This window comes from Marmota flaviventris, chromosome 3 (genome assembly GCF_047511675.1).
Source record: "Marmota flaviventris isolate mMarFla1 chromosome 3, mMarFla1.hap1, whole genome shotgun sequence".
Lineage (NCBI taxonomy): Eukaryota > Metazoa > Chordata > Mammalia > Rodentia > Sciuridae > Marmota > Marmota flaviventris.
The window spans coordinates 20,459,221-20,603,399 of NC_092500.1; the positions used below are offsets into that span (position 1 = coordinate 20,459,221).

General features: G+C 36.8%; 2 protein-coding genes and 1 pseudogene across 7 annotated transcripts; 1 reads left to right on the forward strand and 2 right to left on the reverse strand.

The window, feature by feature from the left end:
- Positions 1-2,043: 2,043 nt before the first annotated feature.
- LOC114097143 (large ribosomal subunit protein eL29-like) lies at positions 2,044-2,542 on the forward strand (annotated as a pseudogene).
- A 5,360-nt stretch (positions 2,543-7,902) lies between these two features.
- Gas2l3 (growth arrest specific 2 like 3) lies at positions 7,903-41,389 on the reverse strand. 2 transcript variants are annotated; one of them, XM_027930998.2, is made up of 9 exons: positions 41,296-41,380; positions 30,191-30,238; positions 25,052-25,220; positions 23,891-24,006; positions 21,010-21,151; positions 18,888-18,951; positions 18,010-18,148; positions 14,192-14,299; positions 7,903-12,606 (listed from the first exon to the last, which is right to left on the reverse strand). In XM_027930998.2, exons 2-9 carry the CDS (start codon positions 30,212-30,214, stop codon positions 11,287-11,289), a joined length of 2,082 nt encoding a protein of 693 aa, XP_027786799.2. In that variant the 5' UTR covers positions 30,215-30,238; positions 41,296-41,380; the 3' UTR covers positions 7,903-11,286. The 2 variants fall into 2 exon arrangements, with proteins under 2 accessions (XP_027786799.2, XP_071465250.1); XM_071609149.1 differs by lacking the exon at positions 30,191-30,238 and having other exon boundaries at positions 41,296-41,389.
- A 9,636-nt stretch (positions 41,390-51,025) lies between these two features.
- Nr1h4 (nuclear receptor subfamily 1 group H member 4) lies at positions 51,026-114,266 on the reverse strand. Of its 5 annotated transcripts, none has more exons than XM_027928507.2 (9): positions 114,188-114,266; positions 99,341-99,706; positions 81,516-81,656; positions 79,051-79,184; positions 77,566-77,664; positions 77,127-77,226; positions 73,428-73,574; positions 52,944-53,057; positions 51,026-51,362 (listed from the first exon to the last, which is right to left on the reverse strand). In XM_027928507.2, exons 1-9 carry the CDS (start codon positions 114,264-114,266, stop codon positions 51,121-51,123), a joined length of 1,422 nt encoding a protein of 473 aa, XP_027784308.2. In that variant the 3' UTR covers positions 51,026-51,120. The 5 variants fall into 5 exon arrangements, with proteins under 5 accessions (XP_027784308.2, XP_027784299.2, XP_027784288.2 ...); XM_027928498.2 differs by having other exon boundaries at positions 81,504-81,656; XM_027928487.3 differs by lacking the exon at positions 114,188-114,266 and adding an exon at positions 105,455-105,563.
- Positions 114,267-144,179: the final 29,913 nt, after the last annotated feature.

Below are 144,179 nucleotides of genomic sequence, written 5' to 3' on the forward strand. Positions count from 1 at the left end.
GCTACATTGAAAAGGCAGAGAAGGAAGACAAGTCTGAAAACAGAAGTAAGGGATCAGAGAAAAATCAGAAGTGTGGCAGGAGGACCACACTTGTGATTTCAGAAAGGAAAGATTGGCCATTCCAATACCCACTTCTTCCTGCCAAGGTTATTGCTGAAGTATTTGTCAAAATGGAATTCCCCTCAGTTTGAGTTCCTGAACTTCGTGAGAGGGACCCAGAGACCCTAATGGTTGCCTAACATGAGCTACAAGTCATAGATATTTTGTTTTTGCAGCAAAGCCCAGCTTATCCTAACCAACACATTGTGGTAACTTAAGGTTGGGGGAGTGGGGTGAAAAAAAGTATAATAAGAGGACAAAGGATTAAGGATGAAATATGGGAAAAGAGAGAAATCAATGATGTAAGAGAGGCTGTAGTTGGTTGGTTTGGGCTCTGGAGAAGCCTCAGGGTTAAATTACCCCATGCATGCTGGCATACCACATATCAGGCACACTAGATAGGAGGTCACCCCACCTAACTGTAAGATGTTTGCAACAGACATCACCAGCATATTTTTCTTCCCAGCAGAAATCACTTCTAGAAAAATTAAAGAGCTCATAACCAAGTCTGAGATGAATTAGTGTCAGGCTGTCTTCAATGAACAGAATGTTCATTGTGCTGCTATAACAAAATATCATATACTTGGTAGTTTATAAACAATATAAAATTTCTCTCAATTCTGGAGGCTATAAAGTCCAAGATCAAAAAGCCAGCAGATTCAGTATCTGGTAAGTTTTCTCTCTCTGCTTCCAAGATGACATCTTGTTGCTCTGTACTGTGGAGAGGAAGAATGCTATGTCCTCACATGGCAAAGGATGAACTCACTCAGTCATGCCCTTTTATAAGGACACTAATCCCATGGATGAGAGTGGAGCCATCATGGCCTAATCACTTCCTAAAGACTCCACCTCTTAATACTGTTGTATTAGGGGTTCAATTCCAATAAGAATTGTGAAAGCACACAAACATCCAAACTATAGAACAGAGGCATGGAAGAAAGAGCTTCTAGGTGCCTCAGTCTCCTCATCTATAAAACAGGGGTAATAAAAGAACAAACCTCATAAATTTGTAAAAATTAAATGAGTTGCTACACATAAAGCACTTAGAACAGTGTCTTGTGAAAAGTGAATTCTAACAAAGTGTGATCTCAGAACCCCTTCTGGTTTTGGAAACATCTCTAAATAATAATGGTGAAAACTGCTAATGGCTCTGTTGCACTCATTTGAATAATAAGGATGTAAAGAATGGCAAAGTTTTGCTGGATAAGGAGGTAAATAGGCATGGTAAACAATGAATATATTTTACATCTCTACCAGCTTCAAAGCTAGTGTAGTTAAATAAAAACCTATCTTAATTACCTTAAGCAGTTGTGTTTACATTAAATTTAAAATTAAAATTCATCTATATTAAAAATTTATCTAATAGGAATTCTTGGGAGGAAGAAACAATCAAAGATTCAGGATAGCTAAGAGACCTTTGACACTTTCATGGAGTCCTTGAAAGTCATATTGGAATAGAATTAAGGGATAAGAATGATTATGTCTAACAAAATAAACTCTGTAAACCTCAGAATATATGTGTAAAATACCAAAACACCAATAGAAAAATTTAACCAATTCATTGTTTTAACTGGATGATTCCCAAGTACTGATGACTGATAGTTTTAACAAATTGAATCAATAGCTATTTTTGACACTGTAGTGTGAAAGTTGGAGTAGCACCACTGGAAACTGGGAATTGAGTATGTTAGATTTCCACTGCCATAACAAATACCTGGCAAAAATCAATTTAAAAGAAGCAAAGGATGCCAGATACACTGGCACACACCTGTAATACCAGCAGCTTGGGAGGCTGAGGCAGGAGGATCAAGAATTCGAAGCCAGCCTCAGCAAAAGCGAGGTGCTAAGCAACTCAATGAGACCCTATCTCTAAATAAAATACAAAATGGGGTTCTTCCTCTTCTGGTGTCAACCGCTCCAGGAGCAGCAGCTTACAATGCAGACATGACCAAGTCCAAGAACCACACCATACACAACCAATCCCCAAAATGGCACAGAAATGGCATCAAGAAATATGGATCACAAAGATATGAATCTCCTAAGGAGGTAGACCCCAAGTTCCTCAGAAATATGAATTTTGACAAGAAGCAAAACAAGAGCCTAAAAAATATGCATAAAACAATGCCAAAGCCATAAAAGCATGTGCCAAGGCTGTCAAGGCCCTTGTAAAGCCTAAAGAGGTTAAGCCCAAGATGCCAAAGGGTGCCAGCCACAAGCTTGATCAACTTGCCTTGCTTGCCCATCCCAGGCATGGGAAGTGTGCTCGTACCCACATGGCCAGGGATTGCAGGCTCAGCTGGCCAAAGGCCAAAGCCCAAGCCCAAGCCAAGACACAGGCTGCAACTCAAGCTCCAGTATCAGTTCCAGCTCTGGCTCCAGCTCCTGTTACCAAAGGTACAGAGCCCTCAAGGGTGCCCAGGTCCCTGTGAAGGCTCCACAGTAAAAGCCTCTGTGAATGTGAGGACAGGCCTGGTGTGACCCCTGAGCCCCTGTCTACAAGAACTGGTGTCCTCCTGTGCTATTTGTACAAATAAATCCAGAAGCAGAAAAAAAAAAAATAGTGCTGGGGATGTGGCTCAGTGGTTGAGTACCCCTGAGTTCAATCCCTGGTAACTTCCTCCCCACCCCACCCCCCAAAAAAAGGCAGCAGCAGCAGCAGCAGCAAAAGCTTATTTTAGCTCAGTTTCAGGGATTTTAGTCCATGGTTACTTGGCCTTGTTGCTTTGGGCCTGAGATGGCACAGCACATTACGGCAGAAGCAGGTACTAGAGGAGGAGTTTGTACCTTACGGCATCCAGGAAGTAAAAGAAAGAGAAGGTTCTGGATTCGCAATATCCCTGCAAGGGTATGCCCCAGTGACCTACCTTCCTTCCACTAGACCCCCACCTGAACCTTAAAAGTGGTGGGACCTTTAGAAGGTGGGGTTACTAAAGTACCACAGGCTAAGGACCAAGCTTTTAACACATCGGCCTTTGGGGGACATTTCAGATCCAAACTATAGCAATGAGGGCCTAGAACATTTTATCTCCCACTCAGAAAAAGGCTTTGGGAGATCCCAGTGTTGGCCATTTAGGTAAGATTTGTGATTTTCCAGGATCCAGAGATAACACAACCTTGCAGATGTAGATACTAATGACAAGTAACATCCATGTATTTAAGCATTTCTAGCCACAAAAAGTGCACATTTGAATTTGGGATGATCCAGGGGACATATCCATATCATATTGGTCTCGATGACCTAAAAGGTCAATGCTGGAAATAGAGGGCTCCTTGATACAAAAGACCCCCTTAGGTAGCGCAGACCAAATTCAGGACTTGTTTTCCTAGAGTACAAGACAAAGCAGACATTCCCAGACTTTTAAGGAAAACTATGTGGGTTTGGGTCACCATGGTCTAGACTATGTGACCTATTAATCACAAGCTGATTGGCAAAGGGTGGGTTTCTATGATCTAAGGGTAGTCAGTTCCTTGGTTGACCTAAGCAGTGGTCTGATAATCAGATTCTGTCTTGAGACCTTGAACTGGAAAATGGTATCAGTATTTTGGTTTTTTGTTTGTTTTTTAAGAAAATACACAAAGCCTGAAGGTTAGCAAGTGTTTGTGGCAGAACACCAGAAAGAAGAGGTGGTATGAACTTTAAATAAGGCAAAGGGGAGGGAGAGGAAAGGAGGGGGACAGGGGTAGGAAAGATGGTGGAATGAGACAGACATCATTACCCTAAATACATGAATGATATGACTCTGTGTTCAACCAGCAACATGAAAAATTGTGCTCTATTTGTGTAATATGAATTGAATTGCAATCTGCTGTCATATATAACTAATTAGAATAAATTTAGAAATTTTTAAAACAAGAGGTGGTAACTCAGGCTCAGATGAAGAGATAAGGTGACCCTAGCCCTAGAACTCCCTGGACTTCTGAATGACTCTTTTAATTCAAATTTCTGTGAGGCTCATTGTCCAGGTATTTCTGAGTTGCTGCCAGATTCCTGTTGTCCTTTTGGCTGTAGCCATAAAACCACTCACTATAAGAGAAGGCTGAAGTGAATGCTTCTCCAAACCAAAAGAACTGAACTAAATACACAAGTAATCACAGGATGCCTTTGGTTCGTTTGGGCTATGAGCCATCCAGGAAGATTAGAAGCAGTTTCCTCTGACATCTGCTGGGGCAGCAGGACAAGGCACTGGGATGTCAAATCACAGGGAACATCTGCTGAAGGCTGTGCTTCCCTCACTAACTGAAATGGCTGGACAGAGTTCAGCCTACCACAGGGCAGGTTGGAGATTCCTTCTTTCTCATTGTGGTGCACTTGATAAGACTGAGGTGCAGCTTAGTAGAGGGGGCTGGGGCTAGTGTCATAGGAAATAGAGAAGCATCCTTGTATCAGAGATGTTTCCTGATTTTTAAACTAATGGCTTACCCAGAGAAAGATCAGATTTCTTTGTTTCAATAACCTATTTAGGTCTTGTCTCTGTTCTATTTTCTGAGTAATAAGCCTTAGCACTAAATGACTCTTGTTCTTGAGGCTTGAACACAAATATCAGTTATTCCTCCCTCACCACCACTACTTTGGGGTCCTGATCTGAAAACACAAGCTATTTTCATGGAGGTTTTAATCCCATGAGTAAAATAAATCACAAAGAAAAACTGAGTGGGTACAAGCTAAATAAACTTCATACTTTTTTCTTAAACTACCTGAATGACAACTAATTTCCTTGAGGGTAACAACTGGTCTTACCACTATATACCTAGCATGGAGCATGTAAGTTGATGCTGAGGGTCAAGTAGAGTCAGAAAAACTGTTTGCTGAATGAGCAAATTAATAAATTGGTGTTTAGTGCATTTTGGCCCAAGAAGACTGCTTTAGAACCTATTACAAATAGAGGGAACCGGCTGGGCTAGACAAATGCATTGAGGACCTATTGGGACCACACCCTAGATGCCTCATATAGCCTCCTGGGATGGCTTCCTCTACCATTTTGACTTTTTGTTGCTCCAAGGTTGGTCTTAAAAGAATTAAAACTAATAGACTATATAAACAAACTACCTGGTCTGAGTTTCCTCATCCGTTCAGAGTGAGTATGAAATTAGGCAGCAGCAGGCACTGGCTAAGCTAAGTCAGTATGTTATGCTCTGAGTAGTTTTTCACAACCCTGAAAACAAATCTTTTAGAATAAAAACGCGGGGACTGGGGTTATAGCTCAGTGGTAAAGCACTTGCCTCATATGTATGAGGCACTGGGTTCAATCCTTAGCACATAAAGATAAAAAAGAATCTGGATGGTAAATGGGGATGTTTCCAACCTTTTTATTTGTTCATTTTAGATATACATGACAGTTAAGTGTATTTTGACATATTATGCATACATGGAGTATAACTTTTTCTTCTATGTTACAATCTCTAGTAAGTATTAAGGTACTTGAGTGAACAAATCCATAACCTCAAAGCTTCTCTTATTAATGCCCTCTTTTCTTCTCCACTCAGAAAGTAAGCTTTTTCAAATTTTACCATGACATCTTCTCAGAAAAATCCTTGCACTGTAGGTGAATCAACAGAACTAAGCTAGAGGTTCACTTTACATGTACTGAGGGCTTATTTCTGCCAGTGAAAGGAGATTCCCTTCCCTCCTGACTCCCATAAACACTTAGGCACTATCTGAACATAGCAGATGCAGTGGTGAGACAGTTTCCATTCTAGGTTTGGTGGGAGATATAGATAAGTTAATGGGTTATTCTAGTGTAAGAAACAATGCAATGATAGAAAATCAATATAAGGCAGGAAGAAAGTACACTGGAGGCATCCAACCCAGATTTGGAGGATCTGGAAACTTTAAAGTAAGTGATATTTAAGCTGAGATATGAAGGATAACTGTCAGCCAGGTGATAGGATCCGCAGGAGGAGTGGACAAAGTCAAAGGAACAGCACCCAGCTCCCAGCTCCTGCTGGAATATCCCCTTAAATCTCCAAACTATTATCCCTCTAAACTTGCCCTTTGAGCCTCATAGATTTCAAAGACTGTAATTCTCAGCAGGGTTGTTTTTTTTTTTTTTTTTTTTTTAACCTGTAAGGAGTCCTGAGGCTTCATGAACTTCAAAAAATGCTTTTGCTGAAGCCTGAGGTAAACAGAAACTATGGCAAATAGCAGTTTGAAGACACTTGCCTCCAACATATTTCAATGCTTGGGAGTACAATAAAATTGAAAACACCACATTCTACTCCTTTTTCAATATATACCACAGTTTGATCTATGCTTCAACAATTATTTATTGGATTCTTGAACACAGCATGGTGCAATGAATAATTGAAAGGATCTACATAACACAACTCTGTATCACATTCTCAAGGCTGTGTGAAAATTTTAATTTATTCCCTTTGGAAAAAGCTGAAACCTGCTGGCTCAGAGGACAATCATTTTTAAACATTTTTTTAAAGAGGAAGTTCTAGGACCACCTACATTACCTTTTACCAACATCTATCTCCATTGCATTGTCATGAAATTTATTTTATTGTACTGACCTAAGAATTGAGGGCAACTATTCCATTGTTCCAAGAATCCAGTAAACATTGCGAGGTGCTTTATAACCACCAATTAAACTAAAAACATAACCACTATTAAACTAAAAATATGGTCTTTAATCTCTAAATTTTTACATCTACAATAATTAATAAACAATTACATCAAGATTTTTCTAAGAAATAATGAAAAAAATAGGGAATGATATTATAGATTTTTTTAAAATGTCAAATAAATCCTATTTTCTGAATCACATTAACATGCAGCAACTAAACAATTTATGGGAAAGTATAAGCAAAGTCACTAAGATTCAATTAATCAATTCCAATAGGTATTTTTTGCATTCACTGCCATTTCTCTTGAGGCTTAGTTTCTCCATTTATAAAAAGTGAGTTCATTCATTTATCCATTAATAATTATTGAATGCCTATTATATAACAGGCATTGGTTTAGACCTTGGAAACACAATGTTAAACAGAATAGCTGTAAATCCCGCCTTATATTCTAACAAAGATAATATCTATCTCACTAAATTGTTGGGAAGATTCAATGTTATGTAATTAGAAGTGTTTTGTCACTTGTGAAGCACCACATAAACCCAAGTGTCTTAAATATCATGACTGTCCTATTTATCCATCTCCCAAAGCATCCTCCACACTAAGCAGTATTACTAAGCAATCTGAGTAGATGCAGAAGCATTTCAACATTTGCCACAGTTGACTATTGGACATCCTTAGTAGTCACATCCAACTTCAATTCATTCACTTTATTTGTTCCTTTCCATATGATAATTTGAGAAACAATTTAAAGTAACTTAAGAAAATCAGTTGTTTTCAATAAAATGTATTATAGAAAACCCTAAGAGACTAGCCACAAGAGGTAAATTATAACAGATAAACACTTAGGGAGACTATATCCTATAACAGGCAGTATGCTATCCCTGGCCAAAGGCAGAAAATTAGAACTATTATGTATTCATGGTTTATCATTGCAGTCTTTCAAAACAAATTACTTCATTTCCAAATGTACTACTTTAAAATAAATTAACATCTATATAATTTTCAATAACTGTATGGTATTTTATGGCTATACCAATATTAATAATCTGTTTATGATTAAATTGTTTACAGATTAAATCTTTAAAATGTATTGTTTCATCAAGATCAAGTCTTTTGTGTTTTTATACAAGGGCAAAACTGTATGTCTACTGTATAACAGCTTAATGTAATAACATGAATTTTTGTATTTTCAGATTTACTGGAAAATGCTTTAATATTTTATAATATTCTCCAAAATTTTATAAAATGAATCTAAATTTAAAATGTCTATATTCTCCAAAAGGTTAGGAAAATTCTGTGTAAGTTGTATGTTTTCTTCTTGAAAATATCATAGGAAATACATATTAAATCAATGCTTTTTATAATTGCTGTCTTGAATATAGGAAAAAGATGAGTTTTTCCAGAATATTCTCACTTCACAAAAGTGTGAAATTAAAACAGGATTGGAAATCTGGAAATTTCTATTATCAGAAGACTTCTGTGAATACAATGCTAGTGTGACCTAAAGAATTTAATACAATAAATTTATTAAATAAGAGTCTGGCCTTTCTGGAGCAAACTTCTAGCAGATACAGAAATTTGGGGGAATAATACTGTTGCTTAATGGCAACATCTTATAATCTTAGGAACCATAAAATATATTCGGTAAGTATAAAGGGGGCATTTTAATTAGCCAAAGAGCTATTCTCAAATTATGAATGCTTCATGTATGCAACTTCACATATGAATCAAGTGATTAGAATGTATTCAGAATACATCAAAAAAAGTAAACTGAGACCTTGGATTATGTTAAAATTTTAATACTTGAGAAAAATATAAATTAAAATCAGATACAAATACTGCTGGCACAAGAAAAGAATATATGCAAATGTGAAGTCCCATGGATTCAGTAAGTGAACCTGGATGTAAGAATATATCATAAAAATCTGCTACTGAGCCTTTTAAAAAGAAGTTATAGATACTAACTAAGTCAGACCAAGATGGAAAGATTGGAGAAGGAACAGTAGTTTTTCTTCAAATAATTCCTTATTCATTGAGAACTGTAGGCTCAGCATTGAGAGGAAAGTTCAAGGTCATCTAATTTATCAAGCCATTTTGAAGATATTAGCTTTAAACACTTACTTAAAGTCCAAAAAACATAAAAATAAACAGCCTTTCATTTCCCCATTAAGGTTTTATTATTATTTAGTTGTAGATGGACACAATATCTTTACTTAATTTTTATGTGGTGCTGAGACTTGAACCCAGTGCCTCACACTTTAGGCAATCTGCCACTGAGCTACACCCCCAGCTTAAGTTTTATATATTAAAAAATTATAGTAAGAAAAAACAAAAACATTTCATTTTTAAAAATAAAGCACACATTATTTCTTCTTCCAGGTATGTAAGTAATTTAAGTTTAATATTCATTTTATTCAATGTTAAATACCAAAAGAACCTATAAAGTCTCACACTAATATTAAGAAGAAATGGAAACTTTATTCTAACTTCAACAATGTGAAACTGTTTTAAAAATTGTTAAAGTGATTACAAACACAGCTCTCTAGGAGAACTTCAAAATATATTTGAAGAAATTAGTTGTCTTTCAGCCATTAGTTTCTTACAAAACATTTATTTTGGAAAGGAAGGCTGTATATAAGTACAAATTCATCTGACATAAATATATCTAGAGAAATTCCCCATTGCTGAAGAATATATTTGTAAATTGAATTCTGATTTTTGAAATAAACAATTCTTTGGTTAATTCTGGAATTTGTGTCAGGTGCTTCTGGAATACTGTTATTTTTTATTTCTCTCAACACAAAAGTTAATGTTTACAAGATTGTAAGACCTACTTGGTTCACAGGCTAGCCATAATACCATTTACTTTTTTCCTCTCAGTTCTAAAAGTTACTGATATAGAACCATTGTTTGGTCTTATATGGAAAAAAATTCTGTGAAGGTAAAATTCTTTCTCTTTGAAAGATGCTTTAAATATTTCTTATTACTAAAAACAATGCTCCTGTCACCTCTTGAACACTGACTTCTCTCCCCAAGGATGTAAATATTATCCCTTTCAATGTCCAGAATAGAGGAACTAAACTAAATATTTGGTGGCTGTCTCTTTTTTTAAAAAATCATTATTTATTTTATAAATAAAATAATCATTTATTCAAAAAACTAACCTGACTTTTTAACTGTGATCCTCAGGCAAAAGATCACTTATTTTAATAAAAAGATCACTTACTTTAAAAAAAAATATTATGTTATAACCTATAGAATATTAGTAGCCAACTTAAATGCTTATTCCGTGATTGTACATAATTTTGTTCCTATAAAAAATATACTTGAGTTTAAAACAATAGAGAAATACAAATCTCAATACTGAACATAAATGCTGTGATAATACTATAAAGTTATTAAAAGTGCCCTTGAAATTTCTCAAAGTACATTAATAATTTTTAAATAGTCACAATCCCTTAAATAAATTATTTACCACTATCACTTTGGGTGGATGAGTCTATACACTCATACAAAATCTGGGTAGTTTCTTGAAAGTATCTGCCTAGAGAACAAAGTGCAGCATACATGCTGTCTGCTTTAACTTAATTAAAGAAAATTAACAGAATTGGAAGAATGTAATTAAACCTGGTTATGTTATCAAAAGAAATAACATTTGATAGAATTTATATACAGTATCTCTCAAAGATTCTTTTAATATCATCTTAATTTTAAGATTGTTAGAACATATTTTAATGTAAAAATTCATACCTGCTTTCATAGGGAATTGCATTTAAAATACCTGTAACATGATGAAAGCCAATAAATCCATTTCTGCTCTAATACTGCACAACATCCATCTAAAATTATAAGGTATCTAAATTTTTACAGATGATGTATGTAAAATCTTGTTTTGTTTTTACTAAATTTGCTTATATTTCAATAAGCTTATTTAATTGTTTTTAACCAAAATATTAGTGATAAAAAAATCAGTTCCTTCTGATTTGGAAAACTTGAAAATATTTAAATAATAAGAATTCTACCTAACCCAGAGTAATGCCATGCCAATCAGCAGCAGCCATTAGTACTTAGTATTGCTGAATCAGGTAATCCTGATGAGGAAATTAAATTAGGTGCCTTTTATGGGACAAACACAAAACCGTTGCTTTCTTACTGAAATGTAGTAACTCTTAATGTAAGCACCAGTGTTGCCATTAGCAGGTATAAAACCTCCATGTTTAATACCCATTCAAAAATATAACAACTATAGTTATAATAAAAATATAACAACTATAGTTATAATTCTAGTAGTGTTATTTGACTTTTACATTTCCCTTAACAGACAGACATTAACAAGATGCTATGGCTTAAAAATTACCTGTATGTCTATAATAATAAGAACCCTTTGGTGATTCTACACTTGTTTGCCTCAGAAGGATAGCTTCTAGTGAATTCAGACATGTGACTTCTGATGAGCCTTCTCCTCATCCCAGCCTCCACCTCCATCCCCTACCTTCTTATATTTAATGTCTGCACCTATTTGAACAAACACAAACAGGAAAAACCTTTAAGATTTGAAGCTAACTCATTCATTTTGCTCCTTTCTTCTGACTTCTTAAAGTGACCCGCATGTATTTATTTTCTAGGTTTCTTACTTCCAGTCATAACAAAATAATGGTCATCATCCTCCTTTTTCTTTGTAGTAGGTTTTTTTTCTCCACTATCTGTTCCCTTACCAGATGAGGGTGGTTTCCTGGTTGAAGCTTGGGGTTTGCCACTCTTTGGAGGCCCTTTAGCTGAATACTGGCCCTTAGGGGCAGGGTGTGCTGACTTTGGTGCAATTTGTGTTTTGGCAGCAGACTGGGGAAGACTCACAATGGACAGTGGAGTACGACCAGGAGACTTTGAGGAGCTGGATCCTGTCTTCTGGCATGTACTTTTATTCTGAGGCTGCTTTTTGGCACCTGAAACTATCTTCTTATCTTTCAATTCTTGTGCAGCTTTTGCAGGACAAACTGAAGATACAGAAACTGGTTGATTTAAATTCAAGGCAGATTTAAGTTTCTGTGCTGGGATTGCCCCTGTTTGTAGGCTTCCATTAGATGCTTCAGTCTGTGTTCCTAGATCTGTAGCTGTGGTTTTAGAACTGGGTTTTGCCATTTTTCTAGGGGACTGAAAAGAAGGAGAAGGTTTAGGCCTTACCTGTATATTTGCTTTTGGTAACTGTGGACACTTTGATGAACTTACAGGTGCAGGTGAGTGAAATAATGCATCATCCCTAGAAGAAATGTGACTGTGTTTCAAGTACCTTGATTGAGTTTTTCCAGAACACTTATTTGGCAAAAGTTTAGGCTCAAGAACACCTGTAGATTTCTGGCAGGGAAGAGCCTTGACCTTTTTGGGGGATGTGACACATTTTCTCACTGACTCAGATACACAAGGTCCAGTTCTTGATAAAGGTGGTGAAGAAGTGTTTTTATCTACAGGACTTAAAGAAGCAAGGGAAGATGAAACATTGTTTGAAGGAGCAAGTGGTTTCTTTGTTACACCTTTTGAAGACTTGAGCTTGAGATGAGAAGATGCTGAAGAATCTGGAAATTTCGAACGGACTGACATGGAGCCTGTATTACCTTTTAATGAAGAAGCAGGCAGCAATACACCTGTTGGGTGAACCTGCTTTTCCTTGCTCCTTGGAATACCAACTAGCGCGCTAGGCTTTAAGTTTTGTTTCTGAAACATGTTAACTGCTGACAAAGGATTCATTTCAGGAAGTTGAGGTGTTCTGCTGGGTGAATCAGGAATACTTTCATTAGAAATTCCTTTTTGAAATGCTAGAATTTTTTGTTCTAGTGTAGCAAACTGTAATGTTCGACATGGATCATATTTAAGCAAAAATCCTTGAAGAGTATCCCAGCCTCCTCCAACACGGACCATGACATGTTTTCCATGAAGCATCTGCCCCCCAAAGAAAGTGGAAAATAAAGCAGAAAAAAACATGAGGTTTAGAGTTACAATTTATTAACAGCCACAAATTGTTACAGCTATGATCTATGAAACTCAGTATTTGTCAACAGCTTGACTATAAATTGACAGTCTCTTTCTTGTTTTTCTTTCTTTCTTTCTTTTTTTTTTTTTTTTTTGGTGGTGTTGGGAATTGAACTCAGGGCAACCACTCTACCAACTGAGCTATAGCCCCAGCCCTCTTATATTGTTAATATAATAAATTTAATGAGTCTTAAACTATGCAAATAACAACTGAAGTTCTCCAATTTGTAATGAAAATATTTACATATTATTTATGTGCTAAAAATCTAAACTGTTAATATACAAAACTGCAAGAGCAATACAATGAAGAGTTGAATACTGAAGGAAAGAGAGGAGTGAGGGAAGAAGAGGAAGAGAAAGAGAAATGGTGACTTAAAGTGAAAAAAAAATGCTTCATACTAAAGAAAAAATAATTAGGGGAAAAAAGATAAAAATAAACAAAATCTTGTATTTTATAAATTAATAAATTATTTTCATATATTAGTTTAATTTTAATCTTCAAAATACGTGGATTTAATTTATTATTCTTTCTTCCTTGCAGATAAGAAAATTATGGCTTTAAGAGGTTAAGAAATTTGAACCTGACCTCAACATGTTCTGGGTTGCCAGCCCCTAACCCAAATGACACTTTTGCAGGGATAAGACCAACTCTGATTCTTACAGACCAGGCTGAATTTCAGGCCCCTGTCCACTCAGCTGGTAAATCTGCACAACTGCATGAGACTAGCCACAAGTTTTAACTCTAAGTCCCATCCTCTGTGCACCATTCACTATATCATATCGCCTTTAAAAAGGAAGTTAATTAAAAGATAGAAAGAGGTTTGGGCATGTGACTCGGTAACAGAGCATTTGCCTAGCACACACAAGGCACCAGGTTCAATCCCAGCACTGCAAACAAACAAACAAATAAATAAATAAATAAAATTGCAGGTTTTTTTTTTAAAAAGAAAGTATATGTGGGTGTTTCTGTGAAAGCAGGACAGTGGATGGAAATGTAATGAAAACACATGAAAGAGAAGAAAATGTGGATGGTGAAGTTATATATTTAAATCTTTTATGTTCATAGATCAAGGAAAAATAGCTCTTGTATCAGAAGTAAAAAGAATGCTAAACAAGTGAAATTTCAATCTGTTAATCAGAAAAGGGGACAAGTAAGCAATTGCAGACGGGACAAAGAAAGGTAATGAACATGTATATCAACAGATTGGTATGCATACTGATGCTATGTCAATAAGAAAAAAGATCCTATGCTTAAGGCCCAAAGTATATATCATTATAAACTGTAGTGTTTCTGTTCTCTTTACTTACTATGGATAATAATCTTATTAGACATTTTGTTTCATCTTATGGTGATGTACAGTGAAATTCTTCCATTAACAGCATCCTTTATTCCAACTTTTTTAAAAGCAAAGGGGGTGCAAAGGAGTTGGTAAAGCAATAAAATCAATTCTAAAACAAGATCTATGTGTTTATAGACTGTAAATAATAGACTTACCCTTATGAAGAGTATTTTATCCCCTAGTCGGTATCGTCCTTCAGATAAGTACTCAATAGAAAATCGATGAGAACAACTACAAGGAGGATCTTCAGCAATATGTTTAACCTAAGATTTAAAATATGTAATAAAATTTGGTGCTAGCTATACAAAGTATTTTGTTTAAAGTTAAAATGCAATGTTATTTGATAGGAAGATAAATCACAAAGACAAAAGTTTAACTATATAATATCTCTTCTCCTTTACTTATTAACAAATACTGAGATTAGACGTTGCCAATCTAACACAAAAGCCAACAGTGATGGAATCTAGGCCTCCCTCTCTCTCTGCCCAAAATGCAGACAGGCTTGCAGTGAGCTCTTGACAGCTGAAGAAGGTCTGCAAATGTGGAACAGGGAGGTCAAGTCAAAACACATTTGGTGAGACCATTATTAAGCTTGACTTGTGGAATTAAGCATTTGTGTCAAATCAAAAACTGGCCAGATAAAGGCTAAGGAGGAATTTTAACTTCTCCCTTAATATTGTACTAAACTAAGATTTATTCAAAGTTATTTAAATATACAAAGACATATTCCTATCTATTCACCCATGACTAGGTAAGATTCTTAAAAGTTTCAATCCAAGATGCATTTTTCTAAAAGTGTTTATTCTCTTTCAATAGTCTGCTAAGGAGAAAGGAATCAGGGGAAAACTCCACTTCTATATCTCAAGAATTATTTTTATCTCAGTAAATGAAAAACGAAGATGGTAGAACTATAGTAAATATAAAAAGAAATTCAATAACTCCATATTCAAGCTGGGTACACACCTGTAATCCCAGCTACTCAGAGGCTGAGCCTGGAAGATAGAAAGTTTGAGGCCAGCCAGGGGAATTTAGCGAGACCTTGTCTCCCCACAAAAAATAGGAAAGAGGGGCTATGGTTGTGGTTCAGCAGTAGAGCGCTTGCCTAGCATGTTTGAGGCACTGGGCTTGATCCTTGGCACCACATAAAAATGAAAAAAAAAATGTATAAAAAAAGTTGTATTTGTTTAAAAAATAAAATAAAATAGAAAAGAGCTAGGGTGTATATAGCTCAGTAGTAGAGTGCCCCTGGGTTCAGTTCCCATTACAGGGGAGTGGGGGAGATCTATACTTAAAACATGGAAATTAAAATAAATTAATTAAATGAAGACTTTTTTAAATCTGTCTGAAAAAAATGTCACATATATGCCACTATCAAAAATATTTGACTTTTCTCTAAAATCACATTTTGCAAAAATAAGATCATGAATATTTTTCTCAATTACTTGTCACACAGAGGATATCTAAATAAATTAATTGATTTAAGTGGGTTATGAACTCCCATTTTTACCCCGTATACAGATTGCAGAATCACATCGGTTACACATCCACGTTTTTACATATTGCCTTACTAGTGACTGTTGTATTCTGCTACCTTTCCTATCCTCTACTATTGAACAACCAATAAAAAAAAAAAAAAAAAGAAAATGTAAAAATGTTAACAATAAAATTAAAATTATCTATAGTTTTATTATGGGAACTTTTAATATGTATATGTATATAAAATTATATTATTAATAAACTAGAAGGAATTTTTAAAAAAATTTAAAAAATTAATTAATTAATTAATTAATTGACTTTAACTTAGGTATGATGTTAAAAAAAATTCTCTTCAGGTAGGCCCAATTTAGCTGAACACTGAGGAATTTATTTGATTGCCTTAATTATCTACCCAAGATCATATATTTATAGGTGGACGATAAAAATATTCATATAGCACATATGTAAGGAAATGGGTTCATTTGTAGTTTCCATAGCAAGAACGCTGATCTCAGAAGTCACTTTCCTTGTTTAAAATATTGCTAGTGCTAACCATCAACACTTACCCATAGCTCAATAAGACAGTGACTCTAAAATAAGAACTGTGGATAAGAAGTGTTTGCTTCTGGTTTTATTTATTGCATAATTAATATCAGAATACTAAAGGAAATAGCTAAAAAAAATTATCTCCAATGATACATCACTATTATTTTCATTCTCTTTGTTTCTATATATACATATTTTTCACAAAATAAACATTTTTTTGTTGCTACACAGTTGTCATGATGACCACATAAAATTATGATTCTGTTAAGATAATGAATCCTAATTCACTAAGCCATTTCCCCATTGGAAGCTTTTTATACTATTTACAATTTTTACCAATATAAATAGTGCAATAAGCATTTTTATTTGTTTTTCCTGTTTTCAATCATAATAAAAATGGAAAAGGAATATTTTTGTAGCTCATGATATCTGTCAATTTGTTTTTTAAAAGTATGCATCATTTTCAATTACTAATAGCAATCCTTAAGTGTAGTTTCACCAGAATTTACGGGTACTGTTTTGTTTGTTTTTTCCCCCTGCAACACTGGGAATCAAACTCAGGGCCTCAGCTATGCCAGGCAAGCACTCTACAACTGAGCTATATCCCCAGCCCAAGTTTCATAATTTTGAGAAATTTTGCTATTGGGACAAATGGTTTTTCAGAGCTATATTAATCTGATTTCCTTGATTATCAGCAAGTTTCAACATTGTACTTTCTGTTTGTGTGACCATAGTCTCTGCCCATTTCCCTACTAAAAATTTCATAGTCTTTAAATAATAGTGAAATTAACATACTATATTTCTCACTTAATAAAAATACTTTCCTGATATTTCCTTTATATTTTATTATAGTCTTTAAGGTTACAAAAAATTTTAAATAAATTTTACTTTTCACTGGCTGTATTACTTCTGCATTGATTACTTATGGTCACCAAATGTATCAATAAAATAATGTAGGTAAATATATTTTGATCTGATAAAGGCATGGCTGACATAATCTTAAACTTGTCTTGCAATGCTATCTGAATGTTTTATTGTTGACTTTTGTTATATTAAATAAATCAATCAAAGCAATACTTTCTAAATGTTTATTAGTAATGATTTATTCATTATTTTGGACATTAAGCATTTCTATAAAATGCTATAAACTTTTGAATTACTCTAAAGAACAATCAGTGGAATATGTTTGATACTCGGTTTACCTCTGTCACTTACACAGTAGTCATTGCAGAAGACCCACAGCCTAAGGAATGTAATTCTATTAACTTCTATAGAATGAACAAGTAAAGTTAAGAAAATCTTCCATTGTAACCCATTGTCTAACAAATATGTAAAGACTGTATCAGGGGGAATATTAAAAAAAAATTGATTTTTCCATTACAATTTTTCTTCTTCCTATATTGTCCAAGTATCAGTATATCATCTACTTCACCTTGGAAATCACCTTAGATTTTCTCCTTCCCTCATAATCAGTCACTAATTCCTGTCAATTCTATCTCCTAAACCTGGCTTATAATTGTTCCTTTGGCTCTATGCCCATTTCTGCTCAAATTCAAGTTCTCAACATCTTATATTTGGATTATTACCATAAAACCAATTTAGCCTTTATATGACCATGAGAGTAATCCTTATCATTTGTGAGGTTATTATACTATTATATTTTTTAAAAAGAATTAATGAATTTTTGCAGCTTATAGTACCCTTCATGATAGGTTTCAGGCTGTTTGCCCCATGATTCCTCAATTACACATTCATTCCTCATCATAAGCAAGAAATGACAAATCTCCTCTAAGATAAAGTACCCATCAGAGAGTGGGGATTATTAACTGGTATGTATTCTGAATAAGAAATATTTTCTTTTAAACACAGTATAACCAGTGGCAGTATAGGAAAGCATGAAACTACGAGACTTCAGGTAGGATAGTCAAAAGAAAATATGGTGATTACTTACAGCTTCATGTAGCTCTTCATGCTGACAGCACGATTTTGGTATGTTGATAGAATCTTCAGGTCCAGAAGTATTAAGCAAGGTCTCTTCTAACTCAATTTCTTTCTCAAGTTTTACTAACACTGGTGGCTCAACCCCATATCTGAAAATAAGCCAGAAAATCTGATCATTCAAGCAAAGGTGGACCAAGAACTTCCTTGTATATCAAGATAGATTGCCTTTTATTTTTAGAACAGAGATCATATGATTCTCTTCTACAAATTGTTTCACTGGGACATCTAGAAGTGCCTTTTTTAAAAAATATTTTTGTTTTTTAATATTTATTTTTTAGTTGTAGTTGGACACAATACCTTTATTTATTTTTATGTGGTGCTACAAGTGCCTTTTTAATGTCTCACAGATTACCAAAAATCCAGATTACAACTTTCACATCATTGCATGTATTTGGTTACTATAGTTCTCTATATTCTTCCTGAGATCCTGAACGTTGGCTTTAAAATCAACCAGAAAGTAAAGAAGGTTTAGGGCATACCAAGCCTTAGCCTTCTTGTCAGATCCTGTGTTCAGAAATTGCTTTGCCTTGGAGTGCCTTAGGACTACATTCCCTTGCCCTATTCTTAATCTAAACATTTTAAGTAATCACTTTCACAATTTAATATTAAATGAAGCAAGATACGTGAGGGAACAAATGTTGACATATGCTCATGCAAATAGAACAAATAAAGACACAAAAAGAAAGATAATATAGGAAATTAGGTTACTTCATTTCAATCAAGAATCACTTTCTTTCATTTTAGAAAACCATGTTCTATCTAAGCTAAAATTAAGTAACTTAAAAGAGCTTATGACACTGGAATTCTGAAATATTGTGGAATACATACCTTGACACAATGCGGCCAATTTCAAGCAGACAAAGATATACTTGTCTTGGATCTTTGTGTAAAACTGTGGGAAAATAAAAACATATTTTAAGGAGGAGAATTAGAAATTTTTTTGACATGGAAGAGAGAAAGAAAAGAACAATGCAGGCAGTGGGTTTACTTGTTTGGAAAAGACTTAGAAAAGACATTTTTATTTTCTCCACATATTGTTATTTTCTATAAATTATTTTTAAAAACTGGCTAAAAAGAAAAGGATTAACATTTACCATGGATCTGATTTCTATAGCATTTTAGTTTTTGAAAACTATGGGCTTAGTAATATTACACTATTTTTATTTCGGATCTCTCAATAGGAGATACCATTAGAAGAAATATATCACCTTAATTTTACCCTAAATTATCTTTGACTATATGTCATTATCTCTGAAATGTCACAAAAACAGAAGAGGAGAATATAAAGGTAACTCAGAATTAAAGGTAAACAGAGATACTGTTTATAAAAATTTTTAAAAAAAGTCCTGATCACAGAATTCATGTTAAATGTACCAATATAGTAATTGTAAATCATCTTCTTTCTGTTCTGGTCCTTATTAGAAACTCTAGGAAATTTCTGAATCTGAATCTAATAATGTATAATGTGTGGTGAGTTTTATGTACACTGATCCCTCCAACAGAAATGGCATTTGTTCTTTGATTTCTGAATAGCACCTTATAATATACCCAAAGCACAAAGTATTGTTTTTCAAAGCAATAAAAAAGCCTATATTCAAGTTTAAAATTCATACCAACAAATGAATTTATCCTAATTTTTTAAATCTGTTTTTCCAAACACTTAGGATTACCTAAAATTAGCATTTGTTTCTCTTAAATTGCTTTGAGTTACTAGTAAAATGTAAACATTTAAGAGGCTCATTGCTGAGGCCTTTAGAGAGTAAAAAAAATTAGATCATCAGTTCAATGCCTAAAACTGAATTACTTACTGGTATTGACAGTGAGCTTCAGGATAATCAGAGATATCTCTTACTGATATTGAAAAATACACAACAATCTTATATTCTTTCAGAGCCAGAAAACTAGAAACTAGAGAAGGCAAAGCATTTCCTTTTCCCTTTGATTTCTACAAGCTGGATGTGCCATCAAATACTGCTACAGTATTAGCAGTGATCAACACACCTGGACTAAAAGCAGGGTGTATACTAAGGGGTGAAAGAATAACCCACTTCCTTCTACCCTAGATAGGAGTATCCAGTGGTGCAGGTGATAAGGATGTGCACTGTCAGAAGTAAATTTAAAGACTATAGTAACACCAATTAAAAGTCAATTTGCCTTTTATTATCCCCACAAAATTAGCAATTGTAAACAATGTCAGTGATAAAACTTTTCCCTACCAGGGCAGATTCCCACCATGCCTACCCTTGATAGGCTACTGTTCACATCATAGCATTGTAAATTCTACTTGTGTATTGTAGACATATATACAGATGTATATACATATATAAATGCTTTGAAGTATGTGTGTGTGTGTATAGTCTAAAAATAGCTACCACTTTAATAACTATACTGATGCTTCTGTTGACTTAAAGGAAATGAGAAAATGTCAATAATTCTTCAGTAAAGCATGACTTTTCAAAAATGAATAATCAAAAACATTAATCCATTTGGATAATCAAGTTGGCAGCTGTTGTTTACAAGGTAAATCTAAACACTATAAACACACACCATTTGGCTTTCTATTATTTATGTAATTATCCGATTAAACAGAAATTACTAGTAATTTAAACTTAGTAAAGTAAACTTGATGAAAACATTAATTAGTAAGCATTAGTCCAGAACTTCCCACAACCAATTCATTAAATAAAATATGGTTGGGGCATTCTAAATATATAAAATACTTAACTATAAATGAAAAGCTTAATGTATTTAATTTAATATATGATTCTCCAATTGTTCAACATAAAATTAAAGTACAAATTTTTCTAAGAAACTGAGATATGGCATTGTAAGTCACTATTTGGAAAGATGAAATTTTGAATCCTTATTTGGAAAGAAAAATTAGGAGGGAAGGACACAAAATACCCTAACAAACATTAAAAACTCTAACAATGATAGCAATACCACTTACCTAAACCTTCAGATTCAAAGAGGTAAGTTTCATCAACCCCAATGTCTCTACACCAGTGAAGAAAATTGGCGGTATTGTCTCTGGCAAAGAATGAACCTGATGCAGCATCTTTCTTACAAGGCACTTTTCTCATTGGAAAATTCTGGAAAAGACATAAGGTTCTTTTTATTAGACATCCATTTCAATATTATAAAATAAATGATTATTGCTTTGAATTTAACTAAAAAGTACACAACTTTAGGGAGAAAATATCTTTTTTTAAAATACTTAATTTTAGTTGTAGTTGACACAATACCTTTATTTTATTGATTGATTGATTGATTGATGCAGTGCTGAGGATCGGACCCAGGTCCTCACACGTGCTAGATAAGCACTCTACCACTGAGCCACAACTCTAGCCCGGGAGAAAATATCTTTTTTTTTTTTTTTTAATATTTATTTTTTAGTTCTCAGCGGACACAACATCTTTGTTTATATGTGGTGCTGAGGATCGAACCTGGGCCGCACGCATGCCAGGCGAGTGCGCTACCGCTTGAGCCACATCCCCAGCCCGAAAATATCTTTAAAAATGATTTTATTTCACTTTTAGTATACTCAGAAAATGATTCCTTAGAAAATAAACTGGTCAAAATTATCAGTAGGATCAGACTTCTTTAATCTCTCTTTTTTTTCCTTTTAGAAGAAGGAAAGTCTGACAATTCCAAAGTACATTTCTCCATACAAAATTCAATACAAATACAAAATCATGGCTATGCTCAAAGTTAACAAACATACTCATTTTTTTTTTTAAACTTCCTTTCATGGAGATTCATGAAGTCAGTCCTGAGTTTCTCAAGGAGACTAACAAAAAAGGAAGTAGTTGTACATTCTTAATTCAGGTTCATTGAAAAGTTGACAGTCTAAATTTCACAGATCCCTAAGTTTTTATTATCAGGCCCAAGAATATTTATTTAGATAATCCTGCTGAAGCTGAGGTGGAGGAAGTTACTTTGCTTTAGTTTAAATTTCTACTTGAGAAAACAATTCATGAAAATGATTTTTTAATGTAATAGGTACAATATGCACCTCCGCCCCTTAGCTCTCTCTTCCTAGAGATAGTCACTATGACCAGTTCCTTATATACCCTTTATATAAGGTATATCCTGTTCCTATTATCTTTCAGAGGTAAGGCTTTTTTTTTTTATAGACTATGTAATCATTTAAAAAATAAACAATACACTAAATACAAAGGTAAATAGTATCCACTGAAATTCTCCCCATTTTCATAGGACATCTCTAGGCATAGCTATTTATGCAGCTGTACCTACCAAATGTCACATAAAGATGCTACTCCGCAATTTGGTGTGTATGTATGTGCACATGAACTCTTATTGAAAGGTTGCAGGAATCTTTAAGGGTTGAAAATAATAGATTTAAATAATCATTTCTAATAGATGTACAATATTCTAATGTGTTTAAGAACCTTAATTAATTTTAACATGTTTTTATTGAAGAGCATTTAGGTTGTTCCTAATTTATTTTACTAACATTTTTATAAATTGGTAATTTTCTTAGACTAAATTCCAAGAAGTAAAGAATTATACTGATGGATGAGGTTTAATCTCAATGTTTTACATATATGTATATATGTCTTGTTCACTGTCCCCCAAAACAGTGATACCACTTTATATTTCCACTTACAGTATATGAGTGTCCAGATCTAAAACTTTTGAAAACACCTACATCTGATGAAAATAAAGAAAATCTGATCTATTTCAAATCATGACCTAAGGGTCAATGAAGGAAAATTTTATTAAAATTATTCAATCTTTGGGGCTGGGGTTGTGGCTCAGCAGTTGAGCGCTTGCCTAGCACGTGTGAGGCCTTGGGTTCAATTCTCAGCACCACCTAAAAATAAATAAATAAAATAAAGATATTGTGCCAAATTACAATTAAAAAATAAATAAATATTTTAAAAATTATTCAAGCTTTAAAGAATTTACTACTAAGACACTATATAGAGACTATAAAGAAGATAATAATAGTGTTGATGATGATGGTAGCTACCTGTGTGCCAGTAACTATCACAAGCTCTTTTCTCACTTAACCCTTATAAACATCTGGCCCTGTAAGGAAGTACCCTATAAGGAAGGTATGATCATTGGTCTTAAGAAGAGTTAGCCACAATGCATCAAGCACTATGCTAGATATTATCTGTATATTATCTCATTTAATTTCAATGAATGCTCACTGCTATGGTTTAGATATTAGGTGTCTTCCAAAAGCTCATATGTGATACATTCCAAGAAGGTTTAGAGGTGAAATGATTGGGTTATGAAAGCCTTGACCCTATCAGCGCATTAATCCCCTTATAAGATTAACTGAGTGGTGACTATACGCAGACAAGGTACGGCTAGAGGAGGTGAGTCCTTAGGAGTATGTCTTTGGGGTTTATATTTTGTGCTTCCCAGAACCGTGTCCCCAGCTGCTTTCCTCTGCCATACTCTTCCACCATGATGTTCTGCCTTATCTCAGACTCTGAGGAATGGAGCCAGCTGTCCATATACTGAGCCCTCTGAAATCATGAGCCCCCAAATAAACTTTTCTTCCTCTAAAATTGTTCTCATTAAATTATCAGGTCTTTTGGTTACAGCAGAAGAAGGGAAAAAAAAAAAAAAACTGATTAAAACACAAATAAATCCCACAGGGGAAATGTTAATATCTCCACTTCACAGATAATATCTTTTCAGATGTTCAAAAAGATTAAGTAAATTCTTCAAAATATCATAGCCAGTTGAGGGATAGAAGTTTACAAACTTGTAAAGATGAAAAGAAACATACATAAACAAATTAAATTATACCAACCAAGGTATAATATCACCTCTATCAAACATTTACTTACCCCTGATTCTTCAGAGTTGCATGCTTTCACCATATTTTGAAGAACATCAATCAATTGGCATAAGAGCACTCCATTATCAAGTTCTTCCAATAGTCTTTCTGCCTTAACTTCAATACCTAAAAACAAATTTCAAAGGTAAGGTTCTTCTAAAAAGAGTAAATTCAAATAAAATGATTAAAATTTAATTAAATAAAATTAGATTACAGCTAAAAAACAAAACAAATTCTGATCATACTCAAAATATTCCCTCTTAGAAGAATAGTTAAAACAAATAAGGTCAAGTTAAATGAAAGCCAACCGAAACAAAAATATCTGTGATGTATTACTGCAGAAAAAGATAAAGACAATTGACATGTTTCATTTAAAATAAATTCATTGAATATTAATAGTTTTCATAAGAGGATTTTTTATAAATAAGATTGATTTTGTTGTAGTTTAAAAATTAAATCTAGTACCATAATAGTCAGACAATGCCAACTTTTCACCTTTAAAAGCATTATTATTACATAAAAAACTTTTTAAATTATCCAAATCATCAAACTGTTATCAGATAACCAGATCCAGTGTTTCATGTATGTTTAATTATCTTAGGAGGACCATAGATGATCTTGAAATGCCACATAAAATTCTGTACTTAAAGCGAATTTTTCTGGTAAGAAAGTTCAAAGAATTCATCATACTTTCTAATAGAGTAAAATATATAAATGACAGATATTCTCTAACCTGACATTTCCTTTTGTTTCATATGTCTGTAATCCTCAATGTCTCAGAAATAGTAATTATTTTAACTACAATATAAATTTCACTCAGAATCTAATGATTTATACAAGACTGTGGAAAGATCAGTTAAAAAAATAGACCTATGTACTTTTAGAAAAAGATTTTAATATAAACAATGAAACGTTGACTATTCAAAAGTACTGACCTCTTCACTTAAATCTCAAATTTCCTACTATTCCAGACCCAAGGTTCAGGGTGAATCACAGTATTTCCCCTGAATTTGAGGGAATTTAAGCTTGGTAAGAACAAGCAACTTAAACATTTAATTTTACTAGAGAATCCCCAGCATCTAGAACCAATATTCCTTGACAAAAAGTAAGGTTCTAAATAAATATTTATTGAATAAGAGACTATAATTTGGGGTCTCTTGGCAAGCCTTACCTAATAGACCAGATAACCAGATAGACAGATCTTCTTGCATAGGCAACAGAGTAGCTTCATGCCTCACAGCTATCCATTCATCATACTGACAAACATCAGCCAACCCTGGTCCATGTCTGGGGGTCAGAGGACTCCGTGGACTTAGAGGCAGATCTTCTCCAAACCACACCTAGAGAAAACACCAATTGGCTGAATTAATGCAAACTTGCTAATGGTTACCATGATTCACATCTACATTTAAATGGCAAAGTATAAGCCAGACACAATATACTCATGCACAAAACTGTATCAACTCATTGAAAATACATAAATTAGAAGCAACTATTAGTTTGGATACTTGAAACATTTTCAATATTTAATACAATAGTGACAAGGTAAACCCCTTATAAATGAATGGATTTTACTATTGAGCCAAGAGGATAAAATTCAACAAATATTTTTCCTCCACTTGTTAGCTGAATAAGTTTAACAATGACTTGACCAGAGATTGAGAATTTCAGCTGTGAGATGGGTTAATGATATCTGCTTTTCAAGAGATATCTTTGCAGCAACTGGCATTGGGCTTTGAAGATAGAGATTAAATAAACATTTGTTGAATGAATGGACAATTAATAAAAATGTAAATGGCATTTTAAACTTTAAATTATAAAAACAATGCTTTTTTAAAAAATTAATTTCTAAATATTTGATTTAAAATAAGGGAGTGGGAACTACAGATGTTGCTCAGGGGAAGTGTCTTGCCTAGCATATGCAAGACCTGGGGTTTGATCCTCAGCTTTAAAAACTAAAATAAAGTGAGAGGGAGAAAAACTAGGTCCATGAGGCAAATCTTCTCTGTCATTTGATTTTGTATGGCCCACAAGTTAAAAGAGAATTTTACATTTTAAAATTGTTGTTATGTAAGTACCTATTTCACAGCCTTGATTTTGCCTACTGACCCACTAAACCAAAAATATTTACCCATAAACAATCCTTGGTTTAGAATAAAAATTGATGTAACCATATCATCAAATTAATACTTGCAACTAGATATGCTTTAATATAAGATTATTTATAGAAAAGACTATTGATTCTTTAAGTTGTAAAAGAAGTAATGATGTCATCATGAAGTCGCTTTTTACAAAAGTGACAATAGCCTTTGTCCTTCTCCTTCCTGAATAATTCAGGAAGGGGTATTAGGACCCAAGTGAAGTGACCAGAAGGTTCTTGGAGGGCAGTTGCTTAGAACAACTGAGAGGTCATCCACATATGGGGATAAGATTATGCAAGGTGTCAGATCCTGAGCAGGATAATAAGGGAACCCAATGGAAGCCAGATTTCTCATTGCCACAGAAGAAAGGACAAATATGGAATGGGGGGGGGGGAATGAACCCTATGACCTTTTATCAGAAAGCAAAGAAGCACTCAAAAGATATGGGGACATGAAAAGAGAACAAAAACTAGCCTGAAGGGACTTCTATTGGCTAAACTGGGGGTAAATTTAATAAATGACAGAAATGGATTATACCACATTGACTAAAATAGACAACTATGAGTCCATACAAATGTAAATAAATAAATAGGTTGAAACTTTTACAAGTATTGGGATGTCTATAACATTATTTACCCTCAAAATACTTACTTAGGGAGAAAAAGAGTAATTTTATAGTAGAGAAACCTGACAGTATCATAACCAAGTGACAAGGGTGAACACTGTCAATAATCATATGCCACCGATAGAATGCAATGAGAAAAACCATCATCTTTTAAGTAATATTTCTGCCAAGATGCACAACCTGAACCCAATCATGAGAAAACATCACGCAAACCCAAATTAAGGGACATTCTATAAAACAGTTGTTCTAAAATATTCAAAAGTGTCAAAGTCATTACAGACTGGCAAAGAAAGATACCATTCTAGACTGATTCAGACTCAAAAAGAAACCAGACAGCAAAAGGTAACACAAGATTCTGAACTGGATATTACCAGGACAACTGGCAATATTTGAATATGACCTGAATATAAAATGGTAGTATGTGATATCAGAATATAATTCTTATTATTTCACTGTGATTTTATAGGAAGATGTCCTGGATTTTTTTTTTAAACACACACTAAAATATTTGGAAGTGGTAAGACATCCGACTGTCCACTTGATATTTTTTAAATATAGAACATTTTCCCCTTAAAATACATTAAAATTCATTTGAGGTAGGTCTTACTATACAAAATCAAAAGCCAAAGCAATACTATATGTAATCTAGATAAGTTTGGAGGAAAAAAATTAAAACCTGCTTTCAGTCTCCTCTGATGAGAAATAAACATGTTTGAGAGAGAGAGAGAGAGAGAGAGAGAGAGAGAGAGATCCCAAAGGTAAAGAAAGAAAATTAGTAAATATAAGAGGTATGCAGGAGTAATGAAATCCAATTAAAAAAACCAAAGACAAAATGAAACTTAATTTGAGGAACATTATTTTGGGAATTATAGGTAGAAACTGGGGAATGAATTCCTAAACATATGAGGGTTCTATAAAAATTTAGGAAAAAGATGTCATTTACTTTCCTGAATTCTCTCCAAGCAAAAAGGAGTACAGCAAAGATTTACTAGTTCTTCCCTTCATAAATGTGTTATTTCTGTTTGTTAACGGAGAACTCAGTAAAGTAACTTAGCATGCAATATTCAATCAAAAATATTTGAATAATTGAGAAAATAATATTAGCAAATGATTCTAAAATCAAAATCAAAGTGTATCTTACAACCAATCATATTTTATTATGCTATTTGTACTTTTAAATCATTGGCTGAGCTGAAAACAGGCAGAGTAGGTACAAGTGTTTATCAAGGAAAGATGAGCATGAGTTAGGAGGGAGGTTTAGAAAAAATTATGTGTAAACATGGAAATGTTAACATTAACAAAAGTCATTCTCACTTCCTGATACTTAAGAGAAGAGACCAAGGCTGAATTTTTCTCTTATTGTAAGCAGAAGATGTTATAATACCCTGGCTACTCAGCAGCATATTAGTGTTAAAAATTAGATGTTAAGGGCTGGGGATGTGGCTCAAGTGGTAGCGCGCTCGCCTGGCATGCGTGCGGCCCAGGTTCGATCCTCAGCACCACATACAAACAAAGATGTTGTATCCGCCGATAACTAAAAAATAAATATTAAAATTCTCCCTCTCTCTCTCTCTCTCTCCCCCTTTCTCACTCTCTCTTTAAAAAAAAAAAATTAGATGTTAATACCAAAACTGCACATCTAAATGCTGTTTATATGTATTGAAAGCTGCCACGTTGCAGAGATTCTTAATCCATAAGCAATTTACAGATAAACTTACATACATGAGCTTTCTTACAATTTGAATTAAATTGTATGCTTACACATGGATCATTTATCCGAGAAAGAATTCAAAGGTTTTGTCAGATTCTCAAAGAGGAGTATGACCCCAAAGCAGTTAAGAACTATTGTTCATTGACTTTTAGACTGTATGTTTCCTTTATTAATCAGAATGAAGGACATAAAAGTAGGGTATGGAAGATTTTAATTTATTAAATTAATAAGAAATCAATTGATTACAAAGATATACTGGATGTCTCCTCTCTTCAAAGTACTTATAAATAAGTAACTGTCCAATACATTTAGCAGAGAAACAGCTAAAAATTTCTTACTTTCAGCAGGGAGAGAAGCAAAAATCTCCATGAGAGATATCAAGGTTACTCTGAAAAAAGAATCAATAAAGATGGACCTGTGGAATCTAGATCAGAGATTTCACAGGACCAGAAAACAAAACCATGGGGGAAAAAATCACCAATAAACTACTAATGATCCTCAGCATAGGAAAGAGAAAAACATGGATAATATGGCAATGAGAAAAGCACTCTATAAGGAATCAAAAAACTATAATCAACAAGAAATTAGTGTTTAAAGACCGAAATGAAGAGAGGACAGATTGAAGGAATCAAATCAAAATGGTTTTGAGAAATAAAGGAGTTCTGGGCACAATGGATGTGAATGTGAAAGAACACAAAACAGAAGAATAAGACCTCTGGGAAGACTGTCATCAATTCCCAAAAGAAAAACAGCATGATGGACTCCATCAGTAGAGCAGAATGGTATGGGACATAACATAGGAAGGCATACAAGCAGAATCGCACTCAGGGTTGTTCCTAACCATTTGATAAACATATTCTCTTCTCTAAGCTTTATCAATTGTTATCTTGGTAAGCCTTCTTTCTTAGTCAAAAGAAAGAGAGGCTTTCATGTCACAGGTACTACCTCCAGTTTTATAACTGGATAATTTGATGTGCCAAGTTTGGTACAACCAAACTTCTGGAGCACCTGCTAGGTGCTATGCATTCTTGAAGGCCCTCTGCACACGTTATCTCATTGATTCCTCACAGCTGCCCTGCAAAATAAGAACTATTATCCTCACTTTACAGGTTAGGCAGAAAATACTCAACAGTTAAATAACTTGCCAGAATATCACAATAGAAGTAGCAGAATGAGGATCAGAACTGGAATCCGACTAACTCTAAAGTTCTTACTTTCCAGCACATTGTATTATCAGCTGCTTGTATATTTCTAGATAACCATATTAAATATTACTTTTATCTTTAAGTTAATATTCAATCATGTTCTAGTTATAATAAAGTAAAGAAAACAAAAGGATATAAGATTAATATAACAAATACCAACCCTGAAAATCAAAGATAAGATTATCCTGGCTTGTCTCATTACCCTCAGACATAAAATGAACAAAAAAATCTACTCCGTAAAATTTCAAATTTTAACCCCTAGTCATGTTCAGACATTTACAGAGCAAATGTACAATTGTCTAAGGAAAAAAAAAAAAAAAAATATATATATATATATATATATATATATATTTGTTTTCACTGAAAGTTTTTTTTAACTGCAGTTATGTACTAAATTATAATAAGGGGAAAATGATAAAATATTCTAATTCTTTTATCAAAGTGGTACAAATAAGATGGATGCATCAACTCTACGATATATTTTATTCTTTCAAATGTTTAATACAAATAAAACCTTAGACTTAAAAAATCTTTTTAGAACTAGAAGGTCAAAAATATAATATTCCTGCTATCAAAATGTAATGCTTTAAAAAAATTTTAAAGACATTTTTCCAAGAAAAATACTTACTTGAATTGCAGGCTGCATGGTCATCTATATGGAAATGAAACAGCTATTCTGAAAACAGAACAAACATTAATACAGATGATGGCAGCTTTCCCACTTCCCAAAATCCCCAAATCACAAGATTTTAAAATGTGTTTTTCTCTTATTTGACCAAAAACATTCTCTTCCTGTTGGAATAGTTTGACTATAAAAGAACTCAGTAATGACTCTCTGCTTCTTACTTCCTAAGGATGCTTCTCACTTGAAAGAGGAAAACCCGAAACATACTTTAATATGTTGTTTCTGGCACTAGTACCAAAGAATTAATGAAGCATCTGTCCAGTAACATAAAATTAACAATAAGACTTTGCTTATGTAAAAGTCTCCCAGAATTTCATTTTCCCTGTAAATATAAGATAAATATAAAAATCATAATACCAATACTGAAATTCAAGCATCTTTCAACTGATTTTCATAGGGATCATTTAAGATCATCTGGACTTTAATATAAATTCACAAGCTTAACCATAAGCTTTTTCTGCTAGACAACAAGGTAATAAAGATAACTATCAATTTTAACTATGAAACAAAAATACTCAATTCCTTCCTGTAAAAAAAATTCAAGACAAATAAAAGAAATAACAATTTTAGTTTCAAAGTACAATTCTTGAAATCTACAGAAAAAAAGAAAAACTTTAATTAGTTAAATTAGGTTAATGTAATTGTTAATATATTTTCAGGAGAAAAGTGAAAAGCTTAAAAATGTTCAGAATAATACATACTGTATAAAAACCCAGGATTATTGGTTGCTTATAGCAAACATAATAAGCTAGTCTACTTTTCATTCTACTAAAACATATTAGGGAAAATAATATATAAAACCATTTATAAGACCAAATACTTTCAATTTTCAAGGAAAAGTTATTTTCTCCTCTAAGTCATATCAAATATACCTCATGCACACTGCCAACTATACATACCACTTTCCTTTCAGGAACATTTCTTCTGATACCAAAGTTGAACCTGAGCTAAACCTAACTGAAGAGTCTAATACTGTAACACATTTTCTTTGTGGGAAGGCAAAAGACAACAGAATGTCCTTTTTGATGTCATTTTCCTTCTCTCTACCACAGCAAAAGGCCAAAGAACAAGTGAGCATTACTAATGAGCTTGTTATGCTTCCCACGAGCTAATTCAGTGGGGAATACATTTTCCTTTAGCATAAATAATCCTTTGTCCCCAACAAAGATCCACAGTAAGAAGCTTCCGAGACGATTTTTTAAAAACGCAGCAAAGAAGCTGTTCCCATTAAAATGGAGTTCCACATAATCAGACAAGAGCTTTAACAGTTGGAACTGCCAACCCAAAACAAAAGAGAGTCTAAATTATAAGGCGTGTGCAAATCAAGAACAGTGACACATTCACAAAGGAGCTATCAGAAGAATGTTTAGTAGTTGCATTTTATGAAAAAATTCAACAAAATTAGTTTTATGAAAGAAATGAAGAATTTGTACACAATATTCAGTTACTTGAACTTTAGCAAAATCATATATATATATATATATATATATATATATATATATATATATAAATCATTCTTGTGTAATAGAATAAAGAAATAATAATCTGATTAGCATCAAAAATAAATTATTTAACAAAATAGTACTCACATAAATTGTAATGTATCCTCATAAATGAAAAGCTACTATGTATATCAATATATGCTTTTATTGAAAAACTTTTATAAACTGTCAAGATTCAGTCATTACTTAATGAGTACTATGTTCCAAAGTACACAAAGAGCCAGTTTTTAATATTTTATAGTCATCCTTTATTCTCTTTCTAAATCTTTTTTGTGTCCCGGCATTGAATCCTGAGAGTAGCTCCTTGGTTAGCCCTAGTCCCCACTTTGCATCATAGCCTCAACTCCAGCTTTTCACTCATTACTTATTTTATCTTTCCTTAAAAGTTCTAGTCTTATTTTTTTTCATATAAACCAATTATACTGAACCAGTAATACGTAATATTTCCTTTTTGAAGCTGAATTTTTTTGAAGCTGAATCTTAACTAGCACTTTACTTTGCTTTTGTTTTTGTCTTTTAGGAAAAGTCTACTTCAATTCTTTGCCAACCTAAGGAAGTTGTTCCCCTTAGATTGGGGGTCAGGGGAGGAATCTCATGTGACCAAGTCCAAACTACACTCTAAACCTATTGGGAATCTTCCACAATACAAAAATATATGTATAGATCATAAGTTAAGGATACTAAGCTTTTAAAATCCAGGAAAATGTGAGAAACATAGAACAGGCCCATCTACCTTAGATTTGACTTGAATTAGGGCCTAACCCACTGATCCTAAAAAGTGTCAGTCATGAGACCCTAAAGATTACAAGTCTTCTGGTTTGGTCATGTTTGATTTGAGAAGCCTTTAAAGACATTCAAGGGGCTGGGATGTGGCTAAAGCGGTAGCGCGCTCGCCTGGCATGCGTGCGGCCCGGGTTCGATCCTCAGCACCACATACAAACAAAGATGTTGTGTCCGCCAAATACTAAAAAATAAAAATATTAAAAAATTCTCTCTACCTCTATCTCTCTCACTCTCTCTTTAAAAAAAAAAATAAAAATAAAGACATTCAAGTAGAAATGTCAGGTAGGCAGCTAGAAATACTAGGACTAAAAGTTCAGGAAGAGATTGACAGCAAATACTTGGGAAGTAAAGCCATTGGAAGGAATAGCATTTTCTGATGAGAATGGAAAAGAAAGTGAAAAGGGTCTAAGTACAAATGCAATAAGGCTCTACATTACAATCTGACTTCAGATCATGGGGAAAAAAGACAACCTGTGGAGCTGATCCTGGAACCCTTGGCAGTAGGCTCTGAAGCTGAGCACTTTTCCATTCCTTTCCCACATTATAAAATATGATGAGAAGAGCTAAGTGTCATGACTCAGATCTGATACAAATCTGGGCTCAACCAGGAATGGCAAAAAAGCAGACCAAAGTTAAATTTCTTCAGGAAAAAAAAAAATGCTAATAACATTAATTGCTACTGACCCACATATTCATTCGTCACTCTGTCACCAGATTATTGCCAAGATACATAAACTGCAAGGACATGATAAATGACAAAGTTGGGACAGTGGTTACTACTGAGGGTGGGGGAGGAGACTGGGGAGGAATGCACAAGGGCCTTTCAACTGAACCAGAAATGTTTTATTTCAAGATAAGTGGTAAGGAAACAGGTATTTTTACACTAGTCTGTATGTATGTATTCAAAAAATGTTTCATCATTTTTAATGCTTCATTTAGAAAAACAGTCAAAGAATATATCCTTTATGATTTATTCAGAAGTTGAAAACATTTCCCAGCTTTGAATTTTTGAGTTAAATATTTCTTATTTGTCTGATCCAGAAAATAGAAATGCCATATCTATACCAAAATATTTCACAGGGCTAGAGGTGTTGATCAGTGGTAGAATGCTTGCCTGGCATGTGTAAGGCCCTAGGTTCAAGTCCCAGCATGCCCCCCCAAACATACACACACACACAATGTGTATTAATATGTCTTATCATAAAGACAGCACAGCACTGTAGCAGTAGAAAGTATTAGATTTATCTGTCTTGAATTCCAGCTACACCATATATATATACTAGCTATAAGACCTTGGGATAGGGTAGTTAATTTCTTGGTGCCTCAGTGTTCTCATCTGAAAAATAGTAAATTACCATCTCCTTCAAATGACTGCTGTAAAAATTAAGATGATAAATACAGAGTACTTGACACATAGCTAGCATTTAACAAATGAAGAGTTATTAATTTTATGATGAGACATAATTATAGTTCATTTAATACAATTTATCAAATTAAAAAGATAAAATAAGGCTAATAATATTCAAACATTAACGATAATTTGGAAAAATTTCTTTTACTAACATAAATATGGTTATAAGTAAAAGCAAAAGTTTTATAATATCCATGTCATTACTAGAAGTCAGAATTTGTGACTAAGATCCTCTTTGCTAGAATGACTCTTCAGGATTTTTTTTTTTTTTTTACATAGGGCCTTTGTCTCAATAATTTACTCATGCCCTTTATTGAACTAGGCACTATAGGTAAGAAAGGCAGTGGTGAACATAACAGCCATGTTACTGCCAAAATGAAAGTAATAAACCAGTTGGAAAGTCTGAAAATAGCAAATACACAACTGAATACACAATATTAAATCATGGTAATTGCTTTGGAGGAAAGAACAGAATCCTCTAAGAGAGATAAACATCAGGGGCCTACTTGAGATTAAATTGAATGAAATTATTTTGCTAGAGGAAAAGCTTGAATTGAAGAATGGTAGGAATTAGCCAGAGGAAGAAAGGAAGAGGAATTATGTACATAGAGAATGACTTTTGCAAAGGCTTTGAACAGAGAAAGTCTGATGCATTTCAAGAACCGAAAGAAGTAAGTGGAGCTAAAGCATGGAGAATCTGTGGCTTGGGAGAAAGGGTTGGAGAGTTAGGCAGTGGCCAAATCACAGGAGGCCAAGTTGAAGAAATTAAATTTTATTCTGAATGCAGTGGAAAACTGCTGAAGGGTTTTAACAAAGTAGTGGTGACAAGATCTCACTCATAGTTTTAAAATAGCTCTCTAAGAAGACAAATATAAGTGAAATAGTGATGAGTTTCACAGAGAAAAGGGGAAACAAGAAGGAAGGTGGCTATAAAGGAAAAAAAAAAGGGCTAAGGAAAAAGAACTAAAGAAACAATGAGAGAGAAAAAGGGGGGGGGGGGTAAAAACAGAGCAAAAGCAACAGAACCTAGAGAAAATGAGATGGAAAATAACCTGAAGTGGGGAAGAGTTAGAATCCACTGCAGTAGTTTAATGACAAATGATGGTGACTGGGTTAGAATCTGACAGTGTCTCCAAAGGAATGGTTTGATAGATGCCACAATTTGGACTTGGAATCTTCTGATTTGGTCATGTTTTATTTGAGAAGCCTTTAAAGACATTCAAGTAGAAATGTCAGGTAGGCAACTAGAAATACTAGGACTAAAAAGTTCAGGAAGAGAAATTGACAGCAAATATTTGGGAAGTAAAGCCATTGGAAGGAATAGCATTTTCTGATGAGAATGGAAAAGAAAGTGAAAAGGGTCTAAGAACAAGATCTGTGAAAATCCGATATTTTACACGAGAGAACTCAGCAAAGGATATAGAAGGAATAGTCAAAGAGATGCCTTATCTTTTCAACTAACCCAGGCTATAGCTTTCCTGATGGAGCTCTTTCTAGTAGTCCTTCCTGTTGGCCTGAATTAATTATATTTTTAGATCTTGAATTCATACAGTATTTCTCCTAATCACTTGCCTATATAGTATCCTGTACTATTCTGAATCATTCCTGCATATTTCTTGCTTAAGTTTCTGGATAACTATTGAAAATAGTGTTGATAGAAAGATTCAAGTCTGAAACTTAGGAAACAGATTTGGTGAGGGAAATGTGAAATCCCTAGGAAGCATTGGTTGTCTCCCTTCTACAAGAATTTCTGCTGCAGAAGAAACGAGACAGCAAAGCTTAGGAAGCAGCCACATGGTAGACATCAGGGACCTTTTTGATATTATTTATTATGTGACCTGAATTAATGCATGATTTTGTCTCTTATTCAACATGTCCAAAGTAAAATATAGAGATTACTGGTCAAGGTACCAGCAAATTAAATGAGCTGCCTGATATAACAGATGATTCAGTAAGAAAAAAAATAATTAAGGCTGGTGTATAGGCAGAGATTCCAAGAGAATAGGAGAGAATAGTTGTACCAAGGAACAAGGATTCTGATCAACATGCTACTCAGGAATTCAAAGGACTGCTCAAATAGAAACACATACATTTTAATAATTCCATCAGACAGAATAAGGGTCCTGCACCCTAAAGGTTTCTGCACCCTAATCTCCAGAACATGTGAATATGTAACCTTACAAAGAAAGGAGGACCTTATGGATGGATTAAATTAAGAACCCTGATATGGGACATTATCCTGGTAAACCCAATTTAATCACCATAGTCCTTATAAGAGGGAGGCAGAAAGGTCAGAGTTATAGAAGATGGTATGAAGACAGAAGCAGAGAGGGGATGCCATGATGGGGGAGAGAGTGTGTGTGCCTGTGAGCTGAGGTGCTACACTGCTATGAAGGTGGAGGGAGAAGCTAAGAAAGAAATGCAGATGGACTCTCCCCTGGAGGCTGCAGAAGGAACACAATCTTTCTGACAACTAGTTTTTAGTACCAGTAAGACTAACTTCTGATGCCAAAACTGTAAGATAATAAGTCTGTTGTTTTAAACCACTAAATTTGTGTTAATATGTTATAATAGTAATAGGAAACTAACACACACCTTATCTGAAAGGAAGATTTGCCCAAAGGATCAGAACATTTGATCTAGAAAAAATAATATATATGCAAAATATAATTAGAAGGTGTAACTAAACCAATATGTGAAACTTCAAGGAAAAGGCCACCAGCTGCATCCAGAATGCTTAAACATGCAAATCTGAGAGGCCAAACCCATTGTGAGTGCTGTGTGCTAGCTCCTGTCATCACTGTCAATTAGCCCTGCCTTTGTCTATCCATTCCTTCATTCATTTATTTAAATCTACAGTGTTTCTGTGTCTACCATCTCACAGAACAGCACCAACATTCACCAAGTTATCAAAGCATCCTGATTCCTTCCTCTCCCACATCTCTGCTCCTCTCCCTGTTGCTATCTTTCCTTGGTCAAAACAATGACCATATTGTATTTCTACCTCCACATTTTCTCTTTAATACCTATGACTACTCTTCTAATTCAAGCCACCATCATCTTTCTACTAGCTGGCTAAAGCAGGCACCCTTTCTTCAGCCTTGCAAGTCTCCAACCTGTTCTTCAAGCACTGTAGCCAGAGCAATCCTTCCCAAACTCTGGGAAAGACATGGCACTATTCCCCTCCTTACCAGGCTTAAGGGTTCTCTTTATCCTTCAGGATAAAGCCCATGTCTTGTAACAAAAGCTTACAGGATCCTGGCCAGTCCCATCTCTTAACCCTTACACTTTAGGCACATTGAACTTTTTCTTAGACCCTCAATCACCATGTTCTTGGTTTCTGCACCTGCTAATCCATAAAACACTTCCTCTTCTCCTGCAGATTATTCTACCCATCCTTCCAAGCCAATTCCTTCAAAAGTCTCCCCTGAACCACCTCCTGGTTATACAGTAACATATAATATGCTTCTGATTTTACTATACCCTATACTTTAAGATCTTTAAAAGTCAGTAACATTCTCCATTTCTACTTAATTAGCACTAGAATTACTTCTAAAAATAATTTTTGTACATATCACTAAAAGGAATATGAAATTATAAAATGAATCTGTTATATATTCAGTTACAGAAAAAGCAGCTTTAATAAGAGATGAAGACTTTTAAGAGAAAGAAATATGATTTTTACAATTTAATAAAACAAAACATCACATGTTATTTGAAAATATGGAGACTATCTATTGGTTGGAAATCTTTGCTTTTTTTTAATTTGAAAATATCCTCTTGCAATGTTCAGCAAGGATTTAACAAGAATAACCTAATCTTACAGTAGAAAGAATTTTTCATGTGTCATAAAATTTTGTGGAATACAAAACTTTTTAAATCAAAGTTAAAATCAGTTCACCTTTACATACAGTAGACTAAAAAACTATATGTAATATATGCAGTACACTAATATAAGAAAATGTAAGAAAAATATCTAATTATCCATTAACAAAAAAAAAACTGCTCAAAGAGCTTATGGGACACTCATGCAGTGGACTTATTAAGCTACTTGAAAGAATAAGAGTTATATCTTGATACAAAAGGATGTCTACTATCAGGCAACCTGTAGGACAATATGTATAATGTTGCTCAGAGCTCAGATCACAGGTGTTTTTTTTTTTTTCTAAATTATGAGTGTGTGTAAAAAAGAAAAAATTCTAAACATGGTTAAGCGTTTTTTCAACAACCAGTTTTATTTTTTGAATCAAACTATAAGTAAGTCAGAGGCTAGAGGTATAGCTCAGCAGTAGACTGTTTGCCTGGCATGTATAAAGCCCCTGGATTCAATCCTCAGTCTGTCTCTCTCTCTCTCTCTCTCTCTCATACACACACACACACACACACACACACACACACACACACAGTCATCCATCAAGTCATTATGTTTAATACTGTATATAGAATAAGCCCTTCCCCACAGCTAATATACTTTCTCTTTTTTTTCCATATTTTTTATTGGTGCATTATAGTTATACATAATGGTGGGATTTGTTACATTTTCATACATGCACACAATATAACAATACTACTATGCTTTCTTATAATAAATTGATGTTATATGACAGAAAGAAAAGAGTCTCCATTAGTCAGCATTCCAACAATATCCAGCATATGACTGGATAATATTACAAATTCCTATGATACTGTCAGTAGAAAAGATAAAACTACATTTAGTGTATCTGTTACATTTTGTTATATTCTAATTCTTTAAATTTATAATTAATTTATGAAATACACAGTAACTTTCTGTAAACTAAAACATGTTATTATGTAATAATGTAATAAGAAAACCTGAGTTTTTAGAAAGAGAAACACCAAAGAAATACAAGTATAGTTATTGTCTGTATCTTGTAAACATTATCTCTAAGGCATTTCTCTATGACAATTAAATTGAAATTAAAAATAAGGAAACTCAATGTGAGATAAACTGACAGAGACTCAAGTTTCTATTCTCTCAAATCCAATGCATATCATTTAGCTCATTAGGTATGTAAAGGTATATTTAATCAAGGTAGGGAAAAAAACAAGGAAAAAGTAAAATACACTCATACATTTCTGAATAAAGTAAAATATAATAATATTGTATATATTAACATTAATTCTTTACTTTCCTCATTAACAGTTGGTTTTAAAACAATTACTTGAGAATCTGTAAAAGCAAAAAGAAAGAAAGAAAGAAAAACAATTACTAAAGTAACTAAAACTTTTTCCCTTACCTTCAAGGTTAAATTAAGAAATTATGAAAAAAAAAAAAAAAAGAGTGGTCACTTAGCAAAATCATAGTGAATAAACAAAAACTAAGTGGGAAACTATGGTAGGAAACATTACTTCTGAACTAATTTTCAAACACTGTTGGACTTATTTAGTATTTTACTAAGAGTATACATATTATTGACATTATTCTCTTATCACACATTTAAGTTTACCATCACATTTACATCTCATTGTTTTTTAATTAATAAAATATTCAAAATAAACTCATGCCCATAACAGAAACAAATCTGGGCCATACAGAAAACCCAGTCCAGGAAGTTCTTATGTTAGGAATGTAATGCAAAAATAGTTGGATACAGAAAAAGAGATTAGACAGTCTGCACTGGACTCTGGGTGGACCTCACTAGGTTGTTTCCCTTCTTTTAGCTTTAGTTTTCACATCTATAACATGGAGATAACAACAACTCAATTGCAGAATTACTGATAAATTTAACAAGGTAAAAGTAAAGTACCTAGAACACTTTATGGCACATTCTAGGTAATAATGTGTTTGACAATCAGCAACACAGCGTTTACTGTTTCAGATATGATCTTTAATTGCATTCCATGTATTAACTTAATCAATGAGTGATAGTTGTCTTTACCTCTGGCACTGCCTTCACCTGATTCTCCCCACATTTTGCAGATAGCTTGCAACTTTTAATCCAAGTTAAACAGTGTAAAAATAATAATAGCTATGTATCAGGGACTGTACTAAACTAGTTATGTGGATTATTTCATTTAATCCTCACATCAATAAAGTAGGAACTATTATTAACCTTCTCTTACAGATTAGAAAATTTGGGCTTAGAAAGATTAAATAACTTGCCTACCCTATGGTCACACATCTAGTGGGATCTGATTTCAGATCCATATATTTAGCAACTTCATCCCACCAAAAGGAAAAATACTACTTCTAATTCAATAACGTCCAAATATCAGACACGTACCATCAATACTTTTTTTTTTAAACGGTTGAGTCAGAAGAACAACACGTATCAGGAGCTACACCAGAAGACTTTCACTAGTTTCCTCTAAAAAGAAATGTAAGTAGCTCGAAATTCCAATTCCTAATCACTCAAGCATCAAGAGAGGGGATCAGATAGCAGTTCACAAACTGCTTATTTTCCGAGAGTAGCTATTACGCTCTCCACACGCAAAATAAAACCCAAACTCTCATCTAGACTGGGCTTGCCAAAAACAAACAAACAAACAAAAAAACACTTCACTTATAGACTGGATCGACTACCTCACCATCCTCCAACAAGGCATTGGAAACTTTAAAAAGCTGATTCTTCATTTAAAAAGGATAAGAAGAAAACAGGGGTAATTGCATAGGGAGGCATGCTTTCCAAAAGTTTCCTCTGACTTCTAGGGACATTTGCAAAGTTTTTTCTCTTGCCAGCCTCCCCCAAACTGAGGGGTGTGGGTGGGAAAGCACTGTGCAAGGTCTCCAGTCACATTCCCTAGTTCCGTACATCTGGGACATCTGAACCCTGCAGGAACTACGGAGTACAAATAGGGAAGAGACTGTAAAGCCTGCTAAAGGGCAAGATGACCATGTGTCGTTTCCTGAGCCAGTGACTTCACTTCTTTGCGAGGGTGATGATGAAGAATCAAGTGACCCTCATGCTACGCGCTTGAGGATGAGGGTCCCCAGGAAACCCCACACTCGCTTCAGGCTTTGATTTCTCTTCGGATTCTAAGACAGGACGGGCATGGACCCCAAACCTCTTCCCCAGCCTATCCACACGCACCTGCTGCGCCCCTCCCCACCGCCCCCTCACACCTGCTACCCCTCTCTCAGCACCAGGGTGGGCAGGTGAAGGCGAGCAGAACTTCACCTTGACAGCTCCAGGAACCAATCAGAGCACGCGACTCCCACACCCAGCCAATCACAGAGCCTCTTGGATCCCGCGGCTCGGAGGCCCAACCGAACCTCCACTCTCCTTAGTAGTCGCTGGGGGCTCCTTCAACCTCAAGCTGAGGCGCGAGAGACCAGAGACGACGAGGAAAAACTCAAGAGGGAAAGAGAAGGCACACAAGAAAGCACTCACCAGCCCAGGTGCGGGAGGGTCACTTCTCCCTGCGGGACACTTCAGCTCAATCTGTGCCAAACTGCACGCCCCGGACCAACCGCCGCCGCCTCCAGTGTTCGCCGCTGGGCGCCGCCCGCCTGTTTCGAAGGAACCAATCAGAGCTTGAGGGGCGTGGCCTGGATGCCCCTCCCCAGGACCGCCCCGGCTAGCCCGAGACCCGAGCGCGTCCCAGGTCTCTGGGTTCTCTGCCCTTCATCTCCCAGAGGCTGGGAATTTTGGAGCCCCTCTTTTCACTAAAACAAAAGTGGCTCAATTACAGAGCAAGTCCTCCCATCTGGCCCCCCAGCGATTCGAACAACCCTTCTATTTGTCCTGATATGCAGGAGAGGTGAATGAATCTCACCTCTAAAGACTGCTTCCTAAGCATCCTGGAACACCGCAGGGTGGAGTTCAAGGGCCTTTCCCTTTTATCCGGATCTGTTAGGAGCCGCTACCAATCCTAAATCCACTCTTGTCCTGACGGCGCCACAGCTTCTATAGATACACTGGGGTTTGACTTAGTTCATTGGGCTTTACAATAAAAAGATTTCTTGAAAAAAAAAATAACAACAACAACTACCACTACTAGTACTAGTAGTCAACAGGGATGTATGTGGTCCTAAGCAGAAATCATTCAGAGAGCATCCCCTCCTCTCGTGCATGTGAGAGCCCAGAGGACTCTTGTAGCTCCAGATCACAACTGGAAGCAAATGTTGGCTCTTCCTTCGGGAAACTCCAAAACCAGGAGAGACAGGGGAAGTGAATATTAACCTCGACAAAGGGGATGCTCATTTAGTTCCAAGAGTTGAAATAAAACAGAAACTATCTCAATGTAACACCGTAATGATGTCATTGTTTCAATGTGATTATGTCATTGTTACAATGTAATAATAGATCTGTGAGAACTGTAAGTGTGGCTTATTCATGTGGGGAAAATTGCTGGCTAAAAGCCAGGAGATCTTTGTTCTAATCCTGGCCCTTATTCTCCTGTTATTTTTTTTTATCTTTGTCCAATCATGTCATCTCTCTGTCCTTGGTTCTCCATCTCTAAAGTATGGACCTTGAACTGAAATGATCATCTCTCTAGCTTTTATTCCGTCATTCTCTCAACAAAAATAATTAGAAAAATGGTTGCTACTGAAACTAAAATCAAGAAGGCAATCTCAGACTTCAAAGTGCCCAGGAGCATAGTAAAGGCTAAATGAAAGTCAGTGAAAGAGGGAACACCCCACAGTCCTGGAGGTTGATGGTCAGAGGTTTGAAAGGAATTGAATTTTGAAGGATAAGAATCTGCCAGAAGGAGGAGGTAATTTTGAGTAAGGAATACTTTCCAGGCAGAGAGAACAACTAATGAGAGACTCAGGAGACGTGGGGGCATGTGGAATCTTCTGGGAATAGTAATTTTAAATATCAAAATTTGGAGATGGGGAGACAGATCATTGGGAAGGGTACGCACAGATGACAAGCCTGATAGGTACTGGGGGGTGTAGATTCTTTCCTGCAGGCGGGATGATCACTTGGGGAAATCATTTTCAAGGATTTCTGAAGAAGGGAGTAAGACAAGTGGCAATTCCAAAAATTGAAAAATGACAGTTACCTAAAGTAGCTCAGAAGGGATAGTGAGGAAACATGTCTGGAGTTACCTAAGGGGCTAACTTATCTTAGTTATTATGTGATGGTGGTGATGATCTAAGGAATACAGGGAAAACCAGGTATGGGGAAAGAATAGTGCAGTTTGGTTTGGGGTGTGTTTGTTTGAAATGCAAAAATAAATTGAAAGTAGAGATGCTTCAAAGATGGTTGGAAAGTTAGGTTTAAAGTTGTTTAAAATGGTCTGTGCAGGAGATATGGATTTGAGAAGTTAATTCAACAATTTTACTTAACATTGGCTCTGCATCAAGCTCTGTGTACCCACCAAGGATCCTACTCTCACATAGCTTACATTCTGGGGTGAATGGGTAAAGATGGTCATTAAAAGTTAACATACAAGTGGTAATTGAACCTAATCAAAAACACTAGTTGTTGCTCCTCCTCCTCCTCCTTCTCCTCCTCCTCCATCTCCTCCTCCTCCTTCTTTTTACTAAATCAGTCCCCTGTGACTGCAATAGATACATATTCATAGGACCTGTTCAAATTGACCTATGTTTTCTAGTGTTTCTAAAACTAAAGGCAGTTTATATACTGCTTTATTTTGAGTTGAGGCTTTAAATTGATTTGTTGAACCCTAACTTCAAAATATGCACACTTCTCTACAGAATCTTAAGAATGAAAAAAATCATGGGCTGGGGTTGTGGCTCAGTGGTAGAGTGCTTGCCTCTCACACATGAGGCCCTAGGGTTCTATCCTCAGCACCACATAAGAAATATAAATAAATGAAAACAAAGATATTGTGTCCATCTACAACTAAAAAAAAAAAAAAGAATAAATAAATCACTGGGTGTGGTGGCACACACCTATAATCCCAGCAACTTGGGAGGCTGAGGCATAAGGATTGCAAATTTTTGAGGCCAGCCTCAGAAACTTAGCAAGATCCTGCCCCAAAATAAAAACTAAAAAGGACTGAAGGGTGTAGTTCAGTGGTAGAATACCCGTAAATTCTATCTCCAATATTGCTAAAAAAAGAAAAGAAAAAGAAGAAGATTGTGTTATATAGATTTTGCTTAGAGTCATTAATTTTCAATTGTTCTTTTATATTTTCTTATGTGTATAATATGTACCTATATATTTGAATATTACTTATTAAAAATTGAAACTATGCTTGTATGAAGTATTATTCTACTACACAGAAAAGAAATACATACACATACACTCTTAATATTTTAAAATCGTTTACTAAACTTTGCCAGCAGGTTATTTTATGTTTATTTTCATTTTATCCTCATTATATATTTCTCTATAAAAATATAGAACAATGTCTTGTAATGGCAATGGTGGAGAAGCATGGGAGGAATGGAGGAACTTTAGGTAGGGCTAAGGGGAGGGAGTGGGAAGGAGGGGGCAAGGGGATAGGGATGATGGTCTAATGAGTTAGACATCATTATCCTAAGTACATGTATGAAGACATGAATGGTGTGAAAATACTTTATGTACAATCAGTGACTTAAAAAATTGTGAGAGAATTGTGAGACACATATAGAGATATGTGTAATATGAAATGAATTGCATTCTGCCATCATGTATAACAAATTAGAATAAATAATTTAATAAAAATATGAATCTATTAAGATGTAAAGTAAATATGACACACATGTATGTGTGTGTGTATATATATATATATATATCCATATATATATATATAGATAGATAGATAGATAGATATAGATATATAGATATATATACACACACAAATATACATATACATGGTGGCAAGTGATCCAGAGTCAGGAAATTTATGCAAATCACTACTCTTAAAGCCCATATTCTTCATTGGTTAAATGTAGGATTGGGTAAGGAGTTCCCTTCTAGATTCTTTGATTCGTTTGTGCATCTCTCCCCACCTCCATCCCTTCTCTACTTCCAGACACACACACACACACACACACACACACATCCATTTGTTGCTCCCTCTGCCTGGCTTTTACATTAATTCCCAGTTGCTACCCCATTCCCTAAGCAAACTAACCATTTTATCTACCTTGATTTTAACACTGCAATTAGTAATTGAAGGTTCCATCTAATAAGCTGCAGCCTGCTTTCATGTGCAGGCTTTCTAATTGGTGGTTGGGTTAATAACCATGTTCTAGAGGATCTCTCTTTACTTGTAATTGGCATACTGGTAACATGCAAAGCAAGACTCACCAGTTTGTGTCCGTCAACTGACAGTCTATTAGTTTTGACCTGCTAGTTGTGAAGATGTGCCCCATTTTAAGAAAGCACAATGTTTAGAAATCTAAATTGTTTAAATTATTATATTAGGAATTATCATTCATCTGAATAAAATACTCTATAATACAGAAGTGTCTCTAAAAATAATATAGGCCTTGGATATTGAAAGTCCTACAAGAGTGCTTCTATGGCTTCAAATATTCTCTGGGTGTTGATTTTTGTTTTGCTTTTAATTGGATTCTTAGTTCATTTTCCCTGTATTTTGTCATTGTTGTTGCTGTCTCTATATAAATTGTTTTGAATGCTTTGACATCAGCTTATGGATTGTGCCTGTGTGACATACTGGATGAAATCTTTGGGTAATAGAGATCTTGATTTATGCACAATTAAACTATCCCTTCAGCAGATAATCTACTGAGATCCATTTACACTAAAATAGTATGTGTAAGTAGCTCAACAGTATGAAATTTTACGATAGCAACAGTTGTGGTTAATAACAAAAATATTGTGTTAAATCTGTATAGGGGTTGAATAATGTGCCCCAAAATTCATGTCCATCTGGAACCTTAGAATATGACTTTTTTTGAAATAGGATCTTCATAGATGTGAAGGTAAAGATTGAGAAAAGATGTTACTGGATTAAGGTGGGCCCCAAATACAATGAGAGTTCCTGATGAGGGTGGAGGAAGAAACACCAACCATGCACAGACAGAGACAGAGATTAGGATTATGTAGCCTTAAACCAAGGGATGCCAGGAGCTATCAGAGCCTGGAAGAGGAAAGGGAAGATTCTGTTGGCACTTTGACTTTAGATTTCTGGCCTCCAGACTGTGAAATAATAAATGTCTGTTGTAAGCTGCCAAACTTGTGGTAACATGGGGGCCCTAGGAAACCTGTGCAGCCTATATCTGGAGAGAAATGTAGAAGTCTGACAACAGAGCAAGAATGACTACATTGAGATACACCCTCCATTCATTCCTCCACCTCGTCTAGGAGATGTGGTCACAGTAATAACAGTGTGGCCCATGCCAGGCTTTCACGGAAACTATATTATCTCTAATTGGCTTATCATCTAAACAGCATCAATTTCTACCAGGGAACAAGCCGGGGAGGAGATGTTCTGGTGTGTGTAACTAAAATGCTAGCATAGAACTTTCTAACTTCAGGCCCAGTTTGATATAAGAGTTCAAATAATATCACTAGAATCCAGTCTCTGTTGATTCTACTTCTCATATTGGTTTTATTCTCAGATTCCCTCTGGTTACCAGATGGTTTCCAGAAGTTCTAGTTCCACATTCTCTTAGCTTCAAATCTAACCTTAAAAGGCAAGTAGCTCTGAAGAGTGAAGCTCAGGTTAGAAAACACAAATCACTCTGGGTACTCCAAAAAGAGGAAACTTAACATGAACTTGGTTTTATGGAAATGGAAAAGCTGCAAAGATAAACAGGAGCAGATAAGATAACCCAGATATGAGCCATGTTACGCAGCCACTACAGTCCCAGGGCCTGGAGGTCAAAAAGAGGAGTTCAGAGGCCAGTGCCATAGGCATTAGGGCAGGATTTGCCCAATAGGACTGGGAGCCACATGAGAGATGCCATCTGAGAGAGCAAGGGAGAAATAGCTTGGCTTTCCTTTTGTTCCCATCCTCCAATCTTTCACCAATGCTTTCTGTTGATTGAACCTGCCAAAGCCAGTTGACAGGTGAACCTATGGAATGCAGCCTGTTAGGGGTTAGCTCTCCCTCCCAGTATGAACACAGCAAAGAAGGGGAAAGGGGTATGGATCTGAAAAGAATTAGCAGACATTTGTGAGGTTTTTTGCTGTGATTATGCTATATAAAACAATGCCCAATTTTCAGTAGCTTATAAGAATAAACATTGATTTATCTTGCTTGGAGATCTGCAAGTTAGCTGATGATGGAAGTGGGGAAATGCTGCTTCAAACAATAGCTCAGGTTTAGGTACACACCTTCTGACTCTTATTCTAGTATTTGCAGCTATCCAGGACATGCTTCTCACAGCAGATGGCAGAAGTACAAGAGCAGCAAGTAAAAACATGTGATATCTCCTAAGGCCTCAGCTCTGAACTGGCACACTGTCACTTCCACCCACATTCCATTGCCTGAAGCAAGCCACAAGGACAAACGTAACATCAGTGGGCATGATGTGTGTTCTACCTACGTTGGTGAGAGGCATTGAAATTTGACAAGGCAAAGGACTGGGCATAAACTTCTATGACAGAAAGAGGGTGAAGAATTTGGAACAATAATACAGCACAGAGACAGGAAAATGCCAGGCACTGCTGGCCTCCTGAAAATATCCCAAGCAAAAGATCTTATTTTCTTTAAATGGGTCACGTGCCCAATCCTAAACCAATCACTGTGGCCCAAGATGTGTGATGCTCTGATTACCTATTTGAGTCATATTTCTGACTCCGGAGCTGGGAATGGAGTCAATCCATCCAAAATACATGACCAAGCCAAGAATGTTCAAAATAAAACCCACTACAGTCACCTAACACCCTATTGTGATATATAATCGTTTACTGGATTTATTCTTTTCATGACAGGGAAAAATAACTAATTTTGTAAAAAGAAAATATATCTGGGAAAACAAATTTGACTATAGAAGAAACAAGTGAAATTGGTTTCTAATTCTTGATAACAAAAAAAGAAAGAAAAAAACCCCTAAAAAATAGTTATACATATACAGACACAAATTTTCTTCAACCAGCCCTGACACCAAATGGATGTCCTTCAATTCATTTCAGTTCTGACACTAATTACTCAGACTTAGTGCCAATCTCACAGTTCGAGGGCTCAGGACAATAAGATGGCCCTCACTTCAGACATCAGCCACAAACCCCAGGTTAACACTTATACTTCTGACCAACCAATTGGGTTCAATAGCTTGTTAAAGTACTTGGGGAAACATCTCAGTCCTATTGAAAAACCAGCCTCTACCTCAGAGCAAAGCCTGTCCAAGGAAGGGACATCACCTTTGTCCTTGGAAAGACCCACAGAGCACTCGTAGGCACATTCCCACCCTGCTAAGTTGTTAATCTACAAATAACAGGAGAGATCTGCGGAGCCAGGTGTCCCTGACTCAGTCAGGCTAGGTGGGGAACCATAGCAACCCTCTAGCAGCCACCAATCAGCATGAGACAGGGAAATACCTGGGATGCCAGATGACCTTCCCAGTAGTTTATGGTGGTTGATAACGAGTTGAGAAACCATGTAGTTCAGCACGAACACCCCTCTTGGCTTAAACCAATCAGTTCAAATGAATACCCCTTTTGTACTGACCAATCACCCCTACCCAATTTGTTCCCACCAGTGAATGTGCTAATCATGTTTTAGAGTTGTTATTTGATTTTCCCGCGGTGTGTGATGATTTGCTAAGAGATGCTATAGTGTATGTGAAGTCCCTGCCTTCTCCAAAGAATGTATAAAACTGCTGCAAACCCTGGGCTTGGGGCCTCTCAGCGTCACCAGTTGCTGTGGGTGCACGCAGAGGACCAAGCTAGCTAGTAATAAACACCTCTTTGCTGCTTACATTGATCGTGGGTCTCTGGTGGTCTTTTGGGGGTCCCGAATTCGAGCACAACACTGTTACCAGTTTATCATCAAGAATACTTCTCAGGAACAGCCAAATGGAAGAGATACACAGGGCAAGGTCTGAGGGAGGGAAGGAGCACCTCCCTGTGTTTACCAACCCCCTAAATTTCCAAATCTCATTGTTTAGGGGTCTTTAAGGAGATTTCATTATATAAGCATGATTTATTAAATTATTGGCTTTGAGTGTTTAAAGCCTATCTTCAGCCCTTCTTTCCCCAGAAGTCAGGGGTTAGGGCTGAAAATTCCACTCTTTAATCATTCAGTTGGTTCCTCTAGTTGCAACCCAACCTGAAGTGATCTAAGGGCCCACCAAGAGACACCTCATTAATAAACCTAGGAGTGGTTAAAGGGAGCTTGTTATAAATATCAAAAGATTATTCTATTAACTCTATCACTCAGGGATTTCCAAGGGTTTTTGAAGCTCTGTGTCAGGAACCAGGATCAAAATCAAAATATGATTTGTTTGTTTGTTTTTGGTAGTTGTAGATGGACAGCATTCCTTTATTCTGTTTATTTTTCTGCGGTGCTAGGATCAAATACAGTGCCTTACATATGCTAGGCAAGTGCTCTGCCACTGAGCCACAACCTTTGCTCCAAAATTTGTATTTCTTATAGTATCATAATTAGTTTTCCATATGGTAAGCATCATTGTTTGCTACTATAAGGTCATAATCATTTTAATAAATCCAGATCTACAGGATTAAGCTTCTAGCTCTGTTCCCAGCGTCCCCACAGTCCCCATGTTTCACAACTTCCCCCAAAAGATACCTTGTGATCTGGAGACACCAAACCACACACAGTTCCCCAAAGCTGGATCTACCCTTTGAGACATTCAGAAATGTATTTGTCGTAAGTGTCTTTTCCTCACCAGCCCTCTCCCCGAGGGCCTGCCTATATTCTCACTTGCCTCTTCATTAATCAACTATATCCCTTTAATCACTGGAGGCCGATATCTTCACTTTACAAAGGTGAAGCTAAAGTTTAGAAAGGAATGGTGCTCCCTGCTGTTGTCCTGTAGATTAATTTTGGTCTTCTGGGGAATCTGCATAATTCCCACCTTCTTCCTGTTGCGGCTGCCCTTCTTTCACCTTGACTCCTAGCCATGGAATCCAGGGCTATCCTTTGAAACCTAAAGGAAATGCCACCTCCTCCAAGACTTTCCCCAGTTGGGTAAGCCCACAGAGCGCTTTCCTGTGCACCCCAGGTCATTCCCTCCAGTTGATTACTGGGTCTTAACCATTTTTGTATCCCTCATGGAGTTTAACCAAAAAAAAAAAAAAAAAAATGCATGCACTTAGTTGTATCAAGATAGAATCCACTCCCTTTTCCACTGACTACTTATTTTTAGAACTTCAGGGTTGCTTTAGTATTTTAATACAAAAAAAACCCAAAACTCTTTGTTTGCTAAGCAAGCACCATTTTGGCTGACTTCAGGAAAAAGGAAGATTTAAGATCATCATTTATAGAAGGTGTGTTTTTGTATTCACCAAAGAATAATGGGGAGAAGAAAGCAGCCTAGAACAATGAAGGAAGGAAATGAACCAATTCCTGCTTTGGGGGAAGTATACAACAGCTGTGCACCCAGCTGTAGGAGTGTTTTCAAATAGCAAAACAAAACAAATGCAAAAGTGATTAATTGTATACACTGGAGCCACTAGTGAGCACTTTAAGAGAGATAAGGGTATGTTCCCTCACTGTAGTTATCTGCCTGCTCTCAATTTGTAAATGCAGTGTCAAGACTGCAACTAGGGAGAAAAGGGATGCCTCGAGGGGATATTTTACATGAAAATCATTAACTTTTCTCTATTCTATTCTCTTTGAACTTCAAAGAAAATGAAATGATCACAGGGCTATTATGAATGAAAGAATGTGCACCATGACTTCTCCAGGCACGAGAAAAGGACCATTTAGTTATAAAGATTTATCTTTCTGTAAATTACCACCCCCCCAGGTTCTACAGGATGTCTTACATCACTTAAAGAAATATTTGTCAAATTTTGTTCCCAGAGAAAAGCCTTTTGCCATTATGCTCAGTTTATTGCTAAAATTGAACACAACTCTTTAACAAAATATAAGCAATAGGGTAAGAGAAAGCAAAATGGGGTTTCCCCCAGTTCAACAGACAGAATAGAAGTGACAATCAATTTAATTAGGCAACAGGGCATGCCAATTAGAAAGTAGGATTCCCTGAAGCCTTGTAAAATATAATATAGAGAAGTAATTCTGTCTAACCCCATATTTACAGCTGTGTAAGTTATATAATTACTGCATAAATATTCATCAAGATTCTTGAGTGAAACCAAGTACAAATGAAATAAAGGAAAGTCATACATCAGATTTATATTACAAGGGGGGAAAGGAGCTCAACACTGCACATCCCAGATTTCACAGAGCAGTGGGGTGAACTTGTGATCGTTCACTCTCCATGACATCAGCATCTCAGCGTGGTGATGGTTGAATGTCCGCAATTCCGTCAGGCGACCCAGAAGACAGGCAAAATGTTGAGGATTTTCAGGCTGATGAATCTTGCACAGTTTTTGTAACACATCGAGCAGTGGTTCCTGAAGTTTCTCCACTGCCTCTCTATCCTTTATGTATTGTCTATCTGTTTTGGAGTTTAAAATAAAGTGACAAAATTTAAAAGTGGGAAAGCATTCATTTGGCATATTATAGCAAGGTTAACTTTTGGGAAATGTACATGTACACTCAAAATGTACAAATTAATATACACCCATGCAATCACATGTACATCAAGATATGAACATCTAATGCTCCCAAGAATCCCCCTTAATGTCCCCTCCCACCAAAGGCCCTGAAGGTAATCCATGTGATAGATGTAAGTACCCTTTCTGATGGGTATAATCCCAGGGGTGAAATTGCTGGGTTAAAGAATATCTATGTGTGTAATTTTAGGAGGAGGTTCTGCCCAACAGTTTTTCTTTTTCTTTCTTTCTTTCTTTCTTTCTCACTGTTTATGGCTTTAAAAAAAGAGCAACTAGCTTCTGCCTCAATATCATGCATAAAAATGGCTTAATAATTTTTTTTCTTTGTGATGCTAGGGATTAAACCCAGGGAGCCTTGTGCATGTGAGGCAAACACTCTATCAACTCAACTATAGCCCCAGCCCTAAAAAAAAAAAAATGGTTTAAGGCAAGCATTATAATTATGCTTTACAAATCCTAAACATGGCACAAACCTGCCATTACTTGCTCCCAAATACACTTACAAGTGAATTTTATGTACAGAGGTATCAATATTGTTTAAGACAAGAAAATCGGAAGCATCACTATATAAACATATAGTAAAGATTTAGTAATTGTACATCCATACAATGGATTATCATGCACACATTATAACAAACTTTTACCAATATAATCATACAGCTTACAATTGTAAATCAATACAACTGTAAAACAATTGGAATGACTTGGAAAAGGTCTATTAACAAGCTATAAACTTTAAAAAAGCATAATATGTTCTCTATTATTATTATATGAAGTACATAATTTATTATTTATTTATTCAATACCAGTGATGCTTACCCAACAAGGTATAACCCTAGTCCTTTATATATTTTATTTTGAGATAAGATCTTGCTAAGTTGCTTATGGCCTCACTAAATTGCTGATGCAGACATTGAACTCGTGATCCTCCTGCCTAAGCCTTCTGAGCTGCTGGAAATACAGATGTGCATCACCACACCTGGCTAATAATTTCATTTATAACCCTGCTCAAATGTCAACCACTTAGAAAAGACTTCTCTGACCACTATTTAAAATATCATTATCCTACCACTTTCTTTCCTTATATTCTCATCATTACATTTTTAGAAGCATTTTCTATCTCCTGAAAATTTATTTTTATTAGTTTCATCATTTATTATCTTCTTTGTACTAGTAGAATGTGAGCCCCATGGGAGTTGTATCTTATCATATCCCTAATGTCTCGTACATAGTATATGTTCAACATGCATTCACGGGATGCACAAGGGTGATGTTTTGGAAAAAAAGATTAAGAAATACACTAAAATGTTAACAATGGCTCTATTTGAATGGTAGAACTACAGAGCATTTTATTTGTCCTTTATGTTTCTGTGTTTTCCAAATTTCCTTTAATAAGCATTATTACTTTCATGCCAAGGGAAAAAAACAAAAGGTATAAAAATTTAATGCACAACTGAAATTACCTGGAGAGAGGATAACAATCGCTGTAAGCAGAGCATACTCTTCTTGAGTCATTTTCAATTCCCCAATACTTTTATAAAAACTAAACATAGGTGTGATATAGTCATCAGAGATACCTACACGAGAAGGTTGAAAAATTACAATTACAGTAATATTTTTGAAGGACTAAAAAGCTTGAAACTAGAAACACATTACACAAACATATGATGATCTCTATCCCCATAGGTACACTTTTAAATAATCATATAATTTAAATTCAGTCAAAAGCAGAACATTGCAAAGAAGACCAATTGATAAAATCCTCAAAGTACAGATTTCAGCCGTGTCTTTGTTTCAGTCACTACTGTCTGACATTAAATAATAATGCTTTTGAATTGCTAGAAAGAATTTCAAAATTCCACCATTTTCTAGATGGAGCTTAGTTAAATCTTGTTTAATAGTAATATCTATAATCAAGGCATAGAAGGCATCTTAAACAACTGACAAAAAAAAATTGTTCTTTAGTCGAGAAGTATTGACAGCTCTGTTGAATACACTGGCAGTGTTCCTATCAAAGGGTACCAATCTCTGGCCAGAGTAGCAGGCCTACTTGCCCATTACCTACTTGGCATAGGTCCTTGGTGTTCTCTTCAAACTCAGTACGTCCAAAATCAAAGATATCATGTACTGAACTCTCTCACCTTCCTCTAAAGCCACTTCTTTCCTGGTTTCCCATTCTCAGTAACTGATATCTTTATCCACCCCATTGCCCAGGCCTGATAACTGGGACCCAGGTGGCTGGTCTTATGGATTCTCCCTTCTCCCCTCACCTGTTGCTCTCTCCACTCTCCATGTCTCCTGGCTCTGGCTGAGTTAGCTTAAAGTCCCATCTCTTTCCATCTGGGTTACTGCAAGTACCCCCTCGATGGCCTTCCTGTCTTCAACTTGTTCCTCTTCAATGCATCTTTTATCCACCTACCAGAATGACCTTTCTAAAATTCAAACCACACACTTTCTCCCCACTTCTTATAAGTCTTTCCATGGCTTACAACTTCCATGATTTTTGCCACAGATTTTTAACTTTCTTCCTTGACTCTGCCCCAGCCATCCCTAACGGTGTGGGCCTCCTCCATGTTTGTATAGTCACTGTGACACATGACACGACACAACACACACTTGTGACAGACCCTTTTTCTGTTTCCAAAACACTAAATCTGGCACACGTTTAGTTCCAGTGTGCACTTGTTTTAGTGAGCATCTGTAACTTTCTTGACTCCTACCTATGGAGACCCAGCACCTGGTCTATGCAAACTGTAAAAAACAAACAAACAAACAGTGGCACTGTCTTTTTTTCTCTTTTCCTTTTCCCTGTATCATCAGATACCTTCTTTGTTTCATGTTCCTCTTTGATCTATCCTCTATCCAGGACACCAGAATGACCTTCATAAAATTAAAACCACACACATCTCCCCACTTCTTACAAACCCACTGATACTTTGTTGAAGGAATTATCTGATCCATTGGTGAGTCTCTGGAAAGAAATCCCTATAAGTCCTAGCATTGACTCTTTGCTCCAGCCAAGGGACAAGATTCTAACAAAGAGTTCTAAAAATAACATTAGGCAGCAATTTTATTATGTAAGGACCCTTTTTATAAGACACCCCCCCCCAGAACCCACCCCTGGTAATAGTAGGAGGCCATATTTGTTGAGTACTTATTATGTTTTAGGCACTGTTCTAAGTACTTTGTATGCAATAATTAATCTTTCTAATATCTCATAAAGCAGATACAGAGAGGTATATGACTTGTCCAAAGTCACACAGCCAGTGAGAGGTAAACTAGAATTCAAACCAAAGCTTGTGGGCTTTGTCTAAACTGCCACTACTTTTCTATCTAGCACCCTTATCTCTAGCCATATTTAGCCACTTGTTCCCATAACAATTCAATCTGCCCTGTTTCTGCATGTATTGTTCTCTCTCCTTGGAATATCATTTTTCTCCTTTATCTAGCTTACTCCTCTTCATAAGTTAAGATTTCTTTGTGTCTGCTCAATCAACAAATATCAGCTTGGTGCCTGTTCTGTGCATGGCTCTATTCCAGAAGGGCCTTTGGCTGGGAAATCAAGGAAACAGAAAATACTGTGATGTGACTTATAGATGAATTAAGATGAGGATGCATCTCCCAGGATTGTTCCAGATGAGAACAGACTGCTCTATTCCTTTCCAAACCAGATCTAAAGCCAAAGAGCCTTGGCTGAACTGAACCAAAATAAATTTGATTCTGAATGCTGAAGAGTACAATTATCAATTTTATTGGTATACTTTAAGGAAAGTGAATTTATCAGAAAGTCTAAATCCTCACTTTAGAAGACTATGAAGAATCTTCCCAAAATAAATCTTGGGCTTTTCCCTCTCTAGTCAATGTACCACACTCTTCTCCCCTTTACTTCTGATTCTTTAATTGACCCCAGTGGGCTCTCTTAACAACAAAGCCTTTGTTGAGCAACTTGGGGATTTCATCATGTGGAAGGGTGCCCTTTATTCAGCTGTCACAGATTGAACTGAATCCCCACGACCAAACTGGATACAGTTTAAAAAGCTGTGGACTGGAGTATGTGGGTCTAGAAATAAAAGTCCTGGCTCTCAACACAGTGCATAGGAGGCCATGAGCCAGCTCTGAGTGAAGTTTGACTCCACAACTTAGTCTTGGGTACAATGCTTAAACTTTTTAAGCCTTAGGTCTCTTATCTGTGAACTGTGAATTATATAACAATAATATCACATGAGATAATGTGTCAAGAGTGTTTAGCACAATGCCTGGCTCATAAAAAAACCTTGATAAATGTTAGAGCAAATAAGCACAAAACCTACTGTTGCTATTCAGGTGAACTGAATCCACACATTAGTTCATCTTAAACTTAGTTCATTTTAGTCTTAGATTAAATTTACTTTTACCTTACAAAGTTATGTGTTTTTTTAAGAAAATCATTCTGTATATGACTGAGAAGAAATACAAATAAGCTGATCAGTGATTTGCCTCAAAAGATTTCCATATATTAAAGGTAAACTAAAATCTGAATTTTTCTCACTAAGATTTTCTTTTCTATCTTCAAAAAATGGCTGTCTTTATGCTCTCTTGAGCATGTATGGACTTTATCCATCATTCATAGTTACCTAAAATAATAATTCATGACTATGCCATAATCTTAAATAGTACATGCAATTTGGAAGTGATATTCAAGGCAGCTGATTTTAAAATGTCCAATTTTTAGAAATCATCTTTGAATACCTAATTTCCTGGTTTATTTGTCTTTCTAAATCCCCACTTATACTCCAAAAATATTACTTCAATTAGCTATATAATTATACTTGATACTATTTGAGGAAAATTGAGTTAAAATGTTTATTATGATTGTTTCATTTTGTGCAAGTTTTCTATATTTATAATACTGGATATTATAAATATAGAAAACCAATAATAGAGTTCTTAAAAAATAATAATTTTCCAATAGGATGAATCAAATATAAATGTGCTTTGGAAATTAGAGTCAACAATCATTAACCACACAAAAACTAAGGGTGTGTTTTCAAGATTTTGGGAAACAGGGATTTCTAAAATAAATGTAATGACAATATTATCCTGAAGGGGGCAGCCTTTTCCAGTTTTTCCAGCTTCCTCCTACTTCCTAACTGCTTTCTTAAAATTTGCTTCGTTTTTGCTCTTGTGACCAATCAGTTGATTTTTGGTCACTAGAGGGGGCTATTTTCTAACTCAGTTGCCAAGGCTTTGCCATGAAAAACTCTGAAATTGTTAAAATAACAACAAAATTTATATTTTTACTCCCCACTTTATTTATTTTCCCTTAAAGAGTTCTGTGATGGATGAATTAATTATTCAATTATCAGAAATATTCTCTTAGAGAATAACCATTTGACACAATAAACACTATCTTGCTTTATTTTAAAATGAATTGTCTTTTGTCTCCAAATTAACTTCCTAGCCTTAATTAGGAACAACAACAAAAAAAGTGGCTTATTTGTATGTGTGAGTGTGTATTATATACAAGGATACATATTATACAAGACCAATTTCTTTATGATTTACTGTAACTGAGGATCTCACTTGTCAAAAATGAGGCTTTTGCTATGTAATTTTTAATTCTTTCAGTAATGATGCCATCCCATAAGCCTCTGATGACATACAAGGCTATATCTGCTTTCTGCTTTCCTTTCAGACTAAACTCTTGCCCTCCCAAGGCTTTCTTCTGAACTAACTTCTGGGTTCCTAAAGGTGAATCAGTTTGTTGCCTACAATACATATCTACCTTCCCCAGCCCAGCCTCATGACCATGTAGGTGGAGGGAGATCCTGGCTCCCACCCACAGTCATTTCCCATAGCAGAGGTTGGTGTAGTCAGAAAGAGCAGCGCAATTCTGGCTAATGAGACTGAAGGGGAAATCTACTGGGATGCTCCTTAGAGAGATTTCCACCCTTGGGACTCATTCCTCTCTTTCCTTTGGCCATTGTGGAGCTTGGAACTGCTGTGGCCATTAGATGACCAGGAGGATAACTTGCCTGAGAGTGAAGCCAACACACCAAGGTTAGCAGAGGAAAAGGAGCTGTGTTTCTGGTGATGTGCAGAGCCCCTGGATTAACCAATTCTGCTGCCACCCTTCCTCATTTGAGTTAACACATTTCCTTATTTTTAAGGCCATGTTGGGTTAGATTTTTTTGTTACCCTCAACCACCAGCATTTTAATAGGGATCTCCCCTAATAAATGAGAAACATGTTTTATGTCTTCATATTTTGTCCCCTGAAACATAATACAGGGTCCTTTTTAGGGTAAAGCACCCTACCCATGTTCAAAAGCATGCTACCCATTGTTCCAAAGCCAAGTTCAAGAGTGAAGCAGAATTAGTTGCTTTATTTTCCATGTTCAATTTTATGATACCTATTACAATTTGTATCTCTGCTCTTATAGTGTGTGTGTATATGTATGTATGTGTGTGTGTATATATATATATAAATTATAAGAGCAGGAACCAATTACTGCATCTCCAGTGCCTGGAATGTGCCTGATCCATAAAGGCTACTCCATAGATGTTTCTTATTCATCCCTGTATCTCTAATAATATCATCTTTGTGAAGATGTGGCAAGAGATTAATAAATATTTGTTAAATTTGGAATTATTGTGTTTTGTTGGTTCCTTGTGACAAAGATGACATAGCTGTGAAATGTGATTGGGCAAGAGATGTCATTAGGACAATAGGAACATTCTTGAGGTGCTAAGAAAAGTTCCAACTGCAAAATTATCCAGTGAGTCATTTGTGCCACACTCTTAGTCCTAAAAAAAGAAGCTGCTGTCATTGCATTAGCAATTTTTTTAAAAAACCTACTATAAATATAAAATATTTCATTTAAAATACTTAATAAATGACATTCTTTGTATTAGGCCTCACTGGTACTTGGAGTGGCCAATGTTTGGACTGTCAAGTTTAAGATTCATTCTAACAAACTTCACCAATATTTGTATGCCTGTTATGTCCCAGGCACTGTGGTAGTGTTAGGAATATAAAGTCCTCAAGCAATTAACAGATTAACAGAAGATACAGATGCATAAATAAATACATGATGTCCGTCCAAAAATGAGCAAGTACAAAGGACTTTGGGGAATACAGCTAAGGAGCAATGGTTCTGTCCAGGAACAATGAAAATACCAATTCATATTCATTTAATACTTCCTGTCTATTTGAAAGAAAAATTTTTCCTATAATTGAGCTCCAAGTTGTCCATTGTCAAAATAATCATGTGATCACTTTCAAATTAAAATAGTAAGAATTATAAACTTTAAGCATTTACCTTTCTTATATTTTCTCATTTGTTCCTTTCTTTGAAAGATAGTATTTGAACTGATCATCAGATTACTGCTGCTTCTTGGGAAATTTTTAATTCTTTTTATTATTTTTGCTTGTGTATGTTACAAAGCCTAAAGCAGTAAAATTATACACACACATACACATATTTAAAGAACAGAAAAACAGGCACAGTATATTTTAGTATAGTACTACTAACTAGCTACAACTTCATCTCTCTAATATCTTCTTTCTCTAACCTCATTGTCTCTATTTATTTTATCATTTATTTAAAAGCAATTTGACATTGTTAGCTGCTGCTTATACTTTCCATCTCAATTGAAAGGCAGGAACTGATTTGCTGGGTCTATATTAGACCTTGGTGAGTGACAGGTGCAGCATGTAGTTAAGGCACTGGGCTTGCAGTTAGAACACCTGCAGTCACTTCCTGAACTCTACTGATGAGCTGTAGGACCTTGGGCAAGTTATCCAGCCTCTCTAAGTCCATTTCCCATTCTATAAAATACAAATCTGACACCTACCTACAGGAGCCACTGGGAGTACAAACAAGATGATTATGTATTCCTGAATAATACTCTCTGAACTGAATACTTCATTTATGTCTATTGGGGGACCTAAAAAAAGGGGGAAAGCCTATAAAATTTAGGAGTTATTTATATTTGAAAAGAACAGAAAAAAACTTGTTTTGTTCCATAAGAGGTTATTGCTAATTTCCTTACTGTTAAAAAGTAAATCCATTCAGTGTAACCACTATTGTGTTTTACGGCATCATTTTTGATTATTCCTATTTTTATTAAAAATTCTAGCTTAAAAACCTAGTTTGCATTATAACAGTACATTAGGAATGAAATCATTGCTGCACAATAGTGTAAAAACAATCCAACCACAGATTATGTCATATATATGTTCTGAAGCTTCCATTAACATAAACAAAAACTGTAACTCTCATTAAGTAAAAGCATCTCATGAGACAGTATCTTTGTGTATGTAAGTGAAATGGAATAATAGAAAACAAAAGAGTATGAATTTGAAGAATGAGGAGAGAAAATTCACATTTTATTCTTTAAAGAGTTCTGCAGACATAAACAGGGGAACTTTGAGAGGTAGTGCTATTCTAGAATTAAACATATAATAGAAATCAGAACATGTTACATTAACATAAGAATGAAAATTTCTGAAAGGTCACCGTGCAAGATCAGGCTTTTATGTAGTATGTGGAAGAGGTAGTGTTCTGAAAATCCATGGACGGGGGAAGAAAATTAATAAATATTAATAAATAGAAGAAACAGCATTATGGATAATAAAATATGAAGCAGCACGTGAGTTTGGATGGTTTTTATTGTCACAATATGTGGTTGATATTTGGGGAAAGGATCTTATTATGAACTAGAGACGCGCTGTGTTAGTCAAATTTTCATTGCTGTGGCAGAAACACCTGACACAAACAACTTAGAAGAGGAAAGATTTATTTTGGATCATGATTTCAGAGGTTTCAGTCTGTGAAATAGGTGACTCCAAGACAGAAACATCGTGATGGAAAGGTGGGGCAGGGGGAGCGCAAGGAAGGGGCCAGGGATCAGATACAGACCCCAAGAGCACATCCCTAGTGACCTACTTCCTCCAAACATGCCACACCTGCCTACAGTTTCCATCTCCTACCAGTGGTTCATTCCAATTATTAATCCATTAAATGTATTAATCATTGATGAGGTTAGAGCCTTCGTGATTCAATCGCTTCTCAAAAGCCCAACCTCTGCACATTGCTGCACTGGTGGCCAAATCTAAGCTTCAGGGGGCGGGGGACATTCCAGGTAGAAACCATAATGCATGCATATTTATTTGTACAGATTATATTGTAGAAAACTGAATTCTTGATCTTTTCTGAAACCTAAAGAATCACAAGTTCTGAAATTTATGACAGGAGAGCAAAGTTTTTTGTTTTTTTTTTTTAATGAGTATATATGTTAAACCTGGAAGAACTTCATGATTTCTCACTTATATATTACATTAGTGTCTTTATAGGTCTCCCTATTTGTAGTCTCAATACCTCCAAATCTTCAATCAAATCTTCAAGCTAGAAAGAGCTCCTGTGGTATAGCTATGGTCATGTCATATATGCTCAGAGTATTACCAAGGCTGTCCACTGTATAAGAACTAAATTAAACTACTTTGGTGGCATTCAATGCCCTCAGTAATCTAGCACTTCCTACATCTTCCATTTAATAATATTGTTGTCTAAAACATCAAAGCACTTGTAAATTCTATACATGGATAGTCACTCACTATTTCTATATTATTTGCACTATTTCTATATTATGGAAATATTATATCATAGTGCAATATTATATGTGACATATTATAGTGATTCTGTTTCTTTCTGCTTGGAATGCCTTTCTCAGACTTTTGTGGCTATTAAATTCCCAGTCATCCTGCATGATTCAATTATTAATTTTTTTTTTTTTTTTTTTTTTGGTACTAGGGATTCAACCCAGGGACACTCAACCTCTGAGCTATATCCCCAGCCCATTTCTTAAATTATTTTTATTTTGAGACAGTCTCACTAAGTTGCTTAGGGCTTCACTATGTTGCTGACTTTGAACTTGCTGGCCTTGAACTTGCAACCCTCCTGCCACAGCCTCCCACACTGCTGGGATTATAGGCATATGCCCCTGCACCCGGCCAATTATTAATTTTTTGAGCCCATCCTAACTCACCAAGTAGACTTAGGAAGGCAGACATTCCTTTATGCTCCAATTTCGTTTTATATAAATCCTCATATTTGCTCGTCCACTTCCCAATAGTCTACAAGATGCTGAAGGATGAAGATCATGTATCCTCATCTCCATATCTAATTCACTATACAGTGTCTTGTATAAAACAAGTACTTGCATTCAGTGTATATTTGTTGAATGACAACTCAAGAAATGAATAGAAAAATCTCATAAGGTATCCAATTACTGCATATTTTCACAAATATTTGCTGCTGGAATCATCACATAGAAGACATTGCTAAACTGCCCCCAACATCCATTTTCTTCTTTTAGAGCAGAGTTTCTCAGTCTTGGCACTATTGACATTTTGGACCAGATCATTCTTTATGGGGGTGGGGGCTATCCTGTGTACTATAGGATGTTGAGCATTCCTGGCCTCTACCTACTGTCATAGTGCCTCCAAAAATATCTCTAGACTGCCAATGTCCTCTGAGTGTGTATTTTGGGACAATCATCCACATTAGAGAACCACTGTGTCATTGTGCAAAAATAACATTTTCGTCTGGGCACATGGCTTCGTTGAATTTAGATGTGATGAAGAAGGTCTTGCTAAGGGAATGTCAGAATCACAAGTATAGCTTCTGGATCATTCTCTTACAGCGAGGATGTGCCATTCTTTTCTTCCTTGCCCTCTCTACTTTTGTAATGTGAATGTACCAAAAATAAGAAGAAGAAGGGGGAGGAGGAAGGGGAAGAGGAGAGGGAGGAGGGGGAGGAGGAGGGGGGGGAGAGTTATTTTGAATCTTAGGGTGAAGTTGGTGCCTTTTCATGGCTAAGCAAAGACCCAGAAAGACCCTCTGAAGCTGACCTATCACCTCTGTTCTCCTTATGCCCACATCATTGCAAGATAGTGTCTATTTTGCTTCAGCTCTCTTTCAAAGCCAAAACGCTAACATAAATTTTATATGACTGTTGTAATTATTTCTTTTTCTATTTCCCCAAAGGAGATGAAGTCCTTTAGAATCATGACTTTAATCTGTATCTTATTGATCTTTGTATCCCCAGTGTACCCGGCCATAACAACACTCAAAAAAATTGCCTTGCAAAAACATGAGTGAGTAGATCAATGAATGCAGGTCCCAGAAGAAACCATATTCCACTCTTACTAGACAGATACCATACTGGATGGGAAGAATGGAAATGATGGGATTCTGAACTGATGTGGGGCTCATGGAGGGAGAAGAGGGCTGATGTATCAACAACCTCAGAAATATGAGGAGGTCTATCTACAATGATGATGTGAAATAGAAGGGTTTGACTATTCTTCAGGCATTCTTAAGAGAATGTCAGTCATCTCTATAATTAATCATCACTTAGAAATGTTCTTCAGACAAAAAACTAGGCCTCTGACCACATCAATGTTTATAGCAGCTCAATTCACAATAGCTTAAGCTACGGGACCAACCTAGGTGCCCTCCAACAGATGAATGGATAAAGAAAATATGGTATATATACACAATGGAATATTACTCAGTCATAAAAAAGAATGAAATTATGGCATTTGCTGGTAAATAGATGGAACTGGAGACTATCATGCTACGTAAAATAAGCAAATCCCCCAAAACCAAGCCTAATGTTCTCTCTGATATGTGAATGCTAACTCACAATAAGTGGGGGTGTGGGGAGGTAGAAGTCATTGGATTAGACAAAGAGAATGAAGGAAGGAGGGGGGGATGGGAATAGGAAAGACAGTAGAATAAATCAGACATGACTTTCCCATGTTCACATGTGAATTCATAATCAGTGTAACTCCACATCAGGTACAGCCATAAAAATGTGAAATTATATTCCATGAATGTATGACATGTCAAAGTACATTATACTGCCATGTGTAACTAAAATTAACAAATAAATTTTTTTTTAAAAAAAAAAAGAATAGGTCTTTGAAAAGCACTCAATTTGATAAAGGGAGGAACAGGATAATTATTTTTTCCTGCTGATATATTGGAGAGAAGCTCCAGAAACCCAGGGTAGCCAGAATTCAAAGAAGCCTAGAAATAAACACCTGCCTGACCTTCGTCCTTGAAGCTTTTGTGTCTTCATAGCTAGAACCACTCCATGTTCCCCAGTAGGCTCATCCCTGGCCCAGACTCAGGAACCTCTGCGGATCCCTATGCTGCATCTAATCCCCATTCTGACATATTGACGAAGCTGGGGAGTCCCTTTCCCTTTAAGCATGACAGAACTTCCTTGAGTCCAGATACCTTTGGCCTCTTCTTAAATCTACCTTCTCCCAACAAGGTCATCAGTTGAGAATGGAGAGGGAGGAATGCTGGGAGTCTGAAAAGAGAGAAAGTATAAGGTGGGAGCTCCCCAGACAACTGGAGTGAATTGCCTAGAGAAGAGGAATAAATGGAGAGCCTGAGGCCTACTTGAAGAGTGTGATCAGTAACATAAAGCAAGCCACATCATGTTGCCACAGTTCTCAGGTTCAGGCAGAGTCGGTGGAGAGTTGTGTTCATTCAGGGATGGGGACAAAAAGGCAAGGAGTTGAGGATATCCAGTGAATGACCCAAGGAAGTGATCAGACTGATGGACCATGAATCCTAATCTTAGGTCCTGAAGCAACTGAGGTCAGAGTCAATGGCTGGGGGGTTGGTAGATGGATAGTCACTGAATGGAGGTTGTTTTGGAGCAAAATATTATTGAATCAATAAAAGCAATGAGTTGAGAGTTAAGGATAATGTCAGAGAGAAAAAAAATGGCTAGGATGGAGATTTTGAAGGAAGGAAGTAATTGGTATAAACAGGATCTAGGTCTGTAATAGGATTCATAATATCCTGCCTCAAAATGTTATGAAGAGCCAATTAGGTATTGTTGTGAAGCATGACATTGGCCGTGAAGATGCCCCACTCAGATCTCCCTTTAGGAGCTCATAGTAGGAGCATTGTAGAATGATAACCTCCAGCTGGTGACACCAGTCTCCTCCCAGCCAGTGACTGAGCATCACAAGTGCTATCAGCTTCTTGTAGGACCCAAAGATCACACATCTAGAATAAAGTCTGACATATAGTAGGTGCTGAATAATTATTTTCTTTTAATACTATAATTAACGGATCCATTCATTATTGAAGGCATACCTTTTGTAAACATCTCTAAGTATTTCAGTAAACCTTTTTGAAAAATTGTGTTGTTATTGTTGTTGCTGCTGCTGCTGCTGTTGCTCTCAATTCAATCACAGTGGGAGAATTTTCCCCACCTCAGCTAAATTGGGGAAGGAACCCAGTCCCGCCACAGTGGTCGTTATAGAAATGGCACCACTTGGCATAGTAGAGGGAACTGTGACCAAACACAGAGCAGGCCCAGCGGCCTGCTGAGGGGCAGAGCCGCCCCCCACCCCCCTTGCCTGCCAGGTAGGGGAAGAGTGACCACCGACAGAAAAGGCCCAGTGGCCAGCGGCGGGACAGAGCTTCCAATCACTCCTGCAAGGTAGGCGGGCCTGCGACCCACCGGCAGAAGAGGAGCAGCCGCCTGCTGAGAGGCACAGCCGCCCCCTCCCCCCCGCGCCTGCAAGGTAGTCGGAACTGTGACCACTATCAGAACAGGTCAGACCTGCAACCGAGAGACAAAACAGGCCCAGTGGCCTGAGGAAGGGTAGAGCCGCTCCCCCCCCCACGCCTGCAAAGTAGGCGGACCTGTGACCCACTGGCAGTACAGCCCCAGAGGACTGCAGAGGGGCAGTGCCACTGCCTGCGCCTGCAAAGTAGGCAGAACTGCGACCACCAACAGAACAAGCCTAGCGGCCCGCAGAGGGACAGAGCCGCCGCCCGCGCCTGCAAGGTCGGCGGACCTGCTACCGACTGGCAGAGCAGGCCCAGCGGCCTGCCAGCGTGGTAGGCACATTGCCCCAATTGGAGGAGGGGCAGAGCCGCCGCCCGCGCCTGCGAGGGAGACTTTGCAACTATACAAGACCAATATAAATATATAGGGGGAAAATTCAATAGCACAACAGTTTCACCAAGTAGAAAGGAACACGAACAGTATGAAGAGACAAGGAAAGAAAGGACCACAAGCATTGCAGGTCAACTCAACATTAGAAGAGGTAATAGCTGCAGCTGATGGAATGTCAGATAAAGAATTCAGGATATACATGCTTCAGATGATCTGGAGTCTCAAGGAAGACATCAGACAGCAAAATCAGACAATGAAAGATCACTTCAACAATGAATTACATAAACAAATCCAAGAAGCAAAAGATCAACTATACAGGGAAATAGAGGTTATAAAAAACAAACAAACAGAAATCCTAGAAATGCAGGAAGCAATAAGCCAACTTAAAAACTCAATTGAGAATACTACCAGCAGAGTAGAACACTTAGAAGATAGAACATCAGACAATGAAGATAAAGTATTTCAACTTGAAAAGAACATAGACAGCTCAGCAAGACTGTTAAGAAACCATGAGCAGAACATCCAAGAAATATGGGATAACATCAAGAGACCAAATTTAAGAGTCATTGGGATACAGGAAGGAACAGAGTTTCAAACCAAAGGAATGAGCAATCTATTCAATGAAATAATACGAGAAAACTTCCCAGACTTGAAGAATGAGACAGAACCCCAAATCCTAGAAGCCTACAGGACGCCGAATGTGCAAAATCATAAGAGACCCACACCTAGACACATTATAATGAAGATGCCCAACATACAGAATAAGGAGAGAATTTTAAAAGCTACAAGAGAAAGGAAGCAGATCACATTTAGGGGTAAGCCAATCAGGATAACAGCTGATCTTTCAACACAGACTCTGAAAGCTAGAAGATCCTGGAATAACATATTTCAAACACTGAAAAAAAATGGGTTCCAACCAAGAATTGTGTTTCCAGCGAAATTAAGCTTCAGGATGGAAGATGAAATTAAAACCTTCCACGATAAACAAAAGTTAAAAGAATTTGCAGCTAGAAAACCATCTCTTCAAAACATCCTTGGCAAAACATTACAGGAAGAGGAAATGGAAAATAACAATGAAAACCAACAGTGGGAGGTAGGACACTAAAGGGGGGAAAATAATCAAAGTGGAAAACAAACCATGTTTAGTAACATAAATAAACAAATATGGCTGGAAGAACAACCCATATCTCAATAATAACCCTAAATGTTAATGGCTTAAACTCACCAATCAAGAGACACAGGCTAGTAGAATGGATCACAAAACAAGACCCAACAATATGCTGCCTACAGGAGACGCATTTGATAGGAAAAGACATACATAGGCTGAAGGTGAAAGGTTGGGAAAAATGATATCACTCATATGGACTTCGGAAACAAGCAGGAGTATCCATACTCATATCAAATAAAATAGATTTTAAGCCAAAGTTAATCAAAAGGGATAAAGAGGGACACTACATACTGCTCAAGGGAACCACACACCAACAAGACATAACAATCATAAATATATATGCCCCAAACAATGGTGCAGCTATGTTCATCAAACAAACTCTTCTCAAGTTCAAGAGTCTAATAGACCACCATACAATAATCATGGGAGACTTCAACACACCTCTCTCACCACTGGACAGATCTTCCAAACAAAAGTTGAATAAGGAAACTATAGAACTCAATAACACAATTAATAACCTAGACTTAATCGACATATATAGAATATACCACCCAACATCAAGCAGTTACACTTTTTTCTCAGCAGCACATGGATCCTTCTCAAAAATAGATCATATATTATGTCACAGGGAAACTCTTAGACAATACAAAGGAGTAGAGATAATACCATGCATCCTATCTGATCATAATGGAATGGAACTGAAAATCAACGATAAAAGAAGGAAGGAAAAAGAATACATCACTTGGAGAATGAACAATAGGTTACTGAATGATCAATGGGTTATAGAAGACATCAAGGAGGAAATTAAAAAATTCTTAGAGATTAATGAAAACACAGACACAACATATCGGAATCTATGGGACACATTGAAAGCAGTTCTAAGAGGAAAATTCATTGCTTGGAGTTCATTCCTTAAAAAAAGAAAAAACCAACAAATAAATGATCTCATACTTCATCTCAAAATCCTAGAAAAAGAAGAGCAAAACAACAGCAAAAGAAGTAGAAGGCAAGAAATAATGAAAATCAGAGCTGAAATTAATGAAATCGAAACAAAAGAAACAATTGAAAAAATTGACAAAACTAAAAGTTGGTTCTTTGAAAAAATAAACAAAATCGACAGACCCTTAGCCATGCTAGCGAAGAGAAGAAGAGAGAGAACTCAAATTACTAACATACGGGATGAAAGAGGCAATATCACAACAGACACTTCAGAAATACAGAAGATAATCAAAAATTATTTTGAATCCTTATACTCCAATAAATTAGAAGATAGTGAAGGCATCGATAAATTTCTTAAGTCATATGATCTGCCCAGATTGAGTCAGGAGGATATAGACAACCTAAACAGACCAATATCAATTGAGGAAATAGAAGAAACCATCAAAAGACTACCAACTAAGAAAAGCCCAGGACCGGATGGGTATACAGCAGAGTTTTACAAAACCTTTAAAGAGGAACTAATACCAATACTTTTCAAGCTACTTCGGGAAATAGAAAAAGAGGGAGAACTTCCAAATTCATTCTACGAGGCCAACATCACCCTGATACCTAAACCAGACAAAGACACTTCAAAGAAAGAAAACTACAGACCAATATCTCTAATGAACCTAGATGCAAAAATCCTCAATAAAATTCTGGCCACTCCGATACAAAAACATATCAAAAAAATTGTGCACCATGATCAAGTAGGATTCATCCCTGGGATGCAAGGCTGGTTCAATATACGGAAATCAATAAATGTTATTCACCACATCAATAGACTTAAAAATAAGAACCATATGATCATCTCGATAGATGCGGAAAAAGCATTCGACAAAGTACAGCATCCCTTTATGTTCAAAACTCTAGAAAAACTAGGGATAACAGGAACATACCTCAATATTGTAAAAGCAATCTATGCTAAGCCTCAGGCTAGCATCATTCTGAATGGAGAAAAATTGAAGGCATTCCCTCTAAAATCTGGAACAAGACAGGGATGCCCTCTCTCACCACTTCTGTTCAACATAGTTCTCGAAACACTGGCCAGAGCAATTAGACAGACGAAAGAAATCAAAGGCATAAAAATAGGAAAAGAAGAACTTAAATTATCACTATTTGCAGATGACATGATTCTATACCTAGCAGACCCAAAAGGGTCTACAAAGAAACTATTAGAGCTAATAAATGAATTCAGCAAAGTGGCAGGATATAAAATCAACACGCATAAATCAAAGGCATTCCTGTATATCAGGGACAAATCCTCTGAAATGGAAATGAGGACAACCACTCCATTCACAATATCTTCAAAAAAAATAAAATACTTGGGAATCAACCTAACAAAAGAGGTGAAAGACTTATACAATGAAAACTACAGAACCCTAAAGAGAGAAATAGAAGAAGATCTTAGAAGATGGAAAAATATACCCTGTTCATGGATAGGCAGAACTAACATCATCAAAATGGCGATATTACCAAAAGTTCTCTATAGGTTTAATGCAATGCCAATCAAAATCCCAACGGCATTTCTTGTAGAAATAGAGAAAGCAATCATGAAATTCATATGGAAAAATAAAAGACCCAGAATAGCAAAAACAATGCTAAGCAGGAAGTGTGAATCAGGCGGTATAGCGATACCAGACTTCAAACTATATTACAGAGCAATAGTAACAAAAACAGCATGGTACTGGTACCAAAACAGGCGGGTGGACCAATGGTACAGAATAGAGGACACAGAAACCAATCCACAAAACTACAACTATCTTATATTTGATAAAGGGTCTAAAAGCATGCAATGGAGGAAGGATAGCATCTTCAACAAATGGTGCTGGGAAAACTGGAAATCCATATGCAACAAAATGAAACTGAATCCCTTTCTCTCGCCATGCACAAAAGTTAATTCAAAATGGATCAAGGAGCTTGATATCAAATCAGAGACACGCCGTCTGATAGAAGAAAAAGTTGGCTTCGATCTACATACTGTGGGGTCGGGCTCCAAATTCCTCAATAGGACACCCATAGCACAAAAGTTAATAACTAGAATCAACAAATGGGACTTACTCAAACTAAAAAGTTTTTTCTCAGCAAAAGATACAATAAGAGAGGTAAATAGAGAGCCTACATCCTGGGAACAAATCTTTACTCCTCACACTTCAGATAGAGCCCTAATATCCAGAGTATACAAAGAACTCAAAAAATTAGACAATAAGAGAACAAACAACCCAATCAACAAATGGGCCAAGGACCTGAACAGACACTTCTCAGAGGAGGACATACAATCAATCAACAAGTACATGAAAAAATGCTCACCATCTCTAGCAGTCAGAGAAATGCAAATCAAAACCACCCTAAGATACCATCTCACTCCAGTTAGATTGGCAGCCATTATGAAGTCAAACAACAACAAGTGCTGGCGAGGATGTGGGGAAAAGGGTACACTTGTACATTGCTGGTGGGACTGCAAATTGGTGCAGCCAATTTGGAAAGCAGTATGGAGATTTCTTGGAAAGCTGGGAATGGAGCCACCATTTGACCCAGCTATTCCCCTTCTTGGTCTATTCCCTAAAGACCTAAAAAGAGCATGCTACAGGGACACTGCTACATCGATGTTCATAGCAGCACAATTCACAATAGCAAGACTGTGGAACCAACCTAGATGCCCTTCAATAGACGAATGGATAAAAAAAATTGTGGCATTTATACACAATGGAGTATTACTCTGCATTAAAAAATGACAAAATCATAGAATTTGCAGGGAAATGGATGGCATTAGAGCAGATTATGCTAAGTGAAGCTAGCCAATCCCTAAAAAACAAATGCCAAATGTCTTCTTTGATATAAGGAGAGTAACTAAGAACAGAGTAGGGTCGAAGAGCATGAGAAGAAGATTAATATTAAACAGGGATGAGAGGTGGGAGGGAAAGGGAGAGAGAAGGGAAAATGCATGGAAATGGAAGGAGACCCTCAGAGTTATACAAAAGTACATACAAGAGGAAGTGAGGGGAAAGGGAAAAATAATACAAGGGGGACAAACGAATGACAGTAGAGGGGGCAGAGAGAGAAGAGGGGAGGGGAGGGGAGGGGAGGGGGGATAGTAGAGGATAGGAAAGGCAGCAGAACACAACAGACACTAGTATGGCAATATGTAAATCAATGGATGTGTAACTGATGTGATTCTGCAATCTGTATATGGGGTAAAAATGGGAGCTCATAACCCACTTGAATCAAAGTGTGAAATATGATATATCAAGAACTATGTAATGTTTTGAACAGCCAACAATAAAAAATTAAAAAAAAAAAAAAAAAAAAGAAATGGCACCACCTGGGCTGGGGTTGTGGCTCAGCGGTAGAGAACTTGCCTAGCATGCTGAGGCACTGGGTTTGATCCTCAGCACCACATAAAAAAATAAAAATAAAATAAAGGTTATCGTGTCTACCCACAACTAAAACAAATATTAAAAAAGAAAGAAATGGCACCCTCTGACTAAGCTCAGGACCCCAAAGATCCGACAGGAACAGGCGAAGAAAAGAAAATGGGAGCTGAGCACCCAGAAGAGAGAGCAATGAAAAAGCTGCTGGGCAATTCCCCGTCAGATGCCCTCTCATCAAACCACTTCAATTCGTATGGCAGAAATTACACCCATGTTCATTGCCTGGCTCCTGAATCAAGTTTCAGTGACTCCTCTTGGAAGAGGAGGAAAGAGAGAACACAGAGAGCTCCTGTGCCCAAACACTTTCTTTTGCTTACACTCAAGTGCAAAAGAGGTATCTATCCCCAAAATTGCTACAGGAAAGGTCTGGAAAAAAAGGACTTTTTAATTATTTAGTTGTCAGTCTGGGATATCAATAACTCTGACCCTAAGGGAAGAACCACTTGAAAAGTAAATTAATGGGCCAGGCAGCTGCAGACAAGTCTCCACTCACTCACTCATTCATTCATTCTTTCATTCAAGGGATATTTGCTGAGCATTTACTCAGGAAAGCATGTGTTAGGTGCCTGGGATAAAATACCGACTCAAGAAGAGGCAGACCTTGCCTTATGACGTTTGTAATATCAAAACGCAGGCAAGGTGAAGAACAAATAATACAGTCAGACATTAGACTTCAAAAAGATCAAATAGTTACAGGGTCTAATTCAATAACTTTAAGGAAAAGTGTGTTGGGGTGGGGGGAACACAATAAATAAGTATTGGAGCTGAGATTCAAGCCAGATACCAGTCAGTATTCTTAACCACCAGCATCTCTGGAATCTAAACACACATTAACTATAATAGGATCCTTTGAGAGTTGAAGAGGCCTCTGTATAAAATGAGTAATATTTTTCCACATAGTCATCATCCATTATTATTTATTTTATAACTTAGATTTGACTCATGGATTTTTTTTAAAGAGGGCCCTGCCACAGTCCATGGAAGCCAGAACCTAAAAAACGGCTGAGTTAAGCAAATGAGGTTTTTAATCCATCACAGGTGAAAGTCACAGTTTTCTACATAAGAGAAATCATCTATTTATATTCAGTAGCCTAAACTAATACTTGCCCTTAAATATTTGTTAAACCAATACATCAGTGGATGTGTAAGAACAATGCATCTTTAAAAGGTATGTTTTTTTAAACTCTACTGGTGATGTAATTCTACTTCTAGATTTTGTTTTGTTTTGTTTGTGTGTTTGGTAACACAGAACAGGGATTTTTTAAAAAATTTTCAGTTTTTGACCAAGAGGAGAAAACATAATGACTATGGAAAGACAGCTTTTTAAAAAATACTTTTCGATCCTTCAATTAGCTTATTTATATCACTATCACAGATGCAGAATAGCCTGAACACTCTCATTCCCATCTCTATTCTAAAATACTTTCAAAAGTCTTTAAACTTATTCCAACCAATCAAAGAATGATAAGATTTTGAGAAGTCATCTCATCTCATTTGCCCTCCTCCCCCAACTCAGACATAAAGTCCTTAAGGAAAATAAGAACATATTCTATTTTAAGGTTCTCCTAAGACAAATTGCTCAGAATTTCTAGAAACTCATCTCAATATTTCTTGATCCTCTCTGTCACAGTATTACTACATAATAAGTTAAACTGAGTTACATGTGTTATTATTTCCTTTCGTCTCTTGAAAGGCAGTGCAATATAGAGATTAAGATGCATGGCTTGTGGCCTTGCACATGCAAGGACCTGAGTTTAACTTCTGCCATTGTGAAAAGAAAAAAAAAAAAAGACACATGACTTCTGAAGTCAGATTTCCTATCCATCTCTGGGAAAGTTATTTAAATTCTTTCTAGCTCACTTTCCTCATCTGTAAAAACAGAAACAATAATAGTACTCATATCAGAGGATTTTTTTAAAAAATTTAATGAAATCATATGAAAACTATTTAGAACAGAATCTGGAACCCAGTAAATGATATATAAAAATTGCCATTGTAAATGTGTCTCATTTTATTTTGAATAGTGATGGAAAATTGGATAATAGTAGCTGGAATCTAGTCTATTTCACCTGAAATTTTTGAATAAATAAATATTTCTGTAATGAATAAACTCAGCTCCTCTGTTATTTTTTTAATCAGACTAATTTTTCAGTCTTTTCAAAAGCCTTCCTTTAACATCTCATCTTAATGCAGTAAAGAGAAAATTTTTAGTATTTTGCTATTACAAAACAGATTTTTGTACCAAGACTCCAAAAGACCCATTTTTTTAGTGCCATTCTTCATGCTAGGCATGATGGACATATAATGTTGCATAAGACAGATAAGAGCCTGCCTTCCTGGGATATACCAATGTTTAGTTGCAGAAACAAACTCTTTACCATTAAGCAAATCACTTACCACTCTTTCGAATTCTTTCTTCCAATAGGTCAGCATGTCCAGCTGGCAGTTTCTTATTGAAAATCTCAGCTGACCGGAGGAACATAGCTTCAACCGCAGACCCTTTTAGCAAAGCAATTTGGTCTTCATGGTCCAAAGTCTGAAATCCTGAGTACAGATGATAATCAAATCAGAATCAAGGAGTTGTTTGTATAATATTTCACATTTTATATGTATATTAAGATTTTATCACCACCACCATCACCATTGATAAAACATTTCTATAAAGCAATTTTATAATTGTTTTGTGATTGGGTATTTAGCTTGAGTTCACTGAGTATTTCTTGTACTCCCCAAAATAGAAGCTGACTTTTATCTTCATTAAGTAGGATTTATTGGACAAGTTAGGCAAAAGGAGTTGTCAAGACCATGCCAAATACCTGGCTGAGACAGACCAATTCAAATGAGTCAACCCTAAGAAACAAGAGGCTGGCAGATTATCTTTGAGTCATTAGTTTAGTTGTGCAGAGTCAACTCTGAAGAATGAAAGCATCCACAGCTAGAAAAAAAAATTTTTAATGCATATCATGGGTCTTTAGTCAAAATTTAGAGAACGAGTAGCATTCCTCCACCAAAATTCTATCAGAGTCAAATTTAGGTATCTTCTCTGAGTTTAAGACTTATCATACAAAATAGAGGAAAACAGACTAATATAGGAACAAATCACCAGCCTGAAGGCATATAAAACCACCTGGAAAAGGCAAAGTCCTTATCCAGGCATGTGTGGTAAAGTCCCAACACCCTCTCTGACCTTATTCTCTTCTTCTTCCTTCATTCTTTGTGCATCAGCCACACTGACAACCTGGTTCTGCTATGAACCCATGAGCCTGCATTTGCTCGGGGATGAATGCTCTTCCCTGATACATCCATGCTCCACTCCATCAGTGCCATCAGATCTCTGTTTTAGGGGTACCCTACTAAAATAGTCTCCCCAGCACTCACTAATCCCTACCTGGTTTATATCTGTTCATTGAACTTACCACCACCCGACATGATATTATAGGTTTATTTGCTTATTTGTTCATTGTCTGCCATGTCTATTGGAGTACAAACTTCTTTGGGCACAGATTTTTATCTGTTTTATTACTGTTGTATCCACAATGACTGGCACATCATAGGTACCTGAAAATTATTTGTTGGATAATTGAATGATTGAATCAAAGAGGGAAAAACACAAATTTGTGTGCATGCTGGTACACACACACACACACGTGCACACACACACACACATTAATAGAGGTAATTAATACCATTAGGATCTACATGGCTTAGGAAGGAATTAAATAGCAACCAAAATTTAAAGAAGACAGCAATGCTAATGATTAAGAGTCATTATCCTGCCAAGTGCACTGTAATTCCAGTGATTTGGGAGGCTGAGGCAGAAAGATCACAAGTTTAAGGTCAGTCTGACCAATTTTTGAGACCCTGATTCAAAATAAAAATTAAGAGGGCTGGTGATGTGGCTCAGTGATAGAGCACCCCTGGGCTGTTCAATCCCACATACCACCAAAAAAAAAAAAAAACAAACAAACAAAAAAAACATTATTATCTTGGAGTATCCAAGAGCTCCTTTGAGAGAAGGAGCCATGCTCTACTTCCCTCTGGGTCTCCAGCACCCTGGACAGAGCCTGACACAGGCTCTGCTCAAGGAACTAAAGGGAAACACTCAACTGGAATCTTCTGAAAATACCCTTTCAGTATTGATGTTATATTGTTGAATATAATAACATTGTAATTTCTGCAATTGTTTTAAAATAATTTTTCCTTCTTGAGGGTTTATTTTTTTTGCATCATATTTTCTCCTGTATTTGTATTGTTTTCCTTCTGCTTTACTCATTGAATATACATTAAATGTACTCTCCCTCAGGAACTAGGCTAGGCACTGAGAATTTTGAAGAAATGTTAATATATAGCCATTGCTTTCATGTAAGCTACCTTCGTATGAATAAGATTTCTTTGTCTTCAATTATTTCTTGATTCAAGACCAACTGACCATTTGAACTGAAAAATCCTTTCCCATAAGTAACCAAAAATATCACATTTCTTTCCTTTTCTCAGCTCCTCCCAGCACATACAGTTTTCACTTTTATGTAATCCTGTTTTTTGATCAAGATTGCCTTTGAATTAATTAGCTATAGCAAATTAAGTTTATCTTTCATTGCTAACAAAGAAATGAAAGAATATCAATGTTTCAATGATAACAAGAACTTTCTCCCCACATTTTATTAGTTTTATGTAGACTTCTTCCTGTGACACATTTAATAAAATAATAGCATAATGCTGACAAAAGAGGGCAAATTAACATACCAAATTAAAATCTTATGACAGAACAGCAGTAATTTACATTACAGAGTTTTGCAAGGTATCTATTATACTCTTTAAAACCAGGGATTTGATACACTAAAAATTTTTTCTTAATTTAAAACACTGTAACAATTTCAACTGATTAGATTAGAGGGCACTGATAATGCAGCAGAAAGAATTTTAGGCTAGAAGATAAGACTCCCGCATTCTAGTTTCTGTGCTGCACCACAGACAGGACTGTTGATAAGTCCCTCTCCTTTACCTAACATGTACACTGTTCACCAAGTCCTGTCATTTTGCATCTGTCTTCATTTTGTTCCTCTTCCCTCTCCCACTGTTATTGCTTTATTTCAAGCCCTCTTGACAGGTCTTGTGCAATAGCCTACTAGCTGGTCCTCTCAGCTCCCATCCCTTCCTATTCAAATCCATCTTTTATGACCCTGATAAAACCACCTTCGTACAAGAAAAATTGTATCATTTCCCTCTCTACAAAATGAGAAGCCATCAAAATGTCTTCATCACCCTGGGGGGGGGGGTGGCAAGGATTAAATTCCTTAGTTAGGTCCTTGTCATCTGTACCAACTTGCTTTACTGTCAAATGAAGGAGTCCACCACAGACATCATGTTATTGTCACACTGAATTTCCTCTCCCATCTCTTAACAATCCTGTTCTTGTTATTGCCTCATTACCTTCTCATAAGATCTCTCAACTTGGAAAGCTCCTCTCCATGCCAACTGAAAACCTCCTTTGTGTTCTATTCAACACAAATATAATTCTCTCTGAAGTCTCCCTGTCTTTCTCAGACACAATGAGTAACTGTTCCCTCTCTGTTCTAACAGCTCATTTTGTGTGTATGTGTGTATGCGTGCATGTTTTAATAGCCTGTAACCACTTTTCTTGAAGGTAATAGCTAAGCAGCTAAGCATTTAGATACTTACAGAGTAAGTATCAACAATTACTTATTGGATGAACAAGTGGATGAATGACAACTTTACAAAGTCCCAATTTCTATTGATTTGGAAGAATCTTTATAAGTGATATTAAATACCCTTTATAACTCTAATTTTTCATGTCTATAATGGTTATATACGAATAGGATGTGAGATGATTCTCATCACACAATAAATATATCTGCCCTACACTCAGTGTCACAAGAATATTATACAGCATAGCAGAGAAGTGACTACATGTAAAGGTACCTGCCAACAGTAATAGTGATAAAAGATCTGATCCCAAAGGAATGTTTGAGACTCAAAAAAAAAAAAAACAAACCCATTATATGTAAAGTGATCAATATAATCTGTGGCAAATAAACACTCAATAAATATTAGCTTTTATTATTTAAAAAATACTACCTGGAAGTTTTTTTGTGAATTCTACAAGAATCTGTACATGAGTGGTAGCCATTTCTGTTAAAATGAGAAAATTTTCTTCTGCACTGAATTCTTCCTTTAACTAAATTTTAAGAAAAAAGCAAATGATTAATAAATAGATAGAAAAAAGGATAAATCAATATAAAATCATTAGACTAAAGGAAAACAAAATTGTGATAATGAAATTTTAAAACCCAGCTCATATTTCTCAGATCTTTGGAGAGCAACTATTAACAAGATAGATGTGTGACTTCTTCCTTTTTAATTGCTTAATGCTGCTAAAAGTTTAAATTTAGAACTTAAATTTTTAGTTTGAATTATTTCAAGTAACATACCCATATAAAAATTTCACATCCAAGGTAATAAAAGCTCCAGAAAACATTAACTTTAAAGAAATATATTTTTTAAGTATTATACATACAATTTTATTTGTGATTTCCTGAGGCATCCTCTGTTTGCTATATGAATCCATAATATAATGTAGAAGATTCTGTTGATCTGGGGTGAGTTCATTTTTCTCCTACACTGGCAAGAAAATAAAAGGTGTTAGGGAGGGCGGTTATAAGTCATTCTTCCTATATGTGCATTCACTTGGAGTGAACTGATAGCAAAGTATTGAGAAATGCCCTAAGTACAGCAGGAACTATGAAGCTTAATATAGTGTGTAATTAAGAGCTTTCTGTGGGTCTTGGGGCAGGCAATATCATTCTTCCTTACATTTGTTTCAAGTTACTCATTTTCCTATCTAGAAAATATGTATAACAAAATATGCCTTTCATGTATTTCTTAAGAATAACTTATAGTGTGCACATGAAAGCCTATTAAGCCCCTTCACATTGAAGGTCAGGGGAAGTTCAAGGTTTAATCAAAAGTAAGGAAATGTTCCTGCATGAAAATGGAGACTCCAGCTAAGCTTATTATTCTATATGCAGATGTTGACAAACTGGCTCATGGACCAAACTACCTACTTTGGTAAATAAATTTTTATTGAAACATGGCCACACTCTTTTGTTGATGTATTGTCTATGCTGGTTTTGCACTAAAATGAAAGAGTCAAATAGTTGTGATAGAGACTATGTGACAAAATCCCCAAATATCTGGCACTTAACAGGGGGGAAAAGGTTTGCTGATCCCCAAAACAGAGAGTCGTCAATCAGGACAATTCAGATCTCAAACATTTCTTTCCCTCTTGATAGCATCTTTTAAGGAATATGAATAACTGTGTCAACTCTTTGTTTCCTTATACCAAAAAGTGTTGCTGATGAAACACTAGGGAAGAATAATATTTTTTTGGGGGGTGGGGTTGTGGCTCAGAGGTAGAGCGCTCGCCTAGCATGTGTGAGGCACTGGGTTCAATCCTCATTACCACATAAAAATAAAATATTGATATTGTTTCCACCTATAACTAAAAAATAAATATTTTAAAATTTTTTTAAAAGAATAATATTTTTCTATAAAATTATTTTTTTCCAAGATGAATACAAGATAATATATTTTGAAAAAGTAAAAATGGATGAAATTGGGGCTGGGGTTGTGGCTCAGAGGTAGAGCGCTCACCTTGCACGCGCAAGACCCTGAGTTTGATCCTCAGCACCGCATAAAAATATATGAATAAAATAAAGGTATTGTGTCCAACTACAACTAAAAAATAAAAAAAAAAAAATGGATGAAATTCTCTTTGGCCCTTTTCAGAATAAAAACTTTCACTTTTCACCTTATACATTGCTATTATTTGAATTTTTTCAACAAAGCATGTATTTTTCTCTTGATTAAAAAAAAAAGAAGGGATCCATTTTAAGGCAAAATGGAAATGGGAATTCTGCTGTGGCTATGGCTCTAATCTGAGTCTCCCAGCCAGAGCGCTAGACTCCTGCTGGCTTTGGCAGACACCACTGCATGTTATTACCCTGCATGACTTAGTCGTTGAGGTCACTTGTCGCAAGTCCCGTCCTTCGCTGTCCTCATTAATGGTCTGATCTGCATACTGCTTCACATTTTTTCTCAGTCGTTTAGATTTACACTGAATTTCAGTTAACAAGCCTGAAAAAATGAACGTAGGGACTTTATCAATCACAGAAAGTTCTGTTAGGTGTGTGGTCATGAAATAGTTGTATGATTGGCTCAGACAATCTGTGCAACTTGGCAAGGAACTAATTCCAGCTCTTTAGATATTTAAAAACAGAAGGCTGAGATTTAAAGACTTGACCTTGAATAAGAAGTTTAACCTCTGTGAATCTCAATTTCTTCATCTGTAAAATGCAAATAATATCCACCTCTGATTTTTTTTGTAGATTAAGTGTAATCAAATCATTTTTTAATGATGGCTTTTATATGAAGAATTTGTGATATTAAAGCATTATATACAATGCAAGACAATCAATAAAAAGGTGAATGACAATCTCCCCATTCCTAATCTAGGGGATCTGGAAAGTCGTTAATTCAAAATAGATTAATATTATTTTGATACATGTTATATACTATGCCATAAGAAGTATATTTGTGTTCACATTTAAATTTGTTGAGTAAAACAAATATTAACATCCTTTAGGAAAACAAAATCTTATCAATTTCTATAACTATATAAATTATTGAAATTATAGTTAAATATTAAAATAACTCAAGAAATGCTATAGTTTGGATGTTAAATGTCCCCAGAAGACCCAGGTGTTAAAGGCTGGGTCTCTAGTATATGCCCTTGGGAGGCAGTGGAACCCTTAGAAAGTGGGGCCTAGAGGAAGGTCCTTAGGGTATTGGGAGTGTGCCCTCAAGGGGGCTTGTAGGGCCCTTTCCTCCCTTTTTCTCTTTTGATTTCTGGTCATGAGGTGAGCAATTTCCTCCGCCTGCCTCTCCACCGCTGCCACTGGGTACCCCAACCAGAGGCCTAAAAGCAATGAGTCCCACAGATCATGAACTGGAACCCCCAAAACTGTGACCCAAAATAAGCCTTTTCTCTTTATAAGTTAAATGATCTCAAGTACTTTTTATTGTGATGGAAATCTGACTATCAAGCAAGATGCCTGAAAAAAAAATGGTTTTAAATGCTCATACAATATCATAACTGATTTACACTTAAACAAAGCTATAAAAAAATGTAGAACAATCTTCCATGTTCACACTTAAGTTATTTACTTAAGTGAAAATGAAGTTCCAGAATGTTCTTTGTGCAGGAAATTTATTTTATAGATTTATGAAATATCTATATCTGTTACTGAAAAAGTTTATGTTCATAAATTATATTATAGACTTTTATAGAGGGACTCATACAAAATGTCTTTGGAGCTTCAACTGGAGCAAGTTCATATTTAAGTGATGAGCAACATGAACCACGCAGTATCAAACTATTTCCATTGCAAGATTGGATTCCAGCAGCAGCCCCTGCTTGGGATCTTGTTTCATGTATGCTAAAATAAGATTGGGATCAGCCACTATAAAACTTTCATCCACCTAGAGCTGGATTATTTACACAGACCTATTTTCCCTTCTCCTGCATACATTATTTTTCTGGGTCCATCCCAGTTGCCTGTACTATTTGGGAACAATAAAACTGGAACAATAGAACTGGAGTCACCTTCCACAGGCTTTTATTTCATGTGGCATTCCCTCCCTGAATGCCATCGTCCCCTTGGTGACATTTGTTTGTCTATTTGTGTTTTGAGGAGGAACAGGACATATCTCAGAATCTGAGTGCTCTGTAGCATTTGCAGAATGAAAAATTAATTATGTTATATACTAACATGCATTCCAGTTTTTGATGAAGATCGCGGTCCCTCACAAAGCCAGCAGTTAATACAGTGTCTCTTTATCAGATTGAAGGACAAAATTATATTAAAACTCAGGGTAGTTAATTTCCTGTGTAAACCTATACAAATTGGTTCAAAGCTGCACTAGGAGAAAATGGATTCTTAATAAAATGACTTGGTTTAAAACTCTATTTAGACCATTCAGAGGTGGCTATACCCTATGAAGCATTCTTACTTTTTTCCCACAACTATAAATTTTATGTTAATTAAGTAATAAAGAAGGAGTAGATTAAAATCAAATTTGGAGGAGACTTTCAGACTGTCATTCTTTGTAGCATATTAAGCATGTTATTTAAACTGCATGTTAAAGACACTTCACTCCATGTATAGTTCCTTACAACAAAGAACAACAAACAACAGTCATTTCTTTCAGGTGAACAAGATGCTCTTTAGATGACGTTTGGACAATTTCAGTGGTTCATGACCCTTTTCAAGAACTTAAATGGCTCAGCAGATTCCCTCTTTAATATGTGAAGTATCATTCTTGCGATATGATTTTTACCTGGCATCTGCCTCCTTAAGAGATTTTTAGTGGAATTTAATTGCTTGAAGTGAATACCTGTATACATACATTCAGCCAACATTCCCATCTCTTTGCACTTCCTTAGCCGACACTCCTGGCACTTCCTTCGCATGTACATATCCATCACACAGTTGCCCCCATTTTTACACTTGTACACAGCATTTTTGGTAATGCTTCTCCTGAAGAAACCTGTGGAAGAAACACTGAAGAATGTCAAAAGGCCCCTAACCACTCAGGAAAACACATCTGGAGCCAGAGATGCCAGAATGTTTTCTCATGAACTGCTGGAGAGCCAGCACCCAGGCACTCCTTGAGTACCCCTATAACAAAAGGTACTTTCAATTACACCGTGTTAAGAAGGTTGCTATTTTTTTTAATTTACCTCTCAAAAAAATAAAGACAAGTTTGAATTATAGTCTCTCTTAGAAAACTACCAGTTCGTATGGCATGATAAATTACTTTCATAGATCTTTATGGAGGGACAATTTTATGCCAGCGAGTGTTGGTACTTGTGCTCTCTAAGCAAAAAATTAATCCCTCAATTCCAAGAGTGTAAAGGTTGACTGAAAGCAAAGACATACCCACAATTAAACACACGAAATTAAGCATTGCACAGGTTCTACCAGGAGGTTATGCTGGGGCCCAGCAGACACAGAGAATGGTCAGTCTTGGATGGAGAAGTCAGGACAGGAAGAGAGCAATGATCCAAGTCTGGGACAGTGTTTTGGTGTTTATCAAGCAGTTAGGGAGAAAGTTGTATTCATGTTACTATGTTGCCAATCTGTCATAATAATAAAAATGCCAACCTTGATTTAAAAGCAAACGTCTCCCCTGAGAAACTGGAGCACAGCTTCAGCCTATTACGGTTAAGATGGGTAGAGTCAGAAAAGGAGTGTGACAGGCTTCATCTTTTGCTTCTCCTTTTCCCCATGTCCCACTTCTCCTATTTTCCTCTATCTGGTTAACCACAGTTTCTGACACCTCCAGTGTCAGGGGGATTGGTGAAGAGAGAGAAGATTGTGGGAGGCAAGGGAGAAGTGACAGGAAAATGCTTAATTGCTTGGTACATAGTCCTATACTCTTATCCATAGTTTCACTTCCTGAGGTTTGGTTACCCGTGATCAACCACAGTCTGAAAGTATTAGTGGAAAATTTCAGAAATAAACAACTCACAAGTTTCAGATCGCATGCTGTTCTGAGTGGTGTGATGAAATCTTGCAGTTTCATTCCATGCCACTCAGTATGTGACTCAGCCCTTGGCTATCATATCCACCCTATATACTACCCCCACCCAGTGGCATTTGAGAAAGAGACTACATTCACTTAACTTTTATTACAGGATATTGTTACAATTGTTATATTTTATTATTAGTTATTGTTGGCAATATCTTCCTATGCCCAATTTATAAACTGAACTTCACCACAGGCATGTTATGTATAGTGCACATAGGGTCTGATACTATCCATGTTTTCAGGCATCTATTGGGGGGTCATGGAACATATATCATCTGTGGAGAGTGGGAAGTACTGTAGTGTCATAAGCTGGTTATCCTTAACAAGTTTTAAAGTTGATTCTTCTTCCTTGGGTTGGGTTCTCTAAAGAGCTCCTTCTATCATTGGGATTCTTTCTTCGGTACTTCCTTGATCAGAGCAAATAAGTTTCTATTCTGTCCCATGGCTTGTATTCCCTTCTCCAGCACCTAGGAATTTGGCAGTTCACTCCACACTGGTTATACTGAGGCCTAACTCTGTGGTACTCTTGGCATGGACTTATGATAATCTAATGCTGACTTTCTCTGATGCAACAAACTCTATGGAACAGATAAATCTCTCCCACTTATCCATAAATGGTCAGCCACCTGCCTTTCAATTTCTCAGGTAAATGATAGACACCAAACCTTACATCCCTCAATTTCAGGAGGGATGCAACAATATTCTCAAATGATCCTGTTGTAGATACTTTCTCTGGGCCTGGAGAAGCAGGATGTCTTTATGTATATATTTTACCGAGGAAGGGACACATTTTTCTAATTCTCACAAAGGTACTACACATACCAGTTGTGGCACCTTTGCTATGGGGATGAAAGATTCATAGAACACTAATTGCATGCTTCAAAATATTTTAAGAGGGGCTGTGGATGTGGCTCAAGTGGTAGCGCGCTCACCTGGCATGCGCGGGGTGCTGGGTTTGATCCTTAGCACCATATAAAAATAAAATAAAGATGTTGTGTCCACCTAAAACTAAAAAATAAATATTAAAAAATTCTCTCTCTGTCTTAAAAAATATTATAAGACCTTTCTATAATTTCCAACTGCTGATTTATTTGTATCCTCAAAATAAGTGAGATGTTTAACTGGTCCTTGAATATCCACTGTGAATTTCTACATGATGGGCTCACTATTGAATGTAGCAACCAGTGTCTTCATGTCATAACTGAGACAAGAGTACCTCATATTTTAACAGACTGTTAGAATAATTTCTAAAATTTATTAAGTATTTACTAGCTATTGTTCTGGCCACTTTACCTCCATTTCAGTATTTAATTTTTATATAAATTTTATGATGAAGATGATATTACATCCTCCCATATTATAAATGAAGGAAAAAAGGTACAAAGAAGTTAATAAATTCTTGGTCATGATCACGTTTAATGAGTGGACTGGGAGGGTTCAAACCCAGGAAGTCTTACTCTAAAGTTCATACTCCTAACAAGTTTACTAAGATTGCCTCCCTTGAGTCATAAGAGAAAGTTAACACATGCTCTGACCTGGGAGATAACAAGATGAATAAGACATTGCTATCTGCAGATTCCAACTTAGTGGGATGATGAAGAAGTAAATTCACAGCATAATACAAGATAGACTGATTAGATAACCAATTAAATAATAAATTATTGACCTATAGAAGCAAAAGTGATTATTTCATGGCATGACATATGCTTGTAAAGGTTGTGTCATGTTTAGGGAAGAGGGGCAGCAATTACATTGCAAATTACATAGAAATTTGCATATTTATCATGACAATTTTTCAGAAGCAGGCAAAAAACTGCTATGATAAAGTAAGTATAATATGATGATTTCCCAACACGGAAAAAATAAGTGTCTGGAAGAAAAGGCATTACATGGGCTTAAAGTGACCCTAATTAATTCCAAGTAGGGGGAATCAGAGAAGTAGGGATTTGAGAAAGGCCTTGGAGAATAAGTGGGACTTTGAAACATGGACCAAGGGGGAGGAAAGACATTCTGGGAAATGGGCAAAGTAAGGGTGTTTCAGAAATTCCAAGGAACTTGGAGCATGGTAGAAGGGTAGAGTGTGGGGGCACTAGTGAGAGATGGTTAGAGGATGTAAGGGGAAAAGGATGTGATTAAATTCCCTTAAAGGCCAAGCAAAGGAGTTGAGTCTTCACCAAATAGAGAGCAGTCATTAAAGAGATGGACAGGGAGGTATAACCTAACCTGCATACAGGGAAGAATCCCTGAAGCTAGAAAGCTTGGAGAGGGGAGACTGGGAAGTCAGGATGACTACCATCGTGAGCTAAGAGGTGTTAGATGCCTGAACTGGATTGGGAGAGGATAGAAAGCAGGACAGGGAGAGAACACTCTAGACTTTGGTAACTTACTATGAAAACAGAGGCTGAAGAAAAGTTAGACTTGTCAAGGTTAAAAAAAGTCATAGACTTGCTTGTGAATTTGTCAGCTGGTGTAAATTTCAGTAGGAGAGAGGTATAACGTTTTCTTAAATGTCAAATCCAGCCAAATAAAGTCTAAAAAAAGACTTTGTGCTTCAGATCAGGATTGATACTGACAGTGCAAATACCAAAGAATGCATTTTAAAAGAGGCTGAAAAAAGAGACCCATTTTCCCTTGTATCAAATCATGAGCTCAGTGAACAACCTAACCTTCATGATTCAGTCTTTGTAGTACTAAACTTCAGCTCCTCCCAGGAATGATTCCCTTTAAAACTGTCATAGATACTGATAGACAGCTCAATACTTAACAGAACAAAACTCCTTATTCCAAGATGAGTCAAAGGAATGGTGCATAGAACAATTCTGCAGGGTTTTTTTTTTTTTTTGTGTGTGTGTGTGTGTGTGTTTTAACTCTGGTATTAACTGAGAAAGAAATCATTATCATCTCAATAGCTGAATTAATTAGCTTTCATTCTGAGATGGCAACACAATATTATCATTATATCATTTAAATATGGATACATATACTGTATTTATACTTATGCAAATCTAGCCACACTCATACCTGCTGCCTCTATCTTGCTCTTTCTTGTGCATATTCAACAATGCTCATATCAGAAAACTCATTTGGAAATGAATGGAAAGGAAATTCACAGAAGAACAGAGCCTTCCTGGTAATAAAAGATGAGTAGACACGGTTGGCATTGCCATCTGGGGAATGTGTAGCACTAAGGGAATCCCTGGGGTAGCAGAATAGCTACAGGATGGTGCTTTTACTGGGATCCCTTAATTCTTCTTGGACCCCTGCTTTTCTGGGTGCACACAGACCACACTCTATTCCCAAGTCATGCAAATATATGTGTACATACACACACACATGCCAGCCACCAGTGATTTACACCAGTAGTCACTGGTACTTAAGCTACCCATTACTTTGAACTTAGTAAAATATTGTTTAATGTTTTAAAACTTCAAGGTCTCTAAGCTTTTGAAACAAGAACAAACACAGCTGAGTAACGAGAGATCTTTACATTCAATATGGCCTCAATACAGCTAGTCTATCTCAGCTTATATAGCACTTATTTTGTGACACTGTCCTAGATACTTTGCATATAGCGATTCATTTAAAATTCTTAACAATCCAGAGAGAGAGACGTTATTATAATCTCTTTTATAAAAGAGAATGAGTTACACAGAGGCTTATTTGCACAATGTCCTACAGATAGCAAATGGTAGAGCTGAATCTGAACCCTAATAGTCTCTATTCAGACTTTGCACTCTTAACCACCATATTATACTGTCCTTCCAGTAGTTTACATTCCAGAAAAAAACATGACTTGAGACAGTAATCTCCCCAAATCTCACATTGCACAATTCCCTACTTCTAACAGAGACCTGTTACCTTCCTCAGTCTGAGTTCATATGAGCATTTTGCAATAATTTTAGAAATGTTAAGGTGAATCCAGAATTTATTGAGCTCTTCATATGTGCTTTGTCCTTGTTTCTATTACTTTTGTATTTTCTTTCCATTCCAAGAGGATAATCATCTTTTTATGCTTACTTGCTAGGACAAAAGCTCAAGTTTCCTACCTCAAATAAAGAGAACTCTTCTTGCACAATGCTATTGTTTTCAAGCCTTTGTTGACAGGGATATAGGGGATCATCTCAAAGATGTTGGCATGGAGGTCAATGCTTTTAGAGTTGCAGGAAGCAGAGGCAGCTTAGCTGGAAAGAGGTTTGGGAAATTTTCCTAGAGCCTGGGAACAAAATGAGTCTCATAGTTTCTGTGAGTGTTGGACCAGCACACACACACAAATTCTCCAGAAAGGATAAAGTTCTCTAATACGTTGATTCTGAGATGAAGACGGAAAGACACTAAGAACCATGGCCTTGAGAACCCCGGGGCAAGATCTCCATGTTGAACTGTGTCAGAGTTATTCACTTTAAAGGGACTGATCCAAGGTTGAAAAGGAGCATACCAAGAGATAGCAAAATATTCCACTTTATATAGCACCCCTGAGATTTGTAAACCGTCCTGGGGAAAAGAGCGTAGTCCAAATGGAACTTCTCATCAGCCAGGAGGGTTATGAGCTTGGAAAAGATTCAATTTGATTTAGGAAAATATAGGAATATGTCAAGCCTCACCACTAGTCCTATTGTAGGTTAGTAATAAGCAATGAAATATGAACCAACAACATAGCAGGGTCATGGGATTTCTTTGAATTGCCTTTAATGAACAATCAAGTAACGTGTAGAGCAGCAACAGGTGCACTAACTCTGAGAATAAACAGGTGGAAACAATAGGAAAAATCAATGGGGTTAATTCCTGACAGGGTCAACTGAAGTCATTGTAAAACTAGGATTGATGGCCATCAAAATAGACTTATCTGTTAAATTGAATTGGTAATGAATAACTTCCAAAACAGAAAGCATTAGACACAGATGGTTTCAATATTGACCATTTAAAGGAGAAATGATACCAGTTATCTATAATCTCTTCCACAAATAGAAGCAGAGAGAACACATTCTAACTTATTTTATGATGTCAGCATTCACTTAATATTAAAATTACAGAAAGATGTGATAAGAAAGGAAAACTCTAAGGCAGTATCTCTTTTCTTCATTTTTCTAAAATTTAGTTTGTTAGCATTTGGTTTTGCTTATTTTTATTTTTGTCTGGTATTGTGTGATTCCATTCTGATGATTACCTCATCAGGCGGATTTTGGAAATGACTATTTTGAGATAATTAGGACCAACTTTTCCCCAAAAAACAAAACAAAACAACAACAACAAAAAAAAAACTCCTACCTCTCAAGACACTGTGACTCCAATCCAAGAGTAAGTGCAACATACTTCAGGGTCTCTCATCCAATTCTGCTGAGAATGAGACCCATATTTTTCAACCACTGGTTCATCAAGACAATTATCAAGAGAAAAGTGGCTACAATGAAGTTAGCTTGGTGCATCTTGACCAAGAAAGAGAGAGCCATGCAGATGATTGACAGAGTAAATGGAACTCCTCCAGACTCTAGACACTGCATAATAAGTACATGCTGCTGTACATGTGGCCAGGTTGGGGACAAGAAGATTCAGTGCAGCAGTAGATGGAGATGTGCAAAGTACCTCAGAGATATCTCAACAAGGTTCAGTGTAAGCAGGTATGTTGTACCTCCAAAACTTTCAAAAACGTTGCCTCTAAAATAACTGCCAGATTTAAGCTTTGAAAAGCTCCCAAAGCCTCCTGGGACATCTAAAGAGGGGTTTGTCGTCCTCTTAGACTTGGCCTCCCACCTAGCTCCCCTGCTTCAAACTGCAGAGACACTGGACTGGTGTCCAAGAGGACATTTCTCCTTACCTGGCCCTTCTTGTTTTTCTTCCATGTTGTGGGAGAAAAGATGGTTCTACAAATATTAAACAAAGACTATCCAAATGACCTAAATAAATAGATAGCTAAGTTCAAAAAGACAGAAAGATCGAGGTTATTAGTAGTAGTCTCTGGAGAGCAGTACTTGGTGTGGGGGTTGGAGCAGAAATCTTTTTCCTGTGATACTCCCTTTTTGCCATTTGGCTTTAGAATCATGTGCACTCATTACTTCAACAAAATTTTTATCAAATGGTAATGTACTCTAAAGCACTAGAAAACAAAAATACAATGACCCCCTCACCCCAATGGAGCCTCCTGAGAAGATACACAGGGGTTCTAATCTCCTGGAGCTTGACCATTATACCCATCTTTAAGAGCTATTTGGACCCCCCATGTAGGTAAACTCCCAAGACCTGAAACCTGATTCCCAGCATCTTCCCTGGGGTGCTCAGAGTTCCCAGTAAGGGATTTTAGTCAAGGGAGGTACCTGCTGGTTGCCTGTAGCTGCTTGAAGCCAAGAACTAGTTTACTCTTACAGATTACCCTCTGAGTTGCTGCTTGAATTATTCTTCCTCCTCCTCCTCCTCCTCCTCCTCCTCCTCCTCCTCCTCCTCCTCCTCCTCCTCCTCCTCCTCCTCTTCTTCTTCGATCCTGTGTTTGTAACTGTTTTCATTCAATAATTTATACTTTGGAAAGTTTCTTTTAATCATCACTTACATATCTATATATTGCTTGTATTTTTACTTTAAACAGTTTGTTTTTTCTTGTTTAAATCTAGTATTTATTGTCTTGCCTTATTGCCTCTATATTTATTTGAAATATCTATCTGCATCCACTGGAAATCATTCTTCTGTCATTTTCCATATGTTCTTTCATATACTATTTTATTGATTTTATGTTTTTAAATCTTTTTTTATGTTTTACTGTTTTCTCCTTTTTGTCTACTTTTGCTCAGTTACATTATATAAATGGTTTTCTCAATATTGCTTCAAAGTAGTGACTATGAGGAGAAAACTTTTGTCTGTTTTGTTCACAGACTATCTAATCTTAGAATTGTGCCTGGTGTAGAAACTGTTACTTAATAATGTTTGATAAAGAACTTAATGAATGAATTAATTAACAGGAAGAGAGAAAGTTTAGAAGATAGTGTGATTCCAATTGAGGAGGCTGGGTGAACAGAGGAATAACAATGATAAAATGAGAAGAAATCATCAACAAAATAAGAACTAATGCTTATGGAGCACGTAAGTGTGCAAAATATCAAGTCAGGTGTTTTAAAAATGATGTCTCAGTTTTCCAACAAAAGCCCAATTCCATAATCATAGTAATAATGACAGATATTAATGAGAATTTACCACTGGCAAGTATGGTATTAATTGCTTGGTAGCCATTATTTTGTTTAATCCTCATAACAATCTGTAGATCCCTACCTCAAAGGGTTGTCCTGAAGATTAAATGAGTTAGCACATGGAAAGTTCCAGAGCAGTGACTACATATAGTAAGCACCTGATGTGTGTTATCTATCATCACCATCATCACCATCATCCATTCACCCTCCTCCTCATCATCTTTTTTATCATCTGCATTTTACATGTAGGAGTCTGAAGCCCAGAGATGTTAACCAATTTACAACAGCTGGGAAGAGAATCACTTGGAATTGTCTAACTTCAGAGTCCCACTCTACCCATGATTTCACAACACTTACTGCAAAAGCCTTCCAATGCAGTGAAATAATTTGGAATCCCATCTTGCATCATACTCTAGGACAATTTGGCCTTAGGAGTTTATTAGGATCATTAGTAAATTTATAAACTCAGACCTCACTTGATCTCAAATAGGATCTCATTAAGTTTATATGATAGCCCCATAACTTTCACAAATGTTCATAAACAAAAGCTCTATCAAAAACATTTTCATCTATTCTATGACAGGATAGTTTCAATAATTTTGGAAGCTTTTCTGAAACCTCAGAGCTAAGTCTAACATTGGTTCATGGTATTATATAAAAATATATTCGGAAGGCCAGTAGGGTCACCTGGTCACTCATACAATACCTTTTAAGAATTCTGCTATTCTCTCTCCCTGATATGTAAACTCCTGGCACTGAGATAGATGTGACAGACACTGACCTATTAGGAAATGCAGCTATTTGAAATTTCCAGTCAGATGCAGATGAGTTTTGTTCGTTAAGGTTTGAATCAAAATTCATTCAGATGTTATCACATTTCCATAAACTGTGCTGATAACTGAAAGAGAAAGAAAGCCCTTGATATGATCTAGGGCCAAACAAATGGCAGCCATTATCACTCTGCACTATGCTTGTGCTCCGCTGCTATTACTTTTTAAAACATTTAAAGCTGCAACTTCTGTTATTGATGCCATAAATGTCTATGACAAAGCATTCAGGAGAATGAATACATTCCTAATGGAACTAGAACTAAAACCCAATGAAATCCAGAAATTCAACTATGATCTTTGTTTTGTTTCTAAGATTTTTTTTCTTGTTTTTTTACATTTACATGTTTTTCACATTTACATGTTTCTTTACATTTCACAGGTCAGCAGATCTGAAGTGAAATTCTAAAGCAAGAGATATGACAAAAACATTACATATAATAATCTGATTTAATCCTCAAAAAATCCTCACCCTGTGATATGGATAATATCCCCATTTTGCTGATTTGAGGTTCACAGAGGGAAAGTATGGCATTGAATAGGGACTAGCTAGCTTGATATTCCCTGTACCCTTCTTCCTACTGTCAGTCTATACTATAGAGGCAGGAAAGGGGAGCACGACCTTTCTCAGACACCCTTGCCCCTAACGTGGTGGGTATGATTCACCTCTCCCATAAAGGTGCCTTTGAAAGACACTGAAAACCAGAATTGAGGCTAGAGCCATGATTCTTTTGCTTCTATTATCTCTCTGAACAGCCTGGAATTTTGCCATGGCAGCATCTTGCTTGTCAGTTGAGGGTGCGGAGAGACAGGGCTCAGGGCACTTGCTGTTTATATGTAGAAGCAGACTCAGCAGACAAGTCATAGCTCTGGAGCCAGAAATTGCAGTGAAGGCAGCTTCACAATCCCTAGGTGGCAGCTGGTGGTGAATTCCTGGGGTCAACCATTCTTGTCATGGCTTCCTAGGTCCCTATCTTCTTCACTGTCGCAAAGCAGAGTTGCAATGTGGCTCTGAGCACCCTCGTCGGCATACAACCTCTTTCTGGCCCTTCTAATTTCTCCTGTATTAATTCCTTTCTGCTTGAAATAGTGGTTTCTGATTTATTTCACCAAACTCTGACTGATATATTAATTTGCTTATGCTGCCAAGAAATGCAAAACGTGATTCAATGCAGGCTGGTCAGTCCCCAAAGCCACGCTCCCTTTGCTGAAACACTATAGAGTGAAATTTGCTTTGTGTCTGGTGAGCACAGATATCCAAGGGATGTGGATGTGGGGTGGGAACAAAGTCGCCTAAGCTGTGAGACATGCCTGGCACAGGGCCCTGGATCTTTCACTCACACTCTACCCCATTCTGGGCTCACCCTCTGGTTTACCTTGCCTCTCCTTCTCCCTTCCTTATTTGCTAAACTAAGACAATTTTTATTTGTTTCTGAAGAGAACATAAAAGACCACAAAGAAGCCTATTTTTAACTCTTCAGTCTGCAAAGCCTAAGCCCTTGATTCCCAAATACTAGATGAAATTTCCCCCATTTTGAGTGGTGCGATCAATCAAAGAGAAAGTTACAAGAGCTAAGCTATGCTAGACCTGAGAAGACCCTGAACTCTGTTCCTCTGGTACCCTGAAATCCTAGGGGTGGATTGATAGCTGATAGAAACTCCATATTATTTGGATTCCTAAAACAAAAGTGTCCTTTCCTTGGTAGGGCTGGGAAGGCCCTTGGGGTTCCCTGAGCCCCGCATGGCAGAGAACACATGAAATAGCTGCATGCTTTCTTGAGACAGCCAGGTGTCCTAGCACAACAAGGGAGCAGCTTCAGGAACCTACCCCCAAGCTAAAAGAAGCAGACAGACATGACCAGACACGAAGGAGGAGTGTGCTCAGGACCCCAAGATGGTGCCACAGAGAACTTTCCTTTTGGTAACTGAAGAGCAGACCAGATGTCAGACTGAGTAACAGCACTAAGGACCAGAACTCCATTCCCACTGCTCTATGTTAAGCCTGGTACTTAGACAAAAACCCAGAGAGATTTGGTAGGAGTGAGGGGAATAATACTAATAATCTGATTTAATCCTCACAAAAACCCTGTGATATTCAATCCTTAATTGAATGAAATAAAATTTCCATCAGGGCTTGAAGTGCAATCAAATCCAATCATTCAAAACAGGGCTGCATTTCTTGCACATACAGTCGGTGCATTGAATGTTGTGCTCTTTCACGATACAAGCTTTCAGTTAGTTCGGATACTGACCCTCAAGAGTCACTGCTCAAGAACAGGGGTCAGCAAACTACAGACAGCTGACTCTGTTTTTTACTTTCCTGCCTATTTTTGAAAGTCAGGTTTATGGGAACACAACCATGACCATCCTTGATATGGTTGCCTTTGTGCTACACAGGCAAGAGTTGAGTAGTTGCAACAGAGACTGATCCGGTGCAAAACCCAAAAAACAAAACAACTTCTGGCATAGGACATGGCTTTCCCTGGCTCCCTCTGGTTCCTCTCTTGACACCTGTCCTTTTGTTGACACCACGGGGGCAAAGTCTCAAATCGAAATCAATGAAAAAGCTCTATCGTACTCAGCTGTTAAAAAAAAAAAATGTCCAAGTCTAGCTTCTCCTTCCTAAATTTTTCCAAAGGTAAGTTCTCCTCTGACCACTTTCTCTGTCCCTTGTCTCCTAAATTCCTGTACTTTCCTGATAGCCTCCTATCTCCAACTTCTATCCTATATGGACTTCTCTTCCCCTGCCCACCTTTAAGGTGGGTGTTTCCTAGGGTTGTCCTGGCCCACTAGTCTGGCTATGATCATGCTGCCATGCCCCATAATTCTCAGAAGAACCAAGTGTCACTGTAGTATTCCCTTCTTAGAAGATGATACAGACTCTAGGAGTTTATTCCCTATGCTTATAAAACACTGATAGTTTAAAACCTAAATGGAGCACTTGACTTTCTTCCTTTGGCCACTGAAGTAGTCAGTCTTAACCTTGAGCTAATAGCTCAAGAATAGATTGAACACTTAGTGGGAAAGCAATGAAGAGCCTAGTGGTCAATTTTACAGTTTCTAGAGTTGGAGTTAAGAGCTGTAGTTTTGAAGCTCTACCCTTTTATTAGCTCTGAAGCCTTGGGTAAGTTGATTAACTTCTTATGCTTCAATTTCCTCTTCTATAATTATAATTGGCATAAGGCATGAGAATGAGTGAGTTTTACTGTTGAAGTCTAGTTACATACATCTCATAAATCATTAGCACTGGCCTTTCTCAATCTCAGCTTCTTTTGATATGATAGCCTTATTTCTCTCCTTTGTATGGGTACAATAATACCGACTTACCAATTATAAAGAACCTAAGAGAATTAGCAAGTTATCAGCAATTAGCATAGAAATTTGTAGGTTCTATTGGGAATTCTCTTTCGAATCAGACTTTCAGAATAAATTACACATGTTCTCTCCCCACCGCCCCAGGCAAAAAAAATAGGACTTAGGTTAGACGTTCTAGTCTGCATCTTTATCTACAAACTGTCTTATTAGAAAGGAGCATTCCTCCTGTTTTCTGTTCCTTTCCTTGTGGATTTCACAATCAGAACACTCAACCAAGCTGCTTGGCCAAATGAGTTTCATCAAGTGCCTTTTTAGAATAATTTACATCAGTAGTTTCAAACTTTAGAATGAATGGCTTATTAAACAAAAGCATTGGGTCTCATTCCTAGAAATTCTGATTCTCGTAGGCCTGGAGTAGGACCCCCAAATTAGCATCTCTTAGAAATTCCCAGATGATGCTGAAATGGCTGGACCAGGAACCAGACTGTGAATAGCACAAATCTACACAAACAAATTAAAGTGACTTTTAGTAATTTGAACAATGTCAAATATAGTGCCTTAGGAAATAAGTGATAATGGGTTGGGCATCAACCTTTGTAAATACAAACAGAAAACAGCCACCTTTCGACTACCTTCTGTGTAAACAGATGCAAAGACCATAACAGTAACAACAAAAGGCATTTATTGAGTTTTGACTATGTGCTGCACTTTTTTCTAAGTCCTTCACACATATTAAATTACTTTTACATTTCTATCTTATGACAGTCTTAAAAACTAATAATAACATTCTCCAGATCATCTCAATGACTATCTTATATTAACATTCAAATTAATTGCCCTCATTTTTGTTTGTGCCAGTGATTTCATTAACAGCAAAAAGTATGACTAGATTATCAAGAGCCATGAGAAAATGGCCGGGGTAAATGTAAGATGCATGACAGGACCCTGCTTAAGGATGGCCAAATGGAGCTCTGCATGAAACAAGGTTTGGATGAACCAATTGTTTGAACAGACAAATGAAGTAGAGAATTGAAGCCTCATGTGCTATGTGGTGCAGGCATAACAAACCCAAAAGAACCTGTGCTTTAGTAACATTTTGAGCAACAAAACCACATAACTAACACATTTTATTGGCTTTTCTAGTTTTGTTGATATTTAATTTTGTAAATTTGGTTTTGTTTTTTGGCTATATAGAAACTTTTCATTGTATGAAAAAACACAATAGCACAAGGAATTTTATAGAAGCAATAGGAGTCAGCATTAGAAGCACCCAAGAAACAGCTTCCTTCAAGAAAGCTCTAGCTGGGCATGGTGGAGCATGCCTGAATCCTAGTGGCTCCAGAGGCTGAGGCAGGAAGATGGAGGGTTCAAAGCCAGCCTCAGCAAGAGCAAGGTGCTAAGCAACTCAGTGAGACCCTGTCTCTAAATAAAATGCAAAATAGGGCTGAGGATGTGGCTCAGTGGTCGAGTACCCATGAGTTCAATCCCCAGTACTGCCCCCTACCAAAAACAAAGAAAAAAGAAAGTTCCAGAGGCAGCTGAAGTTTGAGAACTTCTGCATAATAGTACTTTCTATCTCAGGGTTCACAGTTGGTGAGATTTTTGTTCCCCAAGAACAAAAATTTTTTGTTGTAAAATTTGGGGTTTGTCACTGGCATCAAGTGGGGCTTGCTACTGGTATCTGCTAAACATACAAAACATTCCCCACAGCAAAGTTAGGCAGCCTGAAATGTCAATAGGGACAAGGTTTAGAAACTCTTGTCTGTCATTCTCTTTCATTCAGTAAGAGGGGCTACTTATGAAATTTACAAACTACTGCAGAAGACAAGACACACAGACATGAAATAATTAGAATAGTGTAAGAAATGGTGCTAAAGTATTTGAAGAAGGACCTCAGAAGCCACATAATACAATTTCTCATGCAATGCAGAAATTTCCTGTTGGGGACTCAAGCTCCTTCTTCATCTACCTCTTTTTGAATTCTAATATTGAGGAGCTTGTTACTTGGTATCACCAGAGGCAGGAAGCCAATCTCATTGCTGAAATTCCCTCATGTTAGTATCAGAAAATTAATTCTTGAATTAAGCCCCAAATGTGCCATCCTATAAGCTTCATTTTTTGGTTCTAGTTTTGCTTTCTAGAGTAACAGCCCTGGCCACTAGTTGACTAGAGATACTACAAAGTCTTGTACATGGGTCAGCAGTTGGTTTCTCAAAACAACCTGGAGAACATTTATTTGTGTTTATTTTTTTAATTTTTTTATTTGGTTTATTTTTTATTTTTGTTTATTTTAAACCAGGAAATATTTTGGCTTGCTGTCTAACTAGCAATTCCTTCCAGATTTATTCCAACCTCCTTTTTTTTTTTTTTAATTCAACGTCACATAAGTAGGCAGGTCTCTGTTTCCATAACTCTGCCCATTCAAAAAAATTGTCACTAGATGTAGGGACTGAGAGGTAGTATTTGCTTTTTATCATTTGAAGCAAGAAAGGATTAAATGTTATAAAAACCTTTGGGATGTACTTTTACAAAGTGGAGATATATTATATTGGCGGACTAATTAAGTACCAGCAATGAATGTAAATTTTCATTATGGTATTCAAAAGACATTTACTTCATACTTACTTTATATCAGGCCCATATATCCTGTATGGGCTTCTCTTTCCTGACCAAAATCATGTAACTAACAAATAAATTTTATTATTTTATTGGTTTTGTAATTTTATTTATATTGAATTTTTAAAATTTGGATTCATTCTTTTGTTATATAGAAATCTTTCATTACATTAAAAAATACCACAAGGAAATTGATAAAAGCAATATGAGTCAACATTAGAAGCATCCAAGAAAGATCTTCTTTCAAGGAAGCTCCAGATGTACCTCATGTTTTTATCTTAAAAGAATGTTGGGTTTCATCAAATGCTTTTTCTGTCTCTATTGAGATGATCAGATGATTTTCCCGCTTCAATCTCTTGATATGATGTGTTTCATTGATTTACATTGAACCATCCTTGCATCCTTCAATATCAACTTGGTCATGGTGAATGACCAAGTAACCCAATTTAAAAAATGGGCAAGCTGATCAGAAGAAACGCTTCTCAAAAGAAGACATATAAATAGCAAGATATATGAAAAAAGTGTTCACTATCATTAGCTATCAGGGAAATGCAAACTGAAATTACAATAGATATCATCTCACCCTGGTTAGAATGACAATTACCTAAAAATCACTGGCAAGAATATGCCACAAAAGGAACTCTCGTACACTGTGAGTGGGGATGTAAATTAGTATAACCATTACGGAGAACAATATGGAAGTTCCTCAAAAAACTAAAAATACATCTATCAGCTATCCCACTGTTGGGTCACATGTTCAAAAGAAATGAAATAAGCATATCAAAAAGATACCTGTAAAACAGTTTTTCAAACCTGAGAAAATCTCATTATCTTTCTTGGATATAAAAGCATATAAGGAAATTGAATGATTCAATAAACCATTTCCTGAAAGAAAAAAAAAAGATACCTACATACCCATGTTTATTTATTTAAGCACTATTCACTATTCACAGTAGCCAAGGTATGGAATCGTCTTAGGTGCTCATCAACAGATGAATGGATAATTAAAATGTGGGATAGATAGATAGATAGATAGATAGACAGATAGATATAGATATAATGATATCCATATATATATAGTAAAATATTATTCAGCTCTGAAGAAAAATGAAATAATGTCTTTTGCTGCAAAATGGATGGGAATAGAGGACATGATATTAAGTGAAATAGGCTAGACACAAAAAGACAAGAATTTCATGTTTCTTCTCACATGTAGAAGTAAAAAAAAAAAAAGGCCAGTGTGGTGGCCACACCTATAATCCCAGTGGTTCAGGAGGCTAAGGCAGGAGGATCAAAAGTTCAAAGCCAGCCTCAGTAAAAGCAAGGTGCTAACCAACTAAGTGAGACCCTGTCTCTAAATAAAATACAAAATAGGGCTGGAGATGTGGCTCAGTGGTCAAGTGGCCCTGAGTTCAATCTCTAGTACCCCCCATCCCCCCAAATTGACCTGAATATAGAATAGGGATTTCTAGAGATAGAGAGGGGAAGAAAAGGTACATAAAGGGAGGCAGGATTTAATCAGTATACATCATATGTAAGTATTGAAATATCACACTGACCCTCATTAACAAGTACAATTAGTACATTTTAATCAAAACTAAAAACAGTGCTTTAAAATTCTAAGAAAATCACACTCAGTTTTTAAGGGGCAATTATTATGGTTTAATGTAATCTGATCATTTAAACTTTCAAAGGTTTAAAATGTCCTTGTTCTATTTTTATGTGACTGGATCCTCTGTTTATTTTTGAAGCAATCATTAACATCTGGAAACCCCAGTTTGGCACATTATCCAATAGATTCTGTTCAAAGGATAATTCTTATTCAGCTTTCAATGTCCTGCAAGCTAGCAGAGTACCTACACGTTCTAAAAATATTTGCTGAATGATTAAAGACAAAACTAAATAGATGAACTTATGAATTCACTCTTCTTTTCCTTTGAAATTTTACAAACTTATTATCATTGCCCTTACTGGGAGAGTAATAATAAGGGTCTTTTAGTCATTTTTATATTTAATATATTTTATCCATTTGGAATAGATTGTTATAGATTCTTCTATAGCATTGTTCACAGATCTATAATCTAAATGAAATATTTGTTGAATTTAAGCTATTATTACTTACTTCTTTGCCCATTTTCTTCCTCAATTTCTTTCTCAGTTAACTAAAGTATACTGAAAATATTTTAATCTCCAGTACCCCCCCATCCCCTCCAAATTGACCTGAATATAGAATAGGGATTGCTAGACATAGAGAGGGGAAGAAAAGATACATAAAGGGAGACAGGATTTAATAATAATTGCCCCTTAAAATGTATGCTGAAACATTTATTGAATGTTAATCAAGGGGAATGAAGTCTCATTCCCCTTTATCTGAATTTTAAAAGAAATGAGTTCAACGGTTTCTCTTTTCTTAAAAAATAAACAGCAAAAAAACAAACCCACAACTCCCTAAACTTGGTCAAAATTCCTTTTAACCATCTGTGAGGTTGTGAATATGGGAAAGATTATTTATATCTAAGCTAAATATTCTGATGTGCTTTTCCCAAAGATCAATGGCAGTCCAATAAAGATAGAGAAGATAGGAGGAGGCAGAAGCAGAGATGGAAAAATGGGAAGTTATCTGAGAAAAAGGAAGCATCCAGCTCAAGGGATTTCAATAGCCAATAGAGTAGAACTTGAACAAAGAGAAAACTGCCAATCACAGGCTGCTTACCTTTGCACCCCTCACAGGTCAGTGCATTGTAATGGTATCCAGATGCTCTGTCTCCACAAACAACACACAGCTCATCCCCTTTAATTCTCCCTGCGGATGTACCCATTCGGGGCTTCTTTGTTGCAGGCATCTCTGCCATCTCAGTCTCTCCCTGGTACAGAGTCTCAGCTGGCATTCGTCTGAGTTCATATATTCCAGGAGAATACCACTCTTCAGGCTGCTGGGGGTAGACACCCAGGTTGGAATAATAGGATGATGAGGAAATCTGTGGTTGAACTTGGGGAAACTGAACATTGTTGTATTGTGAATATGGCTCCACATCTAGATTCTGTCCCAGTGGACCTGCTGCTTGTTCTGTTAGCATACCTGAATAAAAGCAACAAACCTCAAATTAATGTCATTATTCTAGAAATTAAAGAGGTAGTTTAGCATAATTGTTGGGAGTGTCGTGGGGAATTGTGGAAGCTGATATTTTTGCATTATTTTCTGGGGTAGGAGATTATACCATCTTTTTACCATTTGTGATTTTTTTCCATGTACATGTATTATTTAAATTACTATAAAACAAAGGGGGAGCTAAGGAAAGAAACAAGAAAACAGTACTTGGGATCTATCTGGATTCAAATCCCTGTTCTGTTACTCGTTATCTGTGTGCAGTTGATGATGTCTTTAACATCTTTAAGTCTGTTTTCTCTTCATAATAAGTCTGTTTTCTTGTTGAATTGATGTAAGTATGAAACGAGAATGTTTGCTGAGTACTTTGTTAATTTTGGCACATAAGAAATACCCAATAAATTATATCTGACACTAAAATAGGAATAATAATTACTGTTCCTATGATCATTATTATTCAATGGGCTACTTATATACAAAACCACTAGGTAACAAAAAACTATCAGGTTATAAAAATGTCTCTATTTCCCATAAACCTAAATTATAGCTCTTTAGAAAATAAAAATATTTGAATTTTGCAAAATGCTAAAAAAAATTTAATAAATCAAATTATATTGTGTGCATATATGTATGAATATGTAACAGTGAATCTCACTGATATATATAATCAATGAAATTTTTTTAAAAAGCAGATGCAGAATGTAATACACATAAATAAATAAGAGAGTATGTAAATGTGTGTGATTCATCAAAGTATTGTTAGATAACCCTAAACCAAAATCCCAGCCCCATCTCTTATGAACAGTGACACTTTAAGCAAATTACTTGTATTGATGAAGCTCAGTTTTCATAGCTGCAAGATTGGAATGAAAATATCTATATCCAAGGTTATATAGATCATTGAATGAGATAATACAGATTCACATTTTTGGGATCACATATGTTTTAGAATTTCAATTTTTTTTTATTTCAGAATAGAATGCAGTGGTATTTATATAACACTCTGAGACAAACCAAGAGTCAAATATAATATCTTCCACAGTGAAATGCATGAATAGTCAAATAAAGTAGAATAAGTAATAACCGTAAATACTTTCACACCCATTTAGATGCAGTTTTGGCACCAAATAAGTTTGTGCCAAACTTAAAAAAAAAAAAAAAAGCTTTCTAATGCTTTTTGGAATTTGAAATAGGCAATTTTTTTTTAAATTTTTTATTGTGGGTTGTTCAAAACATTACAAATTTCTTGACATATCATATTCCACACTTTGATTCAAGTGGGTTATGAACTCCCACCTTCACCCCATACACAGATTGCAGAATAGAATTCTATATAGGTAGAATGCTCTTTGAAGTACTCAAAAGATGCTTAATATTATTACTATTGTTGGCAGAAAATTTTATAAAGTCCTTCCTAGACCAGGTACTTATTTGTATACTCTCTTTTCCCACAAAATCCCATGATGTAGATAATATTATTATGGCCCACTTACAAATAACCTGTGGCAGCCATTTGTAAACATTAATCATTTGGGGGCTGGAGTTGTGGCTCAACGGTAGGGTGTTTGCCTGGCATGTGAGAGGCCTGAGTTCAATCCTCAGCACTGCACATAAACAAATAAATAAAATAAAAGATCCATTGACCTTTTTTTTTTTTTTAAAGTCAAACAATTTTACTCCTACGTACCTAAGTAACTGAGATTTGAACTTTGGGAGTCTGACCTCAGAACCCCTGCCCTGAATCACACTCTGGGAGAATTTCAGATATAAGATGTTTCAAAAGCATGAAAGGCAAAGCTTTCTTCTTCTTCTGCTCTCTTACTTGAGTTTGTTACTCCTTTCAGTGCCTCTGTTTGCATGTACCTTGCAACTAAGCCTGTGAGGCTCTGCCTCTCCCCAGGCATTTTCCATGTTCCATCTTCTCTATTCTTCTTCTTTTTTTAATCTGTAGATGGACATAATACCTTTATTTTATTTATTTATATTGGTGCTGAGGATTGAACCCAGCGCCTCCCACTTGCTAGGCAAGTGCTCTACCACTGAACTACAACCCTACTCCCCATTTGTTCATCTGTAAAGAGAAGATTGTGCTAGATGATGTTCTAATTCTTCTTAATTCTAAAATCTTCATAAACATACGACTAACAGTTCATAAGCATCAGAATTCAAGACTTTTCTACAATGGCAAAGTGGAGTATATACATATTAAATGTTGTCAAAAAGAATGTGCTCTGCCATGACCCAGGAAATGACTAACAGCACACAATATACAGTATCTGTGAAAAAATCAATTTCCGTTCTTTCATGCCCAACTTATCCACATAAGCCAGCAGAAAAATCAGTACAGCTGACAGATGAAAAATTTTGGTAATGTTGCTTTGCCTTAGGACCCACAAAATGGAAAAATAAAAATATGAAATGATTATAGAAAAAAAGATAAAATATAAGCAAAATTGTGATCCGTTTCATAACCAAATGTGACTAAAATCTCCAGAGTGAATAGGATGGAAAAGAACTTAAAAAATAATAAAAGCATTAGTTTTGCTCATCCCTAGATTTTATCCTCCAGCATATTCCCTTAATTCTTCCCCTACAGCCCAGGTTCTCTCAAATACAAGGTTAAGCAACTCACCCACAGTCAAATAACCAATTACTGAAGGAATCTGGATTCTGTAGAATCCAAGGAAATGGACAATTTTTTTTTTTCTCCTCTCAAACAATTTAAGATCTCTGAGCATTATTTCAACAAAACAAATATTTCCATAATCAAGAAACATAATATTCAACTCAGGCCAGATAATATTGATGTCATATTGATTCTCTGGAATCATCTAAATTAACATAGGACGTTTTACAAAGATATAGATAATATGATGCCAAACAATAAAGTGGCAAAAATATGAGAATGGTACATAATAATAGTAAATAATGCTTCTATTCTCAAAGTATTTCACTGTGTGCTCACAAACTAGAGAGGTAAATATGCATAAAGCTTACAAGCAAAGAAACAACATGGCCAACATATTCCAAAATGGTTGGACCAGAACAATATCCACTATTATATGGAGTTCTTAAACAATTGCCTACCCTTTGCAGATCCAATTTCTTCCATAAAATGGGACCATTAACCCCCAGTCCTGCTATCTTAGATGGTAGTTCTGATATAAAATACAGTTGTTAAGAAAAAAGTTTGATAAGTCCAGTACCACTAAAAGACAAGCTGTTTCCCAAAGATCTTAGAAAAATCCCTATTTTAATGATAGCCAATTGATAGCTAATTCATACTTATTAACACAATCTGTTTTGATGACACAAATATGAGACAGTTCTTTCATTATAAATGTGTATTGAACACTTACTTGCTACTGGCAGACATTGTGTGAGGCTCTGAGGACAGAAAAGGATCTAGCCTTTCTCTCATTTGTGTGTTAAGGGATGGGAATGACAAGGAACTAAGAAAGCAAATAAAGACATCTTGTGACACAGAAGAAAAGGGGGTGGGGGGCAGGTAAAGTGATTCAAGTTTAAGGTATGTGATTTTTTTTTTTTAGTGGATTTTAAGGAGTCAGAAAATCTCCATGAAAGTTTAGGTAAGAGTTTTTAAATAAGAACACATGGATAAACTCCAGGGGAGTCTGAGAATCCCTGAAAAGGAAAACAGAATTCTGAGTAGGTTTCTAGCTTTTGATAGACTCTCTAAAGGACTATCATCTAAAGGAACTGCCTGAGATGATGGGTTCCATACCTATAAATATGGTGACTATTAACCCCATGGGGATACCGAACACTCAAGATGTGGCTAGTGATATGAAGGAATTAAATTTTTGAATCTACTTAATTCTAAGTAAATAAAATTTAAATAGTCACATGTGGCTCATGATTGTCATATCAGACATATAAAAAGTTTGTGACCAGAACCACTGTGCACCCAAGTGGGAGAATCAGGTTCACAATAATAATAGCAGCATTTTCCCATGACTTCAGTTTCTGATACTCCTGAGAAAGAGTCCAGGTTCCATCTAGTTGTTGTTGTTGTTGTTGTTTTATCTCTGGCACAATGCTGACCATAGCAAATGTCTAGAGACTGTTTATTGAATCAAAGTGAACAGAAAAATTGCCTTTTTGCCTTCCTTCATTTCCTATAATCCATGGTGTCTTGGCTGGACCGCACGACTTCATTTGTGAAGTTATTTGCTGATCCTGGCATCAGGCCTTTGTGATGTTGGTGCCTCTCCCTGCCTTGTCAGCTGAATGACCTCCTCCGCTGAGTTCTGTCCCAGTTCCCTCAGGTGGAATTAATCTCTCCTACCCGCTGTACACACCTCTACTATAGTGCTTATCTAAAGCACGTACACTTTTATTTGTTCAAGGCTTTTCTTCCATGCTAAACTTGAGGTGGTATGAAAACTACTTAAGAGTGTACTAGGAGTGGGAAAATCTGCATTCAAGTCACCTGCAGCTTCCTAGATGTGTGAACTAGGGAAAGACATTGAACTTCTTTAAGCTTCTATTTCTTCCTCCTTAAAGCTAGAATAATGTAGCTCCTATATCAAAGGTGGTAATAGGATGCACTAACATAAAGAATATAAAGTGATGGTGCCTGTGCAAACATTATGCATACATTCAGTACATTTTTGTTATTATTGTGGTTAGTCTCTGAACTTTTGAGGAGAAAATAATCAGATTATATTCCCTTTCTATTGTTTCTGGCACCTGACACAAAGTCTGACACATAGTAAATTTTTAATAAACGTGTGTTAAATTGAAAGGAATAGAAAATTTGCTTCCCCAGTCTTCCAACTAATTCCATTTCTGAATATGGTGTCAATCACTCTGAGACATCACATTTAAACAAAATGGTATGCTGCTAAGTCTGTGGTCAAAAATACATTCATAATTATAATTATCATAAAAATGTTTAGAATTTTTTTTTGGTGGAGATTTTAAAAGGAGGGTTTCTGCTTTGAGAAAAGTGTTTAAATAATATTTATATTATACATTCTTTTAATTATAATGTATATTTTAATTCAGAGAGCACAAATAGCCTAAGTCTTACAGCTCAAATTTTCACTTATCTGATTTGCCATAGACCATTAGGAGAAACCTACTGTGAAACTAGTTTATTACATTCACGTTTCTTATTTTATATTTATTGTTTTTTTATCACATCCCCTAGTTTGAAATACATTTTATACCATGATACCTACCCAAACTTAAACACATATAACTGAAAGTTTCCATGAAATGACCCATTTAATTCTTGAAGGACACACTGTCATTTCTAGACTATTCTACTCTGTTCTGTTCCAGTTTTTAATACTAGTCACTAAATAGACTTCATGATCTACTGAGACCTTAGGCTAACCATTTTTAAAATAAAACATTAAACAATGTACTTTAATTTTTTTCAAGTGTGCATTGACATTAACATTCACATTTCACTTGACTTAAAAGAATGGTGCTAATTTGAAAGAATGGTGCTAATTGAACCTAATATCCTATAAAGAATTTTAGAGAAAACAGAATTAGTCTCAATAAGATACTCACCTGCTTAGAACCCTATAAAAATCACCCAACCCAACCTTTTACCCCCATCTTCTAGATGTGACTGAATCATCTCTGATAGAGATCTACTGCTATAATCTCAAGCAAAAGACCCACAGATTTCCTCTGTCCAGCTGCAAAATCTCAACCTGGGACCTCGTGTGAACAGTATCCTACCTTTAGCAGGCTTCACATTCATCATTTCTGTAACAAATCCCGACGGTGTATGGCTGTGGGGAGGACTAATTTGAATTGGATTTTCTAACCCCTGAAACTGCATTACCATTCTTAGCTAATTCACAGCAACTGAAAATGAGACTAGGTAAGAAGTGAGAGAGGCCAGAGGTTGTGTAGTTTACTGATTAACTTCATTTCAGAGTAGAATATTTGTAAATGTTTATGAGAAAAGTCCTCCATGCCAAATTGCCTAGTAAGCTGGAAACCAGTCTCTTAAACAAACATTTTTGGGCAACACTTTTCCAGCTTAAGAACTTTTACAGGGTAAGTTTCTATTCAGTGGCTCTACGTCTGTATTTTGAAGAGCAAGTATCATGCTCTAGGTCTTAACAGTTGTCCCTATCAGAAAGCAAGAAGGTAATGTCAGGAAGCTATAAGACTAATGCTTAAATGTGGAGTCCTACCAACCTGGCCAGCTGGGTTTGTATCTGGTATGTTGAATTGTGTCCCATCCTACCCCCAAAAATTCCTATGTTGAGATCTTAATCCCCAATGTCTCAGAATGAGACCTTGTTTTATAATCCATAAAAAATATCTTTGTATGTAGATATAACCAAATTTAAATGAAGATTAGGGTGAACTCTAATCCAACATGGTACACAGGCACACATGGAAAGAAGGTAATATGAAGAAACAGAGAGGAGACAGCCAAGAGAGAGGGCCTAGATCAGACTTTTCCTTCACAGCCCTCAGAAGAAACCAACCCTGCTGACAACTGATTTCAGACTTCTGGCTTTTAGAACTGGAAGATCATACATTTTTGTGGCTTAAGTCACCATGTTTATGGTACTTTTGTTCTAGCAGCCCTAGTAAACTAATACACCGTCATTCTTGGTTGGCATTTACTAGCTCTGTGGACCATGAACAAATTCCTTAACGATTTTCTGCCTCTGTTTCTTTATTTGTAAAAATGGGGCTGATAATTATATAAACTCATAAAGTTATATGTGGATTAAATATTTATAAAAATCTTGGCACAATGTATGACCACCTGTCATCAATATATTGATGTTATGATTATTCAGCTTTGGACTCATGTTGCAGCTTGGGTTGCTTACAAAACAGAAATAATTCCATTTTGTATCTTGTAGCATAATTTCTGGACGTCAAATTTAAATCTATTGGTTACTTTTTAGAGAGAAAGTTCTAGAAGAGAATTCAGTAGGGCCAAGGTTGAACCCAGGCATCTTACAGTCAAACATGTATAAACTTAGGCAAGTCTCTTAGATCCTATGGGCCCCATTTTATTACACTAAAAGATGGTAGAACACAGATAATAATTCCTGCCCTCATAGGACCATTATGAAGGTAAAATGAGATAATGAACATGAAAGCAGTTTTAAGAGGCAAAGGTGATTATATAAATGTAGTGATTGCCAAGACTTCTCTACAGTATTTGCAAGTACACAAAGTGATTCCCAAGACATTATCTCCTTGCATCTTCACTCCTTGACTTTGAGGAAGGTATTATTTATGAGGCCTACTATCTTCAATCCCTTTTTACAGTGAGGCTAAGTGATTTGTGTAGAGTGACCCAGTTGGTAGGAGATGGAGCAGGGACTTCAACCCAAGACTTCTGGTTCAAAATCCTGTGGTTGAAAAACTAAGGTGCACTCTCCTGAATTTACCAAGAAAGAAGAAAAGAGTGGTGGTCTGCGGGTATGTTTTGGCTTGCATTGCTCAATCAAGAGTTGCCATTTGCTACTCTCAGTTTAGCTCTGACCTCATTCTCCTCACCTCAGAATCCAAGAACTCTCCTTGCCCTGAGAGGATCTCAGTTGGAAGTTCTACCCAAAGGATGTGAACCAAGACAAACAATCTCCAAATGTTCTATTTCAAGAATTCTCCACTGTTTTTTCACTGATCAACATAAATGGACCTATCTGTTACTCAAAAACATCAATTCTAAATAAGAAATGAGTGGGATAATTTAGAGGATCCAAGAGTCCCTGGTAACTGAGTGAAACTCATACAGAATGTTCTCAATGTAGGATGAATCGGATCCCCTTATATCTTTTGGAGATGATCAACTGCCTTATGTTATCTTTTTCTTCTAAAAATACTTTTTTTCCTGCAAATCTGTCCTGTCTGCAGCAGTAGCCACTAGCTGTATATGGTTATTTAAATTTAAACCAAGTTAAATTAGAGTCAGTTCCTCTTTCACACGGGTCACATTTTAAGTGTTCAATAACCACACATGGACAGTGGCTACTAGATTGGACAAAGTAGATCTAGAATAGTCCATCATCACAGAAAGTTTTATTGGACAGCACTGTGGTAAGTGGAACTTGGGAACAATGTGAATGATAGGTCAATCATGTTGAGTAGGGCTTTGGCTATGAAGGTATGAAAAAGGGGAAGTCCCAGAAAAAAAAATATTGACAATGCTTTTCTGAGCACTATTCTTGAGAAGAGATGTGGTCAACAGAGTCTAACATAATCTCATTGGAAAGACTTTCTCCATTGAATACGTGAATAGAACTGTTCTCTTAGCCTGGAGCCTTTAAACATTCAAATCTGACTCCATGTCCTGATTATATTTTGGTGGCCTACTTACTAATATGGAATGTTAAGCAGGTTATTTAATATCTTTAAACATCCATTTTCTCACCATGGAGGGGGAAATAGTAATGGCATCCACCTCAGAGGAGTGTTGTGAGAATTGGTATTAATGGCAGATACAGTACAGGTACTGACCATGTGCCTGGCATTCTTCTGAGCACTTTCTTGAATAAGGCAAAGAATTTACTACAGAGTTAAGGAATTTGCCTGGGATCATAGACTAGTAGATGCAGAAATAGAACTGAGCCAGGAAGTCTGCTAACAAATCTACACTGCACTTAGTACGATGGCTGACCTATAGTTAACACTGTAATTCTTCTATCTCTATAAATTTATAAATTTGAAATATTTCTCAGCTTGGTGTCCTCTGAGAATCTGTTTCTGAGCCTGCAAGGTTGAGAGCTAGATCCTAGAATGCAATGGAGTCTCCTACCAGCCTTTCAACTTGTCCGTTGTATGTCTTTACCAAACTATTCATGCCCTACGTAAAAGAAGCATTAATCTTGTTTTGTAATAAGGAAAGGCTCATTCAATATTTCTTTCCTTTCCCAAGTCCTTCATTGCACTAACAGGAATAACAGATCTGAGATTCCTTGACAGAGTAAAAACCAAAGCCACAATGAATCAACAAAAACTTTAGAGACTGATTAGAGCTGTGGGAGAAATGTGAATAAGAAATTAATAGTGATGAAATGGTTCAAGTATGCTGAAACAAAGCTTCATTTTTTTCTGAGCCAATGGTAGCTTTCCATGTTCTGGAAACTTTACATTTTAATTCAACCAATAAGTCAAAACTACATTCACTTGAGTTGAAATCAATGAGATGGAAAATTACACTTGAAATCAAGTGTCAGAAATATTCTACAAAAGTGCATCTCAAGACTTTGAATTGTATTTTAAAATATCTACATGACTCTATAACATCTGAAAGAGTCTTTTAATTTAAGCTTATGTCATAAGCAAGAACCAGATTCCAAAGTGAGTACCTTCTATAAAAATAAAGCATACACAGGGGCTGGGGCTATAGTTCAGTGGTAGAGTGCTTGCCTAGCATGTGCAGGGCCCTGGGTTCAATCTCTAGCATTTCAAAATAAAATAAAATAAAGCAAGTGCAGAAAAAAAATGGCTATACATAGCTGAGTGACACATGAAGCAAGAAAAAATAGCCAAAGAAAATTGGATGTAAGTTATGAGGATTGTATGGGATCTGCCTTCTGCCACTTGTTGAGCCTCTCAAAATGGGGCTTTGGAAAAACTGTTAGATACAATAATAAAAAAGAATATAAAATTTGGATTTCAAAGCTATTGCTAGCAGTACTGTAATGCCAACGTGAGACAGATCATGTGTTCCCTTCCTTAAAGGACACAGAAATGTGTTTACATATTGTTAATTTTATTGGGTCTTTGAGAATTCTTTGCACTCAACAATGCTAAGATAAACAGTACTTCCTTCTTTTAATGAGCAAAGTAGTGTTTATCATTTCAACAATTTAAATATAACACATTCCTTTCAAACCCTGGATTAATTAGGATGTTTCATGATGACTTGCAGTTTGCAGAACACTTTCCCACACAGTCCATTCATTCCTCCCTTGTGCTGTGAAGTCATTAGCACCTCTATTTCACAGGGGAGAGAACAGAAGTTCAGAAAGTGTCACTTGCCTTGGAGACTTTTTTTTTTTTCAATTTCATTTCTTTTTTTTTCCACTCACATTCAGTGAACTTTTTCCAATATGACTGAGATAAATGAATCGAGATGCACCACTCTGGGGACTTCGGGCATGGGAGCGTAAGTCTAGACTTTCTCTGTTTATTCTCCTCCATTATTACAATGCTTTGCTTATTAGTCTTAAAAGTTCTGTGGCTTTTTAGTTTTTAAATCAAAATTTGCTAAAAGAAAATATAGATTTTAATTAATATACCACCCCTGACCCTGTTCACTATGTCAAAACATGGAAAGCTGTGGACTTTGTCATTACTGCCTTTTATTATGCATTAATCATATACCTTGCCTTCATTCAAAGAGATGCCTTTTTAAAACCACCGAATTAATCTTTGACCGAGTTTCCTGGCTTGCAGGCTCTCTCAAAGGAAAGGAGACTTCTCTTGTGAGGTCACCAAATCCTTCCATTCCGAGTCATCTGTGGGGATTCAGTTACCTATGGTCTAGATTCCTATCTGGATTTACCAGGGCAGCAGACTAAATTAAAGGGCCTCGGGGAGGTGATTCTAGTATCTCATCTTTAGCTCCATTTTGCCCAAGCTTTTTCCTCCTTTTTCTGGTGATGATGTCATAGTCCTTTGGCCACCTCTGACTTGATTTGCAGCTCAAGTTATCCTACGTGAGCACAGACTCACCTCAGTCTGACAGCCTGTTATTTCAAGAACATGCTGCCCGCCCTTTTGCTTTCTGACCAGAACTTCTCCAACAGCACAGGAAAGAGCTGGACTTGAGCACAAGGACAGCCCAGAACTACAGGAGAGTCAGTGACCCCCAAGGATGACTCTCAACCAATGGGAGCCAGAGACTGGTTATTAAACATTCCAGTCCCTGATCCCTTCACTGACAATTCTCTATGCTACTCCCAAGGGCAACAAGCTCACGTTGCTCATAGCAGTGATCAGGATCACTCACCTCACATTGATTCCCTTCCTTCGCTATCTCATCACCTCAGTCCCTCACATCTGCTCCCCCATCACCTCTCATATAAAAACTGCCTGCACACCATCCTTCCTTCAGGCTCTGCTTTTTTGGATTAATCATTTCTATGGGTGGAGATATTCCCCTTTATCTTAGGCAAAACCTTTGAAGAATGAAGAGCCCATGGCTGAAAGTTATCATTGAAAAGGTCTTTAGTGTCTCCAGCACCCATTAGTGAGTGCTCAACAGTATTTGTCTTCAATAGAGGTCACCTTCCCAGTGTCTTCAGGTTGGGATTTAATTATGGCTCTATACTAACCTGCAATGAGAGGGACCATGCCCAAGGCCACCTTGAATGGACCAGTCAAGTCATGTACAAAGTGAGTTCCACAGAGTCACCACTTCCTGACATGGGCAACTACAACATTTTGTAGACTCAAATGTTAAAACTAAGCCAGGTGCGGTGGCATACACCTGTAATCCCAGCTACTGGGGAGCTGATTCAGGAGGATCGAAAGTTCTAAGGCCAGCCTCAGCAATTTAGTAAGATCTTCAGCAACTTAGTGAAACCCTATCTCAAAATAAAAAATAAAAAAAAGGTCTGAGGATGTGGCTCAGTGGTAAAGCGCCCCGGGCTAGATCCCCAGTACCAAAATAATAATAATAATAATAAGAAGAAGAAGTTAAAACTAGATGGAGGTCCCGAAGTTACTAGCCTAACTATCCTATTTTACCAACGGAACCGGAATGAGCTATTCCAGCTGCACAGGTGGCTAATGGAAGAGCAGGTCCAAAGTCAGACTAGACTCTAGACTTCCTACTGCCCTCAGTAAGAAGGGGAAGACAAGGTCCCTCCAAGTCCAGACTTGAGGACTTTGCACTTGCTATTCCCTCTTTCCAGAACGTTCTCAGCTCCTAGTCTTTCAGTCTGAGTTAAATTGTCAATTCCTCAAAAGCTTTCCCTTACCACATCAGATAGGGCAGCCCATCCTCCTGTCCCAATGACATTGTCCCATGTTGTTGTTTTCATAACACTTACCATGACCTGATATTATTTCATTTATTTACTTACTTACATGTTTATCGTGAGCCCACTCTCCATCAGGATCTTTTCTAATTCTCTACTCCAACACCCAGCTGTTCATCAGTGCTCAACATTTGAATGGACAAAGTGATAGTTCTCCCATACTCTATGCCATAAACCTCACTCACCATTATTGGAACATGATGACTAGTTTTGAGTACACAGACTATTGGAAAAGAGTCCAGGTTTCTGGTTAGTTGGACCCATAGATTAACCCTTCTGCACCTCTGGCATAGCTTAAAATCCAGAGTGATAAGTTAGGCCCTGAGGCTACTCATCCATGAGCAAAGTCTTTTTTCCTTATGTGTTCCACACTAAACTCAGGGAAGGGGTGGTCAAAGAATTCATGTGTCATCAAGACACACAAAAAGATGGAGAAGAGGAAGGAAGGAATCAATCATCCTCCCCTTTGGCCTACCTCTAGCCCAGATGTGTTGAGTAGAATAAGACTGAGGCCATAGAGGAAATGTATTTAGAAAGAATGCTTTAGGTCTGGCTCTATAGCTTAGTGGGGCAAAGCTAATCACACATGGTGATTAGCTTACCAGAAGAGGGGACCAGATAAAGAGGTGAAGAAACTGCTCCATCCAGCACTAGCAGCCATACATTGCATCTCAGGCACCTTGTACTACACATTTGCAGAAACCTTAGATGCAGTGTTAGGAAACAGTGAGAATGATGTAGCCAAAGAGAGAGGAGGGGAGCACAATGCAGAAAGCAGGAGTCTCACTGCATCCTGAGCAATCATTTTCAGGTGCTTCCAGCCAGAAAGCACCTTCAACGGCCTTTTCTCTATTCACTGACATCTTTTTCACCTCCTGGCTGCTCAGGTGAACTTACGACCTGGTGCTCTTGCTTACAACTGGGCTAGTTCGTAAGAGACACCTACCACTTCCTCCCCGCGTGCAAACTGGAGCCGCACAGATTGGTTTACTAATGTTCAGACTGGGAGATTGCAACACGTGTTGTAAAATTTTAGAGCAGGAAATGGCAGTTTTTATTTGAAAAACCTTCTTAAGTGGAATTTTCCTTAGTCTTTAGTAAGTACTAATTGTCCTAATTTTGTTGTGAGTTATGATTGTTAGAGCAATAATTAGGAAGCTGTCTATACAACGTTTTTTCTAAAGAGCTAAAGGAAAGCAGACCAGAAGCAAAAGGTCAAGTGGCCAGACATCGAGGCAGGGCCTCCCACAGCCCTTGACTACATCTACAGGCTAAAGAAATAAGAGCCAGTGGGTATGAGGAAAACTGGATTTCATAAGTAATTACTGCCACCTTTGGTCTCACTGAGAGTCACTGATCAACATCTCCTTATTTCATCAACCTCTTTCCCCCTACTTGTATAACTTACTACTGCATTGCTATATATCGAGTAGATTCAAGGATTAATGAAACATGGTCACTATCCTTAGATGCCCTTATACTATATTGCAGGCAGACATGTAAATAGGTAATGCAAATAATGACCTAACAACCCATTACACAGTAAAATGATAGTGACTAGGAGGGTAATAGAGTAAACTATAGTATCTCCTAGGGATATCTGAAACCAAATATGGGATCATACCTCAACACACTGAACTTGTGGGAATTTCAAGTGCCCCACATTTTCACAGTCATAGTCTACCATGGTTCATATATCAAGGTCAGATGAAGACTGGGAATATCCTGGCCTCCCAGCAGTGTTCTTATACAGAAGGGAATAGTTTTAAGTGTGGCAGGAAGGCTGCCTGCCCCACCCAAAATATTGCCTCATTTTGACTCTGCTTATATTCTCAATTGAAACCTTTTATAAGGAGATGTTTTTCGTACATGCATAAAGTGGAGCAATATACCATTTTATGGTACCATCTAGTTACAGATCTACTGGAAACAACTCAGAACAATTTGTCCTTAGTCCAGTTTCAATGACTAATCCCAACACTGTGCCATAGATTCCCCCAGCACTGGAGGAATGGTGGAAAGGAAACCTACTGCAGAGCTGTAATCCAAGTCTTTAATAAATATAATATTAAACCATACAAATCATGATTTCATACTTTATACCTGCTATAATAATATTAGAATTAGCCCTAGAGTTACTCCCAGCTCTGTTAATTATCTAGCCTCATGGCCTTGGGCAAGTCCCAAAGCTCTTGCAGTCCTCATCTATTTAAAAAGAAAAAAAAAAAAAAAAAAAGACAATTTGGTTCAATGAATCCAAGGTCCGCTCTGCCTCCAACTTGGCAGGGTAGCTAACATTTATTGAGTACTTAAAAGATTAAAAGGAACAAAAACATTTTCTTGACTCTCTGTTGAACTAATTATCTCAGGGGTTTTTTTTCCTTGTGTACTTCCAAATGGTAGTTTCTTTTTTATGGATATTTAAGTCAACTTGACAACTTACCAAATAAATTTTCAGAAAGAGAAAATTCATCCATGGCTGGTATATGGGAGTGTTCAATAAGATTCATTTTTGTTCCCATTCAAACTTTTCAATTTGAGAATGCACTTTCATCATGGTGGTCTTCAAATAAAAACCCTGAAAGGCAAATACATAGACAGTGTGCAAGGTGGATATGGAGCTGGTTCACAGACATGAGGAAGGAGAGGGAAGTCTGATTTACAAAAGTACAAATGGCTCCTTTGTAGACATTTTGCTATAGCCTTTCTCAACATTTATCATGCTTACACCTTATTTGGACTTAAAAATGTCCAAGATGTATGCTTTCAGAAGAGATACTCTTAGGTATCTAGGGAAACACCATATGTTTTCATTTAAATTTCAGCAATTGGAGATTTGAACAGAATATATGACATTTTAGTTATGACTTGCTTTTACATTTAGAAAGAAAAACAGAAACAAATATAAAAGCTTTGATTAATTATTAAATATAAATATAAAAGCTTTGAGATCAATTATTATCTGTGTGCGGTGGTGCATGCCTGTAATCCCAGAGGTTCAGGAGGCGGAGGCAGGAGGATTGAGAGTTCCAAGACAAGCCTCAGCAAAAACAAAGCACTGGGATTGGGATTGTGGCTCAGCAGTAGAGCGCTCGCCAAGCACAGGTAGGACCCGGGCTCGATCCTCAGCACCACATAAAAATAAAGGCATTGTGTTGTGTCCATCTACACCAAAAAATAAATATTAAAAAAAAAAACAAAGCACTAAGCAACTCAATGAGACCCTGTCTTTAAAATAAAATACAAAGTAGGTCTGGGAATGTGGCTTAGTGTTTGTGTGCCCCCAAGTTCAATCCCCAGTAACAAAAAAAAAAAAAATGGATCCATGGTTTATTATCTTAAACTTTATTTGAAAGTTGACCAGGTTTGTGTAAACATACAACAGTAGTAAAATACTTCCTGCTGAAACTTTCTTGATAATTTGTGCACGGTCAGCACATCAGAAATTCAGAAAGTGTTCCCCCAAGATCTTCTTTATTTCTGCCTTTTAGTGGGAGTTTCAGGGACTTGCATTTTCACTCTCATGTTTACCTGGGTAATATTTTAGAATAGGGTAAAAGGAGGTTATGGTAAGGCTGGGGGTGTAGCTCAGTGTTAGAGCACTTGCCTACATGTATGAAGCCATGGTTCACCCTCCAGTAACACAAAGAAGAAGAAAAAGAAAGAGATTATTGTAAAAAGAAAACTAATGGTAAATCTCACCGAAATGTCTGAAGTTTCATCCTGAGGAAATTTCCAGACTAAGTCCAAGAGAAGCAGTGCTCACTTTGAGTTGATATCACTAAGTCTTCTTTTCTTCTTTCCTTCTTCCCAAGATGTTCTCTACCTCCTAAGAAGTAATTTGAAAGATCGAATGATGAAAGGTGCGCTGGTTTCTGAGGATGATTTTCAAATCATTTTATCCTATCTCTACCAAGAAATCATTTTGTTTACCAAGAAATATTTCTATTTATTACCCAAAAAGAAAACATCAGGGTTTTGTTGAACAAATATTTATTTCATTAGAATTTCCCCCCCTATTTGGCTTCTATTTCTCTCTTACTCATCAAATGTCCCCGCTCGCACAGAAGTCAATTTCAGATACATCTGGCTTCTGTTAAGGTAGTCCACCAGAAGCCAGTTTTCTTCATTTGTTTGTTTATTCGTGCTTTAAACATCATTTACTGAGCACTTATTCTACCATAAACTACTTACTGGATCTTTGGAAATAAAATGGTGACAGTGGAAAAAAGAAATCTGTGATCCTTGATATCAAGCTTATTGAGGAATAGACATTGAAAAAGTAACATGAACACTCAGATGATTACATAGTGTCCTGAACACTGGTTACTAAGGCAAAGAACAGGGTGCTCTAACAGAGAGCGTAGGTGTGAAAAGACAGGGATAGGGAAGTAGCTGGAAGATGACATGGTTTCAGGGTCCTTTTAAAGATGGGCAATACTGGTAACATCTGAATTGTGAGAAAATACTAGAGAGGGAGTAAAGAAGCAAAAATGAGAGTCCCCTGAGAAGGGACACAAGCTGTGTCCCCTGGGGGAGAATCAGACAGGCCTGGGTCCATAATAAGCCACCCGTGTAGCCCTATAAACTCTACTGAACTCGATTATCAGACTCTACGAAGACAGGCTGCTTGCTGGGACAAAACTCATTCTAAAGTCAGGGGGTGCTAGGAACCCTGATTTTTCATCCCAGAGCACAACATCAGTCATTAAAGAAATGCATAATTCTCAGTGTAGCTGTGTTTGACTCTGGATGTTTTTCTACCACCCAGAGGAGAGAAGACCTATAAATAAAAATGAAGCTTGGAAACACTGAAGTATAAGGCAGACTCTTCCACAGAACACCACGAGTAAGAGAGATGGTTCATCTCAACCCCACCCTTATCTTCAAATAACTCGGCTATATAGTGTGGTGGAACTTTGAACCCAAGAGAGCCCAGGGCCTTCCTGGGGCAATTGTGAAACAGAAGCAGCATCACAACCCATAGAGAAGCACCCAGCAGAGTAACACAACTAACTACTGGGTGAATGGTGCACTGCCCACCCCACCCCCCAACAAAGCACAGTGGGAGGAGAAGTCAGAACAAACTTGATTATGAGCCTACAGAGACCTCAGGACACTTCTGAAGTGTTTGGAGGTTGTTAGTGGGAGGAGAAGCTCCGATAGGGAGCTGGAGGTCCTGAGGGCAATGCCAGTGACAGTTGAGTTGTGGCTCATAATGGGATCTTATTCATACTCACAAACTAGTCTGAGACTAGAGATATTCAAGTTTCAATACATAAATACCAATTGTATAAGTATGGATATGAACACACATATGAATCACATATACTAAATATATATATGTATGTATGTGTGTATTAGCTTATTTAATAAATAAGTTAAAAGCCCTCCAAAACTTAGGCCACTACTGCTCTAGATAGTTTCCCCTATTTGTGGATTAGGAAATTCTACAATGAAAAGTAAATAATGATTTTTCCTAATATCCAACCCAAATTTATATCCTATAGCTTAAGTCCCATTTCCTCTGGCCTTTAAAAAAAATGGGGAGGGGCTGGGCGTGGTGGTACAAGCCTGTAATCCCAGCAGCTCAGGAGGCTGAGTCAGGAGGATCATGAGTTCAAAGTCAGCCTCAGCAAAAGTGAGATGCCAAGCAACTCAGTGAGACCCTGTCTCTAAAAAAATACAAAATAGGGTGGGGGATGTGGCTTAGTGGTTGAGTCCCTGAGTTCAATTCCCAGTACCCCCAAAATAAATAAATAAATAGATAAATAAATTTTATATATATATATATATATATATATATATATATATATATATATGTAGGGGATGTAGCTCAGCAGTAGAGTACTTGCCTAGCATGTACAAGGCTCTGGGTTCTATCCCCAGCAACACACACACACACACACACACACACACACATACACTGAAAGAAAGAAAAAGATTATATATCTGTAACTTTTGATTTTAGGTTTCCCTCTGTGCTTTTCTTTCCTTGAATGATTTTTTTGTTTAATTTTTGTAAGAGAGAGACTCTTTGACTACACTGCCCAGGCTAGTCCCAAACTCTTGGGCTCACCTGTTCCTCTTACCTCAGCCTTGTGAGTAGCTAAAACTATAGCAGGCACCTTTGTACCCAGAATCTCTCTCTTTTTTTTTTAACCTTGAACAATGTTCATAAACCTTTCCCATACTTCAACTCTCTAATATTTTCAAGGTATACTCATTTTCATTTTGGATTCCTGTAATATTCATATAAACTTGGCACTTTAAATTCAAGTGCTTGGCACACAATAGGCCCCAAAGAAATGTTGGCTCACTTAAATTATCTGTATTTATTGCTTTTCTTGCTTAGTTCTGCCAAATCCATGACATTTGGCATGCTCTTCCTGGAAAAAAAATGACATAAGATAAGGATTTCATTCTTTCATTGCATAAGCTTTAGGATAATTTATCATTTGCTCACCCAAGTGAAAGTCCAATTCCCCTAATTCTGAATCATTCAGATGATTATCCCTGGCAGGAGACCCACCACGTTTGTGCCCTTGAAAGCTAGCAACAAAACTTTTAAACCCAGATAGCTACAAAGGGTTCACTCAAACCAGTTTCAATAGATTTACAAATCCTGAACGTTTTTTTTTTTAAAGGAAATTCTTTCATTTTTGAAGTGATAGCACAAATAAATGGTATTTTAGTCTGTTTTGTGTTGCTATAACAAAACACTTGCCTGGATATCTTATTAGGTAAAGAGGTTTATTTGATTCATGGTTCTAGTAGCTGGAACATGGCACTGACATTCTGGCAAGGGCCCCTGTCTGTATCACAACAGGGGGAAGAAATGGAAAGGGATATTGCCACATGCAGATTGGGCCAAGTACATGGAGTGGCCTTGCTAACAACCTATACTTGGAAGAAGCAGTTTACTTTTTGAAACCAGCATTAATCCCTTCTGCTATGTTCCACCTCTTTTTTTTTTTCTTTAAGAGAAACTGGATTTAATTAAATAAAAAACTTCTGTGAAAAAAAAAAATACCAGGAAAGAGAAAAGAATATTTTAACAGGATTTTTGTTTGTTTGTTTTGGAAGAGCTATTGTAACCCAGTTTTTTTTTTTTCTTTCTACCTCTTAAAGGCTCCACCATCTCTTGACATTGATACACTAGATCCAAGCTTTTAGCCCATGAATCCTAAAGGAGACACACTCAAGTCATATCCAAACCTTAGCACATAGCAAGTAATTTAAGCAGTATACTGGAAAATAAATCTTCCCAGCTCAATCACCCATTACACTAACCAAAATACAATGAGAGTGGCCAGTTTCCTGTGTCTCCTTCCAGATACTAAGTCTGTTTTTCACATAAAGAGACTCTTAAGTACTATATCTGATAAGAAGTTCACAAACTTATCTGCTGCTATTTTTGTGTCACCTGTGAGTTTAGGATGGTTTTAAAATCAAAAGAAGTATGTTTTTTGGCATGTGAAAGTTATATTAATTTTAAAATCTGGTGTCCATAAAGACTTATTGGTACATAGCCACACTCATTTTTGATGGCATGTGTTTATATGCTGTCTCCCCACAATGTCAGAACTGAGTAGTTGCAACACAAGATTGCATGACCTGGGAAGCCAAAGATATGTATTACTTATCCCTTTACAGAAAAAAAAAAATAAAATGTGCTAAACCATGTCTTAAAGAACAAAAGGGCTTAGAAAGAATCAAAGTATAGGTAAACTGAGTGTAAAGATTGCCTTGGGAATATAAATCTGATTAATTATATACATATCATTACAGTAAAATCTTCTTTACCTCTAACAGCTTCTTACTGGGATTATCAGCTTTACGCTATTTGAAGTGTTTCTATATACCCATCTCTTTACTTGGGGTTATTTGTGTGTCCTCTTTTTTCCAATATTCTTCTTACTAGGGAAAGAACTTTAAAAGAAAAGTAATTCCTAGGATACCCCAGACTTGAACCCTGGAGTCTTTATTTTCCCTTTAAATCCTCCCTTCCATAAAAGGAGTCATTTTACAGATTGAGAATAAGTAATGGTTATTCTTTATATTAATGGTCTTCAAATAGTTTTACTCACTTTCTCCCTAAAAGAAGTTTGAAAAATAGTATGCTCCTTCAACACATTTTTGGAGGGTTGACATCTATAGCTTTTCACTAAAAACTAAGATACTTGCAATAAATGTAATTTCTATCATATTGTAAAAGTTGATATTTTTACATGTGGTTGCATTACTGTTAAGTTTATCCAATTAACCCTAAGTACCATAGCTTAATGTCCTTACTCATCCTTTGAAGAAATACTTGAAGATGTTTTCTTAGCAGCTGGAAACAGTTTTAAAGTCATTCCTCTTCTTTCTTAAATTCACATTTTATTTGACTTCACTAAAGAATATTAACCCAATGTTAATAGTTTAACATTATTAACCTTTACTGTTATAAGTTAATTATATACATATTAATGTAATGTGTATATATTAATATTAATGTAATATAATGTTATATGTTAATAATGTTAACCTCCTAACATTAGGTTAATAGGTTACTATTTCTATGTTTTAGAGTCTACTATTGACCATTCTGTCATAATTTTTACCCCTAGCATATAAGCCTATAAATTTGAATTTTTTGACTTCTAGTGACTTTAAGATTTTAAATATTCAAAATTTTGATTGAGTTTATTACTAGTTATTATTACTAATGCTCACTTGATCAAAACTCAAGCTCACACATTAAACTGTCTCTACATATAGGTGGCTCATTCTTCATGCCAAAAAGTAGAAAAAGCAGTTTGTTGTTGAAGAGAGAATGCAGATCAGAAAGGAAGATGCCATTGTCAGGCAACAGTTGGCTGAGCACATGCAGTAGAGGAAGCAAACCTCCTTAGAAACATAGTTAGAAGTTCTACATAAGTAATGAAATTGAACATCCTCAGACAGAGAAGCTAAGAACTCTCCACAGTAATAAAAGCCAGATAACAGGAAGCCATCATTTCCATTCAAATGAGTCCATGCATGTGTTAATACAGAAAGGATTAAATATGGAATCAGAGCAGATAAAGAAGCCTATCTGAATTTGCACACACCCACTTCCCTACCTTCTCCCTCAATTCCTCATTCCCCACTCCTGCCCTGGAGGTGGGGATAGGGTGAATGCAGGTGAGTGAACCAGTTACCCTCTCTGGGTCAGCATAATCATTCTCAATTAATAGTTTTGTTAACTTAATCCAGCCCCAACTTTAAGAATTCCTTCATACACTGTTTTCCTGAAAAGTTGTTAAAATTTATTTTTTTAAATGAAAGTATTTTTCTAATAAAAAAGCCATTGCAGAAAATTCAGGCAATACAGAGATACATTAAAATGCCAAACTGTATTCTATTTTTTTTTTCTCAATTTACACTCCCACAAGCAGTAAAGGTGCCTTTCTCATACTGGCGTTGCCTACTCTCAATTTGAACAATCATTTCTAATTTGTTAGATGACAAATTCTATCTTTTTCTATTAACTCACATTTCTTTGATTACTGGTGAGGTTGATAAACATTTTTTTACATCTTTAATGGCACTATGTGATAGTTTTCTGTTTATGTCCTTTGGCATTTTTCTATTGAAGTATTCATGTGTTTTACTGACTTGGAAGAGGTTATTGTATGTTGAATGTACTAACTGGTATACTTACTATATGTCTTTATGTTTTCCTGAAAAGTTTTGTATTGCATATACTGAAGTATATTACATTATTTAAAACTTATTTTTCTTGCTCTTTACTTTTATTTTATGGTACAAGGTGAATTTTTGCAAAATACTTCTTCCCTTCCTCGTTGAATTATGATGTGTCTTTTTACTAAGACTGACTTTAGTTGTCCATTTATCTTATAGTTATATCTTATACCAATATTATCCTTTCTACTCTTTTTTCAACATTTCCTAAGATATTCTCATTTACTTATTCACTATGATAATTATCATCTTTTGAAACACACCCTTTTTAAAAAAAAGTTTGAGTATTTGGGATGGTGTCAAACCTAAATATTTAGGGAAGAAGATTTATACCATGATAATATTCAGTTTTGCCTTTTAGGAGCATAGTTTGCCTCCATTTATTCAAATTTACTCTTACAACTCTCAGTTTTGTATATTTTCCCCCTGTGGTCTAGTAGAAATACCACAGAGAATGAGATGTGAGAAGATGGGGGGAGTACCAGTTCTGCTTCATGCATGACCTAGGACTGTTCACCCAACACCTCCTTCCCACACTACCACCCTGAGCCCCAGCTAAATAAGGATTTTAAAACTAAATAATAGGGATGCTGCAAAGATTAAAAGATAAACTTTTCATAGTTCTTCACACATAGGTGTGGGGTATCAGGTACAAAAATGTTTATTGTGTTGTTTCCAATAGTAAAAAGTTGGAAACAGCATAAATCAACCAGAGAATGGATGCAATAAATAATTATTATCTTCACAATACTAAATAGTAATTAAAATGACTACAAACAGAACTGAAATAAATGACTGTAAAATTAAATAGAATCATATGTATTCATATGGATAAACTAAAAACATTGAACAAAAGAATCAGGTTGCAGAATAATACATACAGTCTTATACAATTTATATGTGTTTAAAGATATGCAGAACAATGCCACATACTATCATCAATATTCTACTGCAGGGATCAGGAAACTATGACACAGGACAAATCCAGCCTGCCAAGGAGCATATTTGCCCTTTCATTTACTTGTTGTCCAGGGCTGCTTTCAAGTCACAATGGCAGAGTTGAGTATTTGTAACACAGACCACATGGTCTTCAAAGCCTGCCATGGTCACTCTCTGTTCTGTGTTTAAAAAAAAAAAAATACTTCTGTTTCCACTTTTATTATAAAGACTTAAACTAAAGTGTTGAATCCCACACTCAAAGTAGTGGCACAGATTGTGAGTAGGTTGGGTACAGAGGGAGTTTCCATAACTTCTATAACACTCCTCTTCTTAAGTTGGGTAATAAATCCAAAGATTAATTTATTACTCTGTTTTCTGCGTGGTGGAACTATTTCCTAATGAGCAAGATTGAATGAATCATAATATAGTTATATATTATAGAAAGTTTTCTCATCTGTAAAGATACACATGTTCATACACATTTTCTCTCTCATACACTCGTATCCTCACCTGCACATACATTTCTTAAACTTCTAAGGAAGAAGTAATTCCTTCCCACAAAATGTTTTGGGAACCTAACTCTGGACACTGGGGACATATTGGTCATTTTGAGGAGAACAGTGAAATCTGTGTTAAAGAAGAGTACTCCAAGGAGAAGGTAGGATGGGGAAGGGGGTAGTAAAAGAGGGAGGAAAATTCCAAAAAATTCCATGTTTGATGAGATGAGATGATCAGTGACCATACCAGGCAGCATCCACAGAAAGGTAAAGGATGGAATTTAGCACAGCATTAAAAAAAAGGAGGAAGAAGGAGAAGAAGCAGGCTAAGGATACAAAGTTTAAGCCTTGGATATTGTTAGAAACAAGGACTAATGTTCATTTTACTTTGTCTATTTGTACAATTCTGTTGCCTAAGTCTTAATTTAAGGACTCGGGAATAATTTCAAAAATGGTATGCACTGTTTGTTTTTATTATGATAAGACACACAGTTACTGGTAGCTTGGATTCCCACTTTCTGGTTATCAATATTTACTTGTTTAGATACCATATGTCACGGGAAGTTCATGGTGTAAGGAGCGCCTCTCATTTAGCACAAACCATTTGCAAATAGGGGCCTTGGAAAGATACTGTTCCAATTAAATAGCTTTAACTCTGATTTAGAGAAATTTTCAGTTCTTGGAAGATGAAGATAGAAAACTGATTCCACATGCCTGGTTCACTGTGAACACTTCACACACGAAGACACCATCCTTGGTGACACTGTTGCTGATCAACACGGTCATTGATGGCAGCATACACTTTGTGGTGTGTCTGTGTAATTCATTTGTAAAGGGCAGGGGAAAAAATGAAGTTTTTCTAGCCATCATAATTTCATGCTCAGGGGAAGCCCTGAACTCAGTCCAAAGGCTACAATAATGTTCTTAAGGAAAGGTCCACAATGATAGATGAGGCAGAGAGCAAGAGGTGGATGATATATAGATTGACCATAAGATTCCTGATGGTGATGATAAGATAAAAAGAGATAAGGGACAGAGCAGTGTAGTTGAACAATTTGGAGATGATCATCAGAGGTGAGCTCTCTCCAAAAAGTAGACATTTGAACCAAGAGGTAAAGGACAAGGAATAAGTCATGCAAAGGAAAAGCAAGTCTTGGCAGAGTAGCCAGCAACTGCTAGAAGCTGTGTTGGAGTGTTGGAAGAAAGCAGAAGCCCAGGGAGGCTGGAGATGAGCAAGCCCAGCAGGGAGTGGAAGAGACAAGGCTTAGAGTTGGCAGATCTCCTATGGCCTTGTTAGCCATGGGAAGGAGTTTGGAATGTATTCTAAATGGCAGCCATTGGAGGGTTTCAGCCAGAGGTGTAATTAGGAGAACGAAGGAAGTCTTTCTGAGGTTGGAGGATTGATTCTTGAATGGTGTATTGGGGTGTATTAATACTAATGACTATAGGAGAGGAAAATAGCCCATTGTGTCCTGAGCAACTGTAGACAGTTCTTTATGCTGTAGCTGGTGGATTCAGCCCTAATCAGTGGAAGAAGGATGGTCTGTTCAAGAAATTGTGTCAGGAAAATTGGCTATTTCTTTGGATGTAAAAATAAAGATTTCTATTTTTTCATTATCTTTCAAAATAAGCATCAAAGAAATTAAAGACTTTAAAAATAATAAAAATTGGATGGAAATATGGGGAAATTTATTATCTTTATGAACTTGAGGATTGAGAAGGACTAACTAAATAAGAACTAAAAAGAAAAACAATGAATTTGACAACATTAAGATGTATGACAGGAATTAAAACACCACAAACAAAGCTAAATATCTGAAACCAGAAGATGATATTTGTAACATAAATAACAGCCAAAATATTCATACAAGCAATGTATAAATCATTCCTATAAATAAAAACAGAAAAAAATAAACAATGCAAGGGAGAAACTGGCAAAAAATATAAAAAAGGAAATTCACCAAAGTAGAAACATAAGGTGCCAATAAACATAGAAATTCACCAAAATAGAAACGTAAGTGGCCAATAAACATAGAAAGCATCTATGATTAATTTAAAATCAGAAAAATGAAAATTAATATAACTAGATACCATTTTCCCCTATCAGATTGTCAAAAAAAGGTTTAATAGAAATGAAATCTTAGAGTGGTTTTGATTTGCATTTCTCTAATTGCTAGAGATGTTGAACATTTTTTCATATATTTGTTGGTTGATTGTATATCATCTTTGAGAGGTGTCTGTTCAGTTTCTTGGCCCATTTATTGATTGGGCTATTTATTTTTTTGGTGTTTAGCTTTTCGAGTTCTTTATATACCCTAGAGATTAGTGCTCTATCTGATGTGCAAGGAGTAACAATTTGCTCCCAAGATGTAGGCTCTCTAGTCACCTCACTGATTGTTTCTTTTGCTGAGAAGAAGCTTTTTAGTTTAAAAAAACAAAACAAAAAAACATATTTAAGGGCTGGGAGTACAGTTCAGTGGTAGATTTTGCGCCTAGCTTGTGAGACCCCGGGTTTTCTTAATAGAGAGCTTGGCTGAATTAGGCAATAAAGCACACACACACCAGCTGTCATCCTCTTCAAGTACTATAAGTTACCTAGAACTATGCACAAAAATGAATGAATATTTTAAAGATAATAAAAACTAAATTATAAACCTATAAATTATAAACCTCACTATTGGGGGAAAACACATAAAATGCACAGATTTTTAAAAAATCAATAAATTTGGGATGGGGAAGGAATAGTTTTAGGTTCACAGAAAAATTGAACAGAAAATAGAGAAAGTTACCAAAGACTCACAACCTCTGCATAGTATTGATAGATGCCCCCCTACTATCAATGTCCCTCACCAGAGTGGTACATTTTCACAACTGATGAACCTACCCTGACCCATCATTGTCAGCCAAAGTCCAATTTATATCAGGGTTCATTCTTGGGTTATATGTTCCACGGGTTTTGACAAACATATAATGACATGTATTCACCTCCGTAGCATCACACAGACTAGTTTCACTGCCCTAAAAATCTTCTGTTGAATTCCCAGATTCAAAAATAGAGTCTCAAAAGATCCCTGGCCCCCTGAAGCCCAATCATAGCCTCCAAATCAAAGCCTGGACTCCAAAGAGCAAGGGTCTTCCACGCTCCCACTTTAGGGTGGTATTACTTGGTCCTGCCCCTTCCCTCCCAACCCTGGCTCATAATCTTTGCCCCACACTGGTGTAGACTTGCTGTCTACACTGACAGCTTCCACAACTCTTGAGGAAATGGCAGTAGACAGTTCTCTGCTCCATCAGGGACATCAGTCCCAGAAGAAGGGTCTTTCCTCTGATTAGGAACATTCCCTAGCAGGACTGTCATTTCCACAGACAAGTAAATTATTTACCATGACTACTGAATGACCATGTTCTATATACCTGAAGGACTTGAAATTGCAAAGTCATGCTGCTTCTCCTGTCTTTGAATTAATGGCATTAATTAAAGTATAAGAGACCCAAGTTATCCCAGGCTCATTGGGGCCAGGAAAAAAAGCCATTAGTCTACTTAAATGGAGGAGGGAGACCTCAAAGTTTTATTAGAATTTTATCTTGAAAAATGAAAACTAATAAAATTTTATTTTGTATTTGTATGTATTAACTTTAATCACCAGAACTTTTTTATATTTCTTAGGCCTAGCACAGAATAAACCATGTTTCTTCCTGCGCAATATTTGCAATTTCACGTTGCAATCAATTTGCATTATATTAATGATGTCCTGACACAATTTTACAAAGAAGAGAGAGAGAAAAAGAAGTGTAGACATGGAGAAAATAACTCACCATGGAAATAAGGGGTTAGGAAATCTCAATGTTGATGGGAGAGGTGAGTGGGAAAAAGGGGGGGATGGATATTTTTTATGTAATGATGACTTTTGTCTCTCCATGAAGTTTGGGGACACTCATATAGTGATGACTCTTTTTTTTATGTGTGCCAGGGATTGAACTCAGGAACACTCCACCACTGAGCCATATCCTCATCCCTATTTTGTATTTTATTTAGAGACAGAGGGTCTTGCTTTTGCTAAGACTGGCTTTGAACTCACAATCCTCCTGTCTCAGCCTTCCAAGCCGCTGGGATTACAGGCACGCACGACCGCACCTGGCTGTGATAAATCTCAATTATATCTCCCACTAGTAGAAGACATAGGAATGATAAGAAATACCTGGGAGGAGGCTGGGGGTGTAGCTCAGTGGTAAAGCATGTGCTTAGCATGCACAAGGACCTGGGTTGAATTCCTCAGCACCACCCAAAAATGTACCGGGGGAAATTTGTCCTTCTTTCTTTCAGCCTCCTCATGGTCTCTGTTGCTAGGTTTTCAAAGAAAAGTGAGACAGGGAGCAAAGCAAAGGAAACTCTATCAGGAGAGAACCTTCTTTCTTTCCAACAAAAATGGAAGGAAGCCTTTCAAAATATATCTCTTTACGGTCCTCATAACCCGCAGCCCTGTGAACCACAGAAGTTCTGAGCTTCTCCAGAATGTCCCTATCCACAGCACCTGTCCTGATGGGTTCATTCCAGTCTTTAACCAAGATGCTAATAATCAAATTGTCAATCAGCTCTCCTAGGCTGGCCTCTGGGTTAAAACAAACAACAATGCAAACTTTCCACTTCCCCTGCTGATGGTGCAGTCCTTAGAAAATGCCTTACACACAAGGTTTTAGGAATCTTCAAAATAATTCCAGATTTTAACAAATCACCACTGTCAAGCCGAGATATCTGCCATCTGGCCTGCCTGCTCGCCCATCATTTCAGATTTCAAGATTTCCCAACGTCTAACAACATCAGGGGAGTAAGGAAGGGGCTTTAGAATCAGAAAAACCTACCCTCCAACTTGGGCCCTGCTGCTTCTCCCCTGCCCATGAAGAGGCTACTCATCTTCTTTGAGCCTCAGTTTCCTCATCTGTAAAATGAGTAGAAGCAAAACTTCCATCATGTTGGTAGACACTGAATTCAAGTTAGCTCCATCACACACTCATGTGCGCGCGCACACACACACACACACACACACACACACGCATTTCTTCTCTTTTCCTTAGAGAGCTCTGGGCCTCACAACCACTGGGTATTCCATTACAATCTTTCCTGATCTTGGAGATGTGGAATTAAGAGGAAGGACAAGGATGACATTACTTTTCCTCTCCAGCTCCAAGGACAGGGGCAGAGGTGACCGTGGAAAGAGTGCTACAAATACTGAGGAAGGGTCCCAGGACAAGAGAGCTCTATTCTTCTCTAGAACTTTTTTTCTATGAACTAGGAGTTACATCAGTCATGTTGCAACAGTCTCAGCAAAACAGGAAAAGTCCAGGGTGCAAATGGCAGAGCTCCACAATCGGGAGGATTGGGGGCAGGGAGGGAGGGGTTCAAAGACAAGGGCTTGTGTTTTATTAAATCCCGGCTAGAAACACAGTGATGGCTTCCCAAATATCTTTCCCTCCTCCTCACCCACATAAGGGAGAGGACCACACATGCCACTTTATTGAGGTATGATTGACATATAAAAATTGAAATCATCACCATGATCTATGCCATAAAACTATTTATCATCTTGAAAAGTTTCCTCCCTACCTTCTCATTTCTTATTAATGTTATTTTAAGTGTCCCTACCCCTGTCGCCAATACTGTCAAAGTGGTTCTAAGATAGTGCCAGAGACAACATCAGATTTCTACAGAACTCAGATGTGTGTTACTTCAAGAATATAAGGTGAATCATTTGTTATCCCCTCGCCCCTCCTTTCTAAATAAAAGTCCATTTAAGAGAAATGATCCAGGCGCTGCAGTTTCCTAATTTGCTATGTCAGAAGCAGACAAGGAGATGCCTTATCTACAGATCCAGCCCTTGGACAATTTTAATAATAAAGTTTTTCCTCACCAATAAAAAAAAATTTTCCTCATACTTTACATCTTTTATTTCCATCTCATATTAGAAAGAGAAAGCAAAAGAGAAGTTTCCAACTCAACTCAAAAGAAAAAACTTTTTAAAGCTACCCTTCTCCTGGGGAAAATTTTCTTGCCAATTAAGTATGGCTTCAGCGTCCTATTCTGACTTCCCAGATCATCTGACATTAGAAATATTCCCAGACCCACATCAAGATCTGGCAGATCACCAGAAGGCAGCACACCACCCAGGTCAAGCTATCTATAGAATCAGAACAAAAACATTTCTAAAATTTACTCTCTTCAGTGATTCTCTTTGGGTGACCACAATGTTAAAAGGATATTCCTGAACAATTGTTCAACAGATAAGCAATCATTGAACCATTAATTCCTGCTTCTTTCTGTTTTTACAGTTGTTTTATTTCTTTGCTTTAGTTTTCAGGGTTGTACATCAAACTTTACTAACTTAGAATTCATTCATTGACAAAAATCACAGATGTCAAAGAGAAACCTTTAAGCAACTGTTTTTTGTTTTGTTTTTCCCTGTATTGCCTGAGTTAGACACTCCCACTCCCAGAGGAATTAGGTACTTACTTGGATTGTTTTGGGTAGGAGATGAACATCCAAGGTCCTGGAAGAATTTTGAGTCCAGTCCACCTCTCCAAATCCCAAGAAACTTTGCTAAAAATGCTCAGAATTTGATTTCACATTAGGGTGAGTTGAGGAAACAGGGGGGTGAGAAGGAGGAGGAGGAGGAGGAGGAGGAGAGAGTTCCAGCAAAAGCCGTGGATGATCACAGGCAGCCTTCCGGCCCTAGTTGAAGCATCTCTTCCTTGGCTCTGTGCCTCACGGACACAGATTAGTCATTAACAAGCCTTCCCTGCTAAATGATATAAACATTGAAAGGAACCTTGGGAAAGCCTCGAGATTCCCAGAACAAACCAAGAGAGCACCAGAGTAGGAAACATGACTAGGTGAGGAGCCCCGCGGCTCACCTTTTAAAACCTGTTCCATCAGCTGTTCTGTAGGCTCCTGAGTACCCACAGGTCTGCCATCATCCTCCGTCTCTTTATAATTTGTTTTCACAGCTCCATTCACTTCCCCAAAACAGGAGCTAGAAACTATCGGCCTTCATGACTCTTCCCTCTCCCTGGCCTCCCATATCACGTAATAACAGATTTTGTTGATTCTATCTTTGGAATGTCTCTTACTTCCAACTGACCCCACTGCTCTGCTATGTTGAGTCTACCACAGCTTCCTTTCTGAAGAATAACATTGATCCCATCCCTCCATTCTCTCCTCTTTTTCTGTTTTCCAAAACTGTAGAGCAGCATAGAACACAGGGTCTGGTCAGATGTACTCATTAGTCAAAACCGGAAGCAAGACATTGGCCTCTCTGACTCCTGGTTTCCTCATCTGTAGAATGGATAGATATAGAGAAATTCTCTCATGGACTGTAGTGAAAATTAATAGCCTAAGTAGCTAAAATGTTTAGAAAAGTACCTAGCATATCAAGCACTTGCTAAATTTTGGCCATTATTATTCCTTTTATTTTGGGTTGAACAAACATGGATGGATTGTCTGCCTACTACGTGCTCAGCAATTTGAAAGGTGATCTCCTAATCAAAACTCTCTCATGGGTTCTCATTGCCTAAAACTCAAACATAAAATGCCAGACATCTAGGGCTCGGTGGTAGAGCGTTTGCGTAGCATGTGTGAGGCACTGGGTTCGATTCTCAGCACCACATATAAATAAATGAATAAAATAAAGGTCCATCAACAACTAAAAAAGAAAAAATAAATTGCAGACATCTGGAAACCCATTCACCCCCAACCATCTAGACTGATCTTTCTAGAATTTTCTCACATCCTGTCTCTTCAGAGACCCCAGCCTCTGCCCACCTATACCAAGCTCTCCTTCCTCCCTGCCTTTGTCCAAGCTTTTCCTTTCAGGTAATCCTTAAATTTCCTTCCTTTCACATCCACACTTCTTCCAGGCATGGAACAAAAGCTGAGTTCTCCCTAAAGCCAGCCCCATTCCTCATCTGCCCCTACTCTGCATCAAACTTCTCTGACCCTTTGTGTGTACTTCCCTTACCATCCCTCCTCTTCTGACCTTGTATGATATAGTTTTCTACCATCTCTTTTACAAGAACAAACTTCCCAGAAGATAGGCATGGTAGCAGCCTTGGCTTGGTGTCCATCCTTGGCTTAGCATAGCACCTATCCCAGAAGTATTGTGTCACTCTTTGTTAACTCAATCAATCAAACAGCTGGGAAACTAACAACTCCCCAAAGTGGAATAGCTGTGTGTGTGTGTGTGTGTGTGTGTGTGTGTGTGTTTCCCAGTGTAAAGTCAGTTAAGTAAAAGACCTACATTCAAATCTGTTAGGAATGTTATCTTTTGTTCCTCTTAGGAAACAGCTTTTGTAGGTGCTACAGGTTCACATTCTCCACTCCATGGGTTCCCAGGTCACTGCACCACCTCCTTCTGCCCTGCCAATTCTCCCTCCCTCATTTGAATGGGCTTTGAACTGACACTCTGTGCTCTGCAGCTGGCTGAGGGACTTGAAGCCCAGTTCTCCTTGGATGATAAGAGCTCACATTGTGATTTCATTGGCTCTAGCCACAGTGGAGGTGATAACCATCAAAGCCACAGACTCTTGAGCCAACCACCTGGGTTCAAATCCCAGCTCTGCCACTTACGAGCTGTGTGACCTTAGACTTTAGGCTTTTATTTACACCTCTTTACCTCACTATGTATTCTATGGGGTGATTATAAAGATTAAATGAATCAATATACATGCCGAGTGCTGGTACATGGAGGGAATCCCACACACAGAAGGTGTTGTGTACACATTAGCTCTTTGTATTTTCTCTGGACATTTCAGTGCTGACATATGCCAGAAAGAAAGACGGTGTCCATTCTCTGGATTCCTGACTGTGTACAACACTGGGCATGATTGTGCCTTTTCAAAAATTTAAACAATTATTTGGGTTTTTTTCCATACCATAAAATTAATACATTAGAAAAATTCTTAAATTTCTTTTTTTTAATATTATTTTGGTTGTAGATGGACACAATATCTTTATTTTTATGTGGTGCTGAGGATCGAACCCAGTGCCTCACACGTGCAAGGTGTATGCTCTACCACTGAGCCACAACCCCAGCCCCTTAAATTTCTTGACACCTTCTCATCACCTCTATCACCATCACTCTGGTCTAAGCCAGGTTGCTCTTACACAGATTCCTGCCATAAGCTCTCAACTAGTCTCCCAGTTTCTGTGTTTGCACTCTACAGTTCATTCCCAGCACTGGGGCCAGAGTGGTCCTATTTTTAAAAGGGGGGAGGAACATGCCATTTACTCAACAGCCCTCAAAGAATTCCATCTTTCTCAGAATAAAGACCAGTCTTCTTACAGTGACCCAGGAGGATCTACATGGCCCTCCACATCCACCCCCTCCCACCCTCTCCCTTACCGCTCTGTCACTTGCTCCAGCCACATAGCCTCCTTGCCATTCTTTGAACCCATAAATCCCAGTTCCTCCTCAGGGTCTCTGCACCATATTTCACAGCCTGGAAGCCTTTGGGCCCTGAGCCCTTCCATTGCTTTCTACTCAGGTTTCCGCTCAGTTTATCAGAGAGGCTTTCCTGGACACACTACACACAAAATGCTTCAGTCTTACCTTACTTTACTTTCCCTCATTGCACTTAGTACCACTTGGCATACATTCACTTGTTCAATGTGTGTCTCGCCACATAGAACATAAATAAATTATCTCTCTCTTGTTGACTACTGTGTCCTTGAAAATCAGACACCCGATACAATGTGCTAAGTCAGAGAGCCCCACAGCCTAACCACTGGAAGCTTACCTTCGATTGATAGAGGGAGGTGCTAAGAAAAAATAAGAACAGTAATAATAGTAATAAAGTAAATCACATAAAAAATTAACAACTAATTGGGATAAGATGGAAATGTCCAGAGCATCATAAAAATTTTATTAATCATGACAAACAAGAAATATGCATTCATGGGAATAATTCTATCCAGCCCAGGGAGAAAGAAGGGAAACAGGAACATGCATTTATTGAGCACTTAGTATTTTCCTGGTAGTCTATTAAGCACTGGCTACATTCAATAGTGAACAAATGGTGTGGTTTTCACCTTCATGCAACTTGCACCCTAGTGCAGGATACAATAAGTCAATAAGAACGACACAGATGATACTATAATGTTTCTTGGACAACATATTATGAAGGGTGTGTATGATGATATTTATCAGGGACACTCATGTCAGAGAGGTTAAGAAAGGCTTCCTCCAAGAAGTGGGGTTTTAGCAAAAGACCTGAAGGACCTCAGAAATGTTAAGATCGAAAGATATTGAAGAAAAAGGAAAGCACTTGGGAGTAGTGACAGAGGCAAAGGGTCATGCAGGAGGTAGCTTAAAGAGCCCCATGAAATAAAGAGAGGACCAGCACTTATAAAGTATGAGTGTGAAGAAGGAATGAAGAAATAGAGGTAAAACAGGAGGTTAGGGGGGGTGATGTGCTGATAAATGATTAACAATTGCTCTCAGAGAGATGGGTATATACACACACACACACAATACACGCATACATTTTAAATTTTGTTGATATAACAAATGTAACACCTGTTTTATAAATAATAATAAAATAAGCAACTTTTGGATGGTATAAATTCCATATGCCAATTGAGTCCACTGGGAATGCTTTCGTGGAGTTTTGCTGAACTCTTATCCTTGAAACCAGCTTATGGTTGCACTTCAACCGTGATTTGATAAATGGAATTACATCTCAGTCCAATAATTCTTTTCCCAATATAGTTACTATCCTGAATTTTATACGTGATCTACTATTGATAAAAGTTAAATCACACAAATTATTTTCTTTAAGCTGGACTCATTTTAGTTCCAATACTAATTATGTTGGACATCCACTTGTTCCTCAATGATGTGAACAACTTCAATTATAATTTTCAAGTGGTGGAGGAACATTTCCTCTGTTTTTGTTGGTGAAAATAGAAGTCACAAACATTTTATGTTTAATCTGCATTAACAGTCTCTCCATCATTTAGACCAGAAGGCAACAAACTTTTTCCTAAAGGGTCAAAATAAATGTTTTAGGCTTTGTAGATCATATATAGTCACATTGTAAATGTCTTATCATCTTATAGGCTGTATAATTGTGCCTGCCCCCTTCATTTGTTGACCCTTTAGACCAGTGACTCTTGATATAGAGAAGGGGTCAGGAGACATTTAGCAATATCTGGAAACGCTTGTGGCTGTTACAATTTGGGGGACATGTCATTGAGTAAGTAGAGGCCAGGGATGTTACAATTCATGGAACACTCCTCCAATAGCAAAGAATTATCCAGGCCCAAATGTAAATAGTGTTCAAGTTTAGAAACTCTGCCTTAAACAATAAAAATACAATGCATCCAGTCTTGGTTTGTAGATTTTGCTCACTGCCAGGGAGTAAGTATTCTCTGTGGCAAATTTTAAACTTCCGATGTATTGTTACCAAACACAAAGTCAGGAAGAGATGCACAGTGACCACCATTACATAATATTTCCACCATATGGATCCAATAGGTGTAAATAACCAGGAGAGCAAAGATAATTATATAGTTAAATAATTAAGATGGGATGAACTTAGAGTGTTTGACTTGTTTTTAAAACATTTTTCGTTGTAAGTTTATGTCATTTAATTTTTGATACGGACGATTTTTAACAACAAGCTCAGAAGTTCCTGAAAATTTAACAACAAACTCTCAAGAGGCCAGGGAAGCTGGCTCCAGCACACCCCTAGGAGAATGAAGGCTTCTTCCTCTTGTTATGTTATCTCCCTTTTACAAAAAAGAAGACTAAGCCTGAAAGATACAGTGACTCATCTAAGTGACAAAGCAGGGCTTTAAATTCAGGTTTGTTTTCCCCAAAGCTGAAATACCTTCTCCTATCAACCTCCACTTTCCTCCACTATCAACCCAGGCAAAGTGAGATGAAAATACTTATTCTGAAAAATGCTTATCAGCACTTGGATATTTTAATTAATTTCTGAATAGGATAGAGATGGAAGAAGTCATTACCATTTTGTTAGTGATCGACACTGGAATATTATTAGTGATGGAGCAGCCAAGCCATCCAACCAAAAAAGATCTTCAGTCATGACAATTATTACTTTTTATTGTTAATGCCTTGACCTCTTGACCTTCTCCAGGACTCGTGTTAATTGAAAATTTTCCCCTCCCATCAGTGATTCGCAGAAGATCAGGGACCAAAAAAGATTTTGAAACAAATGGGAGGCAGAAGAGGTCAACTTTGAATATTGGTGTATCAGGGAATTAACTCAGAATCTGAGGCCTGGAGATCACTACATTTAGAGGACAGAGTCAGGGCACTCACCTTCACAGGCCACTGACTACAAGTGGGCACTGAAATGCACAAAAAGAAGGGCCAAGGAAACGTGTGCAAAAGCAAGTTGCCTCTTTTCCTATAGGCTCCAGCCTTACTGGGAGTGTGAGTCTCCGTCCCAATCCTGAATCTGTCTATTGAAAAGTGATTGGCATCTCCAGCCTTAAATAAATTATTTTTCTTATCAAACACCACAACCCTCAAGAAGCTGTTTTCTCAAAACCAAAAAAATTTCCAAGACTTAGAGGGAACACGGTGGGGATAACGCTGAGAGCATGGATGTAAGAGTAAGGGTGTTCCAGTCTGGTCTCTGGTCTGGTCATGTGACCTTCGGTGCCTCAATCTTTGGGCCTTAGTTTCCTCATCCAAACAACAATAATAATACTGAGAAAAGAGTGCCTATTTCATAGGGTTAATTGTGCGGATAAGCATGAACTATCACATGAAAATGTGTGGCAAAAACTATCAAAGGGAAGTGCCTGGCAGGCCCCATCAGATATAAAATCTTCCAGAAGCTAGCCGCCATGTAGGAGCTCCACCTCACTTCCTGTAATTGGTTGTTTAGTGACTCACTGATGTCCCTGAGTCCATATTGTGGAGAGCTCTTCCACACATGGACAAGGAATGAAGCTGCACTTTCACTAGAGCCTGGATGTCCAGTGTTAGTCATCAGGATCTTTCAAAAAGAAAATATTCCTAAACCACTCTATTGAATGTAGAACCCACAAGGTACCACATTATTATATTGTACTTAGGAAGTCTCAAATGTGTTTCTTCACTCTTATTAGATCAAAGGCACATTGCTTTACCTTTCCTGCTATTACCTTCTTTTCAGAGACACCCTTTATCGATTGCTTTTCTTTTTAATTACACAAGTCATTTAAATTTAAATTACTCAATGATAAGTATAGAAAAATTATAAAATGCAGATAATCAAAAAGAAGAAAACAAAATTTACATATAAGCCTGTAGCTCATATGCTATGAGATGAATTTTGTCTCCCCAAAATTCATATGTTGACTGTATTTGGAGATAAAACCTTTAAGAAGATAATTAAATGACACATATGTGGGGTGGCTACTTAGGAGGCTGAGGCAGGAAAATAGCAAGTTCAAAGCCAGCCTCAGTAACTTAGTGAGACCCTCAGCAACTTAGCGAGACTCTGTCTCAAAATCAAAAATAAAAAGGTCTGGGATGTAGCTCAGTGATAAAATGCCCCTGAGTTCAAACCCCAGTACACTTAAAAAAAAAAAAGGTTAAATAAGGCTATAAGGGTGGAGCCCTAATGTAATAGGACTGGTATCCTTATAAGAAGAGGAAGGAGATAAAAATAGGAAGAGATATTAGAAGTGTTCATGCATAGAGAAAAGGCCATCTGAGGACACAAAAAGAAAGTAACCATTGGCAAGTTAAGGAGAGAGTCCTCAGGAAAAAACAATTTCCAACATCTTGATCTTGGAATATCTGCCTCCAGACTATGAAATATATTTTTGTTGGATGAACCCCTTGGTCTAATAGTATTTTGTTATAGCAGCCCCAGTAGACAAATACACCCTAGATTCATAGAACACACTGTTAATGTGTGTTCACACTGTTGGTATATTTTCTCCTGAACTTTTAAATGCAACTTGATATATCCATGTCTTCCATTTTCAAAAATGACATCATATAATATATGCTGTTTTATATCTGCTTTTCCAATTTAATATATCACAAATATTTTAATATCACTAAATCCTTTTTTACATATAACATAATTTAATGGTCTGTGCAATTCATGAATATAAGTCTTCATTTGACCAATTCCCAACTGTTGAACATTTAGCTTGTTTCCAATCTTCCTCAATTATAAATGATATTGCATTGATTATCCTTTGTAGCTAAATCTTTGCCCATATCAATGATTATTTCCTGGGCTTGATTTTTAGAGGTGGAATTGTCAAGTCAGAGTGAATACATTTGTAAGACTCTCCAATAAGCTTAGCAGATCAGTTTCAAAAAGGTTATGCCAATTTATATTCTCCCAATAGGATTCAAATGTGTCTATTTCCTGCCCTTTCACTAGCTCACCAAGGTCTTGATGGTTCTTTTTTCCAGAAGAATCCCCAGTCCTCACCTACCCTTCTCAGTAGGAAGCAATGTGAACACTTGAGTAGTACTTTTTCTAACTGCGTGTTATGAGCTATTAGTGGTTCATTTTAGCAGGTTGGATCATGGTTGGTATTTGTTTTCAATAAAATAGTATATAAATGAATAGCATATCAACTGTTTGCACTGCAAATAGGAAAATAAATATCAAATAATGAAACTTTTATTTCACTTGTATTGACAACTCCTAGATTTCAATGGAACATAATTGCAAGGTCATAGTGTAGAAAGTTTGAAAAGCACTGGTTAGTCAAAAGCTCATTGGATCCTAGGCATAATTTGGAGTGGAAGAAGCCAGGAGGACATTAAAAGGACACAAATCCCACTTACCTACTCTGGTGAGGAAATGGTGCTGTTAGAAATGTGATAAAACTCTCAAAGTTACCCAAAATTAGCTATGAAAAAGACATATAAACTAAGTTGTGGTTTTATAAGAAAGGACACTTTAAATTTCAGGGTTTTGCAAATAACCTGTACCTCATTATGTCTGTGGTTGTAGATCTGTCTCTGCCTCTCCCTTGCTACATTCAATATGCTGCAGATATTATTTTGAAATTCTTAATAATTTCTAATAAGAGACACTATGTTTTCATTTTGCATTGAGTCCCATAAATTTACGTAACCCGTCCCATCCATTAATACAAAAGCTATGCATTTCCCTGATAGGAAAGCCAAATTCTTTTCTTTGGCATGGTGAGAGTTGAAGCAATAACTCCCCACTTTAGCAGATAATGTAAAAGTTGCTTTGAGGTTTCCGACTTGCACCATTTCAAAGAAATCAGCCACGTACCAGAACCACACATAAGGGAAGCTCTGGCCATTGAGAACTTTTGTTCTGTGCCAAGGTTTGTGTTCAATTGTTCAAGCCCCAGATGGAATAGACTTTTCAAATTGCACTCAAATTGCACAATTGTTTTGTAAAAAAAAAAAAAAAAAAAACAGGATGACCCACTTAATGCCCTGTGTTGCTCTATGGGTTAATTGGATGTGACGCATTCACAGTAGGTTCTCAATAAAAGATATTATAGAAAGAAGAAGGCCATTTTGGGGCCTGAGTGCTATATTATGTCTGATCTGCTTTTAAAACACAAAGGTTGCTAAAAGACTACTCGTGCATAGAACAAAAGACCACTCATGCATAGAAAAAAAGACCATATTCGAGAAATTTAGCTGATAGTTCAATGGTAAGCTATCTTTCTTCAAGAGAATTAAAGTCACTTATCATCAGAAAGGCTAGAGCTTTGCAATACTGGTGATGATGTGTTCACACTAAACCTTTTGCACCTCAGGGGCTGGGAAGAGAGGTGACTATAGAGCAGAATCAGATATGATGAAAATCATAACACAGGACTCCTTAGAAGTGACTCTGAAACAGAGCAACCATTGTCTCTATAGCAAAACAAGCACATATTAGGCATCTACCAGGGCTGGGGATGTGCACAGTGGTAGAGTACTTGACCACATGTGGGAAGCTCTAGGTTCAATCCCCAGCACTAAAAAAAAAAAAAAAAATCTACTGCTCAAAGGCTTTGAACATCCTTTGTAGAAATTCTTAATCAGACATAGCCCACATGAGTGTTACCTCTCCTATGTGCTCTCACAGCACCCCATCTCACTCCTCTCAAAGCATTTTTAATTTTTTATTGCAAATGTTTATTTTCTGATCTGTCTCCTTCACTTGACTGTAAGTTCCTTGAAGATAAGTACCATATTTATTTTTGTTATTTATTTTAATCTCTGTATCCTTAGTCCTAGAATAGCATCATGCCTGCTATAGATCCTCAATAAATTTCTATTGTAAGTAAAAGAATGAATGGCATATGATATATAAAGAACTCCTACAAATCAATAAAAGACCAACAACAAAAATGAAAATGGGTGAAGCATATGAAAAGACAGTACATAAAGAAGAAAGTATAAGTGACTGATAAACATATAAAAAGACATTCGATCATAAGAACTGTATTAATAGACAAAAAAGAAAGTTTAACAGCTGTTAAGACACTCTAAAAGATATTCATATCCAATTGGAAAGAGAAATGCAAATTAAGAATAGACCAAAGTATCATTTTTCAGATGGGAAAAGACCAAAAGAATTTCACTAATATATTACGCTAGTAAGAATGAAGAAACAAGCACATTTATACTTTTTCAGTGGTGATATAAATTGGTTCAATCTCTAAGGAGGAAAAATTGCAAGTGTGCATAACCTTTGACCTAGCAATTCCACTAGGAAGTAATTCTAACAGATATACATAGACACATATATGTGTGTGTGTGTGTGTATGAAATTATATCTGAACACAGAGCTAGCATCACCTGATATGCTCCAGACCCAGTGTTAAATACTGAAATGCTTACTTATTTATTAGTAAATGCTACTCCCTGACCCACCCAGTACCCCACAACTGTCCTGCCATTCATCTCTTCCCAAGAATCCCCACACCTTGCTACAATCCAGCAACTCAAGAGGCAAATGCCTGATAATACAGGGGCCTCTGGAACCATGCTTCAGCACTGTGGCCCACATCATTCTGCTTAATCAGTGCCAATGCTGTAATAGTTGCTAAATATTTGAATATCACCCCTGTGTTCAAGGTTATTCACTGCAACACAGAATGCAATAGCAAAACTTGAGAAACATAATCAATAGCTAATGTTTATTGTTGTTTATTATGTGCCACACACTGTTCTGACTCCTTAACATTGACTAACAGTCCTTACAACAAATGTCAGAGGAGGAACTATTGTAATGGTAATGAGAAGTTAAGCAAGTTGCCCAACGTCTGAGAGCTAATAAGTGATTGAGCCAAAATTCCATGAAGGTAATCTGATTCCAAAGTTCATGCTGTTAAAATCAAATGTGCTTTGGTAGGGATTAATGAAATAAATTAGGGGTCATTCACAGGTGAAATATTATGCAATCATAAAGATGGGGAAGCTCTTTATAAACTCATAATAAAATACAATCTAAGCTATACTATTAATTGGAAAAAAGGACAGAAAAATGTGTGTGGTGGTTATCCACTTCAAGGATAATACATTTATGTATATGTATGTATGTATGCATATTTTATCACAAATAGGATGTGTATTACCCATAAACATGTGTGTCATGTGTGTGTAAAATCACAAATCAAATCTATAGAGCATATCTACAGTAGTCTATAAGAAACTGGTAATACTGGTTGCCTGCCTTGGTGGGACAAAGTATTAGGAAAAGTGTGTCCTGTGTGTGCCTTTTTTCTATCTTTTGATTAAACGTATACATATATTACTTATTTTTTAAATTAGACATTACTAATATAAAAGAATGATATGACATGTACGTAAACCTCTGAGGTGGGAAGCAAAAGGAGTTTAGAGAAAAATAGAACAGTCCAAGCTGGTCAGAAGTGGGTGAGTCCAACCTCCCGATCATTAGGAAGAGCTGAGCATTTGAGCAGAGCTTTTAAAGATGGCGAAGCTGCAAGTCTATTTAGGGAGCGAAGGAGGGGCAATCTAAGGGAGGAGGCAGAGTCACAGAGGTTGTGACAAATATTAACAATAGTGAACCACAAATAAGGCGTGGGTCACAGAAGGTGCTTGTGTCCTGCACAGTTGTGAGGATGCCTAGGGGCCAAGCTCTACCTGGGAAAGGGGCCAGAGGGGGGTTTCAGGAGTCCTAGAGGCTGAAGTCTGCCCAGTGGTGCCCACTCTAGGGCAACTCAGAGGAATATCAACCTGAAATGCCCCAATCTGTCCTGTCCCCACATCAAGTGCTGATAAGGAGTTAAGCTGTGGAGCTATCCCCAAAGGACAGGGCAAGAAACAAAGAAGTAATTGAAGGGTTGGGAGAAAATGGGACCAAGGAAAAATGGTTCAAGGCGCTGCGATTGCTGGTTCTGCAGGAGGGCAATTACATCCCTCCTTGATGACTGTCTCACCAGGCATTGTCAGTGGAAGGGTGACCAGCTGTTCTGTGCTGCCACAAAGAAGACAAAGAGGGAGAGGGCTTCAACTGCAGCATGAGCAATTTAAATGGGATTTGGAGAAAAATCTTTGTCAAAAGAAAACAAAGTTGTTAAACACCCAGGGAACAGATTCTGAGGGAAGATGCGGTCTTGCTCCCCCAACTTCTTCTTCTTCTTTTTAGTTGTAGTTGGACACAATACCTTTATTTTACTTATTTATTTTTATGCTAGGGATCAAACCCAGTGCCTCACACGTGGTAGGCGAGTACTCTACCACTGAGCCCCCCCCACCAACTTCTTGATTAGACTGGATGATATAGAAATGAATCCAGCTTTGAATTCCCATCCTGTAAGGCATGGTTTGAAATAAGTTTCCAGGAAACTTATTCCAGGTCAACTTTTAGGTGTCCCAATGTCTTCACCTGAAGCCCTGGGAAACAATACCAACCAAAGTTGTCACAAGGATTAAGAAAGCCTGCAGCATTTGGAACCAGACCTAGCATGCAGTAAACTCTCAATAAGTAGCAGCTATTGTCCTTTGAGGGATACAGATGGTGTCTATCAACAATAAGCATCTTAAGCATGTTGGATGGTCACTTGAGATGGTCCCTGAAGGTGTCCTTGATTCAAGAAAATATTCTAAGTGCCTCATTAATAGTTTCATGTACCCAGTTTCCTAAATAAAGCTTAACTTTTCTGGAATCAATATTCGAGCTTGCATCTCATTTGCTTTGGTTGTTGGGAGTTCTGGTGTTAGCCATTTTCTAAAAGAAATCACATTTCTAACAACAACGCCCTCTGGAAAAGTGTGGCACAGAGCGGGGTTTTTCCAAAATTTTGCACTGTGACTCCCACACAGTAATAAATAAATTTCATGCCACAGCATGGTACAAACACACACACCCATACACATGTAACTGAAAAGAAAGTTTGCAAGAAAATATTTACACTTTCTATGTGTCACTTATTCTGATATTTTTTATTTTATTTTACTACTTCATTTTTTTAAACACTTGTCTTGACATACTAGACTGATTTCACAATTTGAAAAGTCTGGGTATAGTTTAAGAGCCGTGGCCCCTGACACTGGGAAATGCTGAGCAAGTTTCTTTAATTGCTCTAAGGCTCTACTTGCTCATCATTAAAAGGGGATTTAATTATTTATATCTTAGTGTCTCAAGAAGTTCAGGTTAAGACCCAAAGCTCCCTGGGCCTAACATTTATTCAATACTCCCTTCTCAATAGAAGTAGATTATATCATTAAAATGGCTGCCATGAAGCCAAGCTTCAGTCCCAGTCCCCAAGTGTCTTAGCAGTTATTTGGCAAGGATCCTCACCAATATCAGGTGTTCATCAGCCAACCAGAGAGAACTTAAGAGCAACGTGAGAGGGGACATCAGTTGAAGAGACCAAAGCACTCCAAAAACCACCAGGAGACTCTCTTTAGTATTAACATCCAGATGAGAACAAGAAGTTCAAGAGTGCAGAAAGAGCCAGGCGTGGTGCACACCCATAATCCCAGCTCCAGAGGCTAAGGCAGGAGGATCACAAATGCAAGGCCAGCCTGAGTGACTAAGCCAGACGCTGTCGCAAAATAAAAATAAAAAAGGGGCTTGGAATACAGCTCAGTGCTTGCTAATATGTGTGAGGCTGTGAGTTCAATCCCCAGTACTGGAAGCAAACAATCAAAAAATCTACAGGAAAAAAATGAAGTATGTCCTGTATCTTTCATTTAAAGGCAGAGTAGAGTGGAATATATTTTAGGAAAAAAATTCCATTCCAAGTATCAAAAAAAAAACCCTAAATATTTTATTTCTTAAAGGAATACATCTTTGGTGTTAGAAGATTAATGTGAAAGAACTCTTTTTTCTTTTCTTTTTTTTTAAAGAGAGAGAGAGAGAATTTTTTTAATATTTATATTTTAGTTTTCGGCGGACACAACATCTTTGTTTGCATGTGGTGCTGAGGATCGAAACCGGGCCGCATGCATGCCAGGCGAGCACACTACCCCTTGAGCCACATCCCCAGCCCAAGAACTCTTTTTTCCAACTAAGATAAATGAAAGAAACATCACTATGGTTTGAAATAAGTTTCCAGGAAAAAAAAATAGTTGGGCACTTTGCTCATCAACGTGCAATCTACAGGCCCCTTAAATCTGGCATTTTTGATTGCTAACCTTGGTCCTGAGTAAACTAAAAAAAGAGAGTTTTCATATTTCGCTTCTAGTCATTTTATAACTTTAGCCCTAGCAGTGGAGCAGGATACTAAATGAAGAGACAATTGTGTGTGTGTTCTAAAACAACAACACAAAACAACAAAATGTATCTCACCCACATAACTATGCCAATTGAGAAGAACAAAGGAATTATTATAATTCTTTAAGGAATTATTGTGGGAACCTGCAAATAGAAAATGAAAAGAAGAAACTTCTGGATGAGATTAAGACTTTTAGAGATCTATACTGAGAATAATATGATGCCAACACCATCATCCTCCAAGCATAGCGTCAGTAACAGGAAGTCCAATTAAATTTAGCTTTTCCTTTTGATCAATGATTTTTGTAATATCAAATATTTTCATACATTTCTTTGTATGTTTAGGTATGTGTGTGCGCCCCTGCATTCCTAAAGTGCTAAGCGTTTATTCTGCCTTTGGGTTCATCTAGCACTTGATGCTTGAGAGGGAAGATGTTGCAAATCTTGAGAAGTAGAAGCTTGGTGAAAATGTATGCCTCACCCTGTCCTGGGTGATGGGAAGGGCTTCCAAGGGAACAGTTTCAAGGGACTTCTAGAAAATGAGGCTTTAGGCCCAAAGGTTCCAAGTCA

Excerpts from the sequence above, each read along its gene's own strand:
- Gas2l3 (XM_027930998.2), bottom strand. The coding sequence starts at position 30,214 with ATGACCATGCAGCCTGCAATTCAA. Across the intron at positions 21,152-23,890 it reads GCAACTCTGAAGAATCAGGG|AATTTTCCAATGAGAAAAGT; the intron begins GTAAGTAAATGT and ends TGTCTTTTCCAG. Across the intron at positions 14,300-18,009 it reads ATGAAGAGCTACATGAAGCT|GTTAAACATATTGCTGAAGA; the intron begins GTAAGTAATCAC and ends TTTAAATCTTAG.
- Nr1h4 (XM_027928481.3), bottom strand. The coding sequence starts at position 105,563 with ATGGTAATGCAGTTTCAGGGGTTAGAAAATCCAATTCAAATTAGTCCT. Across the intron at positions 79,185-81,503 it reads GGCTGAATGTATGTATACAG|GCTTGTTAACTGAAATTCAG; the intron begins GTATTCACTTCA and ends TCATTTTTTCAG. Across the intron at positions 77,665-79,050 it reads CAACGACTAAGTCATGCAGG|GAGAAAAATGAACTCACCCC; the intron begins GTAATAACATGC and ends TTGCCAGTGTAG.